Raw genomic sequence first — 144,179 nt, forward strand, 5'->3', positions numbered from 1 at the left:
AACATTACTGCTGACAACATGTTACACAGCAGTATACTGGTACACTGTAGTACAGTCACCATGTGCATCAGAACCATATTAGCCTGTTATTGCATCAGTGTTATGGATGACAGGGATGTGGCACAGGTATCATCATATGCACAGGGTGTGTTGTTGGTTTGCCAGAGACTGAGCATGGGCCATATGTTTGACACCATGTATGTGTGGGTGAGGGGTGTAATTTGCTGATATGGGCATGGTGATGTGGTGTGTGTAGGTATGGGTTTGCCTTAGGTGTGATTGCATAGTGTTTGGGTATGCATGCACACAGTTCTGCCATGTGGATGACCTATACAGGTGTTTCTTGGAAAGCTGCAGACCATACCTGACAGGGTATGCAGTTCACCACCTCCGGCCATGGACATGCAGACTATGCCTGCCAGGGGTTCCATGGGCATGTCCAGGTACATGCTCCAATGTGCTACTTTCCCCTGATGATGACATAAGTCCGCTGGAACCAGGTCCCTCCTGGGAATGGCCAGGGCCATGTGCACGTGGCCTGGTGTGGTGTGGACAGCATCCCCCCTGCAGTGCTGGGGCTGGTACTACGGGAGTGGCTTGGTGTCCTTGCATGTCCACATCGACTGCCAGATGTTGGTGTTGCTAACCTACATCTACGAGGCCTTTGCCCCACTCCCACCACATGTTCTAGCATGGACAATCCATGGTCGATGAGGCCCAGCATCTCACTCAACCATCTATCCATGACCTCGGTATAATCCTGGAGGGCACCTGTGAGTTCATGGAAGTTTTTGCTTACAGATGAGAAAGCAGCCCTATGCAGCCTCAGACCCTGTCTGGTGTACAGTTCCATATGTGCCTGCACCCCCATGACAGTCTGAAACATGCATCTGGTGGTACTAGTTGTGGCACTTCTGCCAGGGGCATGATGACCAGTTGCCCTCCCACGAGCACTCCGGTACATTTGCCTATGTGGTGCCCTGCTGGACATCTGGCTATGCCTGCTGTGTCCAGACACAGCAGGCATAGATACCATACTCTCCTTTGCACTGCCACCAACCGCCAACTGTCCCTCTGCTATGGCCATTGGTGATGAGGTATCTATAGGCACTGTGACTGTGTGTGGGGCTGGGGTGGATATCAGGGAGATGTCAAACGATGGTGCAGTTTCGGCCTCTGAAAACCCTGCCTGTGCCTGAACAGTCCTATCATCATTGTCGGTGTTTGTATGGACACCAACATCAGATTTCATGCAGGAGGGACCGTGACCCACCGCTCCACCTGTGAGGGGAAAACAAGAAATGCACTATAAGACCTGTATGGCATTAAATAACAGTATACACACACACACACACACACACACACACACACACACACACACACACACACACACACACACACACACACACACACACACACACACACACACACAATTTTCACCATAATACCTACCTGTCCCTGAGTTTACAGACATTCCCAAGTTTATTGACGTAAGTTCCCCATCCTGCATCGCACTTAGTAACATACACTCATTAATGCCACTCATTAACATCATTCTTCTAAATGCCTAGACAAGTGATCACAACACTTGACCTATTACTCCATTACCTCTTTGACTTGATAGGAGTAGGTTTTACAAGGCCTCACTGCTGTCATCCAGTATTCACCCTGGGTATGTCCGGACATTGTGAGCATGGTCCCCATATATTAGGGGCTACTACATTCACTCAATGTCATGCACTGGAGTGTCATACATAAGTATTGCTCAGTAGATGCAAGATCTGTTGCTCAGTCAACTTATGTGGACAACAGTAATATATGGATGCACTCCCTGATGTTGTCTAGTAATTCTCCAATGCATCTGTAGTGCTGCATACGTGGGTAGTCATTCACCTTTCTGCTGATTGTAATTTTAATGGTATACCTGGTGTCTAGTTCCCCTCCCAATGCATGTTCCATGCTACATACCTTATTATACTATCAGCTGTCCTGAGATTACATATCAGACAAGTATTCCTGGTGACTCATGTCAGTCCATGTCCATGTACTGCACGATTCCAAAGAGAAGTACTGAAATATGAACAACCCCACAATCACACATGGCATACATGGACACCCACACAAACACATACACATGCACACACACATCCTACAACTATCAACCCCCTCCACTCCACCAGATTGTCCTTGCAGACAAAATAACTACCCCACCCACACACACACCTACAGGTGAGGTTGCACAAAGACAGTACACACAGGCCTCCCATTACCCATCTGTCAACATGCATAACATATGGTACTCAACAGCGTGCAGTACAGCTAAGGTCAATCCATGCTAGCAACAGTATACATGTGTGTGATGCATGGTCTGTGTTAGTAGGTGATGCCCCCTCCCCTGGAAAACATTGCACCCATGTACACAGTATTGCTGTGCACCTGTTCTGCACCCTGCTATGTACTGTGTACCATACCTCACAGGTGTACACACCATTGCTGAATGTGAATTACTGTGTCAGTTATGTCTGCTCTAATGCTCACAGTCCCTATGTGTTTGTCCAACACATACCTGGGATGATATGTGGACAGATGTCATTTGTGAATGCCTGATGTATTATTTACAGATCTCAACATCAGCAGTGCATGTATGACCGATACGATATTACACTGACAGCCGTCAAGCCTTACTGTGGTTTTGGGGAGTGTACACACCCTTATTGATATGACGCCCTCTTTCTTGATATGCCATGGGACCACATCACTGCATATGTTAACATTACATAAGCCTGATATGTGCATATGTCCTGTACATTCAAATGCAGTGTCTAACAAATGTATTAGTTGTGCTGATGTTGACCATGATGCATACACTTCCTGTGTTCATATGTGTGCATGCTCTTATCATGATGGTTTGCTGCACCTACTGTTGTGTACTACAGCAGTCGCTATTCCCGGCAGGGGTATACTAGCATGGGCCATCTGCATTTGCCAGTATATGATCGGTCGGCCCCACACGTCCCCCAACTCTGCATAATTGCAAGGTCAACTCATGTGCACATCCCTTGGAGTTCATACACTGCTGTCACTATTGCTGTGTAGTCAGGGTTACATTTGCTACAGTTTATGAACCTGATTGTGTGCAGATACAGCCATTTGTAGCATCCTTAGGACCCCTGCTGCAGTGCACTGGTGTGTCATGATGACACCCCCTCACCATCTTCAGCCATTTTGCAGATGCTTGACAACTATAGCCTACATGTGTGTCAGTTTGCAGTGTCCCAAACACTGAACACCACGTGTAACTGCCTAGTCCCAGCTGTTGAATGGCAAACATACAGGTGTACACTGGCACTGGCACAGTACAGCTGGGGATGGTGGGCCTGAGGTGGGGTGAGGCATTGGTTGTGCAGCACATGTATCTTACATGATACTGTCTGTAAGTTTCCAACGTGGTCATGGTACACCAGTGCGCACTGCAACACATGACTTTTGGGGACCTCTGCTGTTATGAATACACTACCTATAGAGAGGCCTGGCTGATGTTTCCTGTGGTACAACTGTCACATCTGATTACCCTAACCCATAGGCCACACGGTTGCAGAGCCCAGTCAATTGCTGACACAGGTACTACACAGCCAGTACTTGTTAGACATTCCTGCAACCCCCCTCATTGTTGTGGCATGTCACTAGGCAGCCCACATGACCAGTTTGCTACATGTGACATCATCTGTCTTGGGTGGCCATCTGTCTGTTTTCTACATCATTCCTGTCCCATACATCCTTGCCACATAAATGACTGTCTGCACTATTTGCCATGGTATATGCAATGGTTAGGTATGGTTACATGTCCAGCTCATGGGCGCTACCTGATGGGTATGGTGCCCTCACCATGTCTTGTAGGATGTGTACAAGCCATGGCTGATGCTGTTGCAGGTAAGTGTGGACATTTGATGGCCAAACATCTTGGACAGCAGACCAATATGTGGTGTGATATTGGGGACATGTACTTGCTGAAAGGTGAATTTCCATGACAAATGCATGCAGTCAGTACCTCAACAGCTGCTTCCTCTATATTTTATCTGGAGTGTGTGCACACACATGCTTCCAGTGTTTGTGAAGGTACGTATTCCCCATATTTTCTGCCCTAACCTACGATCCCATATTATACACTTATTGCACATGTTGGGATCACATTGCAGGTTTTAAGGGTTGTGGACCGCAGTATTATGATATGCCATAGTGTAGATCTGTAACTTGCCATTGTAATACTGGTATAAACACTACTGTAGCACTGTATAAGGGTGATGTTTCACACATGTCCCTACTGTAGGCCATTTGTCCCACCATTATGTTCATCCCTGTGGACACGCTTTGCAATGACAGGATGTTAGTAATATTGTAGGTGTCTAACATACCATTCAGATACACCATCATGGTCACCACTGTAATGCAGTGCAGTTAACACCAACAATATTATGGGTAGGTGTGTTAGATGTGTGCATGGAATATACCATAGCCATTACATGACCGGTGTATTGGCAAGCATGAACATAAACCATACTCACCAGCTACAGGCTGTTGCCTTGGTGGTATACCAGAGGGACCTACATAAGTGTGTGAGAGATGTGATGTCAGTAGCCACAGCTGCGGCATTGATACAGTGTGGGTTCAGCATTACAGTGCATCAAGAGTACAAGTCCACAATACTACCGCTTATGCACATCTGTTTATTACTACTACACAGCAACAGACTATATATATGACATCTCAAATATGCATGATCTATCTGTACAGATGTGATTGGATATGCAACAGTGATCTACTGATGTGCCCTGTGGCCTTACCTGCATGCTCCTCTGCCAGTGTGTGGGTAGCACCCACCTCCACTATGGTCTCTGCCAATTGTTGCGTATGCGGGCGGGTAGGTGCCACGAGGCTGGTAAGGAGCTCCACAACACGTGTCAGGGGGATGGATGGCATGACCCTCCCCTGTAGAAAGGTGATCTCCCTGGACTGCAGCAGCACACCGACAGGCATTGTGAAGCAGGTCTCTGCAATGATGCCGGACCTGCTTATAACTGTAGTTATGCAGGCCAACATCATTGACCCTGTGGACTAGATCATTCCACAGGGTGGTCTGCTCCTGCTGCTCATGGGCTGTCCTGCCAAAGAGCACCTGGTAGTGCTGTACCAGGTGGTTGATGATGGCCTCATTTTCGTCCGTTGAATACATGGGTAACCTGCCATGTGACATCTTACCTGAAGGACATAAAGATGGAAACAGATCTGAGCAACTCATACAGCAAGGTTACCATAGTTCTTAATACACATCTCTGTCGCCCCCTCACCATATCTGCAACAGCAAACAGTTCACAAAATTCAATAGGTATGGCTACAGCTTATATACCATTGGGACATATATCGTATTGTACCACACTTTGTGCTATGTGTTTGTAGCCATGTTCCCTGTGGGGACACTATCATTACTGGCCTGTTACGGACAATGTCACCTGCATGCCATTGTAAGGGCCACTATGGTTCCATATATGCATGTGGACTGTTTGCTATGTGATTGCTGCCCATCTGTCGTTATATGTTATTGGCGATATCTATGCATGCTGTTGGACAGGATCTGGGATTGTGTGGTCTATTACTACCCACATATATTCTATAACAGTGACACAATAGCATGCTTAGGGAACAGTTGCCAGTAGAACCACCACTCCCACCTCATCTGGCCATGTTACCAGGCCACATCACATATGAGACCCACCCTGGAGCCTCCTCATCTACTGGTTCTGCACTTCCTTCAGGTGGAACCACCTCAGGGGCTGGTGTTCCCCTGTGGGGACACACACAGACATGATCCTGTAACCCGAGGTCAGATCCAGGGAGCTCCACAGAGACTTGTGGGATGTGGCACAGCATCTTGAGGCACTCTGTTCACAATCAAAGGGTCCACATGCACCTCCTGCTCAGCCTTCAAGCCAGGCACCTTCAGGGCCATGAAGCTGCTGCTGTTACTGGCAATGGGTGGGGGGGCCTTGTTTCCATTGTTTCCATATGGGGGCTCATGGGGCTTCCACATCGCAGACCACACCCACCATCCAGGGTGTTTACCCACCACATGTCATATACCACCCCTGTAGGCTGTCCTCTCTATCTACCAACCCAAACCACCTCCACAAATATACCTGCTATCCTTCCCCAAATTCCCATTCCTACCTTCACAGACAAGGGCAATGTGGTCCCAACAAGGGGTTCACATGCGAGATAACCATCCATGTTGCACACACTTACTGCTGTGTGTATATATATATATATATATATATATATATATATATATATATATATGTATATGTATATATATATATATATATATATATATATATATATATATATATATATATATATATATATATATATATATATATGTGTGTGTGTATTGATATGTGTGATGTTCCCTCACACATAGCATGCAGCACTGTGATGGAAATATAGTGGACATATATCTATATACATATGTATGTGTGTGTGTGTTTGTATATATGTAGATATGCACATATACATATCTCTATATATGTGTGGATATATATTATGTTGTATATATAATAAATCCAAAAATCAGGTGTTGGAAAAGGCAACCACCAAGCATTGAATAATCTACCCCGGGATTCATGAACCTTGCGCCAGGCGCCAGCATAGCGTCGGCGTTATAAAGCCAAATATGGCCACCGAGCGATTCAGGTATGAAGCAATCCCACGTGCACTACCGGGCGCGGACCTCGCGCCGGCGTAGGTATGCTAATCACACTGTGTGCGGTATTGCACCATGCAAATGAAGGCAAATAGCGATTCACGAAGTGGGGCATGCGTAGCGTAAGACGGCAATGTAAACCAAAAACGGTTTACATTTACCCAAACATGACCAAGGAGTAATGGAAGGCTGTCAACGCGTCAGGTATCATACAGGTGCAATATGCCAAAGGGAAAGGCACCGAGAATGTCCAAAGAAAACATGCACAAACTGTAAATAATGACAAAATGTCATGCGTAGAAACCACAGCAGAACCCCGGATATGTGTACAGAAGGTGCAAAGCAATGAAATAATATGACAATGTCCTAAAAGAGCTGTATAATACACATCAGCTGTACAGCCACCACACACCATAATATGTATGGAAAGCCCAACCCCAGCGCAAGGGTTGTCAAGGAGTGGTGGGAGTGTTCGGCGCCGTAACCATGTATTAGCAGTCAATGCCATGCAAATGAGGCAGATAATAGTGAATCGCAAAGCTGGCTCCGGTGTAAGGATGGTGCAAACGGCGCAGCGGTACTACACCGAGGAGTGGCCTACACGAGATACATGTCAATCGCAGAGGGGTGTGCCACTGTAGGAGGAAGCATATTGGAGGCCAGAAAACCTGGGCTGTACAATGCACATCACAGCAGCAGGACCTGCGTGTGAGGAAATAGATGCGCTGAGAGTACATAATGCGCGCACAGATGCATGTGCACGAGGATGACTATGTTCCCCAACACAGTCATGTGATGGCCTCCCCGTCAACAACCATGGATATAGGAAGGTAATGCGGAGAATATGAGGAAATGCGGAAGCAGTGTAATTGGAGCCGTAATGAGCAATCAACACCAATCAATCCAGGAAGGGCAAACGGCGGCAGCCGACAACCCTGTATGCAGACTCCTGCATAACGGGAAAGGGGAGGCATATGAATGCAAAGATAGTAGGAGATGTAGTAGAAATGCAAAGAACAAAGAACCGAAATAGCACAGCCAAGTACAGAGGTAGCATAACTGCGGCTGCAGATAAAATGCATCATATGCCATGTGCCTGCAGGATGCAGTAATGTAAGATGCAAAGCTAAGCCAATGCAGGCAACTGTAATGTAACACTAAAGGCAATACCGTTGCAGTTGCAACCGTAAAACACCGAAAATAATCCATGGATACGGCTGCACAGACACACCCAATGACATCACCGGGTATACAGCACAACAGTATAAAGTGTGAATGCACACAACACACAGCGCGATTTCCCAAATGCCGCACCATAGGGTGTAAACACACGGGGAACTTTTAATATGTATATGGTGGGTGCCGCCGTGGCCATGATGCATAGGTATGTGGCAGAGACAGACGGAGTTGCGGAGGACGGTGCCGACAACTACCGTAGGCCTCACAGGAGAAGGAGAGTGTTCAGACCAAGGGTGACCTACCAGGGGCTGCAAGACCTGGAGATAGTAGAGTGCTACAGGGTGGACAGGGACACGTTACAGCAAATAGTGGAGCTGTGCCGGCCACGCCTGAGAACAAGAGACAACAGAGGGGAGCCCATCCCAGTGGACACAAAGGTATGTGTGAGCTTGCGAATACTGGCTACAGGTACCTTTCAAAGGCCAACCGTGGATATAATGGGTATCTCACAGGCATCAGCATCTAGGGTACTACACCAGTTCCTGGATGCCATGTTACGACATGCCCATGAGTATATAAACTTCCCCAGATCTCAGGAGGAGTTGGCTAGCAATATGCCGCTTCCACCGTGTGGCACAATACCCAGAGGTACTGGAGTGCGATCGACTGTACGCACATAGAAATCAAGTCACCGCCGGGAGCAGGGTACACGCTACATAAACCGCAAGGGATACCCCTCCATCAATTGCCAGGTCGTGTGCAATGTGCAGGGCATTATCATGGATGTGTGTGCTGGCAGCCCTGGAAGCTTCCACGACTCCCATATCTGGCATGCCTCACAGCTGTATCAGGTATTCGCCAGGGGGGGACATCACACAAGGTCACCTTGTGGGGGATGCTGGCTATGCACTGGAGCCGTGGCTGATGACACCCATCAGAAATGCACACACACACATGCAAGAACGCCATAATGAGGCACACGCACAAACCAGAATAATCATAGAGCGTGTGTTTGGGATTTTGAAATCATGGTTCCGGTGCTTGGATACATCCGGTGGAGCCTTGCAGTACTCTCCAGGCACATGTGCCCACATATTCATAGTATGTTGTATGCTACACAATATGATTCTGCGGAAACAGCTGCTGCAGGGACATAATGGTGTAGGGCCACCAAGCCCGCCACAACTGCCAAGGCAAGCACAGGCACAGGGCGTTCAGTGCCATGAACACGCTGTGCCAGCCCCAGTAGGTAGACGGAGGCGTACCCAATATGCCTACGCCCTGGCAAAGAGGGAACGCATAGCACATACTTTGACAGTGTAGGCCCCATGGACTGACACCTCCTTACCTGCACACACAGTGAAATGGACGCCACACAAACATGTCCGCCCGTAATGTGTACCGTATGGCCGGACCTATGTGTGACTCCAACAAAGGCACCGCCCAAACACTGCACACTCAATAGCCAGCAGAGCATGGAACACCAACACCTCACCGCACGCCGGTTCTACAGCACACGGCGTAGCCGTATGCTGCCACTATCGCCGCAAGTCGACCACATATGTACTTATGTGCATACACAGATACGGAAATAGATATCAGTACACATGTAGAAATATATGTACGCATACACAGATATAAAGTACAACAGGGTAATATGGAACCCAGGGATGCAAGTTCACAGATAAGTAAGACGCGAAATCTCCACATAGTAAACATAGTGACCGACAACCCGATCATCCAGGAGGGTGGGCAGAGCAGGTAACGCCAGCCATGGAAATGTCAACCTGCATCAATACATATCCGCGTGTCGGGATGATCACCAGTCCACGGTACAGTAACGGGATATGCGTGTCATATCCATAGGATATGAGTGCGAGATACGCCGCCGCCGCGATGCGCCAACGTAGGTATTGTGTTCAACCGTCGGTAAAGCGGCAAGCATACCAGTGAAGTGTACATCATTATGAGGATTACCTCATTTGGGGTGTAAAACAGTTCATGTTCCTCGCAGTTCCTCAAAGTTCCACATTGAAAATGTCTGTCAAACATCCATTGTTAGGAATGTATTTAAATGACATCCTGGTAAATAGAAATTAATCATAGTAATTCATTAAAGGTTCTTCACTGTAAGTAAATCAGCATATTTTAATCATCCTATGACCTACTTAGCTGAAGTTGTTACTATGCCATTACTATGTGTTCCACATTATGCCCATTTGTTCCACATTACTAATGTGTGTGTTCCTCATTTTGGAAATAGAAGGTTGAGAGCCATGGTGGCAATATGTGTATGTGTGAGGTGAGGTTGTCGTGTGTTCCGCTGTGTGTGTGTAATGTGTGTGCCACTGTAAAATGTGTATGTAGGTGACATGTCACAGGCGGAGTGTAATAACATGCGCAGGCATACAGTACAGGAACCATAGGCGTATGTACAGCAGTACCCACAAAGTAGTACTGACATCTCCTCAGTGGCTATGCGTGTGGCGATGTAAAATGATGCAAAGCGGAAATGTCCCAGAATGTACCACAGGGCCATAGCCAACAGGAGATGCAAAGGACGCATGTACAAACCATGACCGTATGTATGGCGGCCATAAGGTAGACTCAACACGATACGTCGGCAACGTTACACAGCATCAGGCATGTACGGCGAAAATACGAATGTGCTATCCCGGCACCGATCGTGAACACTTACGGTCCTGTAAATACCGCTGTGTGTTCCACGACCGTTAAGTAAGCAAGCGGCACACGAATAGGAGGCTACCGGTAGCATACAGGCCGTCCCAAGTATAGGACCACAATCACCATAACTATCAGTGACAAAATGCCAATGGATAGTAGGCACGGACGAACATCCGCAGATATATAACCGATGTGAAGGAGGAATACGTGCAGGAAGCACACATGCAGGCGATACCGACACCACGACATCAACAAAACAAACATTCCCAGAACAACAGACAGGTAACCTGCAGCTCCCCAAGCAGGGATGGAGCACACACACAAGCATATCTTGTATGTATAAATGCAAGACCCACACCCCATACCCGTCACCCACATCCGCAGATATACCCCATCGCACATATCAAAGGGATAACAGCTAAAACCGTAGCAAAAACATACAGGCAGTCAATGACAGCGGCATACCATAACAAGCCGCGTGGGAAACACTAGCAGCAGCTGATGCATCCTTGCATCCGTTGTGTACAGGAATATAACAGCTATGTTACACATCTGAATGCACAACGCCATCGACAGACGCCGCCAGGATACGGAGACCCACATGTCGAACAGAATACCATACCCAACACACACAATCCACGGCTAACACCACAGCGAAATATACCTGACACCACACATAGCGGATGCAGTCACACAAACATGATACAATACATACCATCCCCACGAAGGTATTGCAAATAACCAACGGCCACATGAGGAATGAACCATGGCCTAGTGCCGACGCGTAACGTACGAATGGAGGGGGATCACCGGTGATATGCACATAAGTACACACCGAGGAACAGCTATTGGCGTGATGAACCCACATGCCCCAGGTGACGACGAATATAAGGAAGACTCCCTGGATATTCAAACCGTATGTTCATACCGAACAAATACCGAATACAAAAGAAGGAGTAGCAAGCAAGTACTGATGAATACAGAACCAAAGGCCGGAAAGGTATGTCGAACCCACGAGATGTACTGTTGTGTAACGCATGATAATGTGACGAATCTGTACAGTATGTGAACGGTGTGTGTAGGTAAAGATACCTGTCCATCAGGCAGAGAGTGGTGAAAGTTGGTTATGTAATGCTAAGCCGCAGCATACCAACGACTGTGGACAACGTGTGCACAGCAGTGGGACAACATGTACACACCTGGGATAACCTCAGGTTAGGCTTGCCACCTTTTCAAATGGCCAAAGTGGGACATTGGGACACACATCAGATGTTACAGGTGGACACATACCCATGGTCAGTACAAAGGGTAGAACTTTACTCTTTTGCCTAAATAAAAGCGTAGTCTTGTAGCAGTTTAGTTGCTTATTGTGTTTCTTGTAACATTTAGGAATTTACATACATAAATAACTATGTTATGCAACTCTTACATAAAAAATGGGACATAATTATGTCCTACAATCTCAGGACATTTGCCATTTGTAATATGTTTTGTCAGGACACAACTGCCCAAAGAGGGACTGTCCCTTGCAAAGTGGGACAGGTGGTAACCCTACCCCAGGTCCGCCATAGGGATTTCAAACACAGAACAATGCCACCACCCACGCTGATGCTGGCAGTGGATATCCAACAATGAAGTGCCACAGCAGGGGATAGGACATGTATGTATAGTGTCACAGCACACATGTGCATGGGCATATACCGTCGATGTCATACGGAATGTGCACCACATGCATTATCCCACGCAGTAGGGGTGACTATGTCAATTATGTGTAATGCAAAGCTGTCATGATGGATATGTTCAGAAATCATAGACAGTATCACAGGCATAGCATGCATGATGGAGGGATGGCCTAATGTTATGTACATAAACAAGATATGTATGGCCTGCACATATGGGACAATGTAGTAGCAGAATAGGTACCCGAAATTGAGGGAACAGCAAGTAACCATGTCCAAGCGTTCCGTAGCAGGTGCAATGTGTGCCACAATGATGTCCGGCAGGGCCGTGTGTAAACACATGTGCAATGTACACAGTAGTGTCACCCCCCCCATGGTAGTGTCCACTGAACGGCAGAAGTGGATGTCAACTGTATGTCTATACAGTACGTCCGCTGTGGTGGTACCATGGGTCTGTGTCACCCTACCAGCAAGGGAGCTATCACATGACTAGTGACACAGTGTGCCCCTGTGGGATGTGCACAGGACTTATGTCCCACAGCACGGTGTGTGTCCAGTCTGTGGATGTCACACAGGCGCCCGGGCTGAGCAATGTGGCATGTGTGCACACATGCAGGACTGCTCCTCCCACCCTGCCCACTGCAAACGCCATGTAGGAGTACTACATGCATCAGTACTGCGGAGAACATGGCCCATGGCAGAGTAGATTACACCCCTGTGTTAGTGGTATGCAGGTGAGTACAGATGTGTTACATGACTGTCATTTGCATATGTAAACTGTCTGAGCTGGGTAGAGATCACAGCATGACTATACTGAGACATGTAACGTTGTATCCATTGTGTAAGGTACACCACACATGTGTTATTGTAACACTGCCAGCGTGTACATGTGTGTATGGCACAGGTACAAGGGCACCCAAGGTATCAGCTAGACATACGGTCCAGAAATGCGTGGTCCTGCACATGTGTACCCACGCCATGGTGGAATATGGCAACCACAGCACCATGTGGGGCATGTGTGTGTACATCAACCATGTACAACGTGATATGCCTGTATAGGGACAGTATCCATGTGATACACACCGCATGACTGTCAGTATGCAAAGGTGATGTGTATGCACTATGTGTGATGTAACTGATGCAATGATATCTACATGATATATCTGCCACACTGACACCTGTATGGTTGTTAGCAATATGAGTAGGATGAGCTAGAATGCTGCCAGGTATGTAGATGTGGTATATGTAGGCATGGACAATACTGTGTGACAGCAGGTAGTGTACATATGCAAATACTGAGCATGAGGGGCCACATGTCTGAGGACTGTGCAATGTCACACGTCCCTGACTTGTTGTAGTTAGCATTATATGCCTGCACCACTGTGTGACCTGTACAGGAGGCACATGGCGTAACATCCCGAGACATAGGGTACGATGTGATGCTGGATGTGTACATTGGCAGTAGCATAAAGTGGAATGGCGCTGAAGGGCAAAGAGCGGATCATGTCTGATGTGATACCCTCTGTACCACCCCAACCACCCATGCAATAGTATGACAGGTGGCCAGCATGGGATGTGGTGTGCTGTGGCGCACATAAGCCCAACAAGGGTGCCAGTAAAGGCATGCAGTGTGTGAAGCATGTATGTCAAGATGTGGCCCAGTGCCATACTGAATGGCCCAGTCATGGGTGTACAAATGCAGCCCCATACGTGCAATGCAGTACCACCCATGTGTAGTGTGATAGATGTGGTAGTGTGGTGGTCAGGGTACACAACGTACATGAATGGGCTAGCAGTCAATGCAGTGTGCTGCTGCAGAGACATGTAACAGCCAGGTTGGCGGGATACAACAACCACGGCGATTGGAGGTGACATTGGGACTGTGTTCCCGGACATAACATGTGCATGGCAGTACTATGTATGTGTCCACAGGGTTAATACAATGTCCAGCCAAGGATTGGAACCCTGTAGTGAGTGAGAGTGTGTATTGTTGGTAGGTACCCCATTGGCAGGCACGATGCCAGCAACATCTGTGTTGGCAATGCCTGCATGACTGTGGTATGCTGCATTGAATGTGGATGTAGTCAAACAGCAGAGACATACCACCACACTGCGTGAGGGCCCACACTGCAATGTCTGGCAGTCATGTGTAGGTAGCTAGCTGTGGAGTATGTCATGCACCATGAGGACACACCATGACTGTCAAGTGACACACCACACACAGGTGAACATAACTACCGTGCAACAGCCTGCACATGTGCCCATACAGCACGTGTGCATGGAACAGGAATACCACTGTGGCGTCTGTGAAAAGGCCAGTACCACCATGTCTCTGTGTGGAATAGCATGGTCCCTACCAGTGTGTAAATGTAGCAGAAGTGCACTGTGATCAGTGTTGGCATAGGCACGTAGACTGTCCATCGTGACGGGTGCCATGCCATCAACTACCTCTGTCAGTGGATGTCAGTAATACCGGCTTTAGAGTGTATGTACCATGCATGCTGCTATGGTTGTGTGTTTAGGGTGTGGCTAGCAGGGATGAGAAGCATGGATGTTCAGCAAACAGAGGGGGGATGTGTGTAGGCCTAGCACACAGACACATGGAGATTTGGTGCATGCCGAGGGTAGTGTAGGTATGGTATGTGTCGTGTAATGTGTCACCCAGCTATGCGTACTGCATGGCCAAGCATGTGTGGGTACATGGGAGTCCATACTAGGGAAGGGCGTGTTGCTGTCAATACATAGCAGTAGCAACTGTCCTAGGTGCAATGTACAGTATGCCAACACGATCAGCATGTAACCTGTGGTGTACAGTGTATTCACTGTTGCGTGTCACAATGTGCGTAATGGTCACGAACATGGGTATCTGAACATGGATTACCTATGATGCAATGTGTCTTGGGAATATACAGTATGTGTGTAAATCACTGTGTGGTGTGGGAACCACCCACCCGTGTGTTGCAGTCCAGGTATGTGCCTGGGAGGTATGATCTGTGTACAATCTGGACTGGCAGGTGTGCCGTGTAGGGCATGGAGGCAGGTCCCAGGCACTGCAGATAAATGACATGTGTGCTGTACTGTGTGTGCAGTGCTTGTGTACAGCACAGTGGAGGGTGTAAGCATTGTCACACATCACTGCATGCTGTGCCTACCTGTGACAGCCCTGCCGGAGACAGACATGTGACACCGCTGCACAGGCAGCATAGCATGTGAAGATGTACATGTGGGCTGCACACCTTAGGCAGATGTCCACATGTCATGTGTGCCACGGTAGTGTGGTTGAACATGACTATCAGACTGGACAAACACCACATGCCTGCATAACTACAGTATGACCATAGTCAACAGTCCCAGTGACAGAGTAGGCCAATGTACACTATCCCTGCGTGCAGACCACTGGCTACTGGACACCTGGCTAGACACACACCTGGAGGGTTAATTCACCATTGAGCCATCACATGTCCCAGTCCATGTGGGCTGTACAATGTCATCACAGGGTGGTCACAATAGCAGGTGGCAAGGCAGACACGGTGTACCAGGTGATGTGTCATGTGTGCATATGTCGACTAGCACAGCCGTTCACATGTCTGCCACATACTGGTGCACAATGTATACTGTTACATGATGTATGGAACTGCACTGTCACCCACTACAGGGCCATCTGACACAGGTGTGTTGTGACAGGTGTAACCCATGTTTGCACAGGATACACACCGCTGTTGTAGGCAGCCATGCTGGTGGCTACCAGTGATATATGCAGTGGTCATACAGACATACCGTACACAGTGTTCATGCAGGAATGTCCATTGTCGTGGGCGATGTGCTGCTATGTGAATGTAGGTGTGTGTTGTGAATGTTACACATCCAGAAGACACCATCTGGTGCAGTCATGGTTGTCAACACCAGTACACACATCCACAGCAGTCAGAACCCAGTTCTGACAATGTGTGTCAGTCACCCTCGTACTGTGTGACATATGTGCACATGGCGGAACACCTCCCACTGTCATCTAAGCTGGCTACATGATGGCTGGAATGTGCTGTAGAAATGTACAATGCTGGTAGCCCAATGAAGTACCTGGAATCAGACACAATACGCTATGTCAGCCATGTAAACCATGCACAACAATGACCGCCCAACAGACACAAACAATGCATTGACACATGGAACATGTGCACATGACAACCCCAATGAGGTATGTTGCACATATTGATGTACAATTGTCATCTATGGCCATAGCATGGATGCAGACACACATACTCCACAGGTAGTACCATGTGATGTAGGTAGGCGTCCATTGCTCGTGTACATGTCACAGTACCTGTACACACATGTCCTGCATAGCCATCATGTAGGGGTAGCTGTGGTATGTGACTACTGGACATGCCCGTACAAATGACCATGTCCCACAGGAGATGTGTTATGTGTGTACCACATGTGACGTGCTGACAACAAGCTGTGATGTGTACGGCTGCCGGTGTACCTGTGTGACATTGTCTGTGATGGGTGCAAAGGCATATAGTATCGTATTGCATGCCCACAAGCCCCACATAGGTCCATAGCCTGAACATACAATACAAGGAGTGTGTGGGATGATAGCAACCCACAGGAGGAGATGGGTATGGCTGGCAGGCCACAACCACATGTGTGTGTACGGTGTTCACGTCCACCACACATGAGCATCTGAGAGGCTAGTGTTACAGCTGTACAGGGTTGCATGCATATATGTTCAGCAACATCCCTGTGTGTCCCACCACTGGCCCGTGGACCGATGGACACCAACCAAATGTGCAGATATGACATGTGCACAGCACATCACAGATGCCTACTGTAGAACAGGCTTACCGTGTAGACATGTGCACAGTAGGTCTGTGCCAGCTGCAGTCAAACATGTAATGTGCCGAACCACACTAATAGTCCAGGCCATGCCACAGATGGACGTGCATGCATCTGTGTATGTATGGCTGTGAATGTCTCTGGCATAGCAATATAGCTGTGTCACCGTTGTGAACAACAATATGAATGTGTCATATGTGTGAGGGGTGCGTCATACGCATATGGTCTGATCGACGATACCATCAGTGACCCTGCTATGTGAACATCCCTGTCCCCATACATGGATACCTATGCTGTGCCCAACACCACATTCACAGAGGGAGGGATGGCGGTGTGTAGTGCAGCAGCAGACATGGGGTGGCAGCAGGCACTGGATGTACACATATGTGGTACCCACATCAGTGCAGGCAACCATCCATGTGCACGGGATAGCGGTGTGTGTCCACATACAGCACTGTGTTGATCAATATCCCAGCACATAGCACCTGCCAGGGTTACAGTGTATGCATGGATGTGTGATACCTGCATGCACCAGACACACCCTCAGCAAGCAGCGTGCAGCATACCTCGCTTGAGGCCAGTGTCCACACCATGGCGATAGACATGTTGAATGTCCATATACACATAGCACTGACATATGGAATGGACAGCCACCCTGCCAATATCGTAAACCCCCAGGTGGATCACAACCCAGTGCCATGTATGTGGCATACCCTGCCATACCATGCAGACCTGCCCAGCAAGGCTGCATGAGCTATCACAGTCCTACATGGTGCAATGGACAAAAGGCACTCTCACTATCAACCATACACAGCAGTAATGTGGCGGTGATGCACCCTGTGGTGTCACAGGTGCTGTGTGATGCTTTGGACAATGTGTGTGTGTGTACATGCTATGCATGGCCTGTCCTGCTAATGTGTCATGGTTACACATTGCCCTATGTCTATCACATGTGCAACACAGGTGAGCTGTGGCAAGTTGTCCAACACCCGTACAGTGCTGTGTGGATGTACATGGCACAACACATGCATGTGCAGGTGTCCATGTGTATGTGTACAGTGCCACTGCTGACATTCACAATGGCTACAGACGTGATGTGTACTGACATATACACAAGGCCCAGGTGAACAGCAGCACCGACGTCACATGGGGACCTATGCCAGTGATATGGACACAGGTGCAGCCAGGTACACATGTCCACAGCTGGCTAACATCTACATGGTGCGTGTACAGTGTGATGGGGTGGCAAACAGATATGATGTGACACACACTGCTCAATGGTGTGAAGCCAACACATCGGCTGTGTCACTGCCACGATGCCTTTCACAGATTACTGTGCAGATGTCGTACCTGTCATAGCAATGTATCTCCAACAGTATGCCAGCACAGCAGTGTAAATGTGACCTGCCACCATCATTATGTCTTACAGATAATGCCACGATCCCGGCTTCCTGCATTCAGTCGACAGGAGGAGGAGGTGATCATACCATACCTCCATAGTAATCATAACATGTTATTTAGTCATGTGCCACAGCAGGCACAGGAACGACAGGAGATGTGGGAGGAGATGTGCAGGAGGGTGAACAGCCTGGGCGGATACAACCGCACTTATCAGCAGATCCGCAGGCACTGCACAGACCTGATCCAGCATGCAAGACAGCGTGCCGCTGCAATCGCCAGACAACAACGTGGGACAGGTGGTGGGCCACCAACCCAGCCCCCACTCACAGCCACGGAGGAGCTCCTGGCCAGTCTGGGGACACCCGCGGAACAACACGCAGAAACCCATGCGTCCATCGTGGAGGTGGGTGTCTCGAACTATGAGCTTGGAGCTGCATGGTAAGTCAGGGTTGCATGTTTGTATGATAAGTGACGGGGTGGGTGTCATAGTACAACACATAATATAGCCATACATGCCAGGTATATGGCCACACAAGACGCATACTACAGTATGCTATGTTGTGTTAGCAGACATGTGCATAGCACATGCTAACTCACAGATGCATGATGTGACATGCACACTGCTGACTGTGGCGATAGTAATGGATAATGTGTATACCTTTGTGTCATCCCTTTACAGGTACGTCTGGCATGTCGCAAACACAAGGGTCTGTTGCAGGTAAGTCTGTTGCTAGTCAAAGGCATGATATGGTGTATTGATATTCCCCATGTGTCCAGGCATGACATGCACACCTGTGTGTGCCCCAGTCACGGTATACAGGTTGCACCACCGACACACACACCACCCATGTACAGTAGATACAACCGTTAGCGTAGAGTGGCATGACACCACACGACCTATTGGTGTGTTACGTGCATTCAGCTATGCATACAATGGTGTAGGTGTTCCACAATGGCTGCATGTGTAGTATGCATCGGTATGCCTCTGCAGTATGCACACAGTACCACATAGTGAGCTGTGATCTTGCCAGAGCACAGGTGTTACCAATGTGACCTATGCCCTTGCATCGGGTGCACACGTTGTGACATGGCACATGCCATGTCCCATGCACGTGGATGTCTGGCTGCAACATTGTCACACCATGACATGACCTATGCACGACATAGCAGACATCCACACTGTCTGCATATCTGTAGGGAATGTGACACCTTACACTACTATGGTTGTATGTCACATGGGCCACCACAGGGCCATGTGCACGATGTCCACCACACAAAATTGTCAATGACCCAGACAGACAAGTCCATGGTCGATACCTACAGGCATGTTGCCACACAGTACATCCACAGTGGGTAGTCACCGTTGCACCCTGTACACACATAGTGGGCTCATCACTGTAGTGGCCCCCCTGGACATCCGATGTAGTACACCACTGACATGGAATGCCTCTCCACAGCTACTACAGGTGCCTCCAATATCCACCACATACATGCTGCTGAGCGGCTTAACTGACTGACAGACATGGCAATGTAATGCGTCCAGGTCACGCATCACACAGAAACATAACTGTGTCCTGCTACTGTGCAGTGGCACAGTGCCCACACTCCACACTGTACAGCTATGTACACAGCTCACACCAACCGCACCTGCACAGACATCCCTGTTACCCATACATTGTATCTGTAGACTGTACACATAACACTGCACCATGACAGCCATTGTGATGTGGTGCATGCGGTGGGACACCATCGTCACATGTCCGCATGATACCACACATGTTTGCGGTGTACATGACATAGTGTCGGCAGACATGTGTACTGTCAACTCGCCACACGGTGTATCACGGTGATGCATGCAAACTACCATGAATGTGTGTACTGCATGCCTACTAAAAGACACCTGCCTGTTGTACTGTTCCCACCAGGGCAGTGTGCATACTGCCACTAGGAATGTCTGGTCTACATTCACTGGTCTGTGGTGTGTGAATGCTGCATGCCACCTGCAATATCACATGCATGATGTCTGTGTGTGTGTGTGTGTGTGTGTGTGTGTGTGTGTGTGTGTGTGTGTGTGTGTGTGTGTGTGTGTGTGTGTGTGTATTGTAACTGACGGTATGCCTTTGTATTGACAGGTGCTGTAGGTGAGTTCCCTCCCGCGGTCCAGCTGATGCTAGTGTCCCCACAGATACTAGTGGTGATGACCATGTGCATGAGGCACAGGCAGGGTCGTCACAGGCACACACTGTGCCATTGGATAACATCACACTTACGTCCCCTTCATCCCTGAACACGGTTCGGATGCCGACACATACCCCAACACCGTTGCCCATAGATGACGGTCAGTCAGCGTCTGTTGGCACCGAACAGGAATGTGTGGTGGCTGCAGAAGGTGTGGGTACACACGATGTTGCCAGTGTAATGACTGGTGCAGTGCCACGCAGGCATGTGGCAGGTGCTGCTCGTAGGGGAGCACCGCTAGACATACACCTGCCGTACAGGGTGCAGCAGCTGGTATAACCAGACGCATGTTCCAGACTGTAATGGCGGCGCAGGCACGTGCCGAACGGCAGAACCAGTAAGGGCAGAGGCTGCAGAGGTCTGCAATCCATTCCTTGAATGACAACATCCAGGCATTGGCGAATGCCCAACAGCATCTTGCCGATGTTCTGGATAGGAGATTGGGTGAGATGGCTGGTATCCTCGACCGAGGCATGGCCATCCTTGAGCGTGGGCTGTCCGTGCAGGAACACCAGGTAGGGGTGAGGCATAGGGCACGTGGGCGTAGGCCAGCAACACCACTTGGTGCAGGTCAGCGTGCGTGCCACCTCCCATGCCCACCCACCCAGTGCTGGTAGCAGCAGCAGTGCAGCTGCTACTACACCACCACACCAGGACAGAGCAGGCCACGTGGGCGTGGCCCTGGACGGCCCCGCATGGGCACGCTTCCAGCGGACATGTGACATCGGAGAGTGGACTGTCTGTACCTACACCCGTAGTGCCCGCGCGACCCCAGGCAGGCCCGGTCACGTCACGGCAGGCGGACACAGTGAGCCGTAACACCTGCACTGTACAGTCTGGGGCTGCCAAGCATACCCTGTGTAGGCATCACAGATGACTGAACTGTGTACACACAAACCCACACACAGCAAACACGACTGTAGGGCTCCACCACACCCACATGCAATGTACACAGTCATGCCCAGTCAATGCACAGGCCCTTACACACACACATGATGTCATCCATTGGTACAGCCTATGCCTGTGGCACACATATCACCCTGTGCATATGATGAAGTCTCTGCCACATAACTGTGAGCTACACCATCAGTGCATGGTTATGCAAACATATTCTGATGCACAGGGTGGACAAGATAGTGAGAGGTGTATGTGATACCTGTGTCCGCATAGTACGTGATGTGTATGTTGTGGTGTGTGTGTATGGCTGGTGACAGGTGTGTATGTGATGTGGGTTGTGCACTGACATCATGCAGCAGACATACCATGCAGGACAGGTGCAGCATTCAGTGATCTGTGTACACAGTATGTGTGGTGGTTACATGTGTAGCACCATGTTGGTTCAGTTAACCCGTATGACAATGATGGTGTACTTGCATGTGCCTACTGGGAGCACTGTAATTAGTTCCCCACGTAGTCGTGGGTACCCACAGGCATGTCTGGCAACATCAGCATAGCACAGGTAGCCGGCCTCAGCATGGACCCCTACATAGGAACATAGGCGCACATGTACATAACAGGGTATGTGCCCTACGACATGTGTGGACCTAGCATGACCGTGTGTGGCTGCTAACTCCCCTCAGGATGGGGATGCCACATCCATCAGTCCCCAGTCCCTCGTCCAGCACTGACACACAGATGATGCCTGGCACATAACTATATCCACACATCCACACCTCATTATTACTCCTGGACGAAGGCAATCAGTGCCTTTCCTTCACATGGGCTGGCACTCCTCTACGTGTTGTAGGGGGTCTCCGGCCGTTGACCCTGTTCCCCCAGCACGTCACACTCATCTTTGTGGTGATGTGTGTGACAGTCGCTTCTGTGCCCGTGTTTGCCTGGAGCCTAGGAAGTGGAATATGCCCATGTCACCCAGGTCAGACATGGCCGTGTATGCCAGGCACAGATCACCACAGAGCAGATGTGCTGTGAAGGTTTACAGCCGAGTCCCCTTGGTGCAGCTTGTGACACATGTCCTAGCACCGTCATCCCCGCCTTGCGAACGCGTTTGCGGTCCTTCCGAGTGTTGCAGGCGTCAGGTTAGCTACAGGCCAGATGTGCCAATGCACGCAGTCATTGCTCTGGTGTGTGATGTGTACAGGGGTACAATGAACACCCCTGATGTCGATGCGATTCCTTCCAGACCAGGAGGCCACAGTGGAATGTCTTCACACCCACATTGCCATTGTGTGTGTTGACAGATGTTAACGACAGGTGTCGTAGCCATTTCCATGAACATGTCCACCATCTGGAATGGCTTACCACCTACATGTGACATTGGGCGAACATGTCCTTCACACTGGGTAGGTCTGCACCTTCTCTGGCATGTAGTAGCAGGCCATGGCTCTGGCACCAGTTATCCATGTCTATGACGCCCTAGGTGGATGTCCGTGTCACATGGGGTGTTGGGTATGGTGGCGGTGCGTAGTCATCTGCATACCTTGTCTGCCACAATCCCCCTATGATTGCATGCACATTGGAAGGTCGAATGCCATATGGCAGGGGCCCAGGACTGAGCCCTGTGGGCCTCCACTGGAGACCAGATATGAGTGTGACAAGGCACCAGGAACACCAACCCTGTGTGGTGTGACCTCCAACCTTTCTGAGAAGCATCGGGTGACATATGTCCACACATGTATGCTGGCGAGCCTTTCCATGAGTCCCATGTGTAGTGTGCTCTGAATGCTCCCACCAGGTCATGGTACTGTGTGCAAACCCACGTATCCCCATCAATGGCCTTGGTGACCACTCCAGACAGGACGAGCAGGTTCGGGAGGCAGGATCTGCCCTTGACTATGTTGTTGTGGGTATGTTTCGGTATTGGCTGTACACCGCTGTCTGTATCCATGGGCACCTGTATGGACCTCCCCACAGCTTTGCAGACAAGGCTTGTCAAGCGGATAGGGTGTGGCTGTCTACAGTCCATAAGAGCACTACCCTGGCATAGTGGGACCACAGATGCCATATGCCATCCATTGGGGACATAGCCCATAGTAAGGCTAACATGACACAGTGGGCGCATGTGTGGGCCGAGGCCCTCAATGAGGATGGGTAGCACACAGCCAGGGACACCATCGGTGCCCATTGGTGCTGTGTCAACCGCCATACAGATATGGGATCACTCCAGGCCGTATGAGATGTTTGGGAGGCTACACTCTGGTGGGATTGATATGTCCCCTCTTGGGGGGGGGTGGGATGTATGCATGGAACATGTCCGCTGGTTTGCAGACAATGTCTGTGGGTGCAGTGACCGTTGTACCATTCTGGACCATTTCCAGCCAAGTCTGTGTGCCCCCAACCATGTCCTTACCACAGTTAAGGAAGGCCCTATGGTTGTCTCATGTGCCCTCTGCAGTACCACTCCCACAAGTGGCCGTGGATGATTGTATGTGTGGCCGTATGGTGACGCCGGTATGAATGGGAGATGGTTTCCCTGGTATTGACATTGCTCTGTTCATGTATTAACTCCAACTGTTGATGTACAGCTAGTCAGTGGCTGGGGTCCACCACACCATGTGCCTACCTGTGGTGGACAAGGTCCTGATGTTATCTTGTTTGCCTGTTGCAGACATGCATGTGGGTGCTCAGAGAATGCATTCGTTAGGCGGTTGCCAGTCTGGCCTGGGTTCAACACTGGCATGGAGGACTTGTAGGGTACCACACCGGTCGTATGATGTGTGTGGTTTGTTGTGGAGAGGTCATCACTTAGGTCCCCCATGCCGGTGTTGATTACAGGATGTGGATGACCAGTGGATCCACTATACGGTCTGGCATCACCATTGAGGGCTGTGCATCCTGTGTGGGGCATATCCTCACCATGTGTGATGGGCAGAACTGTCAGACATCCACCCCTAGTATGTATGGTGCATGGCTGTTTAACAGTGGGCAGGAGAGAGAACACCTGTGACCGTGGCGAGTGTGTTGTGCCATGGCTGATGTTCCCAGTCTATGTATGGGTGGTTCATGTCACCCAATACGGTGCTGTTGTGAGAGCATGCCCACTCACCAGTGTCCTCAGGACATCTGTGCAGGTAGCCTGTGTTTGGGAGGGTTGTCTGTAGCATGCAACAAACTGTAGGCCAGTCCTACACATGGTTAATTGCACCTAGATATTCCCCGATGCAACGGCCATGTCTGTGGCATGGCCGGGTTGCTGTTGTGTGGCTGGACACACACGACGGTCCACATTCCGCCACCCATGCCGTCGCACCATGTGTATGCATGTCTGCTCTGTGCTGACTCTAAGTGTCTGAGCATGCCCAGTAGGCAGCTGTGTAGATAGACACACAGCACAGTGCACACCGCGGCCGGCTGCAGTTATACCCCGGGTGCATGCCTGTATCCCCTTCGCAACGGCCACGTCTGTGGCATGGCCAGGTTTCTGTTGTGTGGCTGGACACACACGACGGTCCACATTCTGCCACCCATGCCGTCACACCATGTGTATGCATGTCTGCTCTGTGCCGAGTCTAAGTGTCTGAGCATGCCCAGTAGGCAGTGATGTACTGATCAGTAGTTACTTGGTATTCCCGACTGCAGCACTAACGTGTTACTGTACGGCGACCTTGGGATGGTAACAGGCTGCGTGACTGCGCACTCTGACCTAACTCCCGATCGGGCATTGCCTCTGCAAATGATACCACCCACGTAGGGGTATGCCTCCTGACAGCGCTCTGCTCAGTAAACTCGGTAGCTCGTTCTGCAACTGCTTCTTACTGTAGTGTGTTCATGTAGATAGGCGTAGGTTCGTCTCCCATCCCTTCCGTGTGTGTGTGTGTGTGTGTGTGTGTGTGTGTGTGTCTGTGTGTGTGTGTTTCCAGCTGCCTCTGCGAATGAACATGCTTTTAGGCTCCAACACAAATCTTGGCTATTGCCAACTATTGTCTTGCGGGTGACGTCACCAGCCTACAAGTATGCCTCTGACAGCGCTCACTTCAGTAAACTCGGTAGCACGTTCTGTAAATGCTTCATATTGTAGTAAGTTCATGTAGATAGGCGTAGGTTCGTCTCCCGTCCCTTCCGTGTGTGTGTGTGTTTCCAGCTGCCTCTGCGAATGAACATGCTTTTAGACGCTCCGCAACACATACCTTGGCTATTGCCAACTATTGTCTTGCGGGTGATGTCACCAGCCTACAAGTATGCCTCTGACAGTGCTCTGTTCAGTAAACTCGTAGCTGCTCTGTAAATGCTTCATACTATAGTGAGTTCATGTAGATAGGCGTAAGTTCGCCTCCCCCCTTCCGTGTGTGAGTGTGTTTCCAGCTGCCTCTGCGAATGAACATGCTTTAAGACGCTCCATAACACATACCTTGGCTATTGCCAACTATTGTTTTGCGGGTGACGTCACCAGCCTACAAGTATGCCTCTGACAGCACTCACTTCAGTAAACTCGGTAGCGCATTCTGTAAATGCTTCATACTGTAGTAAGTTCATGTAGATAGGCGTAGGTTCGTCTCCCGTCCCTTCCATGTGTGTGTGTGTGTGTCTGTGTGTTTCCAGCTGCCTCTGCGAATGAACATGCTTTAAGACGCTCCGGAACACATACCTTGGCTATTGCCAACTATTGTTTTGCGGGTGACGTCACCAGCCTACAAGTATGCCTCTGACAGCGCTCACTTCAGTAAACTCGGTAGCGCGTTCTGTAAATGCTTCATACTGTAGTAAGTTCATGTAGATAGGCGTAGGTTCGTCTCCCGTCCCTTCCGTGTGTGTGTGTGTTTCCAGCTGCCTCTGCGAATGAACATGCTTTAAGATGCTCCGCAACACATACCTTGGCTATTGCCAACTATTGTTTTGCGGGTGACGTCACCAGCCTACAAGTATGCCTCTGACAGCGCACTTCAGTAAACTCGGTAGCGCGTTCTGTAAATGCTTCATACTGTAGTAAGTTCATGTAGATAGGCGTAGGTTCGTCTCCCGTCCCTTCCGTGTGTGTGTGTGTGTGTGTGTGTGTTTCCAGCTGCCTCTGCGAATGAACATGCTTTAAGACGCTCCGCAACACATACCTTGGCTACTGCCAACTATTGTTTTGCGGGTGACGTCACCAGCCTACAAGTATGCCTCTGACAGCGCTCACTTCAGTAAACTCGGTAGCGCGTTCTCTAAATGCTTCATACTGTAGTAAGTTCATGTAGATAGGCGTAGGTTCGTCTCACGTCCCTTCCGTGTGTGTGTGTGTGTGTGTTTCCAGCTGCCTCTGCGAATGAACATGCTTTTAGATGCTCCGCAACACATACCTTGGCTATTGCCAACTATTGTCTTGCGGGTGATGTCACCAGCCTACAAGTATGCCTCCGACAGCGCTCTGTTCAGTAAACTCGGTAGCGCATTCTGTAAATGCTTCATACTGTAGTGAGTTCATGTAGATAGGCGTAGGTTTGTCTCCCGTCCCTTCCGTGTGTGTGTGTGTTTCCGTTGCTTTCACAACTTCTTCTGAAAAAGCAAATTCTTAAACTGTTCACAATCAACAATGTGATACTTAAAATCTTGTTAAGACTCACATTGTTGATTGTGAACATTCTTAGACTTTGCTTTTTTCTGCAGACATTGTGGAAACAATGGAAACGTTGCATGTTTTAATAAACTGTTTAAATGTTACGAAGACTTGTGTTGTGTCGAACTACGGGGACTATTCTTGCCGCAGGTTGCTGGTTTGTTTGTGTTTCATAGTACAATATCATGTAATACGTGTGTTCATAGTATGCTTTCTGTGATGTTGACATGTGTGTGTTTCGTTAGCAGTGCGTCTGTGCTTTCTATGCTGTGGCTACATGTTCATTGTTCGCATAGAAAGTGACAAATGGAAGTGTAAGGGTGGACATTTAAAGCTTGGATACCTCCATGTTATGTGTAAGTGTCACGGGGCCTACGGGTGATAGCGCATACATGTCTATGAAGTACCTTTGGATACCATATGCGACGTGTCGTGGACGAAATGTTTAAGTTGACTGTTCCATCTACCTATGTGTGACATGGTTTGTGGCCATAGGGTGCCAGCAAGTCTTTCCTGTTCATTGGGTGTTTGCCATGGTCTATTGACATCAATCCTATTAATTCACCGAAGGATGTCTTTCATTGGTGGTAACGCCATAGTTTGACCATCGTATGTCATTCCCAGCAGACGTTGAGATTGTGCCATTGGTATGTTTACACAGGTCACCCATCTGTTCCACTGTATGGAAGCGTGTGATCCCCATTGATGTGCTGGCAGATTGAGTGCTGTGTATGCCGGTATCTGCCCAGCTGTCTGGCTTTGTATGGGGAGTGTCTACTGTAGTCCCTATCTGTATTTCCTGGGTTATGCCTTGCAACAGCTGTGTGATTCCCCCAGGTTTGCAGCTATGGGTGCCATCTTGGCCGTACGTTTGCCCATCCATGGGAACTGCCTACTGGACACTAGTATAGGGCTGTAAACATTTCACAGCTGCATTCTCCATTTCCGGTGGATGATCGGCATTATTATTGCGGAGTAACACATATGCCATGGCCACGTCCCCACACGGGGCGGGACAACGAATCATCTGCCAATCCACACCGACACCCATTTTTGCATACCCACGATCCCATGTCTGCAACCCTCGACAGTACCCCTTGCACACCCTTCATGTGTGCGGAAATGGGATGTGAACGCATGTGTATGGACGCAGCAGCCTGGGGAGTCCTATTCATATGTCCTGCATTTCATGGACGGTTGTCATCACCCTTGAAGATGCTTGTGGTGCATATATCTACCTGTGCCATAGTCACGGCTGTCACCTCTTCCGGTTCACACTATGCTGCCCACACTTACTTAAGGAGAAATTTTTGGGTCCTGCAATGGACACCGATGTGCATATGTAAAGTGTAGAACATGTTGGACTGTGTCCATTCGGCCAGTGGGTTTGACTGCCGCCGTATGTTCCCCAGTCCCGGATGTCTGTCTGCCTACCCATATTATGTAGTGCTACGGAACCCGTGTCCTTCCACAATTTACCCATATGGTGTTACTGTTGTACTGCAGGTTGGCAACTGCTTTAAGTAATCCTCAGAGGTACCATTGTGAACTATCCGCCACTGTATTGTCATTATAACACAGCTGGTACATGTAGAACCTATTTATTCATGACAGTATGTTATTTATGTGTGGAAACGCCATATTTTAACCATAGTATGACCTTCCTAGTTGACGTTGTTGGTGTGCCATTAATATGTGTTCCACAGGTCGCCCGTATGTTCCGCCGAGTGGAAGCGGGTGATCCCCACATACTTGCTAGCACCTTGGCTGCTGTGTACGCTGGGATTCGCACGGCAGGATGGATGTCTACGGGGTGTGTCTACTGTTGTTTCCATCTGTATTTCCTGTGTTATGCCTTACTACGGCTGTGTGATTGCACCAGGCTTGCTATTATGGGTGCCATCTTGTCCGTACGTTTGTCCATCCTTGGGAAATGCCTACTGGACACTGGTGTAGGGCTGTACCCATTTCACAGCTGCATGTAGCATTCTCCGGTGGATGATTGTCAGTATTGGTGGGTGGTAAGGCATGTTCTGTACCCACATCCCTCCCACGGGGCGGGAAAATGGATCATCTGCCAATCATCTCCAACACCCATTTCTGCATACCCACGATCCCATGGCTGCAACCCTCAACAGTACCCATAGCAAATCCTCCATGTGTGCTGGAATGGGATGTGGACGCACATCTGTGGACTCGACAATCTGTGGATTTCTGTGCATATGTCCCGCATTTCATGGACAGTTGTCATCAACCTTGAACACGCTGGTGGTGCATATATGTAGCTGTGCCGTAGTCACAGCTGTAGTTCATCTTGGTCTTCCGCTTGCACCCAGTTGGCGTTGCAAAAGGAGAAACTTTTGGGTCCTACAATAGACACAAATGTGCATATGTAAAATGTAGAATATGTTGGGCTGTGTCCATCTGGCCAGTGGTTGTGACCGCTGCTGTATGTTCCCCACTCGCGGATGTCTGTTTGACTACACATATTATGTTGTGCTACGAAACCCATGTTCTACTACGATTAACCCAAATGGTATTGATGTAATGCTGCAGGTTGGCAAGTGCTTTAAGTAATCCTCAGAAGGCCCAGAAGGACATATACACCACTGTATTGTCAATATAAAACAGACAGAACATGCATACCCTATTTATTCATTGAAGCATGTTCGTTATATGCGGGAACGCTAGTGTTGAAACATCGTATGACCTTCGTAGTTGTGGTTGTTAGTATGCCATTAGTATGTGTTCCACAGGTCGCCCATTTGTTCCGCAGTATGGAAGTGAGTGATCCTAATGTTGATGCTGGCAGATCGAGTGCTGTGTACGCCGGTATTCGCACGGCGGTCTGACTTTGTATGGGGAGTGTCTACTGTAGTCCCTAATGTATTTCCTGTGTTATGCCTTACCGCAGCTGTGTAATTCCACCAGGTGTCCAGTTATAGGTGCCATCTTGGTCGTACACTTGTCCATCCATGGGAATTGCCTACTGGACACTGATGTAGGGCTGAACACATTTTACACCTGCTTTAGCATTACCCAGTGGATGCTTTGCATCCTTAGTGGGGAGTAAGGCACGTGCTATACCCACAGCCCTCCCACGGGGCGGGACAACGGATTATCTGCCAAACAACACCGAGCCCCATTTTGCATACCCAGGATCCCATGGCTGCAAACCCCACGGCACGCATTACACATCCTTCATGTGTGCGAGACTGGGATGTGGACGCACTTCTATGGACACGACAATCTGGGGATTTCTGTTCATATGTCCTGCATTTCATGGACAGGTATCATCAACCTTAAACACGCTGGTGGTGCATGTCTAGCTGTGCCGTAGTCACGGCTGACACTCTGTCTGGCCGATCTCAACGAGTCGAAGGTGTAAACGCAACTATTTTTGGAGTCCTACAATGGACACCGATGTGCATATGTAAAGTGTAGAACGTGTTGGACTGTCACCATCTGGCCAGTGGTTTTGACTGCCACTGTATGTTCCCCAATCGTGGATGTCTGCTTGGGTACCCATATTATGTATTACTTGGCCTATCTATATCCACGTGCCAGTAAGCGGAAATACAGCAAACCTTGCGTCCTGCCCATCTTCATAAACGACATTATTGAACATATATCAGCCAAAACAGACAATGACAAAAACGATAGACTCCACAGTCAAACGATACTGAGCTCTTTCACCTACTAACATGGGGCATCGTCGGAGCACGAAATGCATTACATAGTTGTCCCTTATACACTTCCTTCAGAGTCAGTTTAAAGTCAAATAATCAATAAACCTGCTCATAGTTGAGTGGACAGTGCTACAAGTCTTGATTATAACGTGACATATACAAATCAGTGTTGCATACATTACTTCATGGAAACAATAATACGACAACAATGTGTTAATATAAATAAAATATTGGTCAATACAATCAGTATCTTGAAACATAGTTGATAATTGTTGTGAGTAAACCTTAGAATGTAGTGTGTTGATCAGGATATTTTATATCAATGTGTATAATTGTAGCATTATGATTCCAAAGCATGGAATCAGTAAGTACTATTTAAGCATATATTTTACAATTATGAATGTAAATGAGTGGAGGACACATCCTTAACCTTCCCTGCTTCCAGTGGATCACACACGCACACTCGCATTTCCTAATTGTGGGTTACGTGCAGGCGCACATGCATATCCGTATTCTGTTTATATATGTTTACTGGGTCTGTGTGGTTACGTGTTTTGTGTTAGTTGTGACTATTCCGGTAACATATGTCTGATCCGGTTGACGGACGTGTGCAGAATGCACTTACAACTTTATACATGTAACAGTCTTTGCAGCATGGACGCATTACGTACACATCTATATGTTCCATAGTCGTAATTCAAACGTGACTGCATTCACGTTTGCCAGTTACTGTGACCACTACATGTTAGCTGTTCGGTGTCATTAATATGCATACCCATGGTACTTAAGTACATTTACATATCCCCCCCCCCGCACTCACGCACGTCACAGGCATCCATTCTCCTGCTGGGAAAGGTGCGGTACTGCATGTTAAACATTCCTTATTCCCCCTCGCTCATGGCCCAGGATGCATATGTCGTGACCGCAGGGATGTTCAGATGACAGGTGCTTATATCCCCTACGCATACAGGCCTTCGATTGTCAGGGTGTTGCTGTGGTGCTTTGGGTTTGGTCTTGTCCGCCCAGTGTACGGAACTGCCCTGACCGTGTACGAATGTTAGATGAGTCACATGGGCACGCTTTTGTCCGTGTCTATGGTACCATGTCACCCCCAATTATTCATAACCGTGCGCCGATTGGCCGGTGTACCCGTTGTAGATCTTGTTATACTAATTGCACACGGTCTGGTCGAACGGACCTATTTCCATTAATAACCCTCGGTATGTATGACCTGTGTCACAATATTACATGGGTTTACCATTGCGTGACGGCTTTCACTGAGCCACAGACATGTCCGTTGCTTGGTTTGGGCTGGTTCAGCTGTGCTACACACATTTAACATGGCGGAACAGGTTGAACAGCTCAGCCACGGGGACATCGGGTTCTCCGTCGCTGTTTAGTATTGAATCGCTATGTGGAGTTTGTTTCACAAAGTGAGACAATGTCGACATTGGTAACGGACATCTCACGTAGTACGTCCGCACCGCCGCGGGTGACGTATGTCTGCGTTTGGGCGGCGGACAGGCATTATGCTGTGCCATTATGTCTGGGAATATATGGTTTCTTGCCATAGATGATATGCCATACTAGCAATGACCCGCATCTGGGTGTGGGTACTGCTGTATTACCCACGGGAAGAGTGGCCTTAGGTTAAGTGGTGCCCTAGGCAGAAGTTGCCACCGCAACATCACCCGCTACCCCCCTCCTGGTCTACATACACCAAACAAAGTCTGGAAAGGTGCCCCGAGTAGAGCAACGCCCTAGACGGCTGCCTACTTGGCCTATGCCTAAGGCCGGCTATGTGTGTGGTCCCTCGGGCATCGGACTCGGGAACGCGCCACGTCTGCCGTGGGTATGTCCAGCATTACCCACATCCAGCCGTGGTGTATTGCCATGATGTTCCATGTGTACAGTGGTGCCGGTTACCATACATATGCCTTTCTCAAAAGCCGATTTCACACTTCTGAACACTACTGTGGTCTCCTTTAAGGATGCTGAGCCAGTGGTGAACATCACTCAAACCGCTGAATCACGTACATATGCCTTCCACCAGCACCTACAGGACTGCATGGATCAGGCAATCCCATACAAAACTGAGACTCTTTGTACCACACACAAGCATGCAGTCTGGTGGACCCCAGCCATGAACTAGCGCTACAACGACAGGAGGTAGATACTACAAGTTAAAGCGGAATACTTGTAAGGTAACACACCCTTGCTCATTATATGTGAAGAACTACAAGCTGTCATGAAATCATCCAGGGGAAATTCAACAGAGAAATTAACAAGGACTCAACAGACATCCATAAGTCCTTCTTTAGCTATGTTGGACACCTGGGAGGACACTCCCAGATATGCTCAAACCGGGTTCACAATGATGTGAAGATGACTGAACCTACACACATTGCCAGCATACTGGCTGACATGTTCAGTGCTAACATTTCCCCCCCTCCCCCCCACATGGAGAGTTATCTATACCTGAGACTTGTAGATCCTGGAACATCTGTAACGCACAGGTGGGAAATGCAGTCTCCAAGGCAGTCAACACAGCATCCATGGGACCAGATGATGTCCCAGCTGTGTACTCCATGAACTCTATGGGGAATTAAACTCACACCTAGGACAGCTGTTTAATCTTAGCCTCACCTCAGGATACGTACCCGAGTAGTAGCACAAGGCGACTGTAGTCACACTTCACATAGATGGTGCCTCCACTGACCCTGGTTATTACCATCCCATTAGCTTGACAAGCCTTATCTTCAAAGCCATGGAGAGGGATCATAATGGAACTCATAGATAAAGACATAGGGGACTCGCATACTTTGGATACATCCCAGTTTAGCTTGGTCAAAGTCAGATCATGCCTTTTACACGTGTTTGACTTTGTAGGATCAGTCACCAAGGCCATTGATGAGGGTAAAGCAGTCCATACAGCCTACCTCAACCTGGCAAAGGCCTTCGACACAATACCCCCCTCGGGTATCGGTGATAAACCCGTCATCTTGAACGTATATCCATACATCGCCATATGGGTTGCAAACTGGCTAAGTCACAGAACACACATGGTCATAGTTGCTGGCGCCATGTCATACTCACAGCCAGTCACAAGCGGTGTCCCATGGGGCTCAGTCCTGGGTCCACTATTCTTCAGCATCTACGTTTCCAAAGTACAAGCAAACACAGGGGGGTTATGGGTGACAATGTTTGCAGATGACTGCAAACTGGGTGCCATAGTCAGACACACATCTGACACAGATATCCTTCCGGAGTGCCTCACAGATGTGGAAAAGTGGTGCCAGAGACATGGCCTACAGCTAAATGCCAGGAAATGCATAGTCATACCCTTCGGGAAGAACAAGGTTACCCCTAGCTACCATATAGGTGGCAATCCACTGAGCACAGAGGGAGTTACCATGGCTCTGGGGACCCAGGTTGTTGTTAACCGTTCGCTAGACACACACGTTGCTAACATAGTTAGGTAGACCTTCCACATTGCCCACATCATCATGAAGGGATTCACATCTAGATCAGGGGAGGTCATTGTCCCCTTGTACTCATCACTCATTCGACCTATGATTGGGTACAATGCCCGTTCAGAATGTATGTGACCCGACACCTGCAGCAGCTGGAAAGGCACCAACAGTTCATCGACAAACAGATGCAGGGTCTCAGGAATATGTGTTATACTGACCAACTGAAAGAATTCCAGATGTATACAGTTGCATACCACTTGCCCAGAGGTGACCTGTGCCTGGCATACAAGGCCATGTCGAACCCAGATCTGATGAGTATGCTTCACCTAAAGAAGTTAGATCCCTCAGAACCACAAGGGCAGGTGGCGTACACCTTGACACTGTCATTAATAGAACGTGTTGGTGGGACAGATTCATCACCCAGACACTCACTATGCTGTGGAACAACATCCCAGTACATGTGAGGGCAGGCACCTCGCTGGCCTTCTGTTAGTATTTTGACATGGATGTCTGCATTGATTTATTTAAGTAACCTTCTAAATGAATATTTACATTACCACATTGTGAATCTTTACATTTCGTTGGTCTATTTTACATTAGTCATAATCATACGGTTTATCTGTGTATATTATGGTTCATTTATATTACTAGGTGTCTGCAGTTCTTTTAATATATTGGCACAGTCCGTAACATATATATGTAGCTTACACAGTCAGACATTTGGAAAACATTATGTTGGTTCATCTTTCATATATATACATATATTTCTATTTCTCTATGAAGAATGTACCTTTCAAGCAATGTCTGATGTCCTCACTGTGTGGAATCTGTAACCCAAGTAAAGTTTGTTTGCTTGTTTGCCTTTAAGGCATGTAATTAATACCTAGCACATCTAATTTACTGACCAATTAAGGGTTTTACATGTAGTAGGTTGGACTGCATTGTATGTATTCTGAATAAGTCTGCTTATGAAGCAGACGAAAAGAGCTTCAATAAACTATGGTGACTGCATTTAATTCCTGGTGTGCTCTGAGTGGTCACTGACGGTGTCTACAGTACCTCGTCTTTGCTTTGGACTTCATCGGCTGGTTGTCTGTGTTTGTTGTATGGGGAATGTCAAGTGTAGTCCCTATGTGTATTACTTGTGTAATGCCTTACTACGGCAGTGTAATTCCACCGGGTTTGCAGTTATGGGTGCCATCTTAGTCATACGCTTGTCCATCCATGTGAATTGCCTACTGGACACTGGTATACGGCTGTACACATTTCACACCTGCATTTTGCAGTCTCAGGTAGATGGTTTGCATTATTAGCGGAGAGTAAGGCAGGTGCTACGCACACATCCCTCCCACGGGGCGGGACAAAGGATTGCCTGCGAAACAACACCGAGGCCAGATTCTACATACCCAGACTCCCTTGACTGCAAAAGTCGACAGTACCCATTACACATCCTTCATGTGTGCGGGACTGTGATGTGGACGCAGTTCTATGGACCCGGCACCCTGGGTATTTCTGTGCATGTGTGCTGCATTTCATGGACAGCTATCATCAACATTGAACACGCTTGCGGTGCATATGTGTACCTGTGACGTGGTGATGACAATGAGGTCACGTGAGTAATGCAGGAAGCTAGCAGGCATTCCATGAATGGAATTTTTGGGTCCTACAATGGACACCGATGTGCATATGTCAAGTTAGATGTTGCTGGACTGTGTCCACCTGCCCAGTGCTTTTCACTGCTGGTGTATGTTCCCCAATCGCGGATGTCTGTTTCACTACCCAGTCTACATGGTGCTACATAACCAGGTGATTTAGTACTGTGAACAAATGACATACATCCAAAGATGCTGGTTAGCAACTGCTTCATATAAACCTCAGACATCCCAATGGGACATATCCGTCACCGTATTTCCAATATAACACCACCGAACATGTTGATTACCTATGTTTTCATTTAACCATGTTGTCTTCATAGGTGGGAATGCCATAGTTTACATATCCTACTTGACGTTGTGTGTGTGCCATTAGTATGTGTTCCACAGGTCGCACATCTGTTCCGCTGTACGGTAGCGGGTGCTCCTCATTCTGTTGCTGGCAGATTGAGTGCTGTGTACGCCGGTGTTGGCACGACGGTCCGGCTTTGTATGTGGAATGTCAACTGTATTCCCTATGTGTATTTCCTGTGTTATGCCTTACGCACGTCTGTAATTTACCCGGGTTTGCAGTTGTGGGTGCCATCTTGGCCATACGGTTGTCCATCCATGAGAATTGCCTACTGGACACTAGTATAGGGCTGTACACATTTCACACCTGCATTTAGCATTCTCCGGTGGATGGTTTGCATTATTAGCGGAGAGTAAGGCAGGTGCTACGCATTGCCTGCGAAACAACACCGAGCCCAGAGTCTACATACCCAGAATCCCTTGACTGCGACAATTTACAGTACCCATTACACATCCGTCATGTGTGGGACTGTGATGTGGACGCAGTTCTATGGACCCGGTACCCTGGGTATTTCTGTGCATCTGTGCTGCATTACATGGACAGCTATCAGCAACATTAAACACGCTTGCGGTGCATATGTGTACCTGTGACGACAATGAGTTCAGGTACACATTGAAATAAGACATTATTCTGTTCTTTCCACAATTTTTGGGTCCTACAATGGACACCACTGTGCATATGTAAAGTGTAGAGCTTGTCGGACTGTGTCCTTGTGAGCAGTGGGTTTCACTGATGCTGTGTGTTCAGCAATCACGGATGTCTGCTTGTCTACCCATACTGTGTAGTGCTACAGGAACCATGTCTTCCGACACCAGAACCCAATGGTGTACATCCAATGTTGCAGGTTAGCAACCACTTTCATACCCAGGGGTCACGATTGGGAGGTATTGCCACTTTATTATCAGAACAACACCTCCAGACTGTGTACATCACGGGAACTTTAGGCCAGTCTTACCGGCCATTTGCAATTGTAATTAGCACACACGTGTCAATACATGTATGATAAGACATATTATCATGCAGAAGTTAATCTATGTTATTTGGACATTGGCTTCTGCTATTGGCATCCGTTGCGAGTGTTGCCAGTTACCATACACATTGCTTGCTCAGAGGCAGACTACACAATTCTGCACACTACTGTGGTCTCCTTTAAGGACCCTGAGCCAGTGGTCGACAGTACTGCAGCCACTGCATCAATCACATTTGCCATCTACCAGTACCTACAGGACTGCATGAACCAGGCATTCACTTACCCAACTGTGGTTCATTGTACCAATGCCAAGCATCCAGTGTGGTGTACCCCAGCCATACACAGGATGTACAACATGAGGAGGTGGCTACTACAAGGTGGAGCAGACACCTTGTGAGGTATGACACCCTTGGTCATCATATGTGTAGAGTTACACACTGTCGTGCCATGGTCCAGGGCACATTCCACAGATATACCTACATGGACCTGGCTGACAATCATACCACCTTCAGTTGCTATGCTCAACACCTGGGAGGTCACTCCCACATATGCTCTGACTGGGTTCACAAAGAGGTGGAGTTTACTCAACATACACACATTGCCAACAAACAGGCTGACAAGTCCAGTATGGACATCTCCACACCCTCCCAACACATGAGGAGATGTCTGTACCAGCGGTTTGTGGTCAACAAATGTTCTGTGACACACAGGTGGGACATGCTCTCTCCAGGGTAGTGGACATAGCATCCATGAGACCAGCTGGTGACCCCACTGTGTACTCCACTATCTCATTGAGGTATTAGACCCACAGTTAGGACAGCTATTTCTTTGTAGCCTCACCTCAGGTAAGGTACCCAGGTTGTGTCGCATGGCAACTGTAGTCCCACGTCACAGGGCCAATGCCTCCACTGAGCCTGGTTATTACTGTCCCATTACCATGAGGAGACCTATCTGCAAAGACATGGGGAGGGATCATACTGCGGCTCGTATATGACTGCATAGGGGACATACATACTTTGCATCCAACACGGTTTGTCTTGTTCAGGGGCGGTTCATGCCTTTGAAGCATGGGTGAAATTTTCGGGACAGTCACCGAGGCCATTGATGGGGGTGTTGCAGTCCATACAGCCTACCTCGACCTGGCAAAGGCCTTCATCACATTACCCCCCTATCGTTGATAAACCCATTGGCTGGGATGTGAACACGTACATCACAGAATGTGTTGGAAACTGTCTATGCGACACAACCCACACGGTCATAGTTGCTGGCAGCGTGTCAGACCTACTGCCTGTCGCAAGTGGTGTCCCATGGGGCCCTTCCGTGGGTCCACTCCTGTCATACATCTACATTTCCATGGTACAGGCACACACAGGGGTTTTGTGGGCAACATTGTTTGTAGATGACTGCAAAACAGGTGCCATAGTGGGACGGACATCTGACACAGATATCCTTCGAAGGGGCCTCCCAGATATGCATATCTGCTGTCAGGGACATGTCCCACAGCTAAATGCTAAGTGATACAACATCATACCTGTGGAGAACTACTAGGTCACCCCTGTCCAGCATATAGGTGGCTGTCCACTCAGCACAGGGGTGATTACCAGGGATCAGGGGACAGAGTTTGCCAGTCACCATTCATTCAACACACACGTTGCTATCGTGGTTGTGTGGGACTTCTACATAGCCCACCTGTTTGTGCAGGGATTCACATCTACATCAGGCTAGGTCAATGTCTCCTTGTACCCATTACATGTTACAGCTATGATTTACTACATTGCCCCATTCAGACTGTATCTGACCATACACCTACAGCAGCTGGGAAGCCCTCATAGGTTAATTGTTGTACAGATGCAGGATGACATCATTTTGTGTAATGCTGCCCCACTTGTAGGACCCCTGCCACATTACGTCACATACCTGCTGTTTAGTGTTGACCTGTGCCTGACATACAAGGCCATGTCAACCCATATGTCATGTGTATGCTTCACCTACTGTATCTGCATCCCTCAAAACCACTAGGGCAGGTGACATTTACCTTGTCACGGTCATTAATGGGATGTGTTGGAGTGACACATATATCACCCAGACACTCATAATGCTGTGGATCTACATCACAGTACATGTGAGACAGAGATCCTTCCTAGCCTTGTTCGCGGGTGTGTTGTCCATTGGATGGAGAATTGCAGGTATAGGCCAGGGATTACATAATTATTCCTGCTTGACGGAGGTACGGCACTATCATGGGTATTTTATCTGAAGCACAGAAGGTTGGCAAAGTCATCCTAACTATGGTGTAGTCTTATGGCTGAACCTGGGACGATGGCCTACCCTGTACCTATGGACGTATGAACCTATATTCATAGTTTGTCACATTTACAATTGTCTATCCCCTATACTCTTTCTCCAGTGTATATTTCTGTGGCACATGATTGTCCTCTGTATTACATGCAGGTATGCTGTGTACAGTGCACATACATCACAGTTGATGACAGTGTATCTGTGTCCCTAACACTGTGATACCGAGGACTACCACACATCCTTCACAACATTACATGCATATGTCCATTCTATTCTTCTTTGGCCTATGTGTGGGTGTTAAGGCAAACATTACACAAGTCCCTGTTTGTGCATGCTTCATGTTGGTGTTTGACCAGGCTCCGTTGCAGTCGTGTGTTGGACAGTAGTGTTTCTGTGTGTTTGCCATGTGTTTTTATTGCCGGTACATCTGTGGGAGGTGTGGTTGACACATGTTCCTCTTTGCAGGGACACCCATCCTGGGGTTTGTGTCATGCATCTGCACTTGGCACGTGCCATATGTCCTGTACTATTCCCACAGTCGTGTATGCCTTCATGCACTACTACTGCATGTTACTGGCTGTTTGTATGTGGTACACATGGACATTGTGATGGTTGGCTTGACCTATTCCCATGCTAGACCGTACACATCTGTCAATTAAGTTGTTTAAATCAAACTGTAACACTCATTCGTGTTTTCAAACTGACAGTCAATAACACAGGAAGCTGAGATTAATAACGTTTTACTACTGTGCAGCAGGAGGCAAAGAACTATGCAGTAAATGTTTAGACATTTGTTTTACTCTATACATGTTACAGCTGTATGAACATTGGGTATACTATCATCTTTTGCACACATTAATGATGTGGTCAGTCACAAGGCATTTACATCGCTAGAGTCCACAACGTTGTATTCCTACAACAGTGCTCAGGTAATGCTTATTAAATGTTTTCCCATGAGAATAACACAGCCTTGCAAGGCACCTTGTCAATTACAGTGTCCTTCTGTGATTGTAGCTGTTTCAAGGACCCTAGACTGTTCCGATACTGTAGTCGGTTAATTTCTTAATACGTTGCTTTGTCTCTCTGGTAAGGAGTTGTGCTGTTATCTTGATAGAGCTCACAAGGCCATCCTCCTCAGGGAAGGGTGATGTTATGCATGTACATACATTTATTGTTCTGTAACCCAGCAGATAATTAATGCTGACAGACATAAGCCTGCTGTACTGGTTACTGCCAGGATCAGCATTCCATCACACTACAGCTTAGCTTCACCAATTACATGCAGGCTTAGTTCTACTGCCATATTGTACGGTACAATTCAATGCATTATCTAGTATTTCGAGTCTAAACTGGCACTTCATATGTGTTTCTATATATATTTGTCAAACAACATCCATCCGGCCATATGCATGTTGTTCCGTCCTTTACCTTGACCGTGTGTATTTGGCCGTCCGGCAACGCTACTCTCCACATGTGATGTCCCACCTTCCCCTTCTTTGCCTGTAGCACCCTGTTAGGAAGTCCTGTTTGGTGGGCATGTGTTCCGCTATATGTGATCGACTTCACTGCATAGCTAATCATCGATGCGGTGGTTCAACAACCCGACTTGTCCACATGTGTAAAGTTATGTGCACCGTGTCGTATGCAAACCTATATGGTTTCGACGGGTACATACCACATGCAGGATGTACACATTCTGCAGACACATTCACATGCAGCCATTTACATATCTGTACCTGAGGTGGGTTGGTGACATGTGGGGTACGTATTTGCCCGCGTGGCATTGCCTAACACAAACATCTTACCACATTTCAGGTATGCACATTGTGTGTGGATGTATAGCTGCACACGGATGCTAGTGGGTTAGGGTGCACAGGTGTACATGGGTGGGACTGACATGTACAATCAGGCTATTGTGTATTACATCTGAATGCATGGGTTCTGCTTCTGGATATTACACTTCAACATACGCCATCCAGTGTATGCGACAGAGACGTTGCTGGGTGTGGGATATGTTGCTATGCACATGTTTGCCTGTGTTTAAGGTATCTTGATTCCTTACTGTTGTTATGTCAACACAGCTACCCATCTATGTACTCTCACTACTGCTTGTGACCATTATGGTTGGCACCTTTTCCAATGCCCATAGTGGGGCATGTTATGTGGAAACTTCGGAATTTGCAGGACTACACATACCCACGGCAAGTGCAGTTGACAGAACTTCACTTATTTGCCATACTATAAGCTTATTCTGTAAGCATTTAGGTTCCTTATTCATTTTCTTCTGCCATGTATGTGTTTCATATACAAATGTATTATGTTTTATACTACTATTACATGTATATTGGGAATATTTTTGGCAGGGGATCTGAGGTCATTTTCCATTTTTCCGATTGTTGCAGGGACACAACTGTCCAATCAGGGACTGTCCATGGCACATTGGGACAGCTGGTACCCTGGTGACCATGCCCATGTCGCTACTGGGGTTGCCACCTTTTCCAGTTTCCAAGCTGGGATATTTCCGGGACTCACATCTGACTTTACAGGCCGACACATACACACGGTCACTATATAGCATAGGACTTCACTTGTTTGCCTAGATAAAAGCTTATTGTTGTGGCAGTTTGCTTGCTTATTCTGTTTCTTGTGACATTTAGGTATTTCAGTTACAGAAATAACCAATTCATGCTACCATTACATTACATACGGGATATCATTATGTCCTACAATCTTAGCACATTTGCCATTTTAATACGTTTTTCGCACACAACTGCCCATAGAGAGACTGCCCCACCCAGAGTGGAATAGGTGGTGACCTTAGTCGCTGCTCCTATGTCGGTGCGGCGCTGACATGCTGCTGTACACCTTCTCTGAGTGTAACCACTGACGGTGCATTGCGGGACAAACGCGGTCTTATGCGTATCCTTTGCTCCTTGGATGGGTACACTTAAGCCTTCGTGGCTTGTATTTGCTTCTCCGTTTATTTGGGATGGGTACTATGCTGCATACTCTACGTGCGTTTCATTCTGCACGGGACCTGGCTGCTGCCATTACTATTATGGGCGGACCGTGGCTGTCAGCACATTAGGTTGCTCACCTCATGCCGGCTTAGACACGCCTTCAGACGCATCCTACCTGGGCTCGCTCACGTACACTACGCACGTGTCTGTGGTTGCGGTGCACTCTCATTAATATGCATATGGCGCTACTGCGCCGGCTATTCACTGCACTGCCGGCGCAGACCTTACGCCGGCCTTGCGCCGAGCTTCATGAATCCCGGGGCTAGTCTTTCAAGTAAAACAGTCTTTTAATTTAGCGCACAAAGGTGAGCGCTTTCACAAATTGCTTCATCAGACCATAAAAATTTCTAACTGCAAAAACACTTCCTTTTATATTCATCACATGATACAAATGCAATTATTCAATTAACAATTAAAAATATATGACATATTGTATACAACTATCTAAATTACTATAAAATTATGTTAAAATCATTTGATTACTAGTATGTATCTATCTTAACAACAGATACATAAATGTGTAAATAAATATTCTAAGATAATCTTATATAATAACTGTAAATAAATATATAGAAGCATTCTATAGCAAGAATTCATACTATACATATAATATAGAGCATTACTAGATGTCTGCTGCTGATATTAAAAATGAAAAACACTTGATGGCAGAAATATAAGTACAAAAGGGAAATGTACACTGATAAAAATGATATTAGTAAAAGTATATATGGAGGAATAAAATATAACAATACAGTAGCAAATCTGTTATCTAGTAATTATACCTCTAGATCTCAAAATAGGTTTGAGTGAGGCCCTCTCATTGAGGCCTCTGCTTTTGTCTGCCCTCATTCTCAATATCCAGTTTATTTCCTTTTTCTCTGTGCCATTCCTTATATATAGATGGATAGATATAAGTATATATATATATATATATATATATATATATATATACACACAGAAATACATCTACATGTATAAATGATATGTTGTGAAAACATCAGGGCTATGTATATCTGACATGGTGTAGTGGTAAATCACTTTGGCTATGGTGTGTAAGGTCCTGTATTCGTGTCTTGCAAAGGCTGCTTATTTTGCTGTTGGGCAGAAGAAGGGCCGTTGGATACAGAGTGATTAAGACACTTTTAAGCAGTTGTAAGCGGGTTTGTGCAGGTTTGCATGGAGGTAAGCACTGCTAACTTCTGGTTACAGTTTCTTATACTGATTTAGCTTCTCAATTGCTTAACCTGTGTAGGCATTGCTTACCCCCATGCAAACAGGATTAAACTCACTTACTGCTGCTTAAAAGTGCTTACTCCTGCTTACCCCTGCACTAATTTCTTTAAAAGAAATGAAAACAAGTTGATAGGAAAGTGGTGAAAAAGGGGCACAAAGAGGGAAAGACAGCAGGGACAATAGCTAGGGATGTGCAGGATGGGTGTGGGGAGGTTCCATAGCTGCCCATTTCTTCTACAGCAACAGCTGTGCATATACACTGAATTTGGGGATAGATTTGGACACTAAAACCACTGACAGAGGGGTGAGGACAACAATAATATGTTATGAAGTCAATTAAACCATATTACGTGTCCAGTGGACATGTATGCGAAATGGATAACTATGTATGGGGTGAGATTTTTTTTTGGGAACAGATTGCCCTTTTTTTTCAGGTGAGAGTGGGATGTTGGGGATGGATAGTAGGTGTATTTGGGGAGGTAGGTTGTGTAGGATAACAGACAAGACAGGCAAGACAGAATATAGGGGCAGTATATGACATGTGGGGGGTAAACACCTTGATAGGAAGGGGTGTTTGGCAATTGGAAGCCCATGAACCCCCTAGTGGAAACAGTGGGACTGAGCCCACCCCCATGGTCAGTCACCACTGCACCTTCACAGCCCCAAAGGTGGCTGTGTTCGGGGCTGAGTAGGAGGGCCTGGCCGACATTTTAGTTGTGACACACCCTCAAGCTGACATAGCAGATCTCCAAACTCCCTGCAGAGCTCGCTTTGCACCACTCCCTGAACCTGGCAATGGGTAACAGTGCCATGTCCATGCCTGCTCCCTGGGGGGGGTGGTTCCACCTGAAGCTGGTGCAGGAGCAGCAGATGAGGAGGTCCCAGGGTGGGACCCAGATGTGCTAGTGCCTGGTGCCATGGCCAGCTGAGGTGGGACAGGTGGGTCCTCTGGGACCAGCCTACCCATACGTGCTATGATGTTTCAATTTTACAGCATATATGGGTTAGTAATAGTCAACACATTCCAGGATTAAGTATAACAGCATGCATAGATATTCCCATTAACACAAAACACCAGATATGTAACAGTTGCATAGCAAACAGAACACATGCACATATGGAACCACAGTGGCCATTACAACAGCATGCAGGTACATTGATGGCAGCATACCACCAATGTGGGAGTATTTCAACATGGCACACGCATAGAAACAAATTAAAATATTTACCAAACAATAGGACATATGTCCCAGCAGTAGATTTAATGCAGCACATACCGATTGAGTTGTGTATTTAGTTTATTGTTGCAGATATGGTGGGGGGAGAGAAAGATATCAATTAACTAGTATATTCCTGTAGTTCTCATTACTTTCCTAGTCAGTGCTGTGATCTGTATCTTACAGGTATCAGTACACTACCCTATGGCCTTAGTTTGGACAGTGGTATGGATGTAGACAACTAAATTAATTAACTGAGTTTTACCTGCAATATACACCTCTTACGTGGTATACCTGTGGAGGTATTGTTTGTTAACACTACCTAACTGATTCTACACATATTCCCAGATTTCTGGTTGATGTTATGCAAATACCTGTCCATCTCTTTGTACACACACTTTGGGCATGTCTTGACCAAATGTAGGTGAACCGGGATAGATTTTGACTATTGTCCTCTTAAACCTTTGGTGAATTGTAAAATGTCAGGTTTGTTTTCATTAACATTTTCCAAATATGTACAGGCCTGACAATCAGTTATGTGACATGAAATGCCTATATGTCAGAGATTAGCACACTGATATGCAAGGGGGACAGGGTAACAGCAGGCAGATATGGGCCAATTAACTGGACTTTCTGGACAATTCTGTACACTTGTGGGGTATCATTCTGCATGCAGCTTCCTACCACTCCCAGGATTCAAATCATGGCTGTGTCTGCTAAAAATAAAAGTGTCCATCACAGTTGAGTGTGCTATATAGATATTGCTGTATATCTCTTATCTGATTTCTGTCTATAATTCTCCTGTGGTTTTACATTCTGACCTTGTATTACAGCACTCTTATACAGGATTTTCTAGACAGTTTTATTATGTAGCACAGTGTGGGTGACAGTGATGAGTAATACCTTATCATTAAGAGCAACTGCAACACTAACAATGCCATACAATACCAGAGTAAACAGTACCAGTACAGAATATCAATCTTTTATTTTTAGGCACAGTTTTCATATCTGACAGACCTCTGGGGGCAATGTTTGTTAGCACTACCTGAATGTTGCCACACACACATTACCAGATTCCACATTAGTATTATGCAACATACGTCTCATCTCACTCTTTTACTGCACACACTCTGGTCACAGCTTGACAACATGGGGGTGGAGATGGGACATACTTGGCTTATTACTCTCATAACATTTGGGGTAGTTGCTAGAGTGACAGGTTTGTTCTTATGGATGTCTGACAATCAGTTGTATTTCTTATTTGCTGCCTAAACATCTGGGATCATCCCACTGATATGCCAGGGGGACAGGGTGACCGGCAGCAGATATGGGCCAATTTACTGGACATTCTGGACATATCTGTACAGTTGTGAGGTATGATTCTGCATACAGCCTACTACCACTCCCAGGATTCAATCTATGGCTGTGTGTACTAAAAATACAACAGGTCACATCCCAGTTGAGTGTGCTATTTGACTTATGTTGTCTGTCTTTTTACTGTTTTCTGTCTAAATCTCTCTCATTTGTAGCATTTGACATCTTTGAATTCAACTGTCATATACAGACATTCCTACACATTGTACTAATGTAGCACAGTATGGTTAACAGTGCTTAATACAACAGTACTATTAAGAGATTGCAACTGTACATTACCATATGATACCAGAGTAAACACATGCAGTCCAGCTGTTAGACCTTTATTGTCAGGCTATTATGCTTTTATCTACATACAACCTATATGAGACTCTTCCTGCCATATGTCACAAGATGGGTTGCAAACTAGCTAAAGAACAGAACCCATAAAGTCAAAATTGCGGGAGCCATGTCAGACTCAAAGCCAGTCACAAGTGGTGTCCCACAGGGCTCTGTCCTGGGACCCCTCTTGTTCGGCATTTACTTCTCAGATGTGAAAGCAAACATGGGAGGGTTGTGGCAGATGACTGCAAACTAGGCACCATAGTCGATACACCAGCTGACACATACATCCTACAGAAAGGCCTCACCAAAACAGACAACTGGTACCGGAATCATGGCCTTAAACTGAATGCCAAGAAATGTATAGTCATCCCCTTTGGGAAAAACAAAGTACCCACAAATTATCACATAGACAGTAACCCACTGAGTATGGAAAAAGTAATCGGAGACCTAGAGACCCAAGTTGATAGTGACCTCTCATTTGACACCCACGTTGCCAAAGTGGTTAGAAAGACTTTCTACCTTGCCCACCTTATCATGAAAGGGTTCACATCCAGATCAAAGGAGGTCATCGTGCCCCTGTACTCCTCCCTTATCAGGCCCATGATTGAGTACAATGCTCCATTTGGTATTTACCTCACCCGGCACTTACAACAGCTGGAGAGACCCCAGAAGTACCTCACCAAGAGGATCAAGGGTCTCCAACATATGTCATATGCTACCAGGCTAAAGAAACTCCAGCTCTATTCAGTAGCATACCGCCTGCTGAGAGGTGATCTGTGCCTGACGTACAAGGCCATGTCCAACCAAGAATTGATGGACATGCTCCACCTCAAAAAATCCAAATCCATAAGAACCAAGAGAGCCAAAGATTTAAACCTCAGTACAAACATGAATAGAACATGCTGGAGGGACAGATTCATAACTCAGAGGCTTCCCATACTCTGAAACAAAATCCCAGTTCATGTTAGGCAGAGCCCCTCACTGACTCTCTTCAAGAGAAATCTTGACGAGTGGATGGGAGATTGTAGGTTTACCCCGGGGGTCACCCCTGTGTTGCTACTTGACAGAGGCACAGTAAACTAATTTTAATAAGTAAGGGGGTCTTCAATTTGTCACTACTAGACAAAGGCACAGTATTCTAAATTTATTCTGTACACCTTAGTACCACTACATGGGGTGGCAAAAGCCACATCTCTAGGGCTAGGCTTGCAAATGCCCCAGGGCAGATAGCCTAGTACTAAACTATGAAACTATTCTCTTGTGTATGCAGTACATGCCTTAAACAATACAGGTTTTATACAGACAATTAACTTATTACTACTTTTAGATTTATTTCCTATGACAGTACATGTAAGAATATTACTAACCTGCCTCACATCTCAACCATTGCATTCTACAGGCATGGGTTTGCTGGTTTGCAGCCCACTCATCTGCCACTGTGAAAGACACAAGAGGAATATTTAGCCATACCTATCCATAATATACATGAGCTGGAAATTATTAAACAGGTAGTGGACTGATACTTGCACACTGCTGGGAAATCCCCCATCCTCCTAGCCTCTTGGATCCACTTATCCAAGAGATCCCCTTTTCTCTGCTTCAGGTCAGCATAGTGATGCTTGACCTGCTCACCAGTTCGGGGTATGCCAGTGGCACTGGAGAGGTCATGGGTGAGATGGTCCCAGGCTTTTGCTTTGTACTGGAAACCCTGGTACTGGCCCTGCAGCAGTCTCTGGTCATGGTCTTTCACAAGGAGTCCTGCCATGACTCTGGACTCCTGCATGCCCCAGTGTTGTGCCTAAAAGCACCCACCATCTCCCATACCAGTCATAGTGCCTACAGGAGGAAGCTGCAACCAGTTATGAGATGTATTCCCACCTGTTGGGTTCATATAGGGCTGATTTCCTGCACTTTGCCATGATTGGATGGTTTTGAAAATGCTAAGCTATGGGCAAACCTGCTTACCTGAGGTTGGCATTACTTAAAGGGGTATACCAATGGGCAAACTGGTTTAGCTGGCCTGCACATTGCTTACACCTAGTAAGCTGGGTTGTGCAATGCTTAGCGTTGCTTGATTTTTAACTTGCATACTGTTTGCTTTTTGGCATTGATTTATTATTCATTACCTGTTATATATGTATTTGGTATCCATGATTCATGTGTACGTACACTGTATGGGGTCCTTGTGTTTATTAGGGGATTTCAACACTTTATTACAATGACACCTTACATATGGGCTTAATGTAGTACTCCAGTTCACATATTTCTGTTATGTAGTAGGTTATACAACATAAAACTGTATATAGATTCCTTTCACAAGTTTGATTTTCCTATAGTGAGGATCTGTTTGATGATACCTCACTCTTACGTACTGCTCTGGTGGCTTAGTGCTTAATTACTAATATTGTAGTGTGCAGGGCCCTGGGTTCAAGACCTGTAAAGGATGTTTATTTTGTTTCTGGCCAGAACAGCGTCTGTCTGTTGCATACAGAGTGATTAAGGCACTTTTAAGCAATTGTAAGCAGGTTTGTATGGCTTTGCATGAAGGTAAGCAATGCTAACCTCCGGTTAAATATGCTTACAGAGAGTTAGCTTCAATATTGCATAACATGTGTGCGCATTGCTTACCCCCATGCAAATGGGCTTAAACCCACTTACTACTGCTTAAATATGCTTACTCTTGCTTAATAGTGCTTACTCCTGCTTACTCCTGCTTTAATTTAGACAGTAATGTAAAATGCTTTTTGGGAAGGTGGTGGATTTGAAAACTCTATGGATTTATCATTCATTAGACATTGTACCTTTGATTTGTATCCCTGATTCATGTGTACATATACTGTATAGTGCACTTGTGATTATCTGTGGATTTTACAACATTATGACAATGACGCCTCACATCTGCATTTAATGTGGTACTCCATTGCACAAATATATGTTATTTCATAGGTTATGCAACAAAAAATATTCATCATAAGGTGATTTGCCCAGGAAAATGGAATGTACTGCAGTAAGACTTGAACTGGGAATAACTGCTTGTAAGGCGAATGCTTTGCCCACTACACTATTGCAGTACTACTTCTTTTGCATATATCTTGATTTTTATCCTCTTGTGCCATTTAAACTGCAATAGATGTAGCTAAGTGATGGGCAAACCCATGCACCTACGGTTAAATTTTATCTGTTTCATAAAAAAAATAAACAGCTTGTTTATATTTCATAGTTTAAGTATTGCTCTTATAAACTTGGGGGATGTTGCTGGGGGTATGCGGACACCTATGAGTGGTCTTGCTCATTCTTGTTCCTAAACTGCTGCTCTTCATTGCAGGGGCATGTATATTCTGAGAGTTCTGCTCTCAGACACTTCCCCTGCACTCGTACATGCTCAATGTCCATTTAGGAGCTCAGGCAGCATGCCTTCATTACTATGCATGGTGCGCTGCCATCCTGCTCCTAAACAGCCGCTTCCATGCAGAACTAAGCTAGTCTTGCACGGAAGTATAGTGAATCCGGGGGTTGGTTTATAACAGGTATGAGAACAAGTTTTGACCTTTCACTTTGAATGTATGTTTTTAAAATCCATATAAAGATGTTTGTATGTATTTGAGTATATGGTTCAAGCAATGTCCTATTGCTACTAAGAAGTAAAGTTTCATGTATTGATTTCCAATATGATGTATAAGAAGTATTATTCCAAAGCAACACTATGTTAATGTGGAGTTTAAATAAAAATCAATACTTGGAAACCCTATACCTCCTTCATCCCAGCGTGTGGTGTACCAGTTTTTGGGATACCAATGGAAGTTGAGTAATAAGTTATTATTTTTTTGTTTAATTTTGACAGGTAGGGGAATTATTAGAGCTTGGCCAATGAATAAGGTTTTGGGTAACAGTATCATTTTGATTAAAGTTAGTCTGTATTTAAATGTGAAGAAGAGTCTGTTCCAACTGTCATTTAGACTAGTAATTGAGTTGATCAGTTGTCAGATGATTAGATGCGAGTGATTTTTATAATTAGATTAAATAATGATAGTTAGATATTTAATATGCATGCCCTCTCAGTTTGTCTCTTTTTGATCTAAGTTTCATAGTAACATTTTATTCACTAGAAGTGCCTAGAGTTTTGTTGTGATTGAATTTTATACCAAAGATGTTTGCAAAGAAGTCTAGATTATGTAATAGTTGATCTATTGACTCTTTAATATCATTAAAAGTTATTAGTAGGTCATCAGAAAACAGTTGTATCTTGGGGGATAATTTGCCTGACACTTTATATCCTTTAATGCTGTCATTATTTCTAACATAATTTGCAAGAGGCACAATAGCCAAGACAAAGACTAATGGAGAGAGGGGCCACCCTATTTAGTATCTCTTAATATTTCAAATATACTAGATAGATAAGATCCAATCTTTACATAGGCTATGGACTTTTCATATAGTTTTTTAATTAATCCTATAAAGTTTGGGGAGAATTTGTATTTTTGCAGAGCTTTAAACAGATATGGCCAACTTTTTTCTTGTTTGCTAAGTCTATTAAGGACAGTAATCTAATTACATTCTCTTGTACCTTTCTGTTTTTGATAAACCCGGTTTGGTCTTCATGAAATAATATTGAAAGAATATTATTTAATCTGTCTGCTAAGATAGACATGAATATTTTGTAATTGATGTTAATCAAATAAATTGGCCTGTATGATGTACAAAGGTTGGACTCTTTGGTTTTAGGAGGGGAAAGATGATAGAATATTTCCATGAGGGAGGGATGTTTGGTGTAGTTTTAAGTTCTTGAACTACATTGACTATGATTTTCAAGATGTTATCAGGTAAGAGTTTGTAAAAATTCTGAATTAGACCATACCGCCCTGGTGCCTTTTTTGTCTTAAGGTTTTTTATTTGTTCTTTTAATTCTTAAAAAAAGGAAAAGGGTTTGTCTATGTTATTAATATTGTGTATGGATAGCTTCTTTTGAATATTATTAGCAAGAAAGTTGTCTACACTTTTGTCATCACTTGTAGAGGAGTTATTATTACTATTCGTGTAATGGTTTTCAAAACATAATATATTTTTAGAGCTGTAATTTTGATAGTCTGATTATTTCCAGTGTATATTATTTCTTTTATATGACCTTTTTCATTTAAATATTTAGATCTAATTGCAATGCTGTGCATACTCTTGGGACTAATTGAGTAGGATTATAATCTGATTTTTTCCAGATTTATTGATATTTTATGCTGAATGATATCCTGATATTCCTTGTTCAGTTTGCATATGTCAGCCAATGCAGATCTGTCATTAGATGTAAGTTTTAGTTTTAGTGCATCAATTTCTTTTTGTATGTCTACTAGTTTTTTTTATCCCACTCTTTTATTTTATTTATATACCAACTTTTGACTTTACTATGTAAAACTACCTTTAAAATGTCCCATAGGATAATATCTGAAACCTCTTCATTATTATTGGCATCTAAGTAAATCTTTATTTCATCTAGAAACCATTCTTCAAATCCTTGTATCATTACTAGATAAGCAGGTAGTCTTTGGCAGAAGTTTAAGGGGTCAGTATTAAGTGTTGCATTGAAGGCAATAGCATTGTGGTCAGACATAGGGCATGATGTCAGCATTACATTATCAGTTGTTGGCCAGTAAAAAACTGTTTACAAAGACCTTGTCTATGTTAGTCTGTCTGCCAAATCTGTAAGTAGTGTGAATATTTCAGGGAGGATAATATTTTTATACTGCGAGTGTCAATTAGGTTTCTGTCTTTTATTTAGTTGTTCAAGTGCTTGGCAACAGGGGACATCTAGAAGGGCTTAGAGCTTGTGGTATCAGCAGGGGACAAAATACAGTTAAATCACCTGCTAATAGTAACTCACCTTTAGACTTTAATGTTATGGTGTCTAAATGTTTTTCACAGTTTTAGTCCTAATCAGGGGTGGCCCGTGCTATTGGACTGCCGGACTGCAGCCCCCTCAAAACAAAAAGAACTAAAAAAATAAAAAGAAAAAAAAAAGTTTTAAATTTCACGGACTTCACGCATGCGCAGTAGACCAGACTACTGGTCTACTGTATGTGCATGCTCACGGCAGTCATGATAGGGACACGCGAGGAGACGTCTGTGCACTTTAAAGTGCACAGACACACTGGGATTATACATCGCGGCCGGACTGCAACACGAGCAGTCAGGAATGGGAGCTGCAGTTATCAGGAAAGGGTTTGGATCTACTCTCGCGAGTCTTTGGAGTATTGTGCAGGAAGGGGTTTGGTGTGTGTGTGTGTGTGTGTGTGTGAAAATGCTCCAGGTGCTCATGGTGGTGTGGTAGGGAATACCTCCGACTTGAACCCTGTACCCTGTATGCAGGTGTTAAAGACTTGAGTTCCCTACCCACCACCATTTGTAAAAAGATTGCAGATTTTTGCCTCATATTTGATCTGATCTGTTCCTCATAATATCTGTGGTCTGTAAATGCTGCAATGCTTGATATTTGATGGTGAAGTAGTAGCACTGTTGCCTCACAGCTGCAGGTTCTCAGGTTCGATTCCTGGCTGGGGTTCCTTCTTTGTGGGGTCTGTATCTTCTCCCTGTGTTTGTGTGGGGTTTGCTTTTATTTGATGGTGCACTGGTAGCATTGTTGCCTCACAGTTGCAGGTTCTCAGGTTTGATTCTTGGCTGGGGTTCCTTCTTTGTGGGGTCTGTATCTTCTTTCTGTGTTTGTGTGGGTTTGCGTTTGTGTCCTCCCATGTTACGAAGACATGTCTGCATTATTTCTTCCTGGGCCTCTGCTGAAAATTGTTTTTTTGTCCCAAGTCAGACTGTCCTGATTAACAAATGTTAAATAAAATTGACAGGCATTTGAATTTCAGACTTCAGGTTTCTGAATGTTTCATTTCTTACATATTTGATGGTGCAGTGGCAGTATTGTTGCCTCAGAGTCACAACTATAGGATTTGTGGTTTGATTCTTGGCTGGGGTGCCTTCTTTGTGGAGTCTGCATCTTATCTCTGTGTTTGTGTGGATTTGCTCTGGTGTCCTGCCATTTTACAAAGACGTGTCTACAGTATTTCTCCCTGGGCCTCTGCTGAAAATTGTTTTTGTTCCATCACAAGTAAAATTGACAGGCATTTGAATTTCAGACTTCATAGTCTTCAGAAAAATACATAGTAAAACAACTTTTTATTCTAGCAATAAATATATAGTAACACAACCTTTTATTATAGCAATTTTTTAAGTTTATAAGGTGACTATTTGAAATGTTTCCTTATTTTTGGGACTGTAATACCCTGTTAGTGGCTTTGTCCAGGTTTTTTGTGCTAAGGTTGACAGCTATGGCAAGAACTGAATTCATTGAATATGTCTGAGGGCTGTATTCCCTCATTACTGGGTTTGTCCAGGTGTTTTGTGCAAAGAGGTTGACAGCTATGTTGAGAACTGAATTCATTAAATGATAGCCATTTAAGTTTCAGTCTTCCTCTCGTTCACAAAACAGCTGATTTGGCATAGTGGTATGTTGCTCTTGACTGTTTTGCACAGGGACCTTGTCTGTAAAATGTACGGTGGTAACACAGCATTTTTCTTTCATAAAGCAGGTGATTTGGCATAGTGGTATGTTCTGACTCTTTTTTTTGCACAGGGACTTTGGCAGTAAAATGTATGGTGGTACCGTGGTAACACAGCATTTTATTCTAGCAGCTTTCCAAGATTATACAAGCAATGTTTAATGTGTCCCTGTTTTTTGCCCTTTTGGCCCACCCCAATAAATTTGGCTTTTTCCAGACTTCTTGTGCTGCGAAGTTGAGATGCAGTTGAGTATTGAGTAGATTTTACAAGGAGCTGAGAGCTGCAGGGGAGGAGAAGTTTAGTGCTAATAGCACAACAGGCTGTGTGCTTTCTTTTGATGCAGAAGATTGTTGGTTCTACTCCCATAAGGGGTGAATGCTGCCGTACTGAAAGTTAAGATACTAATTATGAGCCTGTTATCAGTTTGCCATCCATTTCCTATTGCAATATTACTAGCTTATTTTTAATGTAATTTAGGCAATTTATTCCACAGGGGCATCAGACACTTTATTGTTCGATGAAACCATGAAATATAAAGGTGATTGCTAGCACCAACCTCTTCATTACAGATTTATTTAACGTGGAATTATTTAGATGACTTTTTTACTACTTCAGAGATTGTGCATATTTACTGATAATGGTGGACTGTAGAATTGTGCATATTTACTGATAATAGTGGAGTAAGTGGACTGTAGAAGTTTGAGTAGACTTTTATGATGGAAATGTTCTGAATTGGACAGTTTTGTTTAATTGTTTACTGGAAAAATGTTCAAGGCAATAGGAAGGTGTATCAAAGAGCACATATGTTTCATATGCAAGGGGCCTATGATTTGAAAACAGCCCAGAATTAATTTTTATCTGCCACGAGTAAAATGTATTTTCTTTGAATGTGGATTTTAATGTTGTTTCAGTGAATGTGAGTTTCAAGGGCAGAGAAGGTTTAATGCCAAGTTTGTTTAGCAGATGTCTTAGTGTTTGTGCTGTAAAATGCAAAAATAAAACGTTCAAATGAAGTTCAAATCATCATAGAAGTAAATCAGTATGCACATTAGTGTTTATGGTAAATGGAGTGAAATAACAAAGTAATGGATCATTGGAATGGCTGCAGGGAGGCTCCATTCGACCAGGGTTTTGTGAGGGGGGAAGGGCGGCAAACTTAGACAGCCCCAGCTGAACCATACCTCCCAACTGTCCAGATTTTCAAAGAATGAATAGATTTTTTGCTTCTTATTTTTGATTTGTTCCTCATAAAAATTTGTGGTTTTTCTGGCAAATCATTTAGGAATTAAGTCACTAAATAATGACACACCTAGTTTCAGACTTCATAACCTTCAGAAAAATCCATGCTAAAGTAAGACATATTCTATCAACTGTCCCAGTTTATAGAAGAGCATTTTTTTAGTACTGTTTATATGTTCCTCCCAATATATTTGGCCTTGTCCAGATTTATGTCCCAGTTTATACAAGAGCAATTTTTAGTACTGTTTATATGTTCCCCCAATATATCTGGCCTTGTCCAGATTTATTGCATTAACAGGTTGAGAGGTACATGCAAATAAATTGCTTTATAGAATTAGGCATAGCCAAACCTCTGAACTGTCCCTGATTTTGACTCAAAATGTTGCTCTTCCCCTAATGATCCCGCCGCAGAATAGCAATTTTGGAAGAAAACATGGAGGGTTTATAATTAAGAAATAACTGTAATAATCAGATTACTTTTATTTCAGAAATACATGTAGATTATTTTATTTTGTCAGCTGCTCAAGTTAGCAGTACTAATATTAAAGTGTCCCTTCTTTGGCAGGTTCCCAGCTATATTGTGTTGCTATTTTATATTTTTACATCACATTTTTTGGTCCATTTTTCATAAAATTGTGTTTTTTTGGCAAATTAGTGACAAATAATTAAAGACTGAAGTTAGAAAATAATGACAGACATTTGAGTTTCAGATTTCATACCATTCAGAAAATTCATACTAATGCAAGACCTCTATTAGCTTTCTAAGGTTATAAGAGCGATATTTTAAAAATTGTCCTTATTTTTGGGCCTTTGTCCCATTTCATTATATGGCTTTGTCCAGATTTCTTGCTCTGAGGTTGAGAGGTATGACAAATGTGTCAGGGCCATCACAAGTCAGCCAGAGACATTTCAAACTGTGACATACTTGTTACACCGCACTCCCCCATGTAGTGACTCTGGATGTGTCGAAGCAAGGCAAGGAGTAGTTATGCAGTGTAAATGTGCAGAGAATCCCACCCATCCAAGGTAGACACAAGTACTAGAGTGGCTTTTCATCTGTCCTTGATTTTTGCAGAATGGTCTGGCTTTTGACATATTTTTTGTACTGTTGATTTATGCTTATTACTCAAAGTGCCTGTTGCTCTGTGTTTAAGTAGCAATACTTTAATGACCACCAAGTAAGCTTGGCTGAGATTGCAAGATGCAAGTAAGCTTTAATAAGCATACTGTTAAAGAATTGCCAACATTGAAAGCCTTTCTGTTGCCATGTAGAGAATACTTAACTAGATAATGTATAAGCCTTGGGTATTGAAATGCATATGCCAGTATTTGTAATAAAGGACAGAATTACATTATTTTAAGAGTCTCATTACACTTGGAGACTTACAGACAGTCATCTCTGCAGGCTTTAACCATAAACCGAATGCCAATCGCTTGGTCTATAACCTGTACAGTAATCCTTTTAAGCAATGTATCTTGAGCTTATTTCTTGTTTGCTTTTCATTTTTTACTTTGATCATGTTTTCCCCATGAAACAAGTAGATGTCAGGCAGCAGGTCTTTTTGGATAAGAAACATTTTTACAAGTGGGGGCATCAGAGATTTCTACTTTCAGCATGTTACTTGTTACTTTAATAAAGCTGAATATAAATTATAATTAGAACTGCAGTGCAAGAAGTGGTTTGAGTTGAGTGCTGCTTGTTTTTCTTATACTTGATTTTGACTGGCATTCCATTAATGTATTTAAAAAAAAATAATTTATTTTTTCATGCCTCACAACCTTTTTTGTTTCCATCTAGATATTAAGCTGTCATGCAGCCAATGCATTGAAATATTTTTATTCTTCTACACTTCATTTTGTCTTGATTGGACTCTCATGACAACTGTTTGGCACCCAGTGCGGTATATTTAGTTTTTGATGTTTGCTACTACAGGTGTTTGTGTGTGAGGGAATACCTCAGGCTTGAGCCCTGTACCTTGTATGCAGGTGTTAAAGACCTTAATTCCCTACCCACCACCATTTGTAGAAAAAAACTGCAGATTTTTGCCTCATGTTTGATCTGATCTGTTCCTCATAATATCTGTGGTTTGTAAATGTTGCAATGCTTGGTATTTGATGGGGCAGTTGTAGCATTGTTGCCTCACAGCTGCAGGTTCTCAGGTTTGCTTCTTGGCTGGGGTGCCTTTTTAGTGGGGTCTTTATCTTCTCCCTGTGTTTGTGTGGGTTTGCTTTTGTGTCCTCCCATGTTACAAAGACATGTCTGCATTATTTCTTCCTGGGCCTCTGCTGATTTTTTTTTGTTCCAAGTCAGACTGTCCTGATTAACAAATGTTAAATAAAATTGACAGGCATTTGAATTTCAGACATCAGGAATCTGAATGTTTAAGTCCTTGCATATTTGATGGTGCAGTGGTAGCATTGTTGCCTCACAGCTATAGGTTTTCTGGTTTGATTCTTGGCTGGGGTGCCTTCTGTGTGGAGTCTGCATCTCCTCCCTGTGTTTGTGTGGATTTGCTCTGGTGCCCTGTCATTTTACAAAGACGTGTCTTCAGTATTTCTCCCTGGGTCTCTGCTGAAAATTTTTATTCTGTCAGCAGTAAAATTGACAGGCATTTGAATTTCAGACTTCATGTTCTTCAGAAAATACATAGTAACACAACCGTAACACACCCTTTTATTCTAGCAATTTTCTAAGTTTATAAGATGAATATTTGAAATGTGTCCCTATTTTTGGGACTGTATTCCCTCATTATTGGCTTCGTCCAGGTTTTTTGTGCTAAGGTTGACAGCTATGGCAAGAACTGAATTCACTGAATGTTTGAGGGTTGTATTCCCTCATTACTGGGTTTGTCCAGGTGTTTTGTACTAAGAGGTTGACAGCTATGGTGAGAACTGAATTCACTAAATGATAGCCATTGAAGTTTCAGTCTTCCTCTTTTACGAAGCAGCTGATTTGGCGTAGTGGTATGTTGCTCTGTTTTGCACAGGGAGCTTGGCAGTAAAATGTATGGTTCTAGCAACTTTCCAAGATTATACAAGCAATGCTTGTGTCCCTGTTTTTTGGGCTTTTGACCCCCCCCCCCCAATACAGTTTGGCTTTTTCCAGTTTTCTTGTGCTGCGAAGTTGAGTATTGAGTAGATTTTACAAGGAGCTGAGAGCTGCAGGGGAACAGAAGTTTAGTGCTGCTTAAGTGAAGTTGGTTTACCTCGTTAATAGCACAACAAGTTGTGTACTTGCCTTTGATGCAGAAGGCTGTGGGTTCTACTCCCACAAGGGGTGGATGCTGCTGTATTGAGAATGTTCTCCTTGCTGAAAATACTAACTATGAGTCTGTTATCAATTTGCCATCCATTTCCTCTTGCAATATTACTAGCTTATCATTTTTTTAATGTAATATAGGCAATTTATTCCTGAGGGGCAACAGGCACTTTATTTTTCAATGAAACCATGAAATATAAAGGTGTGTGCTAGCAGCAACCTCTTCATTAGTTACAGATTTCTTTAATGTGGAATTATTTAGATGACTTTTACTTCTTCAGAGATGGTGCATATTTACTGATAATGGACTGTAGAATTGTGCATATTTACTGATAATGGACTGTAGAATTGTGCATATTTACTGATAATGGTGGACTGTAGAATTGTGCATATTTACTGATAATGGTGGACTGTAGAATTGTGCATATTTACTGATAATGGTGGACTGTAGAATTGTGCATATTTACTGATAATGGTGGACTGGAAGTCTGAGTAGACTTTTATGATAAATGTTCTGAACTGGGCAGTTTTGTCATTATGGGTGCATGCATTTTGTTTCATTGCTTACTGGAAAAATGTTCAAAACAAATTTAAAACGCCCTCTGACAACTGTAATATATTGTACAAGGAATATAATTTAGTACAATGAGGAAGGTGTATCAAAGAGCACATGTATGTTTCATATGCAAGGGGCCTATGATTTTGAAAACAGCCCAAAATTAATCTTTATCTGCCACTGGCAAAATGTATTTTCTTTGAATGTGGGTTTCAATGCTGTTTCAATGAATGTGAGTTTCAAGGGCAGAGAAGTTTTAATGCTAAGTTTACATTGTGAGACTGCATTGCTTTGTTTAGTAGATGACTTAGTGTTTGTGCTGTAAAATACAAAATAAAACTTTCAAATGAAGTCCAACTCATCATACAAGTAAAGCAGTATGCACATTAGTGTTTATGGTAAATGGAGTGAAATAGCCAAGTGATGGTTCATTGGAATGGCTGCAGAGGCTCCATTCAACCGTGATTTTGTCAGGGGGGAAGGGCAGCAAACTCAGACAGGCCCAGCTGAACTATACCTCCCAACTGTCCAGATTTTCAAAGAATGAATAGATTTTTGCTTCTTATTTTTGGTTTGTTCTTCATAAAATTTGTAGTTTTCTGGCAAATCATTTAGAAATTAAGTCACTAAATAATGATACACTGAGTTTCAGACTTCGTAACCTTCAGAAAAATGCATGCAAAAGTAAGAACTGTTATTCTATCAACTGTCTCAATTTATACAAAAGCAATTTTTAGTACTGTTTATATGTTACCCCAGTACATTTGGCCTTGTTCAGATTTACTGCATTAACAGGTTGAGAGGTACATGCAAATAAATTGCTTTATAGAATTAGGCATAGCCAAACTCTCAACTGTCTCCGATTTTGGCTTAAAATGTTGCTTTTCCCCCTAATAATCCCTCTGCAAAATAGCAATTTTGGAAGAAAACATGGAGGGTTTACAATTAAGAAATAACTGTAATAATCAAAGTTATAGATTACTTGAAATGCATGTAGATTCTTTTATTTTGTCAGCTGCTCAAGTTAGCAGTACTAATATTAAAGTGTCCCTTCTTTGACAGGTTCCTAGCTGTATTGTGTGGCTATTTTATATTTTTGCATCACATTTGGTCCATTTTTCATAAAACTGTGTTTTTTGGCAAATTAGTGACAAATCACTAAAGACTGAAGTTAGAAAATAATGACAGACATTTGAGTTTCAGATTTTATACCCTTCAGAAAAGTCATACTAATGCAAGACCTATTCTATTATCTTTCTAAGTTTATTAGAGCAATATTTAAAAATTGTCCTTATTTGTGGGCATTTGTCCCACTTCTGTGTATGGCTTTGTCCAGATTTCTTGCTCTGAGGTTGAGAGGTATGACACGTGTCAGGGCCATCACAGTCAGCCAGAGACATTTCAAATTGTGACATACTTGTTGCCCCCCACTCCACCATGTACTGACTCTGGATGTGTCCAAGCAAGGCAAGAAGTAGTTATGCAGTGTAAATGTGCAGTGTGTCTACCCATCCAAGGTAGACACAAGTACTACAGTGGCTTTTCATCTGTCCTTGATTTTGCAGAAAGGTCTGGTTTCTGTCATATTTTTGTACTGTTGATTTATGCTTATTACTCAAAGTGCCTGTTGCTCTGTGTTTAAGTAGCAATGCTTTAATGACCATAATGTAAGCTTGTCTAAGATCGTAAGATGCAAATAAGCTTTAATAAGCATACTGTTAAAGAATTGCCAACATTGAAAGCCTTTCTGTTGTTGCCATGCAGAGAATACTTGACTAGATAATGTATAAGCCTTGGGTATTAAAGGACAGGATTCCATTATTTTAAAAAGCCCATTACACTTGTTGGAGACTTCCAGTCATCTCTACAGACTTTACCCGTAAACTAAACAGAATGCCAGTCATGTGTGGTCCATAACCTGTACAGTAATCCTTTAAGCAATGTATCTTGAGCTTGTTTCTTGTTTGCTTTTCATTTCTGACTTACATGTTTTCCCCATGAAACAAGTAGATAGTTGTCAGGCAGCAGGTCTTTTTTGGATAAGAAACATTTTTACAAGTGGGGGCATCACAGAGATTTTTACTTTCAGCATGTTACTTGGAACTTTAATAAAGCTGAATATAAATTATAATTAGAACTGCAGTGCAAGGAGAAGTGGTTTGAGTTGAGTGCTTCTGGTTTTGCTTGTACTTGATTTTGACTGGCATTCCAGTAATGTATTTAAAAAGTAATTTATTTTTTCATGCCTCACAACCTTTTGTTTCCATCTAAATATTAAGTAAGCTGTCATGCAGCCAATGCATTGAAATATTTTTATTCTTCTACACTTATTTTTGTCTTGATTGGACTCTCATAATGATGGTTTGCCACCCAGGGCAGTGTATTTAATTAAAGTTAGTTTTTTAGTTTTGAGCATAGCTCCTCCCCTTCTGGTTGGCCACACCCCTTCCCCTTGACCCCACCCATTCAGGTGTCTCCTGCAGCCCCCCTTTGATTTGAAGTCACCAGCCGCCACTGGTCCTAATACCCAATATCCAGCAGGTGTTTGCAAAAGTGTACATCTTTTTTATCTATGTTTAGTATGACTAAAGCAAGCATACCATTATTGCTCAAGTATGAGTCAACTATTTCTGGAATTCTCATTGATTTTCTGTGTAAAATTAGGACATCTCTTCTTTTGTGGCTGTAGTTTGAACTTACCAAAATCTTATAATCCTTAAAGGTTAATAGATCTTCTGTTACTAAGTGGGATTCTGAATGAATGCAAAATCTGCTTTATGTAGCATTATATATTTGTTGACACTACTTTGCTACAAAAATAAACCTGACGATGAATAGTTGGGGGTTGAATAAAGCACAAAACCGACAGCGAGGGACATAGTGGTCTGGCCCTAAGCAAGGAATGCAGTACAAATGAAAATCTTTATGAGGTATTTGCTTTCCACAGATAAGACAATTGTTAACTTTTACTGACATTGGTTAAGAGCAAGAAAAAGGATCCCCAACGGGGTACTTAGCTTTTTTGAAAACTTCGGCTCTGAAACTCGAAAATGAAAATTTCAGGAGTCGGCCGACTTGCACTTGCGAACTGCTTCTGCTTTGGGCACCATGCGGCAAAAAAGACTGATGTAATGGCATCGGCTGCATGTTTTATACCCTTGATGACCTGAAGTCATAAAAGAAGAGACAGCATCCGATGCAGGAATCCAAGACTCTGGTATTCAGGCAGGCTGAGGGCTACCCATGGCCAAATAAACCAAATGTAACGACTGCAACAGGGAAACACGAAGAACATCTTGGTCACTACTTTTATATGCAAATACTTATTTGTCAATAAAATTAAATGTTTCAACTTGTCAGTAATGTCAGGAGTAAGTCATGAATGATTTATGCAATACTGCAATAAATATATATGATTTTGCCCAATACTGTGCATCGTGCATTACATTTGACCAATGTAGATAACCCATCAGTGAGCAGATCAATGTTAGCCATCATTTGCACAAGTTTAAGAGCAAGCAACAATTTATAATTAGTAAGAGTGAATTAGTTAGAATAATACAACCAATATAATGACAGTAAACAAGTACACAATAAATAATTTACAACTCAAACATAAATATTAATGAAATAATGTTATTCAATACATGTGATGAAAGCATGTATCTAATTAAGCAAGCATTAGCTATCCACTCTGTGCATCAGACATAGGCAACCCAAAGTCACAAAACAATGTGCAAAGGACAGGCCACAGTTATCATGATTTACACAGGGTCTAGGTGACAGGAAGGCAAACCTGACAACAAAGAAGTGAGTGTGTGAATAAGAAACAAGTTCTTCAGCAAGTATACATTTTCCAGGGCCAGTACCAACAGATTGCTATCATTCAGTAGTAATTGTTTAGCTAAAATGTGTGTGTGCCCTAATCAATGAGCTGCTTTGGCTTCTACACTAATGTCCTCATTTCTTCATCTGTCCCACACTGTGCATCCCACAACTCATTTCAGACACTTCATCTCCTGTGCAGGTTTCAGTACCATACAGTAGTACTGGTTCCAGCACTGTTTTGTACACCTTACTTTTCAACTTATTTGGCATTCTTGTGTCATACACTATCCTTGACACTCAATGCCAGTTTGATTCAGCCTCTCTGTTTCTAGATTTGTCCTCCTCATTCAGACTCTCTTTCTCCTCAACCATCCCTCCAACATACTTGAAGCTGTTATCCTGTTCCACTATCTTCCCTTCTATCTTGTTTATCAGCTTCTTCTCTTTTTCTCTATTTTCTAATATTACAAATGTCTTATTTGTACTCATCTTCATCCCACGTGCCTTCAGTTTTGCATTCCATTCCTCTATCCTTTGTTGAAGTTTTTGCTTAGTCTGCCTGTAATGCCACATTGTCTACATGCAGCAACGTTGTTGATCTGTCCCTTCCAACCTGTTTGCTAATGTAGTCCATCACCATTATGAACAGCAGTGGGGTCAGAGCTGAAACCTAATGCACACCCACTTCCACTAGGAACATCGAACACTGTATTTCAGAAATTGGTTACTTGTACATAGCCTGCACAAATTCTACCAGTGTTTCTGATATTTCAAACCATGACAAACTCTCCAGGAACTGCTAAAGCAGTTAACTGAACAAACAAAACATACAAACACACAAGCTGAGCTGACACCACAGTGAGAAGGTCCCATAGTAAGAATAAAATAAGTAAAAATGAAGATGTTATGGTTTCTATTAAGACCTGATGAAGCCAAACACCAAAAGTGCTTATCTCCTGTTGTTTTATTTCATTTTATTATTTATATTATGTACGTTGTGATTAAAGTTTTTACTTATTTTATTCTTACTGTGGGACCTCCTCGCTGTGGTGTCAGCTCAACTTGTGTGTTTGCTTGTATTTCAAACCATCACAGGACTGCCCATATCAGTTTTCCTGGGAATTTATCATATGCTTTCTCTAAGTCTAGGAATGCCTACATGGACTTTTTCTCATCTCTAGTTTCTTCTTAACTCCCTGCCTCACTGCAAACATCAGAACATTTGTGATGTATCCTGATCTGAATCCAAACCGCCCATCTCTCATCTTACTTTCTACCACTCTGCATATTCATCAGTCATCCTGTCCAGAACTTTCATGCAGTGTGACAGGAGATTGATACCTCTGTATTGCCCACAGTTGTGGATATCCTCTTTGTTCTTGCACACCGGCACTATTATGCTTCTTTTCCAGTGATCTGGGATACATATTTCCACTCCATATTGCTATGAGTACTCTCAGAAGCCATTTCTCCCCTATTTCACCCAAAATCTTGATCATATCTGCTGCAACCTCATTTGGGTCTGCTGCTTTCTCTGACTTTGTTTTCCTTAGTGCTGTTCTTATGCCTTCTAGCAGGGGGCTCCTCCTCGTCTTTCATTTTAGACTATGTCTGGGGCAGTACAGCTTCTGTGGGGTTTTCTTCATTCAGAAGCCAGTAGGCTTACTCCCTCCATCTGCCTTTGATGCCCTGAGACTAGTGAGCACGTCGTTGAAGGCATCCCTTATGAAGTGTATCTAATTATCTTCTTTATCTTTCTGTTTTTGACTTGTAACCTGATAGAGTTTTTTGTGCCATCTACAGAGTCACTTTCTAGGAGATGATAGAGTGCCTCTGATGTTTTGTTCTTTGCTATTGCAACTTTTCTCTTAGCCTCTTTGTTAGCCAACCAGTATTCTGTCTTAGCCTAGTAAGTCTTTTATATTTTCAAGATTTTCTTGCACTCCTTCTTTCTTTTGATAACTTACTGAACTTCTGCATTTCACCACCAGCTTTCCTTATGTAACTTATTTCCATACCTGGCTCTGCCACATATCTGTTCTATAGTCCTCACACATGCTGTTTTGAGGTGCTTCCATTCTTTTGCAACTCTACCTATTCCTTCTTCTCCCTGATGTGCTAGAATCCTGAATAATTCTTGGAATTCCTCTAATTTCTCTCCAGTCAACTTTCCAGTCTTCAGCCTGGCCTCTGAAGACCTTAAAGTCTTCTCTGACTACTACTTGCAGATGATTGTGGCAACCAGTGGGTTATGCTGTGGGATGACTGTTTCACTGGGAATGACTTTGTAGTCATTGATACTAACCCAGTGCCTTTTCTTTACTAAGAGGAAGTCTACCCGAGTTACATGCTAGCCACTTTTGTATGTGATCCTGTGACTGTCTGTCTCTTGCTGAACCATGTGTTGGCCATCATCAAGCCATTTACCAGACAGAAGTCTAAAATGGTCTCTCTTACTGCCTCACCCATGTGTACCCAGACAGTCTTCATATATTCTTCTGTCTGTCCCAGTATGTGCACTCAGGTCACCCATTGTCAACACCAATTCAGGTTGCCTTGCTTTATCTAGAAGGCCCTGCGACTACTGCCTGAATGCACTGGATTCCTCACTGTCACAACCCCATTCTGGGGCAATATCTGACATTATGAATGTTGTCCTTTTCTCACACTGCAGTCTGATTGCCATGATTCTGTCACTAATTCTACTTACATCTCTTACTGTCTTCTGAAGCTTCTCTCTCACCTCAATTCCCACACCATTTTTAATCTGTCCTCCTCCTGAGTAGTAGTCTTTGGATCTCAACCCAAGTGTCTTTGTTGATGTGCCTTTCCATCTTGGCTCCTAGATACATAGGATGTCCAGTCTCCTCCTTATCATCATGTCATCGACTTGCAAGCTGCATCCTGTCGGTAAACCTACATTGAAGGTAACAATGCTTAGTTCATGTTTGGCAGGTTAATCAGTTCATGTCCAGGTTTCACTCAACAGAGCTACCCCAGGTAATTCAAGATGAGCAACTGGACACCATTCAGCCAGTAGCTTATTGACTCAAAAATTATGGGCTTTGTGGCAGGCACACACAGGCCAGTAGTAGCACATGGGTACCTGACATAGTTTGGAGTAGTCCTGGTTCTCAACCCACTTAGAAAATACTCATGCCTGTTTTTGGTGACCTTAGTCAACATGACCAAATCACCTAGAGCTAATGGCTAGCTCTGTGATCTGTGTCATCCTACCTTAAGGATACTGTGCGCCACAGATGATGCCCAAAGTGGTTGGTCTATACAACTCATCCCCCTGTAATCTCACTTGATTATGATGAGAACATCTAAATACAGGACTTGCTGTGTGCTGGAATCAATTACTTCCACTTTGTCTATGGAACCTGAAGTGATAGTTTAAAGTGCCCTTCATGGGTGTGTTTACCTCTACATGAATCCCTCCTCTGAAGTTGTTCTCTTCATGCCAAGTAAAGGACACCCTTTTTACTCATCTTTAGCTGAGGTATATTCCTGGATAACCATATTCTCATATCCTCAAGCAAAAGTACTTAATAGTTGGTCCCTAATCTGATGACCTTTCTTATTTCTGACATGGTAATTTGACATCCACTGTCTCTGTCTCCTATGAAAATAAGTGTTTACCTAGGTAATGAAATTACTGCTGATAACTTCTGATTTTTTTCTCTGTTCTTTAAATTCTATTTTGTTGGCTTTGTGTGTGGTCTTAAAAGATTCTAAAAGAAAATTTGACATGTTACTAATAACATGAACATGTTAATAACATACATAGTCTCACCCATGAAGAGAGAAGCTAAAAACCTGACCCCTTGCTCTTGGTAAGTTTGGTTCTGATAATACAATCTTTAGAATGCCCAGATAAAACTGCCAAAGTCCTCCTCCTCTTCAAACTAAGGAAATTATTTAGTGCTGACTTTGACATCTAAGTCTGAGTTTTCCCCTTTATTACTCACATGTGTTTTATGAATGGTCAAGAGTTTTCCTTCATGCTGTTTCTCTCTCTCTCCATCTCAGCGACTTCATGCTGGTGTTCCTTCCTTCTTTAAGCTCTTTCTCTCTTTCCTTATGCTTTTTATTCTCTTGGCTGTTTCCATCTCCATGCGTCTCATCTCCAACTCCTCTGACGGTGTTTTTTTTTTTACTTCAAGCTGAATTTTAGGATCATCCAAGCATACACTGAGTGGACCTTCAGCTCTACTCTGCACATCTCCCTCCCAAGATGTTGGCATGTCATGCAGACTGAACTTTAAATGCACACAGTACAGCTATTAAATCATCCTTAATAAACCAGTGCATGAAGGCTTGTCTGAATTGCACACTTTAACTAGATGCACTACTTATATATCGCAATATTCCTCAGAGCTCATCTTACCACAGCTGTAACTGCTATGGTTAAAAAGTAAAATAAGTTGTATACAAAGTTTGCCAAATATTTTAACATGTGGCTACAAAGAATTCATAATTTTTGATGACCTTGTTTTGCAGATTAGAAAAGTTTGGGTTACAACATATCCTTGCCACTGCAAACCAATATGATGGGCAGCAGGGGTGAATACTGCCAGCATGTATATATTCTCAGTTAAAGCGTCTTCTGTGTGGCGACATGATTGAATGGACATTCCTTCATTGAAGGTTGTGCGTTAGGCCCGGCAAGCCAGCACGTAAAAATCTACTGCCAATCATTAGCAGACTGGAGTTCCGCTGTGGCGGCCTCTAACAGGGAAAAGCTGAAAGACACAAACAAATATATATATATATATATATATATATATATATATATATATATATATATATATATAAAAAAGAGGTGAATGAAATATATGAAAGTGCAAGAGCTTATGACAAATGTGCATTACTGTTTTTGATGATACTACTCCCATGCCATATCTGGGGAATTAGCATATAATAGCATCATATCCCGGGAATTATTGGCTAGGCTTGTAAAGGCTCTTGTGTCATTAGCCTACTAATCACCTATGAACCTATGAACACCAAAATAAACTGTAATGTGTCAGCTCTAAAAAATGGTGTTATAATCATTGGCTCCCCACAATTTCACCCTCTTCAGTCTGTGCCCACTGTCTTCCAATTTCAACTTATCTATGATAACTGAAACTTAACCAAGCTGTTATATATATATATATATATATATATATATATATATATATATATATATATACACTCATAATATTTACCTAGAGGTGCTACTGATACATTTCCAGTGAAAGAACTGCACACCTATATTCATTGTACACTGTCACCTATCAGATTATTAATCTGATATCAAGATCACACTTATTGAACATTCTTTTACAAACCTAATGACCAAACAGTCTCTCTCTCTCTCTCTCTCTCTTTCCGAATAGTTGAGAGCAGCAGACACATTAATACCATCAGATTATACTTCACTAAAAAAGAGGACATCAGTCACACTCTTCATAAAATAAGCACACAAAAGCTCTTTACTTTCATAAATATCTGATTTTGCAAATACAGCTGCACTGTGTTTGCACAAAGAAAGGAGAATAAAATATTTCCTATGGATAAAATGCTGACAGAAAATCTATAACTGCATCTGTAAGCATAATTTCTATTTACTTACAGTGGATGGCTAAAGCCTTATTCATAAATAAAGTCCAACAAGTTGGTAATCCTTGATATAGCTTCTTCCAGTTAGAATTCAGTGCCAAGTAACAGTCCAATGAAAACAGAATGAAAGGGCAGCACTACCAGTGGATATGGTGAAGTACACTCTTCAGTGGTTAGACAGCTATTCAAAATCAAAATAACAATCCTAGACAGCAAGAAAGAAAATAATTAACAGTGAGTCTGGGGTCTTAAATTACTTTGTTGAATTTTTCCCAGGGTGAGGAAGCAGTTAGCCAACTCCCACAGCTTTTCCCCACTATAGTGTGATTGCGGAGTTGGTATATATAGTTGGGGAGGTGTGGGGGGTTTGAAATTAATAGTGTGTTGTGTGTTTTGTTGTGCTATGGGACAATTGTTTCATTGCCCTGGGAAAAAGTTCACAAATTGAGGATGTGAATTTCGATGGTTTCGTGTCTATGGAAAGGTGTTTGATGGAGGTGTCTTTAAATGAACTAATATAGACCCATGAGTCTGATGCCACATAATCCACAGAGATTAAAGATATTTCAAAAATAAGAACTTGTCTTTCCTTTTGAAAAAGTTACAGAATGTTCAGACACTTCTGTTCCATAATTACGGTATAATGCAGCTAATGAAGTGACAGGTATACACAATTTTATATAATTAAAAAAAAACAATTCTGTGTTGTATGCATTTAATCAAATACATAACTATTTACATTTCTAAATTTGAGACAACATGCATTTTCTGACAGAAACTATAGGGTAATGATTTTGTAACACCTATTGGAAAGGTTGTTTTACTATATCTATTGGCTATGTATGTTTACGTATTATTTTGTGAAAATAACAAAAATACTTAAATATGTTTTGGAAAGAGTGAAGGCTATGCCTGATTGGGAAACATTTTACTTCAACTGTCTTCTCTGCATTGAGCAAACTATCCCTTGAAAAGTAAAAGCAAAGACCTTAATTTCAGATAAACACTTATGCAAGGGGGCAAACTCCCTGGCACTGTCTGCAGTCCCCCTATCTATGCATGTTAACACTACAGTTAAACAAAAGAAGAAGAAATGAGAAAACCATTACAGCAGTGAACAGAAGTCTCACACAAACAATGATCCATAACTCAATGTATATAAATAAAAACACAGTGTCATTCATTAAAACCTGCTGTCTGTGCTCTGTTTCAATCAGCTGAAAATCTCTAATAAATGTTCACAACATTCAGATTAAAATTATATATTGGAATGGTATTGTCTTTCTAAACAATAAGCCACTCACATATGCAATAAACACTCCAATGGCACATGATAAGGTAATACAGTAGGAAGACTGTCCAGTGGTTACGTGCACATTATCAATTCAATATCTTAATTTATATCTACCAGAATAAAATGTATACTGCAGTGACTTAGATTTAATATTAGAGACACAGTTAAACCCCCATCACTTTAACCCAAAGCATGGCAAGTATCATAGTCTGGGTTTACCTCTAATCGCTAAATTGTTTATTATAATATTCCAGCCAATTAAAAACACAGTTAAGAAAAGGAACCATTCACACATCATCCATCAAAAATTATTTTGTGATGTGCAGCTTAGTATGCTGTAGTAAAAAGGTGGATTTTTCTTCTTTTTTTTTTTTTTATTTTTTGTATAGGGTATTGTGTACATTAATGCACTTCTGGGGAATGTCCATTCTCCAAACAGGGTAAAGATCTGCACTTAATCCAACAGACAGTTCAACTTATCATCTGGTCTGCTTCATCATGTTTTCCACTGTCTTTTTTGATATATCATAAGGCATCTAATAACAGGAAACTCTTTTTAGCTTGCAGGTGTCTTGAAATCTTTTAGCTTTGCCAGAGCTGATCTTTTTGACATGTCTTCATTTTCTTCTGTGTCTGCACTTTCCTCTGCTTCAGGATCAACTGTCTGGGTGGCCATCATAACTTTCTTATCATGCACTGGTTCATACTCTTGTATCATGGTCAGGGCTTCTTGAGAGTCCATAACTGTATTAAATCCTCTTTGAACTTATACTCTAAAAACTGCCAGATAGAACATACAAAGCACATTAAAATTTAAGTTGTTTTAGTCAACACAGAATTTACAAAATGTTGATTCTTAGTCTATTCTGTCGTAAGGGGCAAAAATTTAAGAAAAACAATTTTGTGCCCAACCTTGTAAACCTTGCCTGGTCACTAGAGTAGTAACAAAATCTGATCTTTTACCTTAATCTTTTCAGAATGAGCCAAGATTTGACTAATTAAGTTCCTGGGATCATAGGTACATACTAGCCTATTGATCTGTGAAGAATTAAAGAAGGCTAGCCTTACATTACCATAATAGGTTTTAGCCATTATGTTTTGCTTACAAATAACGCAGCAATGGGCTGAACAACTTTCATGTTTCCTTATTCATGAAAGACACTGGTGCTAAACCAGCAGGGAATTTATGGTTACTCATCCATTTGTCCAAATTACATTTGTCGAGAGTATAAGAAGTATTTAGCTTTCTATGGGGAATAAGACAGCTCCATAGAACCTTGGTTGCCTCCTAGTTACAGCCAGATTAGGAACACTTTATCTGGTTAGCGTGGCTACATTTTATGTATTAGGTAATCCATACAATTCGCCCTTCCTGTTCCTCAGGCACACCTACAGTATGAATAGTATTTTTGAGAGCTCTCTTTATTCTCTACTCACCCTTTTCTACGAATCTCTAGTTTAGACAAGTATGTGCACTGCTCTTGTATCTGCTTAGTCTCCTTCTCTAACTCTTCAGTGGTACTAACGTGGATTTAGGGACATCCACAACTCCATCTTATCTTTCTTTTGTTTCCATGATATAATTATAAGGTTATGATCTTATCTTCTCAAACCATCTTTCAAAGGCTGCATCAGCATTCCTAAGCTACCTTATTTGGCTTATACCCTAGCAAATCTTTCTGAAGACCTTTTAAGAATACCACGATAATGTCACCATATAATCAGCAGTAATTAATCAATGCTAAACTGAGTTGTTTCCCTCCTCCCCTTCCAGAAAGAGGGATGAAACTCTTTCTTTATCCTAGCTGACTCATGTTCCACAAGTGGTACATGTGCTGGAAGGACTGGGTGGGGGAATCCATCTCCACTTACCCATTCTGGTGGTAGGAGGCTGAGTAGGCTTGCAGCAATAGCAGCATTAAGATCCTGTGGAGCTCCTCACTTTAAGTTATACACTGCTTGGTGAGGGGGAGCGAGTGACAGAAATCCAATGATCATGAATTAGACCATAAAATAATGTATATATCCTTTTTATAATCCTTTTAGTTGGAATCACTCACTTACTGTCTTCGTTCATAGATCAGAGCCTGCAGTCACTACATCTGACCTAAATATATAGGAGCTCTGCCACAAGGCCCTATACCTACAAGTTTATTGAGAATGTTGTCATTGTTTAATAGTCTATGGGCACTATATCTGACCTCGATATCGCAGGAGCTCTGCCACAAGGCCTTACACCTACAAGCTTATTGAGAATTTTGCCATTGTTTAACAGCCTGCTGTCACTACATCTGACTTCGATATTGCATGAGCTCTGCCACAAGGCCCTACACCTTTTTCTTTTCACAAATAAAGTCTGATATCTTCTTATTTTGACTACATCTTCATACTCTAGTCTTTAATACCTCACTATTCCTTGCATTCCAGAGAAGATACCAGGACAACCTAATTCTCTTCTTTTATAGAAAATACTTCTCTCCTTACTTATTCTCTTCCAGCTCTTAGAATCCACCATCACTGAATCTCCTGCTGTCCAGCAACTTCTTGTTTCCTTCTTCATTGCTTTTCCCCACTACCTGCCATCTATGAAATACAGATCCTGTACTTAATCATGTTACTCTTCAGCTTATCCTCTATTCTTCTCCTCCTACTGTGCCATCTTTCATTTCACCATGACCCAATAATATCTCGCATCTCTCCATAACTCTGTCCCAACCACCTATCCATACTTCCTCTTTACACTCTCCACACATTGTACTAAACCTATTTAATATTGCCCCTCACCTTTATTCCAAATATAGGCTGATTAGTTGCACTTCAGCTCAAACCAAAACAAAATTAAGTGCAAGAATCTTCTCCAAAAAACATGTATGCATAATCCCCCAATGTACTAAAATCCCTCTAGGAAGAGATATACACCCTAACCTTGGCCCCGCCTATCACAATGAACACAGTGATAATTGTCTCCCACACACTTATGTAACTGAACAAGAGCCAATCTCCAACTCTGATCACTTAATTTTTGCTGCAATAAATGTTACAAGTATAAGAATTAAAACTGCTGAACTACATGCGTGGATTTCCCAACATAAGCCTGATGTTCTTGCTGTAACTGAAACTTGGCTTAAACTCAGCATACGTAATATTGCTAGGTGATGTGCATGTCAATTACTGTGACATAAACTCTAACTCCCCCTACATCAGGCATGAACCTATGTAGTTTCACACAACTAATTAATGGCCCCACACATTATAGCAAGACATCAAATTCTCCAAAAGCATACAGTTCTCCATCGAATTGCACCCTAGTATCAGACCTCAGCAAATACTCCACCAGAGGTACAATGTCACTCTCTCAGTGATGAGCTGTATGACTAGACATCTCACACATCCAGTTAAAAAGCATATTTATGAAATAAGAACATAACCTTTCCAAGTTTAACCCAGAAATGTTCATTACTACAGTATCATCTATTAACTGGAACTTCCTAAAAATCATCCCCTTAGATGACTCTGTAATTTAATTCAATACAGCTTTCCTAAATATCCTAAATAGCCTTGCACCTCCTAGAGGGAAGATACTGTAAACAAATAATGCAATGTGGCTATCCAAAAAAGTAGAATGCTAATGTAGGATAGAGAAAAAGCATGAAAAGAATTGCAAAAATATAAAACACCTCAATATCTACACATCAGAATGATTTGCAACTGGACTAAAAAGCAAACAAATGAAAACAAAAAATTATACTATAATAACTCTCAGAATAATACTAAGCACAATCCTAAAATTTTGGACATCCATTAAAGAAATCTTACATCCTGGCCAAAAATCCAACCCAAACTCAAACCCCTCTCCAGATAACTCACTACTTGAAAGTGAAATACAGTTCAACTCTTATTTTATAGATAGTAATGTATCTCTAACTAAGGATTCCTCAACATCTAATCCCTTCCCTGCCCAACAGACATGTATCACCACATCCACTTTCACCTTCAAATCTGTGCCCACATCCCATATAAAACTACTTTTTTTTTTTTCAAATATTTCTTTTATTTTTCAAAATATGAAATAATGCATACTGAGAAAAGAAATACATTACAGTTATGCACATTAAAATGCAACGATGAATAATTACAGGATATTATGAGTTACCACATAGTTTAGCAGTGATACATATGAGAAGGAAAGGAACAGCACGATGAGAGCATTGTAATCAATTTAACCAAAAACAATTATATACAATATTTACAACAAAATGTGCTACAATTCCTCTGCAGTGGTATTGCAAAAATATAATATTAATTGGGTTAACAGTGGTTCTCCGATAATTAACAGGGATAAGGATACATGTTGCACTCAAAATATGAATGGGAAGTTATTCAGTAAGAATTAAATCTATAAGTTTCTTCCATAGTTTACCAAAATAAGCTCTCTTTTTGGGGCCTTTTATAATGAATTTATGAGCTGAAATGTGTTTGTAAGCCATCTCTTTGAAACCTTTCCAACTAAGTTTGGTGCGATCTATCCAATTATTAGTGATGTATAGTTTAATAAGTGAATAGAGAATAATTAAAATGTGGAGTTGTAATTTAGATAATTTGGAGGTAGGAATATGGAGAATGGCTGTTTCCCACGAAAGGGTGGAGGTGTAGTAACCCATTTTTTGTAGACGAACTTTTAGAGAGCACCAGAGTTTGTAAGAGTGGTTGCAATACCACATAATGTGTAATAGATCCGCTCTCGGATGGGGACAACAAGTACACGAGGGGGATGAGTTGGGGTTAAATTTATTAAGTATTACAGGAGTGTAATAGGAATTATTGTTTAGCATCAGTTGGGTGTATAAGAGTTTCTTAAAAAGGGAGAGTTCTAAAGTAGATTTTATAGCTGAGAGTTTTTGGTCCTCTGTAATAGGAGAACCAACGGTATTCCAATAGTTGGAGAAGAGACAGTTTGAGTTGTATAGCAAAGTATTCAATAGTTTGTAAGAGGATGAAATTGTTTTTTTAGTGCTCGATATTACAGATATAATTTCAACTAGTTTGTTAATTTCCTGAGGGTTGGGAGAAAGATTGAAAGGTTGTGCAAGTATAATTTCTCTTAGTTGTCGAAGAATAACTGTGTATTTGTTATTGGTTCCAAGAATTATCCGTAGCTCGGGAAGAGATTTTGACCTATATTTGAGGATGTCCCATACATTGAGATCCTGGATGAGAGGAAATTTAGTAAGGTCCAACATTACATTATTGATTTTGAGGTTTGGATTATGATGGAGTGGTTGGAGAAGGGGTAGAATATTTTCCAGTTTGATGTCTTCAATAAGTTTTTGGAAAAGCCTGATTTTATGTTTCAGGGAATGTGCTAGGTTACAGTTGTTCATAGAAATAGTGGATAGGAAGGGGATAGCCTGAGGATTAATTTTGTTAGAGATAATATGGTGATACCAGAATTTTAACCAGGATGGAGAGTGGGTATGATTTTTGCTGCTAAAATTTGAAATAGACCAGACTCTGTTTGAGCAGATAATCTTGTAGTACAGTTGAAAGTTTGGAAGGCCTAGCCCCCCTTTCTCCTTAGGATAGGTTAATTTGGAGTAAGAGATCCTAACTGACTTCGGGAACCAGATGAACCTAGCTAGGTCTTTTTCAATTTTGGAGAAGAAGTTATTAGAGACTACCATATCCGAAGCATTGAATTGATATAAGAGTCTGGGTAAGACATTCATTTTCACTATTGCTACTTTGGACAAGAAAGCTAAATTCATAAGTTTCCATCTTTGTAGATCTTGCTGTATGGTGGACCATGTTTTTAGTAGATTATTTTGGAGCATGGAAGCTTGGTTATGTTCAAAATGGATGCCTAGATATTTAAGGTTATATGTTATTTGGAAAGAGGACTCAGGGAAATAGAAAGATTTGTGGGAATTAGGATTAATTGGGAAAATATGTGATTTTTTATTGTTAATTAGGTAGTCTGATGCGGTAGAGAAGTACTTGATGGCATCAAAGATTTTGGGTAGGTCTGAATTGGGAAACTGAAAGTATAGATTTAAATCATCTGCAAAAGCTGATAGTGCAACATGTGTATTTAGGATTTTAGGGATGTTGTGGTGAGTATTCTGCGTCATATATAAAAAGAAGGGCTCAATAAAAATGTTAAAGAGAAAGGGTGAAAGTGGGCAACCCTGTCTTGTTCCATTAGTAATCAATATTGGCTTGGATCTCTGTTTATTTATGTAAAGGTATGTGTGAGAATTTGTATAAAGTGTTCTGATCATATCCGAGAAGGATTTAGGTATATTGAAATGGGACAAGGTAGCAAACAAAAAGTCCCAATTGACTCTGTCAAAAGCCTTAGAGGCATCCAAAGTTAAGGCATATATTGGGTTTTTGTCTTTTTTGGTAAATTGTATTAGGGAATCCAAAGTTAGGGTATTGTCCCATGTGTGTCTATTGCTCATAAAACCAGCTTGGTCAGGGGAAATTAAGGACGGAAGTATCTTTTGTAATCTATTAGCTAAAATAGCAGCAAAAATCTTAATGTCAACATTTATTAACGAAATTGGTCTGTAATTGTGTGGGTCTGCTTTGTCTTGTTTATTTTTTAATAGTAAGATGGTTTTTGAGTTGTTCCAATGTATGTCAGTAATACCCTCCTTTATGATACAGTTAAAGACTTTCAATAGGATGGAGGATATTTTTGGGCAAAAAGCTTTGTAGAAGTTAGTAGTAAAGCCATCAGGGCCCGGAGATTTGCCTCTTTTAAGGTTGTTTATGATGTCTTGGACTTCTTGAATGGTAAATGGGGCAGATAAGAGAGAGACTTGATTAGGTTCAAGAGAGGGGAAATTAATGGAATTAAGAAAAGACTCCATCTGGGGTTTGAGAGTATTGCGTTTATTGCTACTATAAATATCTGAAAATAATTCAAAGAATAAATGTATTATTTCAGAATCTGAATTGTAAATTTTCTCTTGATAGTGAAGGGTGGATATTCTGGGAGCACCGTTATTATTTTTTAATATTCTTGCCAAAGTTCTTGAGGGGATTTGAGCCCATTCAGAATATGTTGCTATAAATTTTTGTTCCTGTAGGGAATAATTCTGTGAGTGAAGTTCAAGTAGTTCTTTGCGCGTAGAATTGATCAGTTCTTCAGTTTTTGGGTCTGGAGATAATCTCTGACTTTTTTCTAAAGATGAGAGTTTTAAGGATAGAATATTTTCTTTTTTAATGTTGAGTTTTTTAAGAAAGGAAGCTTTGCTAATCAAAAACCTCTCATTTCAGCTTTACAAGCCGCCCATTGAATGTCTGGAGGGATTTGGGACTTTGTAAGATTAATGTCGAGAACCAATAACATGTTATTAATTTTATTTAATATATCTTTACTATTTAGTAGGTTATTGTTAAGGGTCCAGTTAGCAAAGGTAAAATCAGGGGTGTTGAATCTAATTTTAAGAGAGATTTTTGCATGATCAGAGAGAGATCTGGGTTCAATATTAAAAGTATTTTTAAATTTAGATAGGGGGTCTGAAATTAGAAGGAAGTCTAGACGTGACCAAGATTTGTGACAATTAGAGTAGAAGGTATATAAATTTTCTTTGGTCGAAATATTACTAAAAGTGATAGTGTCTACAAGATTAAAATCTGAGATAAGTTCCTCTAAGGCTATAGAAGCTTGGAAGTTATAAGAGGAGGATTTGCTGGTGCGATCTAGGGTAGGGTCTATTACCATATTCCAGTCCCCACCTACTATGAATAAGTAATTTGGAAATGAGTTTAGTATATTATAAATTTCTAAAATAAAAGTTTGTTGTTGAGAGCATGGACCATATAGGTTCAAGAACAGAATTGGTTTGGAGGAATCTGGGAGTGTAGAGGTGAAATAACACCATCTGCCGTTTGTATTGGATTTATATTCATTGATAGCTTCCTGGAATTGTTTCTTAATTATAATGGCCACCCCCTTCGAGTTTGTGCTATCACCAGCACTTATTATGGACCTGATCCATTTTCTATTTTTTATATTCTCCCATTCATTTTCAGATAGGTGTGTTTCCTGGAGAAAACTGATATTAGCCTGGGATTTAAAAACCAGGTGGAGTAACAGTTTTCTTTTAGCAGTATTTTGTAAGCCTTTGATATTCCAAGAGTCAACGGCCCAACTCATGTATGTTAAAACTAAACAGGGTATAAGGAAACATTATATATTTGGAGACTTAATGTAATATATGAGTAAAATAATGTGTGTTGGAAAGAGACTGCCTTGTGCTTGCAATAGGCAGAGAGGGAGATGGAGAACCGTATCTGATCTGTGTCAGCAAAAAGTTTGAATGTAGAGGAGGAAGTAGCAAAATACTCCTTCTGACATGCCCCAGTGCCTACCCACCTGAACCCCTTAGGCGAAGAAGTATATAAACAAACAAAAGAAAACCCTAACAATTCTATACATATATACATAAAAATTCTCATCCAAAAAATTATCAAACTAGATCCCTACTACAATGCACATACAGCATCCGTATGTAAATGCTACACCTACTAGTATGTCATATAAGTATGACCTGATGTAAATAAACATACGTTTGTAAGCCTGATCGCTTAAGCTTAATGTATGTGAGAAATGAAAATCTATGGATTCCATATATAACAGACTTATTACAAGTAGTAGCATTTCTTATGGAATTTCACACACAACAGGTATATTGTAGAATTGGCATAACACTAAAGCCTTATTAAGCTCATCGTATACAAGAACCTGATACTAGTGAATCTAACAGTATAACAGAAGTTGTAAATGGTTAAGGGGCTGAACAGTATAAATAGTTGTGGTGTTGTTTGGGCAAAAAGGTATTTACAATGAACAGACTCTGATAATAGCAGAGCTAATTTAAAACTAAGAGTCTTGTTGTGTTGTTGAGACCCTCCCTCTCTCTGTGTTTACCATTTACCAGGTTTAAGCACTTCTGATTGAGGTTTAAGTGGTCTTTAAAACCCTTTCATGACTTTTTACTGCCTGCTAAGTTAAATCATTAAATTAGTTTTACAGCCTTATGTCAGACTCCATGGCCACCCTGCCCCCCTAAGCAATTGACACACAAAGCTTTATTTCTTTCTTTAATTCCCAACTCTATATGGATACTTCTCTAACTGTAAACTGCAGCCAGTTCAATAAAACAGAAAGACAGTGTAAGTATATATAGAAATACTATCGCCTAGGTTTTTTTTTTTTTTTTTTTTTTTTTGAAGTATGTATCCATATGCTGATTATTACAAATGAACAGGATTTGCTATAAATAAGAGTTTGTTTAGTCAATTATAGTGTAACATCCTGCTACAGTTAGAACTAAATAACACTTCCTGACGTCTGTTATGTTTCTATGTGAATTGTGTATTTGTCAGTGAAGGTATTTATGCCTTTACTTTATATGATTTTTGCAACATGGGGCTAAGGAGGTCAAACAGACCATCATGGTCCTCACTTAGTGTAACTGGAGTGTCCCAGCAATAAAAACTGTTTGCAAACCTAAACTATATACAGGGGATCCAAACAAAGTAAGCAGGACCTTTTTATTATGTACAGCGCTGTAAGCGCGATTGAAGGAGGACAGACCTAGCGAGCGTACACTTCAAGAGTCCCAGCAAAAGAAGTCCCACTGGAAACCTCGCGAAGAAGATGCGTTCCTTGCTTGACACGTGGATCTGCCTTAGAACAGAAGAAAGGATGTTTTAACTGTTTTAAACAGTCTCAAACCTGTTAAACAGACATTGTTGACGCTGAATTAGAGAGCAACGATGTCCCTGAAGCCTCCGGTGAGTAAATTAAGCATATGAGGTGTAAATCTGCTGAAACGCTTGTACTGGAAGATTATGAGATTATCCAAGATCAGGAACCTTGTTAAATATTTTAAGGAAGATCTCTTTTGCTTCATTTTGGGAGGTTACAGAATATTTAATTTCATGTTGAGAAAAGATCAAAGTGTTTGGGAAACGCATTTGAAATCTGATGTTTCTTTTAATTAGGTCTGAACAAAACGGAGCTAGTTTTTGTCTGTTCTCCTTAATGGAGATGGGTAGATCTTGTGTAAAAGTTAATTTGTGATTGTTCCACAGGAAATTTTTATTTTTTTTTGCTGCATATAAAATCTGTTGAGCTGTCTGGAAATTCAGTAGTCTTGTGTATATTTGGCGAGGAGCTAAGGCATCTTGTCTTTTATGAAGCGCACGGGGGGCTCTCTCAATTGTGATATTTTTTTCACCTTCTGAGTGAAGAAGTGCTTCAAATATTTGTTTTGTTATAGCAAGTAAGCCTTGACTGTCATAGCTCTCTGGGAGACCTCTTATTAATATATTATTACGTCTGCTTCTAGCTTCTAGATCTGTAAGTTTTGTCTGTAGATCTAATAAAGAGGCTGTTTTGGCACGCAGATCATCCGATAAGGATTGTAATTGGAACTCATTAGATTGTACTTTTTGCTCAAGTGTGTCTACTCTGTCCACAATTTGATTGATGGATTTACCTATGGTTGAAAGTTGTTCCGAGAAGCTTTGTATGGCAGATTGGATGGGCTGAAGGGCCTGCTTCAACTCATCCATGTGGAAGCTAGAGTCTTCTTTATTGTTTGTATCACTTTTGATAGGCTCCGCATTTTGTTTGTTTGTTCTCTGCCTTTTTGAAAGGACTTCTTTTTCAGGTGAAAAAATTGCTGAGGCTTTGGCTTTTATTGTTTGAGTATCCATTGTAATAGAGTCATTTGTTGTTTTTGTCTGTTTAGCCATGTGGAGTTAGAGGTATTTCAAGTAAGAGCAGGCCTCCCTGAATCACTTGTGGAAATAACACTGTGGAAGAGCCAGAGATGATGAAAGTCTATTTTGAGTTTTTCCCACTGCGAAGGTAATGCAGTTACCGAAGAGATGAAGGTAAAGTAGCTCTTTTCGAAGTGTGTAGTATCTTAGAAAAAGTAGTTGAGGTGAGGAGCTCTGTGCATAAGCTGTTCACTAGTCGACCACCATTTTGGAATCCCATATAAAACTACTTTTAAACAAACTTAAACTGTGCTCTTCTTCAGCTGATGACCTTCCAAGCAAGTACCTAAAAACAGCAAACAATAGCAATGTCTGTCTTGTTTCAATCTTTATAAATAGGTCAATCCAGGAATCCTACGTTCTCTCTCTCTCTCTCTTGAAAAAGTCACACATTATCCCTCTGCACAAAAGAGGAAATTCAACAGACATTAATCATTTAGACCTATAGCAATCTTACCTCCCCTCACCAAAACACTTGAAAAATGTATTCAAAAACAATTGCTAGACTGTTTTCTGCACAACATGGCTTCCTTCCTTTCCATAGTACTAGTACTGCCATTCTAACCTACATAGATACTGTTAATAAAGCTAAATATAATGGCAAATTAGTCTCTTCCTTATTTCTAGACTTGTCTAAAGCTTTCAATACAGTTTGTCACAGCATACGCCTACTTCAATTGTCCTCACTAGGTCTCTCTCTGCCCACCCTTCCGTGGTTCAAAAGCTACCTGTCCAACAGGTATCCATACTCCCTCCTTACCTCAAAGTCACCGCCGGTGTACCACAAGGCTCTAGCCTTGGTCCCCTGCTCTTTAACATTTTCACCAACACTGTCTATACTTCCACACAACAAGCTACCCTAATACAATATGCAGATGATTCCACTCTCATTTGCACATCTGACAACATGGTACACCTGAAAAAAATCACGAATCCTCACCAAAGCCAAAAGAATGGAGACAGAATGGGGACAGCAGTACAAATCAAAATAACCTTTAAGAAATAACAATTAAAATCATGAAAACCCTTAAGCGCTTTCATAATTTTTTTTCAGGATTTCTTCAACAGTAATTACTAATTACCATTCAGAATTTAAATAGTCCGCCAGAATAATCACATGAAAACTACGAGTCATTAGGTTTTAAAGTGACAAACACCTTCCAATTGAGGAACTAAGCCCAACATTAATGTAAAAACATTATAATACATTAAAAATACAAATATTTTAAAAAAAGAAACAGATAAATGTAACATTATCAGCATTCAGGTCTATCTTTCAAGAGCCTTCAGTTTTAATAAGCATGTTATAGAACCATGTTTGTTCAGTACCGGGTAACTGAAGATATTATGATAAAGTTGCCAATAAAGCTCTCTCACCTCCAGATGAAGAGGATGACATCCACCCCTAGAATTAGGTGTAACCTGTTCAAATATAACAAATTTTAAAATGATGTTCAGGGTTAGCCACAATGTGTTTTACCAATGCACTGGTATTCTTTTTGCTCTTAATGTCAGAAACATGCTCATATATGTGTTGTTTTAAGGCACGTTCCCTTTTTCCAATATAGTATGCCTTGCATACCTGAAATAATGCAGCATAAACTACATTTTTTGAAAGACAATTATAGTTTTGTTTTATTCTAATCAGCCTACCATTAAGCATGAATTCAACACTAACAATAATATATTTACAATAGTGGCAAACCCACATTTTCTCATACCCTTTAACCTGGCACAAATATCAGGGTTGGACGTTTCAAGCAAATTCTTTAAGCACATACCCCTTCAATATACTATAACGGGGCCCTCTCCAAACTTGGAACTTATGTCAGCATTATCTTTAAATATCACCCATTTATTCTGCATAATCCTTCTTATCAAATCACTATCACTGTTATAGCTAGTAACAAGGGAACAGTTATAAACATTCATTTGTGCAATTGTATTTGACTGAAATCTGTTAAAGTTACAATGCCCATACAGCAAAATTGGATTAAAATGACCAGGCTGCCTTTTAGAAATAACTTATTTTTTAGTCTTTTAAGCATGGTTTTAGGATAACCTCTTTGCAGAAACATACCCTCCATCAAATGAAATTCCTGGGGATTTAATAAAATCCATGTAGGCATTGTGTAAAGACTACATGGAAGGTACCGTGTCTGTGTATGGGTACACTTTTGGTAGTGCAACATGCATATTAATGAAGGCATGTTACTGAGGGAGAGCTGTGTAACATGGTTACTGAATCAGTGTAGAGGAAGTGTGTTACTGTGTCCGGAGATGAGTAACTTGCCCCCTGCACTGTCAAAGTGCCAGACATCAATGTTTGCATATATAATAAAGTTTTAATTAATGCTTTTTTTTTGTTTTTATTTTATTTTTTTATATGTTTGTATGGTGCAGCATGCAGCAAAGGACATGTGCCAGCCATCTAAAAACAGAAACAGGATACATTTAATTATGAATGCAAAAGTCAAGTTTAAGCATAGCTGAGCAGCTTTTTGTGGCATGCTGCAGTGCTCAGCAGTGCTTAAAAATAATGGAGCGGTACATATAAAAGTATAACAGCATTCCAGCTGTCCACATAGCCTAATGGTTAGAATGGCAGCCGTAGGTGCAGGGTTCAAATACACAGATTGGTTATTAAGCAGGTATTTTGCAAATATACATTATGAGAAGTATTTTTAAGTCCTGTTTTGCTGCGCTTAGCTAAGCTCTGCTAAGCACAGCTAAGCCTTGCCTAGTGGGACTAGATCAATACCAGTTGGAGTTTGAACTTGGCAGGAACAATAACAGGTATTGGAGAGGGTGTGCGCTTCTTGGCACAGTGGTGGGGCATTCTAGAGTACAGGGTCATGTCTGGACTCCTTGTGAAATACCATGACATCTGTCTGCTGCAGAGCCAGTACCAGGGATCAGAGTACAAGTCAGAAGCCTGGGACCGGCTGGTATGCAATCTCACCAGTGCAATAGGTGTCCCCCACACAGTTGAGCAGGTCTGTCATCATTATGATAACCTGAAATGATGAAAGAAAAGACTTCTGGACACCTTGGTCCAGGATGCTTGGGGCAGGAATTCCCTACAAGTTTGTAAGTACTGCTAGCATTGTTTTAGCAATACCTAATCTGAATGTGTGATAGACAGGTATGCATAATGGTGTGCTTCTCTCCCTACTGCAGAGGAGATAGCTCACAACCTAGATGTCCATGCAGGGCATCTAACCAGGTTGTGCCATGTGTGTGGTGAGTACAGAGGTATCTTGCAATCTATACTCCTATAAGCAAGAAAGAGTAAATTATTAGCTGCCAGTAGGTATATACAGTTCTGATTGTACTGCAATGAATGTGGTCATACACCTGTACTGAAATAAGTGTGTAATGCCATGTATAGTTCAATAAAGATGAAAGCATGACACCTGATATGTTAGGCAAATAAAGTTTCTACTACATTAATTGTGGAATTACAGCTGTATTCCAACACCTGCATTATATGCACTGTTCTGCAATAAAGACTTGAAAATATAACTATAAGTGCATAAAGTCACCCCTAATAAAGCTGTGTTGTGCAATATGTATGTATTTGGGGCTGTTACTCATGAAATTGAGTATTACATCTGCTCTGAACTGAAAACACAATGAATACCACTAAGTGACTCAATGTTAGCTAAGAAAGATTGTTCTGCTAAACTGTAGTACACTACAATATATATGTATTATGATATTTGTTCTGCACTAAGATCTGAATCACTACCAGGGACACCCAAATTATACTGTGTATATCAGGACTGTCTTGTGTTGACCATTGCATTTCAGCTACATGCATTCCTGCTCTGTGGTATGGTGCTGCAGGCAAGTATGAAACTGTAATAGCTGTAGACTGAAAATATACCATCTTCAACTGTATATGGGTCTGGTAGCCAACCTAGCACTCCAATATGGTTTGTACACATCATAGATATTTCCACCCACTAGGGATTTATTGTCTATACCTGCATTCTATGTATTAATGTACAGTTCACCTAGTATCTCTGTTATGCATGAATCTCATGCATATCTGTTCATGTGACACTGCAGTCTTGTATAGCACTCTACTTCTATTACCAGGTCATATTTTGTTACCAGGTGAGCTATAGGCAAATATCAGTCAATCACTCTGCATCCATGGCTCAGTAGCTCAGTTTGATAAATGCTAGGTCTGATGTACATTTGGTCACACACAGACCAGGGTATGAATCCAGTGTCAGGTACTATGAAATATTATTGAATCAGTTATGTATTGTTACAAAAGTTCTCCACACAGGAATTACAGGTAAATGGGTCCAGTAGGCCCAAGTATGAGTTAATAATTTGTGTTTTCAAATGTAACAGAGTGTTAACAGTATTGCTCAGGAATGTGATAAGACTTCAGAAAATAAAGGCGACAAGCACAATGTTAATAAAAGTTAATACAATAAATAAAATGTGTAATCTTGGTATGGCTGTGAGACTGGTGGGTCTGTGTACGTTTGCTGACAGTCTAACCCCATGCCTGTCAAGGAAGGCATGATAGTTGTTTACTCTCTGTACTGTACATGATACATGTCTCTCAAGTGTCACACTGTCATGGACTGTAATCACTGTCACCTAATTCCTCTGTCACAGATCTATCATTTACATGATTATGTCAATAGCACAGTCACTCTACATCAGTCCACAGTACACCTTGGTAGTCATAATGGTCCACCCGACATGTAGTTATGTACCTGTAGGTGTTACAGCTGGGCCCATACTGTCCCATGCAGATAGCTTGAGAGGTACGTACCTACTACAGCAGCTATAGGCACTGTTATACATAAAAGAAGTGCAGACCTGTAGAGTAATTAACAGTACTGTTGCAAACTACTGCGGTGGTGGTACTGCGGTAGTGTTGTCGACTTACAGTTAGACGTTGCCCATTCGATTCTCAGTTAGATCATCTTCTGTGTGGCGACATGCGTGAATGGACGTTCCTTCATTGAAGGTTGTGCATTAGGCCCGGCAAGCCAGCACGTAAAAATCTACTGCCAATCATTAGCGGACCAGAGTTCCGCTGTGATGACCTCTAACTGGGAAGAGCCGAAAGACAAAGAAAGAAGAAGTTGCAAACTATATAGCCTATACTGGTACTAATGAACTGTATTTTTCTCTCCCCCACCCCTTATCTTCATCATAATTTATTATTGTTATACATCGTTATGGTTTACTATTAACAAATGTTGTTCTCTAAATGCTGTGTTGGGCCTTGTGTTATTATTGTTATGTAATACAATGGTTGCATACTAACATAATATGTGGAATTACCTATGTTGCTGGCCTTGTGCCGTAATTGTTACTGGGAAGCTTTTACTATAATGACTGGTGTCTCACTTATTGCTGTGTTCCTTATACTATGTAATGTTATGTTACTTGGTTATTTGTAATGTTCTGGCATGCTATTATAACTAACAAAATGTTTTTATGTTCATTACTAACCTATACACATTGAAATATCTCAACACCACAACTTGACTGGGTAGGCCAGTTCCTGGCGATCTGCCTACCCTAGTTCAGCAGGCTGTCACATCAGGTCTAAGCATGTCTGGGACCCAAGCCAATGGTGCCCCCTCCTGGCCCTGCACCACCTACAGGTGGAACCACCTCAGGGGATGGGGCCCGTCCGCCCCCAGGAGTGGGGGCAGAGGGGGGGGGTTGTCACCCAGGATCAGCTACTGCTGATGGTGCACAGGATAGTGCATCAAGTTTATGAAAACTGCCTGCGCTGGACTGAGGGCAGACCATCCACCCTAGAGGGGCAAGTGCCCAGCCTCCAGCATAGCCACCTTTGGGAGAGTGAAAAAGCAGTGGTGATTACCAATGGGTGGGGAGCTCAGTCACACTGCTGCTGTCTGGGGGCACATGGCTCTCTGATTCCACAACACCCTCCCCCATCCAAGGTGTTTACCCTCTCATGTGTCACACACTGCCCCTGTATGCTGTCTTGTCTCCCTGCAAATGCAACATCTCCTACTGAACTTACTTCCCCAAACGTACCTATATCTCTTCCCCAACATTCTACTCTCACTTTAAAAAAAAGGGGGGGGACCTATCCCCCCAAAAATCACTCCATACATAGCTCTCCATTTTCACATGCATCCACAGGACACAATGAAGTATTACATGAATTAATCAAAACATTTATGTTGCCCTCAGTCCTCTCCTTTCCAAATTCCAAATTCTGTGAAACCTGCAGAGCTGCTGCTGTAGAAAAAATGGAGAACTGTGGTCCTTTCCTACACCCATCTTTTTCATCCTTACCTGCCTTTCAGTATGTTTTTCCCCATTTGCCCCCATTTCACCACTTTCCTATCACCCCTTTTTTCTTTTATTTTTTTATAATTCGCACAGATTTAAGCTGAGCTAAGCAGTGCGGCGTACTGTGCAAACTCATGCAAACCAGCTTAAAATTGCCTTAATCATCTTATGTATTTTTGACAGTGTTAGGCACATCTGCAAAATAATCACCCCTGCCACATTTCAGACCCAGGCCACTGTCAACTACGACACAGTGCTTTAGCCCACTAGGCCACCCAGCACTTATTTACAGCAGGTGGTTCCACCAACATAATCTGATTGACACTGATGCACTGTAAGTACATATAATGGGGGAAATGACAGCACACTTGGGACTATGTTGCAGGCACTATGCCAGTATACAACCAAATAAATATTTATGGATGTACATGAGGCCTGGGATAGCAGGTATAGCTGTCAACTGCACAGACTGTTGCAGAATGTCCAAAGTTGTGCCCCCTAGTTTTGGCACAGTTTCACAAAAACATATCTGTTTGCTAAAGTACTGGCACTTCAATAAAGATTGAGGTTAGAAATGTACAACAGGCATTTGAGTGGCACACCTCATATCAATCAGAAAACACAAACTGATGCAATTCCTGTGTCACAGACTGTATGTGTGGACATATATCTTGCAAATACACCAGCTGCAGTTGTGACTCTGTAGCTCAGTCTGTTAAATGCCATGCATGCAGTACATTTTGACACCTACAGTCCTGGGTTCAAATCCACTGTGTTGCACTTCAATTACATTCTTGTCAATACAACAAATAACAACCGAGTCATGTAATTTTAACCAAAACAGGTTGCTGCTACTGAATTAACTGCTATACATGTTAGTAAGTCAAAGGACTGGAGGTATGGACACACTGCACATATTCATATAGCCTACCTATATATCGCCTAGTACTCTCTGACTGGCAGTGTTACATAACATATGTACCCTAGGCACATGCCTCAACTGGACTGTTATGGGTACCCTCACACTGGCTCTGCTGGGATGACAGAGCTGACACTACTCCCTCAGTGACACATACACCTTGCTGTTCTCCAATGTGTTCACACTCCCCATTATGAGTCCTAGGCAAAACGCAGCAGCAGCAGGTTGCAACATATGCAGCTGTATGTTACGCTACCAGCTACAGACCTACCATCGCTCACAACACCCTAGAACAAGGGATCTACATGGTACCCATACATGAAGGGATGGGGGGAAAACATCAAGCGACAGGGATATGTGTCACAATCTGCTCCTACAAATATACAGAGCTAATAGACCACCAGCTGCTGCAGCAGCATGCATATTTTGAGGGGTATGATTGACACCCATACATCTCCTCCCTCTTACTGACCTCAAATCACAATGTTGAACACTGAACTGCCAGAAAATCATAAAGTCAATTGCCAATGGCCAAACATAGCACACAAAACTGAAACTGTGGACATACCTCATAAATCTCAACAGTGGACAGTATGAGTACCTGCTCTGTGTGATGCTGTAGACTCCACACATCACTAATGTCCATCTCACAGACTAAGAAAGGGGCTAAGGTTTACATGAATGTCTTAAATATCGCACTGTTGTGCTATGTAATTGGCTAATGAAAGTGCAACCCAGCTGTTCTGGATGCAATTAGCAAGTCTGAGCCATATATTGGTGCACAGACAATTACCTCTTACTGAGCATTACCTACAAAAGCAAGCAACTGCCTATGGGAAACATGTCTGTAACTTGCCATACCAAGACAGACTGTAATTTACCAAGCATTGCTCTTCAGGATTTCTTCTCAAAAGAATAACATTACTCTACCAGGTATGTAATACAAGTCCCCATATAATGGGATGCAGATGGGAGGATGCAGTTATGGGGAATAGGGATTACAACAGTAGGCCTATAGTACATCTCTGGGAATGACATGGTGATACTCTGCTGTCCAACAACTACAGGCATGCCTCTTAACTGTGCCTGCTGTGAATTGCATCACATCTGAGGCCCTCTCACTCCCTCCTACAATGGTTGGCTCCTGTATGACTTCTATTAGATTAGGTGGTAGACATATTGTTGGTAAGTCAGGGTGGACACAGCTGTCATATCACATGATGTACTGTCATTCAGCACCTATAGTCTGTGAATAGTCACACAGGAATAGGTCAGACATTGTAAAGGTGTCCATGACTGTCCCTGACGTAAAATTGCTAGGTCACACTTTAGTTGACATTCGTATGTAATTGCTTGAGAGCTATGGGTAACATACCTGGCAACCCCCTATGGCAGGAAGTCAGGTCAGAGCCCATATTACTATGGGGAAACAGGCCAAACCTCAGCAACAGAGTGGACATATTCGTCATACAAAGTAAGATTATAAATAGAGTGACAGATATTACTATAGCATAACTGTTTTCTGAGGGTTCTGGTATCTGACAGCTAGATTCACTATATTGTGGGAACAACCATCAATTATTGGCCAACCACCTACCAGACATCTGCAGGTGTCTGCCAAAAGGACCACATACATCAGGGACACATATACATTCAGCATCTGTGTACTAGAGAGGTATGATGCCTACAGGTTTGCATTGCTGTGTGTCATTGTGGCACAGTGATATTAATGAACTGTCCCCACATACATGTACTAACACACACACTTATGTGTCTGACAGTGGCCATATGACATAGTAGTTGAACTTTCACCAGGGACATACCACAGTAGACAGCATTGATGGGAGTGGGGACATACAACAAACTCTGTCATGGCACAAAAGGACATAACCGGTATTGCTATTATGTTGGTGATAGCGACATACATAGTGTGTTGATAGACTGCGGGGTATGGCATGTGAGGATAATGCAGGGCAATTTGGATGTGCAGGATCTGTGCATAGTGGATATCAATGTATCTGGTCCTGTGATGTGTTCTGCCTGTTGTCTTTCAGAAAGGATGCATAGAAAGAGGCACCCACCATTTTCAGAGGTTGAAAATAATGTCATCCTGGATGGCCTCTGACTTCATCACAACATTCTGTTGTCCAGGACTCACCACAGTTGTGATCAATGTGCAGCACTGTGGGCTGACCTCATTACAGCAGTCAATAATGAAGGGCTACAGAACAAAACCTATGAGCAGATATGGTCAATGCTGCATGGCAAAGGACTGCTGCTGTGGCCAGGGACTGTGCTGCCACCAGTGGAGGGCCTGCAGTGGAACAACCACTCTTAGCCACAGAGGAATTCCTGGCAAACCTGGAAATAACCACCAGCTCCCAAGCATCCATCACCACATACATCATAGAGGTGGGTGCCACAGCATCCACAGCAGAGGAGCATCCAGGTAATCTTCTTGTGCTCATCAGCTTAATACTGTATTAGCCATTGTCACAGCCTCTGCATACCAATACATGACTGCCATGTGTATCTGCATTTGGAGGGGTGGTTTGGTTTTAATTCACAGTTAACTGATGTGATTTGAATGGATAATCACAGTTGTACATTTGCAGGAGCAGTAACACATATGCACTTATTTTTGAGGAGGTCTATGCAGTCTGCTATATAAGAGGCAATCACTCATGGATGCCTGCTCACACACAATATGGAGATGGTACATACCTGAGACAGTGACACTAGAACTGTTATAGTATGCTCAAGACATGTGTGTAGGTCTATCACACTCACTGACATATTGCTTATCACACAGGTGTACAGTACTGTCAGCATTAACCAGACATAGCTGCAATACATGTTATAAAGGACCTGTCTTGCCTGTGTATATTTTAGTCTGATTGTGTGTTGTGCATGGGATTGGAAATGAGTGGTGTGTGTAACACAGTTGTGACTCCTCACCTGTACGTGTATGTGTGTAGATTACCATGCATAGTGCAAGTAGTAATGTACTTATTTTGTCTTCCTCCTCACAGATGACTGTGGGGGTTGAGGTGTGTCCTTCTCACAAATCTGATGTCAGTGTCCCATTAGACTCTGATGATGATGGTGGCCATAATGAGACACAGGTGGGGTTGTTGGGGACTGAATCTATCCATGGGTTGACATCCCACTTCCTCTCCCATTGTCCCCGCGCACAGTTAGTATGCCCACACATATCCAGTCCCCTGTGGCCACAGATAAGGGAGAATCAGAGTGTGGTGGCATCAAACAGGATGGTGTGGCAACTACAGCATCAGTGAATGTAGACACTAGCCATAGCCAGAGAGCTGGTGAGGTCCCACACAGGCAGATTGACAGGGGTGCTCCAAAGAGGACTGCTGAACATCCACTACCTGTTACAGGTGTCACATCATGGGTCAGTCAACACATGTTTCAGTCCATCATGGAGGCACAGGCATGTTCCAAATGCAACACCAGATGGATGTTCAGGATCATGGATGCATCACTTTCTGACATCCATGACTCCCTCCACCACATTGGTAATGCCATGCATTGTTTCACTGATGTAGTGGACAGACAGTGGGGTGAGCAGTCCTTGACCGCACATTGTCTATGCTAGAACATGTGGTGGGAGTAGGGTGTCGGACATGTGGCACTAGGTCAGCAACAACATCTGCTGAGAGTTCATGTGACCATGCACACTCATGCTTCTGTAGTGGCAATACCTTCAGCACTACAGAAGGGAGGGTGCTGCCCACACCACGATGTGGCAGGCCATGGGCATGTGGTCCTGTTTGGTCCTGTGAGGAACACAGGCCCAGTGGGCATCAGTCACCATCAGTGACTAGTACCACATCTGACCCTGGGCATGGTGGTGTCAGTGCCACTCTTGGTAGAGTGAGTTCTTGTGTTCATGGCCAGAGATGGTGAACTGTCCATTCTGCCATGTACGTTCCACAGCTGCTCAACATACCCATGTGTAGGGCTAGCACATGGCTTGACTGTGTACTTGCACACACTCACATCACTGTCTCACACAGACACCAACTGACACACACGGCACCTCTCCATGGCCCAGATGACCAGCACCCCTTCCAGACTTACACACATGATATCAACTGTTTGGCACAGCCTAGGCATCTAGCACCCCCACACTACACCCTGTGCATGTGATGATACCTGTACCACATCTCTGCTATCCATACCATCGATGTAGGGACATGCAAATATGTGTCTGATGCACAGACTGACTACATTACATTACATGACATGTTGATATGCAGTAGTGTTATGCCATGACAGGTGCAGTATGCTGGCATGTATCATGAGTACACATCAAAGTGTTTGTACCTGTGTTACATGATGTTAGATTGGTAGTCGTGTTGCAGACCAACAGGTGTCTTTCAGAACTTTGTATGTTTCTGTTCCAGGGGTCTGAGTGGCTACACTATGGAGACTTGGAGGCAATACAGTGGCTCAGGAAGGCATGGCAGCAAAGCAGAAATATGGCATCAGCAAGGTACACCTGTATATGTGCATGGCTACCTAGGTGCGTATGTGTAGAATAGTGTGTCAGGGACAATGGGGGTGGACAGCATAATCCTGCATGTATACCCCATGACAAGGCATGCTACCTTTGATCCATGTCACTTGGATGCTCTGTACCTACAAATGTAGGTGGTGGCAGATAGCATTTATGACTAGTTAGATGTAGGCTATTTAGGGCCAACAGCTACTCACAGGGCCTTAAAATGTATAACCATTGCACACAGATAAGTACACTGCTGCAAGGGGATACATTTACACACACACACACACACACACACACACACACACACACACACACACACACACACACACACAGTTGCTATTATTGAGATTAGAACCCCTACCTATCTAGAAGTATACACTATAGAACAAAGTACTTATCGCATGTGCCATGGAGCTTATCTGTTATGCAATTAACAGCCAGTACTGTTAAGGTGGATGACATCAGCAGGCCTTGTAAAGAAAGCCAGTGGGTGGTTGACAGGTATGCACAGAGCCTGAAAATGTATAACCATTGTGCACAAATAGGCAAGACAGGCACAGTGCTGCAAGGGGATACATTTACACACACACGCAAGGTGGCTGACGTGAGATTAGAATGCCTACCTACCTATTATTGCACACTACAGTTCACAGTAGTAGTTGCATGTGCCACCGGTTACATTTGCTGTACATGTGTCTGCAGCTACAGTACTTGTGGGCTATGCAAAGTGGTCTTGTGTTACACAGCCTGTGTGGCCTGCAGAATTAACCTGCTTTATGCTGTTATTGTATCTATTGTGGTAGCAGTGGGGTAATTGTTAATACCTCTGATATGTGTGTACAGGTACCACTATCGCCATTTCTGGCTGTTTGCAGTTTGCTAGGTGGAGAATTGGCTAGTGACAATATGGCATATACATACATATATATATATATATATATATATATATATATATATATATATATATATATATTGTGTGTGTGTGTGTGTGCGTGTGTGTCTTACCTCTCTCTCTCTCTCTATATATATATATATATATATATATATATATATATATATATATATATATGGGTCCCTATCTATTCACCGACAATTCATTTCACTGAAACTCATTTTACGACAGTTCATTTATCGACAGAAAGTTGTGCCTTATAAAAATTGTTAGGTGGGGGCTTGCCCCCCATTAGGGGCTGTGCCCCACACCCCCTAACTATATATATCAACTCCAGGGTTGCACAACATTGGGGAAGGGGGCACAACTTTCTGTCGACGAAATGAACTGTCGACGAAATGAGTGTCAGTGAAATGAATTGTCGGTGAATAGATAGGGACCTATATATATATATATATATGTATGAGCCACATATTGATAAATAACGGTAATCATGTCTGAGGGGGATAGGGAGAGACAAATACGTATACATAGTGGTCTGCATGCACATAAATATTTTCACATCTCAGTTCTTTAGGCAGATGAGGCATCAGACATGGGCTGAGATTATTCAATGTCGACAAGAAGTGGCAATTCCACACAAGGGAGCTGAATAAGATACTTTATTAATACTGGCAAGCGCTTTCACAGACAACAGTCCGCTTCATCAGACCAAAAAGAAAGACTTATTAAACACTTGTTTAAATAATTAATTCAAAAGCATGTGACCAATCTAACTTCTCACATCTGATGTCTTAAAGATACACAGAATCAATACTTAAAAACTTAAAAAACTTAAAAAATCAATTGCATCTGTCAGTGACAAACGTCAAAAATATATGGAAGCCTATATGTTGTTGTGTCTTTTGGCTTTTCCCGGTTAGGGGTCGCCACAGCAGAACTCCGGTCCGCTAATGATTGGCAGTAGATTTTTACGTGCTGAGTTGCCGGCCCTGACGCACAACCTTCAATGAAGGTATGCCCATTCATGCATGTCTCCACACAGAAGACGCTCTAGCTTAGAATCGAACAGGACAACATCTTAGTGTGAGGCGACAACGCTACCGCAGCACCACCACCACAGTTATGGAAGCTTATATCTCATAAAAATGTGTATATTCTATAAAAATAGATAAAAAATACAGTGTGTGATATAGTTATCTCTATAAATGTAAATACATCAATTCGTATGACATTATACAATAAATAGAAATGTGTATAGAAAATATATACATATATGTATATATATTGTTGATATAGCTAATAACAACTATTCACACAAACAAATTCATACTACTTAATGTTTAAGTGGTCTGGCTCTAAGGAAAGGTTTCAAAGAAACCTTGATGTTTAAACCTGGTGTCCTATCTGCTTTTATACGCAGAATCCATCTTTGTTCTGCTGCTTCAGTTTGATTTTTTTATGTTGCCTCCCCTCTTACTAATTTTAACAACTTCCAATACCATAAACTTAAACTTGTGTGACGAATCATTCTCTACTACGTGTGTGGCTATAGCACTAGTCTCTTTCTTATTCCTGATGTCACGTATATGTTCCAAAATCCTATCCTTGAAGGGACGATTGGTTTTCCCAACATAATAACAGTAACATTTAGTACAATAAGAAAAATAGACAACATTCTTCGCCTGACAATTGGCATAACAAGAAAAATCTAACTTGAAGCCTAAATGCGGGTGGATAAAATATGTCCCTACATATATATGGGCACAAGCCATACATCGCCTGCAGGTATAAGTACCAATTCTATCTGTTCGCATACTATCTAGAACATTGTGGGACTTGTAACATAAATGACTTTTCAAAGTCTTGTTGTTCCTAAAAGTGAAATGGGGGACCTGATCAATTACACCCTCCAATTCCTGTATGGTAGATAGTATCCCCCAATTTTGCTTGATAATGTCACAAACTAAATGAACACCGCTGGCATAAGTCAATGCCATTCTTAGCTTGTTGTCGGTGGTAGGAAAGCTTGCACATGTATTGGGTGTTTGTGATGTAGCTCTACAATTATTAGAACAATAGGGTTTACATCTACCCTCTCTCTCTTTTCAGGCTTCCTTTATCACTAAATCAGTCATATGCACCTTATAGCCTCTGTCCATGAATTCTTGTGTTAATGTCTGTAGGGCTTCAACTAAAGAGTGTTCATCATTATGTGTCCGCATAATACGATAAACCTGACCCTTCAGTACATTGTCTTTAACATGCCTGGGATGCATACTACTGTGGTGTAAGATATCTTTTCACATGTTTTCTAAAAAGACTTGTAGAAACTGTCTTGGAAGGTGACACTTTAACCTTCACTTCTGAAAAGTCTATTTCTCTTTCAGAATATTTGAAAGTGAATTTCAGAAAACTCGTGATGTCATTCAGGTAACTCAAAAAATCACTTAATTTCTCCTCACTATCTCGCCACACAAGGAAAATATCATCCACGAAACGCTTATACCAGTGGATGGAGCCACAGTAGTCATTGTTGTTCAGCACATGATTCTATTCTCATTGACTCAAGGAAAGGTTGGCATAGCTATTTGCACAAGCTGTGCCCATCGCCACTCCAACCTTCTGAATATAACAATCTTCCCCAAATAAAAAAACGTTATTCTCCAGTATAATTTCAAGAAGGGCACAAAGAAGTCTAATTTTACTTCCCTCCACATTCTTGCTTCTCAATAGATCCCTAATACTTTCAATCCCCCAGTCATTGGGGATGACAGTAAACAAAGACTCTATGTCCAGAGTCACCAGAAAACAAGGACCTGACACAGATTCTAAGTATCTATTCAGATCACTCAGAAAGTCTTTGGTATCTTTTAATATTGTTTTACATTCTCACAAATGTATGTGGAGGTTCTTCTCAACAAAAATGGAGAGCGGTTCTGTGGCCCAACCCCTACTAGAAACTATGGGCCGCATGGGTGGATTCAACAGATGTTTGTGCACTTTGGGTAGCCCATATAATAATGGCACTACGGGAAATTCACATTCAAATAATCAAATAAAGACTCAGATATCATTCCTGTCTGCAAAAGGTCAAAGACAAACAACTGCACTCTTCAATCACTCCTTTCAACCCTACAGGTGTCAAAAAGGCATACGTCTCTGAGTTACTGAGTAATAGTTGCATGTTACTCAAGTAAAGCATTTTATCTAGAACCACTATCCCTCCCCCCTTGTCAGCTGGCCTTATTTCAATACTGTTCAAACTTTTCAATTCCTGCAATGCTAATTTCTCATTGTAAGACATATTGAAATGAGTATATGTCATGTTATTCTCCAACCTATCCCTCAGTTGTGTTTCACAGACATTTATGAACAAATCAATCACAGGATTAGAGGGTGGTGTATACACACTAGGTTGTTTAAAAATACATTGCTCATTTGAAACCCCCCTAAACAAAGTTTTAAGAGTCAAGTTACTACCAAACAAATGTAAGTCTTGCAGAACATTGACCAAGACAGTCTTTTGAGTAGGTACAAATGTTAACCCTCTGTTCAGTAAATTGATTTGGGTCTCAGACAGTGAATAAGAAGAGATATTAAAAACTAAACCTGTCTGGTACATTTGCCCACTCTGTTGTCCTCTTTCAAACTGTGCCTCCGTCGTCCTTTTGCACTGGTTACCCTGCTCCTGGATCACCCTCTGATGGGAAAGGGATGTTTTAGTAAAAAATGGTTCCCTGTTGTGGAACTACTGCTGGTGGAACTCGTTATATTTAAAGGTACATCTGTCTGTTGAACAACACTTTGTTTAGGTCTAACAACCGGTTCAAAAACGGCTGCCATTCTTGCCTGGTTAGCTCCATCATGATGTTGTATACTACAGGTAGAACTTGCATTATTAACCTCATTCACTTCACGAGAAATGCCAGGTTGCAGCAAAAAAGCTTGTTCTTCTGATGTTGGATTATCTCTCATTGCCTCTGCATCTGCGCAGACAATTCATGGGCATTCAATGCATTTGCATATCTCCGCCCTATAGGTGGAACACGCTGAGGTTGTAAATTCAAATTATTTTTCTCTCTATTCCATGAAAATACTGCCCCATCTCAAAAGTCCTTTAGGTCTCTGAATTTTCCTAGTTTTGACACCTGACAATCGTTTTTCATAGTCAGAAACATTGTCAAGCAGATTCTCTAATTTATCACTAAGCACTTCTTCTGGATATTTGTCGTATATAATACTCTGTAGATCATTTATATCCCTCTGTAACTGTAGATCTTCTGGGAAAAAAAACTCTAACAACAGTTCCATATATTTCATAGTACATTCCAAATTCAAAGTCTGCCAAAGTCTTAATAGCTTAGGATATTGGTGCCTATAACTGGGCATAGCCAAGACACGCAACCCTCTGGGTGCTATGCCTAGTTTGAGGGAAGCTTCTAAATGTAGTCACTGCCACTGCATACCTTTACATTTGTAAAGCTTGTTCTCAAGATCTTGGTAGTTAAGCAAGCACGATTCAAATTGTGATTCATCCCTCAGGGGCATTAGCGGTTGCTGTTCAAAGCTTACTGTTAGCAGAGGGTTGGAGCCAGACTCCAGCAAAGAACAAAAACGTTCAGATATTCTTTTACTTTGTCCATTCCTTGAAGTAAGAGACGCCATAGAGGCAGTCAATGAGGCAGGAGTTCACCAACAGTCTCTGTCATGTTCTACGAGAAGTAATGAGTATATCCACACAACCAAAAATAAATAAATCTTCCACATAGATGCAGGAACACAAAAAGGATTATCCAATGTAGACAAGAAGTGGCAATTCCACACAATGGAGCTGAATAAGATTCTTTATTAATACTGGTAAGCACTTTCACAGACAACAGTTCACTTCATCAGACCAAAAAGAAAGACTTATTAAACACTTGTTTAAATAATTAATTCAAAAGCATGTGACCAGTCTAACTACTCACATCTGATGTCTTAATGATACACAGAATCAAAACTTAAAAACTTAAAAAATCAATTGCATCTGTCAGTGACAAACATCAAAAATATATGGAAGCCTATATGTATATCTCATAAAAATGTGTATATTCTATAAAAATAGATAAAAAGTACAGTGTGTGATATAGTTATCTCTAGAAATGTAAATACATCAGTTCATATGACATTATACAATAAATAGAAATGTGTATAGAAAATATATACATATATATGTATATATATTGTTGATATATCTAATAACAACTATTCACACAAATTCATACTACTTAATGTTTTAGTTGTCTGGCTCTAAGGAAAGGTTTCAAAGAAACCTTGGTGTTTAAACCTGGTATCCTATCTGCCACTTCTTGTCGATATTGGATAATCATTTTTGTGTTCCTGCATCTACGTGGAAGATTTATTTATTTTTTGGTTGTATGAGCTGAGATTAGCTATGATAGGAGCATGCCCAGTGTGACTGTCAGTACTTACAAGGTGACTCCAAGCCAGACCTACCTGTACTCCAGTCCAGGATTTTGTATGCTACAGCAAATTGGCTGCTGCACCTGGTTTAACAGACCAGCACCTCCCTGATGTTATGTCCAAAGGATTCACCGGCTGTGTTACAAACACAGTGTATGACTCATACCTAGCAACCGTACAGATTGCAATAGACTGTAGAGGGTTTTGCATCATATGTATGGTCCATTTTACATAGCACTGTGATTTTCTAGTACATCAGTGAAAAATCATTATAGATTGAATTTAGGAACTAATGACAGACATTTGAGTTACTCACTCCATACACACCAGGGAACCCATGCTACTGCATGACCTGTTATTTTCTGCACTTTCTACATTTGTCTGGCCACTAGTTAATCCTTCTTCTTTTATTTGGGCCTTTATCCCACTCCTCTTCATGGCTTTGTCCATATTTCCTGCTCTACGTGGCTGTAGGTGTGCTGTAACTGGGGTGGTGGTAGGCATGCTATTACTGGGGTCCATGATGTAACACCACACTCAGGGTTACAGTCTTCACGCCTCTGACTGCACATGTTTTGCAGAATGTCCAGCATTTTGCCCCATATGTCTGCTCTGCTCCTCAGACAGTTGCATTTTTCTGGTAATATGCTACTAAATGGTGCCCACTGAATTGTTGTCCATACTGACAGTTATGTGATGGCCTTTACATCCTGCTGCTACTCTGACTTGCTACAACCTGCTGCTATACTAGCCACATACTAGATTACTCAGAGCATGTATAATGTCTGTACATTTGGCCCTCTGTCCTTATATTGTCTCTGTCTTTGTCCAGCTTTATTGCAGTAACAGATTGTGACATATTGACAGTCTGTGGGACTTCTACCATAGGAGTACCTCACATACTTTAATTATAGGTGTAGCCAGCTTCAAACCATGAACACCATCAATTTTGCTAATGTACTTACCCCACTAACCCACACCAGTCACGAGAATGTGAAGCTTAATTCCTGACACTATTAACAGCAGACAGACATATACACTTTGACCTCAGCATATTGTGGTAACTACGACATGTAACCAGGTTGTTTGGGACAGCCTTGGGATTGTGTGGTCTGCTGATATATCCTTGCGAACATACACTGCTACTGCAGTTGTATGTGAACATTGAAGTGTTGGGGGTAGGAGACTGTAGCATTGAGAGTTGTGCATCTGTCTTATGACACCACTGTTTGGCAATTCCCTTACATACTGCAGTGGGTTTTGATGCACTGTGGCCTACTGCTTATTATGGGGCAGTCAGTATTGGACAATGTACCTGTTGTCCCACACAGCTGTTTGTTCTCTGCAAGTAGCCCAGTTGCCCTCTCTATTCCCCTGCATAAATGCAGCAGGTCCATACATAGGCTACGATAGTCTAATACCCCATACATTTGTTGTAAAGGAGGGTGACTTAACTTGTGCGCACAGCAGTTGAGATACCTGTGTTTCAGGGCTGACTCTATCTGATGCAAGCAGTACACAGCCAATACATGGCAAGGTACAGATTGTGTGGTGTGGTTGGCATCCTTTTTACTATGTATGCGAGTCAGAGTAAGGAGTCAGTCCCTAGGACCCTAGGTTGTCAGTGCATGTGCTATGCATTGCCTCTTTGCCAAGGTCAGGGCATACTGGGCATAACTACGTCTGCCTACAGGGACGACCTCAGGAGGTTCCTCCACCATGTCTCCCTGTGGGTGTGGCTGTAGGGATCTTGTCACTGGTGGGCGGCTGTGTGTCCCTTCCCCCTGTGAAGATCCTGCCAAAGCTGTTTCCGCAGGATCATATTGTGAAGCATGACACATACTGTGAACATCTGTGCATATGTGGCTGGAGAGTACTACAGGGGCTCCACCAGATATTTTGAGGCACCAGAACAGTGACTTGAGCAGCCCAGATATATGCTCTATGATGTCCCTAGTTTGTGCATGTGCCTCATTATGGCATTCTTTGGCAAGTGTGTGTGTGTGGATTTCTGATGGGTGTCATTATCCACAGTTCCAGTGCATAGCCAGCATCCACCAACAGATGGCCATACGGGATGTCCCCACTGGCAAACAGCTGGTACAGCTGTGATGAGTGCCAGATATAGGAGTCGTGATAACTGCCAGGGCTGGGCAGCACATGCATTCATGATGATGCTGTGGGCATTGCACATGACCTTGCAGTTGATGGAGTGATATCCCTGGCAGCTGATGTAGACTTTACCCTCCTCACCGGGTGGTGCTTTAGTGTGTACATGAGTACAGTCTATGGCACCCAGTACCTCAGGGTAGTGTGCTACATGGTAGAAGAGATGCATAGTGCTGGTCTTCTCCTCAGGGGTGGGGGGGTAAATAAATGTGCTCACTGGCATGTGTTTGCATGGCAGCCAGGAACTTTTGGAGTACCATGGATGCAGATGCCTGTGAGACCCCCATCATGTCTACAGTTGGTCTTTGAAAAGTACATGTAGCTAATATTCTAAGGGCTACATATACCTTTATCTCCACTGGGATCGGTTCCCCTCTGTTGGCTCTGGGTTTGAGTTGAGGGTGGCAGAGCTCAGTGAGTTCTTGTAGTATGTGCCTGTCCACCCTGTAGTACTGTACAATCTCCAGCTCATGTAGCTCCTGGAAGGTTACCCTGGGGCTGAACCCTGTTCTCATTTTCAGTCTAGGCCTATTGTCGGCAACAGCAGCAGCACTGACTTCAAGCGCTAACACATACAGATGTTGCAGAGCAGCAGCAGCCCCTAGCATTCTGTCAGTTAAAATTCACAAGTCTGTACTCCAATGGTGCAGAGTGTGGGGGGAAATCAGATTGTAGGGTGTCTGCATATTATATAGTGCTTGGCTAACTATGATGCATTCCACCTGCCAGGTACATCATTGAGGAGTTTGAATGGGCTAGTGAAAGTGGAACAGGGGTTATCAGTATTTTCTACATGATTGGTTTTCCCAGGCAGATTCCTTTTCTTGTTTTTTTTTTAAACTGCCTTCCCTGCTAAGCACTACAGAGCAATGAGCAAACCCATGGCACTGGTGTAAACACTGCTCAGTAGTCTGGACATACCCCCATGCACGGGCATGCTCAGCATAGCCTAATCCAGCTAAAACATGTGCCCTGCAGCTAAACAAAGCTTAGCAGAACTGGACACACACCCCTGCTTAGCTGAGAGGTGCGCCCCGCAAATGGGTGCTGCTGAGCTCCAATCCACTTATGTATATAGTGACATACCTCCTTTTGATGTCAGCTAGCTCTTCTGTCGACATCAGCACAGTTCTGGTGCTACACAGATTTTATCTGCGGAGACAGTGGCCCATTTTTGGTATTCAGTAACCCCAGCTCATTTGCATACAGATCCATGCACACAACCTAGATATGTCACTATTCCAGGGCCTGCCTCCTTAGCAACCACTGAAATCTACCATTGTACATAATGCATGCAGGGCCCTATAATGCATTAGCCTCACATATTTCTTATTTTTAGTTTTTATACTTTGTAATATTTTTATTTGCATAATGGCACATTTGCACACTGCTGCGTGCCACACAAATGTAATATGGGTTTAAAAGAAATGACTTATTACATTATTTTGCATGAGTTTTTTGACACACAGAGCATAGTTTTGCATATAACTATGCCTATTATGCAATTCCTGACCTTCTAAATTGGCTTTACAGCCCCTGCTACATTTTTATTTTTTTGTACACAGATATTGTCCATGTACACTTCGGACACCAACACCGGGTCTGTAGGACTGCTTATCTGCTTGCTGGATCACGCCAGCACTCTTATTTGCATGCAGTTCACCTGCTTCTGAGGTGATTTTCATGCCACGGACACTTCCATGTCAGCAAGATCGTGCACGCCCCTCTGCTCTATTTAGTGGATTGCACTGAGCCTTACTTCCATGTTAGCTCCATGTCACTATGCCTACATGGAAAATCCATCCATGTAGGCTTTAATGAATTCCCCCCATTCCCTTAAAAAGTCATATTCCCCTAGTAACCATACAGGCAGCTCAAACAAACTGTCCCTAACTATATCTCTTTTTCTGATGTGGAGGGTGTGCACTGGTAAAAATGAAGACTGGTATTAGAATATGTAGGTTTCCTATAAATATTTGCTTTAGATGTTTAAGTGTTTATATCTTTCTCTAAGTATACATCAAGAAATGATACAGCTGTATCATTATTATTATGGGTAAAAACAAAAAACTTAGTGTTGCTGTTAATAAAATGAATAAATTCCGTCAAGTGGTTCCGGGAGTCCTTCCAAATAAGAAAAATGTCATCCAGGTAGCTCTATATAGAACCTGAGGGCCTCATTATAAGGGCTATTCATAACAAACTCATTTTCCCAATAAACCATAGCTAGATTACCAAAAAGTGAGCCACAATTAGACCCCATTGCCACACCCATCAGCTGCACATAGTGATTCCCCTCAAAATAAATGAAATAATTTTTCAAGATAATTTCAAGAATTTCCTCATAGGTGTTAATTTTTTCTTGAGGGATATTTTTGTTTTTCAACATCTCAGTAAACCAGTGTATACTCACAGCATGTGGGATCACAGTATAGAGGTCTGTAACATCTATCATAACAAACCAAATCATTTTCGTGGAATTCAACAGTATTCATTTCCTCTAAAAAACACCACGAATCCTTACATACCTGCTCTTCATCACACAAAAGTCCTTTCAAGTTGATATCTAAGTATTTAGCACAGGCACTGGTTATCGAACCTCTACCATCAACAACTGGTCTCATGGGTGGGTCCTGGATGCTTTTATGTATTTTGGGGATACCAAAAATATAGGTGTGATAGGTGACAGCATACTCGATAATTAAATTCTTGTATTTCTTGTATTCTGCCTTCAATAAACATATAGGCAAGGTTCAGTTAATTATTCCTTACTGACCCACAATAAGTATCTGTTTCCAAAATACACAACATTCTTTTTCTATATTCATCCTGATCCATTAATACAACTCCACTACCCTTATCAGGCTTCATAATTCTTAAGCCCCGATTCCTTAACTTTTTAATTATAACCCTCTCATCATTAACAGTATTAAAATTAATAAAACCCATGTTATTGCTTAACACATTCCTCAAATCAATTTCACACAACTTCTCTTATATTTGCAATGCAGGGTGAAGGGGTGAGTTGAAAATACTAGAAATTTTGAAAGGCTCATCTGTGGATAATGCATCATTGAATATTATTTTAAAATTAAGTTTCCTTAGATATTTTTAATGTCCATCAACAAGTAAGCAATATTAGCTTTTTTAGAAGGCACATAAGTCATACCCTTTGATAAAAGATTAATAGTCTCACAATCAATCTCAACACCAGAATAGTTATAAATCTTGAAAGCCCCACTAGCATTAATTAGGATATTACAATAATTCATACAATGTGTAAAGTCAACATTTGTAAAGAGTTCATTGTTAAATGGTAAATTATCTGCTGAGAACTCTTGCACTGTCTCCATCTGCAGTTGTTCTGCTGTTGGGGGGTGTGTGTGTGTGGTTCCTCTTGAACCATTGGTTCCTGCCTGGGTGTCGTGGCTGGTTCCACCCTTGCCATTAGTTGTGGCTCCTCCCCCCTTTAGTCTCTCTAATCTCTGTAAAGGCGGAAAATTAATTTGATCATTGAAAAAAAGGGAGATCAGAATTATTAGTTCCAGCATTGCCCAGTACTGAGGAAAGAGACCTGGTATCCATGGTATGTGGCTGGAGGTCATCAGAATGAGAGAAAAAAGTGCCTCCACACTCTCCTGATAATGATGATATGGTTCGCGCCTGAATCTCTTGTCATCCCATTCTTGGATAGGGGGCGGTGCGAGAAAAGCATTACCACACTTGTATTCATTAAAATCCCTGTTAAATTTCTTTATTTTCCTGTCTTTTAATTGAGCGACTTGGTTTTCGATACTAACAAAAATTTTACTGTGTTCGGACTTGAAATGGCTATATTCACTATGGTTAACAATGGTATTTTCCAATGCTGTAGTCTCCACATTAAGCCGATCGATGATCTTAATATTGTGCTTAATTAAACATTCCATATATTCAATACCATGCCTGTTGAATAAAAATAAAAATTCTTCATGCAGTAATGAATCTTTTTCAAGTTCCTTAGTGTATTTCTACATGCTTACACCCTTTGGGACTATCTCAGACCTGACACAATATGTTAATAGTTATTTTCTATCTGCAGTTTTTCAAGCTTGAGGAGCTTATAATCCAACTCCTCTAATCAATTGCAAATGTCATCAGAATTAATGTTAAAGACCCGGTTGTTAGAATCAGTATTAAAATCTAAAACACCAATGAAAGTGCTAAACCATTTTCATGACTTTAATTGTTTTTCATTAAAACATATTGATTTGTACTGTTATGCTGTTCTGTCTCTGTTCTTTTGGCTTTGGTGCAGATTTGTGTCTTTCCTGGACTTGAGCATCTGCCTTTTGTCTTGTTTTTGGAATTTCGAGTCCACCTCAAAACAAAATTACTCAGGAAGCTTTAACAGCCAGCGAAACATGGCTTTCTAACTCACAACTCATGCTCAACCCAAAAAAGTCCAAGCAACTAATTTATCCCCAAATCCCTCTCTCATGAAAAAACAAAATTTAAAGTTGTCTGTCTTGATAATACAACCATTGACGTCACTTTTCATACCAAACTGTTAGGGGTGATAGTGGTTGATAATCTAACATTTGACCTGCATATACAAAATTGCATTAGAAAAACTCATCAAAAACTAGAGATGCTTCACAGAGCCAAAACTTCTCAACATCTCAACATATTTGCCACTACTTATCTCCTCTCCACTCTTCTTTATGGTGCACTCATCCTTACTAACTGCTAGGCCTCACAAAAATTAAAACATAAGCAATGCTATAACAAAGTTTCTAAATTTGCAGCACATGCCCCTTTCAGTACCCACCACTATATAGCACTGGAAAGCCTACATTAGTTAGAACTGCCACATCAACTAACATATACAGCTTCTTACCACCTATAAAATTATCCAGCATCCATCTGCCTGTCCAGCACTAAAAATAAATTCTACACTACTATGTTCCCAGTCGGTCACTGTGATTCAGTGACCAAACACTCCTGTCTGGCAACAAACCTAGCAAATCTGCTGGGCATTGTCTGCACTCACACAAGGTTGCTAAGGCCTGAAACTCCTTATCTGTATCTGTCAGGTCTATACCCTCCATCCCATCTTTCAAAAGCACTTTGAAAGACTAAACTTGCAAAATCCATCTCTGTTCTTGTTTAAAATCAGGATGAACTATATCCCTAAATATGAATGAGTACCTTTTCATTCCTTATATCTCTTTACTCTTCCTTTTTCACTTACTTACTTACTGCTATTTAATTCTCTTCCCTGACTTTCTCTAAATATACTATAAGCCTGTTTCTCCTTTACTTCATATTACAATTCCTGTTTGTATTAGACTAACTTACCTTTAATTTCTCTATAAACTGTCTAAAATTTTTCCAAGTATTACATGATTGCCATATACCTTGTATCGATTCTTAACCAGTGTTTTTATATTATGTCTAATTTGTTATAATTATTTAAACTGCAGATGTTTTTGTTTTATTTTTGAAGATTATGTAATTATTTTTCTTAAAATATATTGTATTAATTTGGAGCTTTACTCCCTGGGCCTTTGCTGAAAATGTGCTTCTACCCAGTCAGACTTTCCCGGTAATCAAATGTCAATAAAAAATACATTTGTTCTCTACAAACCTCTGTCTATAGTTTAAACTACAACAGCCAGTCTGACATGGCTGTAAAGCTCAATTTTGTATGTAAACAAAGATTACATTCTCCAACCTTGGCTTATCAGACTCTTATAAACCCAATTTAATCTTTAGGTGGGGACACAGACCTGGGACATTCCCATCTATAAACTGATCTCCAGTATTGTAGGGATGGAAATCCTTTTAACTTTAGTTTCAGGTGATTGTTGTTCCTATAGATTTAATGAAGGATACAGAACATATGCTCTCCAACCACTGTTTTGACTTGCCAGTTTAAAGGACCACATTGTTGTTTCCAATAACTCTTTAATAGTAAGAGTCAGATTTCTTAACATGGCTTGTCTTTTAAACAAAAGTAATTTGTAAAAGGAAGAGGTCACACCCACCAAATATATTTTAACATTTTTCTAACATTGAAGTGACCTGTTCAAAGAGGATTCAATGAAGTATTTTAAGTTTAGCTGCTTTAATGCATGTATTGATGTTTGGAAACAAAAGTCTATCCAGGTTACAAGGAACAGAAAGGAGATTCCTTATCCAGCCATGAAAATGACACAGTCATTCTTTTAATATTGAGAAGGGACTTTTTACTGGGATATAAAGGAAGGCCATGAAAAGACATATAAAAACAAGAGAAGAACAAATCATTTAACACCCATAATTATTTGCTGGAAATCTAAATTTAATCTTCTCCAAACTGAAAATACCTTTGTACCATAATAATTATCTTTTTGAAAATAATAGCTGTACTGTGTTCTCCAAATTGTAAGACTACTTAATTCCCAAATGGGTCATTTGATTCAGAGCCTCACTGAATGGATAACTATGTTTTAGTTGTTCCAAAGGAGTAAAATTTAACTTTGTAACTGGGCAACTCTCTAAAAGAGTCAGTTCATCAAATTTCTTCTGCATCTCCATTTCAGGGTTAGATAAATATAATAAGTTATCTGCATATAGAGAAAGATTTATACTAGTGGTAAACATCATGTACTCTGGGAATTATAAATGTCTCAGTTTAACTGCCAGAGGTTTCAACTAAAGTGCAAATAACAAAGAGGAGATGAGGCACCCCTGTTTAGTACATCTCTGTAGGGGTGCCACAGTTGAGAATCCTTGGCCTGTTGTACATATAGTTTGAGAGTCTAGGTATAGAGCTTTAATTAAGTGTACCAAATCTGTAAGAAAGTCAAACATTTCCAAAGCTAAGAACAGGAACAAACAGTCATCTCTGTCAAATGCTTTCTTGCTATCCAGATTGGAAAAAATAACTTTTTTCCCCATGCCTGGAGGCATAATCAATAACCATACATATTTTTAATAGGTTAGTGATGTTGTGTGCCCTTAATGATGACTGAATGATGTGGATGCACTAAGTCTGATAAAAATGGGGCAATTATGTTCACTTGTAAGGAAGTAAATAATCTAGAATCATGATTAAGTATTGACATTGGTCTATAAGATGATCCTTACCTGGCTATGGTATTTCCACAAACATGGCTCATTTCCAAGACACAGGCCAGCTTTTGATGACATTATGATATTAGCCATTTTGTAAATTTAGTTAGAAAGGTAGCACATCTGGCCACAGGGTTTTGCCCTTTACAGAGTTATTAAGTGCACACAGAACTTACTTAGTTAAAAAGGGATGAATTAATGAGTTCTTTTGGTCTGAGGTTAGGACAAGAAGTTACAAAGTATCTGAGTAACTAAGTATTTTGAGGAAAGTAAGACTGAGGGACCCAGTGGAACTTTCTTCGTACAAAGTTGTCTGTAATATTCTGCGAATCCATGAAGGATCTCACTCAGCGAGGTGACCACAGTACCGTGTAAGAATTATGAATCCAAGCAATACTTCCGTCTGCAGTTTGCGGACTTAATATTAAAGCAATGTACCCTTGATTTGAGGGAGTAAAGTCAATTGTTTTAAACTTAAGTAATCTCTTGGCAAAATAAGCCTTGTTTGAAGATGTCCATCCAAATCTTTCCTTGCTTTTTTAACTTACTTATGACTCCCTGAGAACCTCTAACTGAGTTGTCCATATTTCAGTATGCAGACTACTTCCTGATAAGTTTCACCTTAACTGCCTTCTCCCTTACCTGTAAAAAGGAATAGAGTTTGGATTTACTGACAACCCATGGATTAGAACTTGATGTACTTGGCTATGTCTTGATTTTTACACAAGAAAATATTAGCTTTCAAAACCTTTTCTACACAGATATTGTTTTTTCTAAAAGCAGTTAACAGGATTACATGATCTGAGACTGAGATGTATATAGTTTTCATATATTCAAATACATATGTGTGCATTTGAATGGGTCTCCTTTAGATGATTGAAATACCACTTACCCGACTTTCTAAATGCCAAGATGAAAGAGACGAAAGTTCACTTAAATGAACACTTGCATCACTGATGAAAAACTCCAGATTAGTAACCACTTGACCACCATAGTGAACTTTGCCCATTTCCCCACTGTAGTGCAATCTCAGAGTTGTTATATTTCATTGGGGGTTTGGGGGGCACAGCACCCACATAAGGAGTGTGGGTTTAATGTGGTTTGTTTTTTGTGTTTCATTGTGGTGCGGCCAAGTGGTTACTTACCTGGAGTTTTTCATCGGAGATGTAAGTGTTCATTTAAATGAACTTTTGGTACTTTCATCTCAACATTTACAAAGTCAGGTAAGTGGTATTTCGATCATCTAAAGTAGACCCATTTGAACATACATGCAAATACATATGCGTGTTCCATAGACACAACAATATTATCAACTGTAAAAAGAGCTATTCCTTGGAGAGTAACCATTTTGTCCTGGTCCTGTGAGCCCCAGCAATTAAAATATGTCTATCTTCTTCTATGGAGGAGGTTCTCATAAATGTTACTGTGGCTGGACCAGAGTGTAGTCTTGAGCAAGTATGTACTTCAGAGTCAGAGATCTGTGTTCCAGTCTCCAGTCCAGATTATTAAACCCTCATGCATGTATAATCATTCCTTCAAATGATCAGCCAGATTGGTTTCCAGAATGCCTAGAGGTGTATATATATATATATATATATATATATATATATATATATATATATATATATATATATAGTCTATATTAGATATTCAAACGTTTAAAAGTTCGAACCACTAAAGAACAAACTTTAGTGATAAAAATTTTAAAAGTTTGAATATCTATAAAAACAATATTTAAAAAAAAGAAAAAGTAAAGGGTTTAAGCAGAGGAGCAAGACCCCCTGCTCCCCCCACACCCCCCGCTACTTAAATATACCAACTCCGAGATCGCACTTCAGTGTGCTACAGTGCGGAAATTGAGAATTTCCCATTTCCTACACTGTAGCACGATCTTGGAGTTGGTATATTTAAGTAGCGGGGGGTGTGGGGGGTGCAGGGGAGGCTTGCCCCTCTTACTTACACCCTTTAGTTTTTCTTTTTTCATTTTTTTTTATTTTTATATATATATTCGAACTTTTAAAAGTTCGATCACTAAAGTTCGTTCTATAGTGATTCGAACTTTTAAATGTTCGAGTATCTAATATAGACCCATATATATATATATATATATATATATATACACACACACACACACACACACACACACACACACACACACACACACACACACACACACACACACACACACCAATTATATCTGAATGCCTTTCACCCAACATTAGCTATCAACACATAGCTTCCCCCCAGTATCAGCACTTGTTTAATTAACATTGCTACTCCCCTTTTTCTACCTTCGTAGCAGAAAGCAAATCCTCCATATTTGTAGCCACACCATTCTGAGTTCAAGAGTTAATCTCTACATAGATGAGTTTCCTGTAACAAAAGTATATCTGGTTTCAATGTTGTAATGTAGGAAAATGGCTTCTCCCGCTTTACTAGGTGCATAACTCCATCAATATTCCAGGATATTAATTTGACCATCTTAATATTTCAGTTGTTATCACAGAACATGTACAACTAAGCAAAATTACTTGCTTTTGTATATTGAAATATTGTTTGAAGATGTTTAGCTCATGTGCTGTAATCCAAATATAATATGCTGGCAAAAGCAAAGTGATTTTTTAAAATACAGATTTGCCTGACTAATACAGTACCGAGATCAATAAATTCTTAGATAGTCATTAAACCACTGCACTATAACATAGCAAGTATATAATCTCGAGAATAACTTTTTAGCAAGTAACTAGAATTAAACATGCTAAAACCAACAATTCTATATAAGTATAGTATATAAAAAAATCTCCCAAGGAGAAGCAAAACACCTCTATATAGATGAAGTCACTAATTATCACAAGCAAAGCAAAAATGTTTGTTATACATAAAGAAGTCTGTAAATGCTCAGTGTAGACTGAGAATGATCCATTCCCCACCACTATAGTCACAAATTGCAGATACGTCAGAAAAAAAAACTAACCAATAAGAGTCTCAGTTAAAAAAATGAATGACAATATTTATGAGAACATTAACTACTGCTAATAAATTAAAGTCAGTCTACAGGAAATAAATCATTGTTTACTAGTCCAAAGCAGGTACAGATCTGATGACAATGCCTGTGTGTGTCATGTGTGTCAATTTTTTTTCATTTCTGCTTTTACTTTCTCTTGACAGGCACAAGGTTAAATGAAGGTACATTTAAATGTCATATACAATTGAGGTGAGCATACCTCTAAACTGAACCTCATTATAAAAGGAATTTTTCTCATTTTGAATCTTAAAAAGTCCATGTATTGTTCCAAAGTTGAAAGGGTCTGTCACACATTCATTGTTAGGAATTCTTTAAACTGATATCCATGAATAGTCTGACACAGAGTACAGTGACAGGGATTTTAGTCTATCTGCATAAGGCAGGTGTTGGACACCTTCAATTTTATTTGTAAGGCACCTCTGAGATTGCTCCAGTTGTTGGAGGTGCTTGGTATTGTACTCTATAACTGGTCTGATAAGGGAGGAGTACAGGGGGATTATAAATTCTTTTTTTCCCTGGAGGCACTGCCCTTATTGATGAGATGGGCAACGTAGAAGGCTTTCCTTACCACTGAGGGCACATGGTGGTCAAAGTAGAGGTTACTGTCAACACGTGTGCCCAGGTCTCTTACCACTGATTGGATACTTAAGTTGTTGTGGTTAATGTGGTACTTTGCAGGGATGTCTCCTTTGCTGAAGGGGATGATGATGCACTTTATAACATTTAACCTAACCCCATAAATTTGGCAGCATTTCATTGGTTTGAGTAAGACCTTCCTGGAGAGTGTCAGTGTCACTAGGTGATTCGATGATTCAATGATCCCACCCAGTTTACAGTCATCTGCAGACTTTGTCAGCAACATGCCCTTTGTTTTGGCCTGTACTTCTGAAAAGTAAATTCCAAATAATAGGGGTCCCACCACCAAACCCTGTGGTACTCCACTAGTTACAGATCTGAAAGTGGATGAAGGATTTCCTATACTGGTGAGTCAGTTAGCAACCCACTTGACTATATACTGGTTTACATTGAGTTGGGTAAGTTTATCAGTGATATCTGAGTGGGGAATGGTGTCAAAGGCCTTTTCTAGGTCTAAATAGGCAGAATACACAGTTTTAGCTGCATCCAGGGCTTTGATGACTGTTTTGAAAAAGTCCACAGAGTTTAGTAGGCATGATCTCCCCTTGATGAAACCAAACTGGGGTGTGTCTAGTGTTTGGTGGTCTCCGTTATCCTTGTTGATAAGGTCCATAATGATTCTCTCCTTGGCCTTGCATATGAGGCTGGTCAAACTTATGGGTATGTAATTCCCAGGGTCAGCAGAGGAACTTCCTTTGTGGAGGGGATGACAGTGGAAGTTTTCCAATCTGCAGGAACATACCCAGTGCTCAAACTATGGTTGAAGAGGGTTCTCAGAGGTACAGCTAACTCTTACTTTAAGCAATTTAGGACACAGCTAGGGATGTTGCCTGGTCCCATACAGATCATGTTTTTGCCTTGGAAAGGGTATTAAGGACCTATTCCTTACAGATTTCTGGGGGAGGACATGTAGGAGGGATGTCTTGTGATATTTTGAGTGGAGACACGGGGAGAAGTTCTCACTAAACCTGCCTGCAAGCGGGTTAGCAATATCTGCAGGTTCAGTCTATGTTGTGCCACTTAAAACAAGTTCTGTGCAAATCTGGGATTTTTCTTTGAGGTTGCAGACATAGCTAAAGAAGCTTTATAGTTACCCTTGTCTAGGATTGCCAGTTTAGATTTACAGTCAGTTTGGGATTTTTTCACTAGGTGTCTTATTTGCTTATTTAAGATGATGAGGGAGTCCTTTGAGTTTGACATCATTTCCTACTGTTTTAGACAGCAGTTTCTTTCTCCTGTTATATATCCTATTTATGGTAGATACCCAACAAACAGGTTAATTTTATTGTGAGGAACTTACTTTTATCCTGTCATGTACAGCTGAGTTGATGTAGCTGTGAAGGCATTTTGACAAGGCTTAGGTATAAACCTCAGCATAGGTATCCTTGTCATCAGTAGGATAGGGCCTGTGAAACTAGCAATATCATCTAGTAAGAGGTTGTAATTTGATTTGGCAAAATTTTTTGCTAGTTTCAGCTGTGGGAGGGTCAGACAGGATTGTTACTTCTAGTGTGACTGACCAATGGTCAGATATCACTAGAAATTACCTGTACACTTGGGATAGTGCAATGATCACTCATGTTTGTGAGTACCAGATCCAGAATGTTTTAGCCCCTAGTGGGGGTATCCTCTAGCTGGTATAGGGCATTAGAGTTTACAAAGTTCAAAAATTTCTGGACGATTGTGGTAGTACAGCTGTAGTTAGACCAATTTATTGATGGGTAATTGAAGTCATCCAGAACCAGGCTGTTTGATAGTATATTGAAGGACTCCAGGAGGTCCAGGTAGGCATTGTGGTTAATGGTTCATGGTGGGGTACCTATAACTGGCAATAATTTGGAGAGGAGCTTTACCGACAGAGAGTTGTACTTGGAGTACTTTGAGGGACTCATTTAGTCTTGCCAGTTGGAGGAGTATTTGTCTTTAATAAAGACTGATACTCCTCCTCCTTAGATTACTGTTTTGAGCAGATTAATACCTTCCAGGCTGCCTTATCAGTTTGTGGTCTAACACCTTTTCATTTGGTGTCACTAATATTGTTAATTTAACACTTGAATAAATACATGCAACTTGCTGTGAGTGGCTGTATTGAGTTTTAAACAAAGAATACAAGGCTCCAAAGTCATAACAAGACATAACACATGACATATAAGAAGTAAAATTTCAGGGAGTGGAATGTAGGAGGGATAGGATTCCACATTCAACATACACATGTTCTGAAGTAGTGTCTGTATTTTTGCTAACTAAAAAATAATCTAAACTTGATTTTATTCAATTAAATGTAATTTTATCATCATGCTTCCTGTTTGTTTTTCACTATAACAGCTACCAGATATGCCTTGCACTACTTTTCTGCAGGGTGGAAACTTCTAATTTCCAGTACCTTCTGAAGCCTTTGTTTTGAAATATGCATCAAATGCTCACAGGAGTGTGTATACATAGGAATACAGTAAAGCATAGTTTAGATGTTTTCTGTATTTATGTGAGACTGTCCTGCAATGTTGTTTTAAAGTATTTCCTGTGATTCTAAACTCTGTTGTCACTGTGTTGAGCTGAGTATTGTCTTGTGATTTTACTATTTATTATTAAATACATTTAAAGCTTTTAATTGTGGCTGGTTTTCTTAGAGATATTTAAGCTCTTAGAGCACTTTCATATGTATTTGGTGACATTGTATGGGCCACTCCTAAAAAGCCTTGCTGTTGGTCACACTTACCATTTGGATAATAGGAACATTACACAGTAGAATTGGTCACCCTTTGGAAAGGGCCTTATAGTAGCTGACAAGTAGAGCTGGTTGGTGGCAGTGATAACTGCTTTTAAGTCTGGGCAGAAGGGGGCACAGCTAGTAAACCTGTACCAGCCTTCCCCAGGAGTGTCTGTGTATTTGTATATAAATCATATCTCCAAGTGTGTGTGTGTGTGTGTGTGTGTGTGTGTGTGTGTGTGTGTGTGTGTGTGTGTGTCAGCTACTTGGACAGGGACATGAAGCGTTGGTTGGACAGAGAGGATGCTGGGTGTTTTGGCTTGAATACTCGGCTGAGATCTTAACCCTATAGCTGTGCCAGTGGGGAGTCTTATTGGGGATCTGGAGAGAGAAATAGAGGTAGAAATCAGCCCCAGAGTGACTGTGATCTCCGTGTACTCTTAAGGAATATTGTACTTTACTGTGTGTGTACTTGTCATCCTCCCAAAGCACACGTCCCTCACTGGTGCTAGTGGTGAGGTTTGAGGCTCCTTGATTACTGGGCCGGTGCAGGGGCATCACACTAACATATATTCAATTGTTAATAGAAGCTATTTTTCTTGGTCATAGAAAGCCTTTAAAAAGGTAGACTTCAGCACCATATTTCAACAGCTATGTCCTTGTGTTTTCTTTAATGATGTCACTTTCTCTCTGGTTTAAATACTGCCTTAAGGACAGAACCTTCAACATTATTAGACCCAATTCACAATCTGAATCAAGCAACATATGTAGTGGCATCAAAAAATGGTGAGTACTAGGATCTCATCTCTTGTCATTATTTATTAATGATATACCCTTTGACCTACCAGACACCAATTTACTTTTTTATGCACATGACATTCTGTTACCGCTGTGGTAAAGATGACAGTGTTAGAAGAGTTGAAGGTAGTTTGGATCTGGTTAACAACCAATATCATATATTAATACTTTAAAAACACAGCCGTGCTTTTTGTAACATTTTCAAATCTAAAAGGGAATTACTGTCGGTGACCTTACTGGTGCTCCCATTACATAGACTACTCATCAGAGATGTCTGTGTAAAATGTTAGATCACTTTCTTTATCACCTCATATAAAAGCTCAGGTCATCAAAATGCTAGCGCAGCTCAAAGTTTCCTGTAACATTTCTGACTTGCTTGCCATAGATGTTACTGTAATGCTCAGTTCACTTGAATATAATGGACTGCTCCTTACACTTAAATTTAGACTGCTTCTTATAGCACCCTTATCTTCCTATAATATTATTATACAAACTACAGAGAATAAATATATTACATTTTCATGTTACTGTCAAACTACAGAAAACACTGTTGTGCTACACTATTGCAAGATAAATGGTTACAAGATACATCCCAAACCTCCCTACTTTTTAAATGCTATAAATTTCTAACTTCTCCATAAGGAACACTGTCTGTACGGAAAGCTTTCTGCATGGCCCACCTCATAAGTAAGGATATCTCATCCAGGGACAAGGAGGTCATAACATCCCTATATTCTTCCCTTATAAGGCCCATTGCTGAGTACAATGCCCCATTCAGCATGTACCTCGCAAAGCACATGCAGCAGATGGAGAGACTACAAAGGTTCCTCATCAGGAGAATCCAGGGCCTCAAAAATCTACCATACACAGATAGGCTAAAAGCCCTATCCCTCTACTCAGTTTCATACAGACTTCTCAGAAATGAACTCTGTCTGGCATACAAGGTGATCGCGGACCCAGCCTTGATGGGACTGCTGCATATCTGCAAGTCAAGCTCCACTCGAGTAACCCACATGTGTAGCCTCAACCTGCTCTGTGACATCAATAGGACTTATTGGCGGGATAGATTTGTGTCCTAGAGACTCCCCCATCTGTGGAATAGACTCCCTCTCCATGTCAAGTAGAGTACCTCTTTACCCCTTTGTAAGCACATCCTGGATAACTGGATGGGAAATAGAAAATATATCCCTGGCATTCCACCCGTGTCCCTGTTGGACAGGGGCATCATGTGCTGATTTGTCTAAACATGGGATAAACTCTTGGCTAGGCTTATAAGGGCCTTGGGGCCAATAGCTTAGTAACTTCCTACGATCCTACATCTTGGAAGTAACTTACTAGTAAAACATTATGCACATATGCTTAAGACACTGAAGGAATTCCAGAAACTGCCTTTTAAACTAACTATTAATGAAAAAGCATTCACTAAACTGGTCCATCATGGTTTCATAAAACATCTGATCAGTAGACAGACTGGATACCTATGAAAAGACTATAGTCACAAGTAGCAGAGGGCAACAGATGCAAATGCTTTTTAAATGTTAAGTGATATAGCATTACTGGTAAGCTCACTTGTATACAAGAATATACATTTTGTGATTTACATTTTTTCACACATACACACACACACACACACACACACACACACACACACACACACACACACACACACACACAGACACACACACATGCACACACACATACGTGTGTGTGTGTTTGTGTGTGTGTGTGTGTGTGTGTGTGTGTGTGTGTGTGTGCTATTTTAATGACGTATTTTTGGTTGGTTTAAGCACTGATGTTAATTTTATATATATATATATATATATATATATATATATATATATATTTATATATATATATATATATATATATAAATACATGCATTTGAGTAAATGGCAGATGGCCGATGGGAAATTGTTCGACTGTAGGTCAGCGAATTCGCATAAGTGCGAACACAATATTACTAAAATGCAAAATACCCCCCCCCTTTTGACCCATGGTAGCACTTGTTTAGGTGGTAGAGTGGTCGGAAATGTCAAATTCGGAATTTCGTACGACATTCCGACCGTTCGACAACCTGGAGATTTGACATATAGGTTCGGAGAAACTGCGTTTCGACTAATGGTCGCTCGGTCATATGCATGTACTCCATGTACACTTAAAGAAATCCCAATCCCTCAGAGCCACACGCTCCAGGGATCTAAACCGCGTCATCACAATAAACAAAACATGCTGGAGGGATAGGTTCCTGACCCAGAGACTTCCCAAACTCTGGAATAGATTGCCCATACATGTCAAGCAGAGTGCCTCTTTGGCCCTCTTCAAAAGGAACCTTGACGATTGGATGGGAGAAAGGAAATTCACCCCGGGGATCACGTCAGTCGCCCTGCTAGACAGGGGTCCAGGGAAGTAAGCAGTGTGGGAAGAAATAGCCAGGGAATTGTTATGGCTAGGCTTGTATAGGCAGTAGGGCTGATAGCCTAATACTAACCTATGAACCTATATATACACACACACACACATGTTCTGTCTATGCATGTTCAATTGTTATGATACTCGCTTATTGCTCTATGATTTTGTTTTACTGTTTATTGTTTTTGCCTTCATAAATGCTTTGTCTTTGCATTATTGGCCTATGTCATGGCTGAACTGGGTCTCTGAACCATTTCACTGAACCTGTTATCAAATGTTAAATAAGTAAATAAATAAATTCTGAGGGCGTTCAAGAAACAGGTGATCACGAAATGCCATATCCAACCTTGTCACATTCTAGTGTCTTTGGAAGGAAAGTATTTTGGGAGAGCAATCTGAAATATAGCCTGAAATAATATATATTAGTTCATTCTTTGAACAGTCAGCCTCTGTGGAATACACCTCACACCCCCAACAAAACATTAAAACTGCTGAATGCAGAATCTGAGTGTTTATAACTTTATGAGGAAAAAAATTACAACAGATATCTCATCCTATGCACCTTGTAGGTTACCTCAGTGCACCAATATTGTCACTGTCTTATCTTGAGGAATTGTATAAGACAGTCCATACACTAGGCTTGCATGATTCATCAGAATGGCAGTAAATCACCTCCCCTCCCACATTGCTGACATGCTTGCAAAATACCTCAATATTTAATGTGCTCCAGTAAAGATGGAAATCAAATATTCCCATCTACATTATCACACCCAGAAAGTATAATACTATCAAGCTACTTCTTAGCTGAGCAAAACCCCTTACTTTTTTAACAGAACACCCAAGTTTCCTAAGAAATTTTTGGTAGAATAAAAACAGAAAAACTGAACTTGCCACAGGTGTCATATACATAGCAGAATCCCATTGTAACAGCAGACTTCAGCATACACCAATCAGAGGTTTTAAACAACAACGAGTCACTCTGGTTCCATAGCACTCATTTTCTATTACAAATAATGGACAACAGACCCAGATAAGCTTTCCAGCAGAATGTAAAGCACAAAATATGCAGATTTATTTTCTTTATGCTGGTAACTGGGATAAGCCAACTGAGCTAAAAGGCCTCTTTTCAACAGTCTCCCATGGAGAAAAGCTCTATTAGTAACTCATAGAAAGTTAGAAGATATATCATAGATTTAATGTCCAACATAATGAGTTATACAATAGAGGGGGATAAAAGTAAGTAATATATACATAGATAATACCACAGAAGATAGACAATAAAAAGCAGGTGTTCATGTTGATAAAATGTGTACATATGTACATACTTAACATTGTTGCCAGTTTCCTCTCTTATGCTAAATTGAAGATGAGGACTAAAGTGAAAATAAAAATGGAGAAGATTTTTATAAATTTAGGGTTGTATGTATGGGCATGTTTTATTATTTATTAGGGTTGTTTTTAATAGATGCTGTAATGCACACCACTGCTACCAATATGTGATGGCCATCAATATGTGTCACCCCCACATTGGGCCAGTAATCAAGGTGCCTGAATCCTCACCACTGACTCTGGAGAGGAATGTGCACTTGGAATACAAATGGATTCACTCAGCATTTCCAGATGCAGATCTCTCTGCATCAAGTACAATTTCCCTTGAGAACACACAGGGAACACACTCAGCCTGGGGTCTGGATGTCTCTATATTTGTCTCACTCCAGGTCCCCAGTAAGACTCCTCACTTTTACAGCTGTAGGGTTAGGTCCTCAGCCAAGTGTCCAAGACAAGTCCTCCAGCACCATCACTGTAAATCCAGTGCTTCGTGTCCCTGCCCCAAGTAGCTGACATGCACACACTGAGAGATGTAATTTTTCGCTTGCGGACACACACACACACACACACACACACACACACACACACACACACACACACACACACACCTGGGAAAGAATGGCACATATTTACCTGCTGTGTTTCCTTCTGCCCAGAGTATAAGGTAGTTATCACTGCCACCAGACACTTCACAATCAGCTACTCTAAGGCCCTTAACAAGGGAGTGTCCAATTATACTGTGCAATATTAATACTAATGCAAATTGTAGTATTTCAGCAAGACGGCTAGGCCATCTGGAGTGGCCCACACAGTGTCACCAAATAAAAATAAGCACTCTCAAAGGTTAAGTGCTTTTTACAAGTACCATCCACAATAAAAGTTTTAAATATATTTAATAATAAATAATAAAATAACATGAAAATATTGAATACATATTCACAGTAAACCACAGAGTTCAGATCACAGGAAATATTGAAATTGACATTGATGGACAGACTCATACAGATTAAGAAAAATACTCTCTGAACTAAGCTTCACTATTTTCCTGACTGAATCGAAGATAATTTTTCCTGCTCTTTAGCTAAGTTACTTAGTACCTCAAGGCAAGATGCTGCAGGTGAGGGTCTTTCTAGTCAGGCTTTGCAAACAGAATACTCAATACTCTGATATTTCTCTTTTTAATATCTAAAATATATAATTTCCAAGAGGGTTGGCAGAACCACCTTATCTGGTCACCTGACTCTAGGTTCTCACAGTATTCCACTTTGAAGCTGAGACAGGAATTTAGCACAGATGGCCACACTACACATCCAAATGTTTATGGCATTGCCTGGGGCCTACCCTCTTTTCACTGAGCTAATGAACAAAGGTTTTTCCCAGACCCAGCATCTCTGGTCCTATTCAGCACTGTGGGGTGTCTTTTAATGGTTTAATAGCTCGTTTGCATTTTCCTTATTTTTCTTAAAGTACGTTAGCTGGTTAACCTCTGCTGTGCCAGTATCCTCTAGTAAAACATATACACTGAAGTCAATTGCAATAATACATGTACATTTCTTTTCATTTCTGCAGGGTGCACTGTTAATACATTTTAACACAAGCAAACATCACAAATACAGTTTCAGCACAAGCATCTGTTAAAATCAGTTTGATATACAAATGGCATACAGTTCTAATACATTTGTAACACAAGCATCTTGTATAAATTAGTGTAATATTCAAAGGACATATCATCCTTTACAAAACTCCAGCTGGCTCTACTGGCACTTACCCATATCATCGCAGATGCATGATTGTTTTTTGCATACCTAATTTAAGTAGACATAGAGTTCCAAATGTTAGTAATGCAGAGAATAGGGAGACACCAGCATGTGTGAAAGATTTGTTAGTAGAAATTAGTTGTTTATTGTGAGATCTTAGAAGTTCAGGGAAATATACATTTTGACCAGCTCTTTAATGCTGAATATTTGTTGGGGACATAAATTCCAAAGTGAATGTGTTTTAGCTTTGTGTTGTTTAGATGTCAGTGCCCAAATGTGATAATAGTAGGATGATGTAGCTCTCCTGATGTTGGTTTAGGCATCAGCAAAACTTAGACACAAGGAAAAAAGGCTCTATAGTCTTAATAAAAAAGAAATGTTGAGGACTGTAGCAGTTTAAGTGATTCACATCCTTCAGGTATGTCAAAAAGAAGTAAAGCTCTTTTACAGGAATGGCCTTTTAGGCCTTCTGTTTTGATGGGGGGGTCTCTTAACATTCAGCTTCAGCATATCAGTTTGCGGTCTTATTTTATTTACTGTCTTGCTAGCAGATCCCATGCATGTGCTTAGATTACCTATTGCTAATTTAGCTCTCTGGGACAATTCTGCAGTTGAACCACCTTCATGTTAACCTGAGATAACAAATCCCTTAAGCAGACTACCAGGACATGGATGTTTTACTAATGGCTTTTCAGGCCCTGAAAGTATGGTATGCCAAAACAGGGAATCTTGTTTTAACATAGCTATGTCTGTCATTATTTCTGTAGCAGGTTCAACTCCAAAACACTTTATTAATTAACAGTTGTACACATAACACTTTCTGCTCTCACATGTAACAAAACACAGCAGATTGGTATTGTTTTGGGTGCAAGGTCACAGAGATAAAAAAATGCATTGCTTTTAACATGCTATTACTGGAAAAAAGACAGTTGTTATCAGTAGTGCTATCTTGATAACCATTTGAAATGCTGGGACCTGCTAGAGTGAGTCCCAAAACATTGAGACTGAATGGCCGAGAAATAGACTTACATATCCTAAGTCTGAGACTTCCATTTCCTGAAATACTCCCTCTTCTCCAAGATACAGTGATCTTGGAGTTGGTATATACAAGTTCAAGGGGTGTGGGGAGCTTGATCCCCACAGCAGGTTACAGGGGGTCTTGCTCCCCTACAAAAAAAAAGTTTAAAGGAAAAGAGCGATATTAAAGATTCAGACTTTTCCTGGGTCTTCTGTCTTTTTTTCTCAGCTTGTCAGCACTTGCCATTTCAAGTGCCAATATTTCAACAGAGACATTAATCTCACTTGAATAAAAGCAGGTATTCCCAGAGAATGATTTTTTTTTTCAGTAGGATTCTCAGTTTCCTGTAAGGGTCAGTTGTTTCCTAAAAAACGCCATACTGCAGAAAAGTCACAGAAAGTTCCCATATAGATATGAATGGGTACTGCTCCTACTGAGCCAACTCATGGTGTGGATACTCGCACTTTTGCGTATCTCTTATGTTAAGTCTTCTTCTTGCTATGGACTGGACCTAGGAGAAGCAGTCATTGGATTGTGATATATGTTTATAGGTTCAAAGGTAAGTACTAGGCCAGCTGCCCTTGTGTGCCATTTTAAACTTATGTAATTTTCCTTTTTGTGCTCAAAATAATCTATCCTATTTGGTTATAAACTAGCCTGGAAATTTAATCTCCATACACTTTGTTATGTTCTTCCTCAGGTCCCAAGAAGGTATTCTTGAGTGTCAAAGGCCTACCAAGAAAGACAATCATGTGGTATCCAGACCAATGTAGAATTGTTAGATATTATATCCTTTGCCCAGATCACTCTGAGAAATAACTTCTACATATATATACTCCTCTAAACACTTATTTTTAGCTATTTTGCCCCTCATCAGCCTACAATCTACACTGCATAAGTTGTTGGAGCAGGAAACATCCATAGATCCTTCTTATTGCACTGTAATAGACATCCTGCTGAGCTTAGAAACAGGCCTGTTTGATAGATTATGATAGTATTGGTCTGTTATTTATCCAAAGGTGTTGTACACTAAGTAGTCTGTTTATTAACTAATGATTTCAGTATAATAGATTTCTTTTTTCTTTTATCAAATAAAAAATAGGAATCTTATTTTGCACTATTGCATATATCCCTGTGCAGTTGATTGTTGGTCCTTTGTGGAGGACTCATTATTTCTTTGCTGTAAGTAAACTGGAAAGCTACACAATTTTGCTGCAGCTCATGTACTTCAGCTTATTTTTTAGTTAACTGCTGCGGGTTTATCAGCCATGCTTGTTTAGTGGTAGTCAACTACTGTGAGTCATTTAGATAGAAACTTCCTCTGCTGTGACTTGATTGTTGTATTGCTGGTCACGTACTGTGTGTTCTTCATATATATAGTCCTACTAGAATTAATATTCATTTAATACTGCTGTAGGCTTTTCAAATGTATAGTTCTGCTGAATTTACTGTTATCTGTTTCTTGCTGTTAAAGTCATATAGTCCTATTTTAGTTCACAATTTTTTTTATGCTGTGACCCTGATGTGAGCTTTTTTAGCTACAAGGTTCTACTACAGTTGTTATTAATTGCTGATGGTAGACTGTTGATATTCTGCAGCTTGATCTCCACTCATGCAGTGCTGCTTTAGTACTTGTTGCTTTGTACTTTTATGTGCAGAAAGGAAGCTGCTATTTTGTTAGTTGACAGGTATATTTATTGCAGCTGCCTTCCTTTAATTGAAAGCATTATCACTCCTTTGATATTATACATGAGTTTACTATGATTTTAAGAATGGAGAAATGTACATCATCACTCTGCTGTGGAATAAATGTTCTCCAACAAAGTGTTAATGTACAACTAAACATCAGTAAAAAAATATGTCTGCCTCTTCATGCCAGCATATTAAGCAGCCATGAAGCTTGGACAGAAGAAAGCAAACAGATGCCATTTTTACACTCTGTAAATGCGTCTTTGCTGTTTAACAAGCATAACATTTTTAAAAAGTAACAGGTGTGTGTTTGTGTGTGTGTGTGTGTGTGTGTGTGTGTGTGTGTGTGTGTGTGTGTGTGTGAGAGAGAGAGAGAGAGAATGAGACAGTGCATATGTGACAGCCCCACTTAAACTCGGGCAGTAACTAAGGAGCCTCAATCCTCACCACTATCTCCAGTAAGGGAGCATCACTAAAAATAGGAATAGATTTGCACAGTATTTCAAATGCAACTCTTTGCATTCAACACAACTCCCCCCAACAGCACACAGAGAGCATGCTCCACTGGGATTGAATTCATCACTCTCCAGATCCCAAACAAGACCCACCTTGAAGCACTGTATCACATTTTCAAGTATCTGGCAAACACACTTGAATATCTGATTTTTCACAGACACCACACATACACACCTGGGGAAAGGCTGACACAAATTCACCAGCTGTGTCCCCTCTCTCCAGATTACATGGTAGCTGCCACCAGCCAAACACTTTAAGGCTCTTACAAGGGGTAACCAATCATACTGTGTGAAATTATTACGGATATGAATGGTAGAGTGTGACTGAAGCAGGAAGGCTTTTTGGAGTGGCCCTGGTGTTATTGCAATAAGCATAAACACTCTCAGGTTAGTAAAAGTACTTTATAAATAACTAGCCACAATAGGAGGTAGTAAAATATTTAATAAATAAAAATATTTCAAACATACATACACTGAATAACTAATTCCAATAAACCACAGAGTTTCACACATATGAATTTAAAAAATAACACTGTAGGATAGTTTTCACATTGATTGTAGAAAAACTGTAACTGCCTAACTGTAGATACCTAACTAACTAAAGATTAACTGTCCCTGTCTAATCTAATTAACTCAGCAAGGCAAGATAAAAAATATATGTCCACTCTTCAGCTTGTTGTCTGGTCCTCAGCGACTGGAATAGCACCTTCTACTATTTCTGCTGAACAGCTCTGGATAACTACTGATCTGAAAAACAGCAACTGACTACTACAACAACTATTTCAACAACTACTACACTTTAACTGACTCGGCACCTGCTTTTGTAGCAGATTTTTTTAAAAGTCACAGAAAGCTGATATGAGAATTCTACTCTCTAATGTCAGACTTTAAAAAGTAAATAAAACAGTTGCTGTGGAGATTCTATTCCTTTCAGCTCTGGCACACGATGACATCACATCTAGGTCAGCTGACTGGCATAACCTACACTCAGAACTCTTCTTTAAAAACATACAAACTTGGTCAGCCAGAGGAACACTGCTCGACTTAAACATCCCACACAAATCAAAGTAATAATCAAAAAAACATAAACTTATCTACAAAATTATAATTAGTCATGCTGGTATATATAATAAAGAGTGATTTAAAATTATTTACAAGTATCGACAAAACGTCAGCCAGTCATGCTAGCACAGATAGCAATATCTAGTATCTTTACAGCATACCTCAAATTTTTCAACCTCAGCAGCCAGTCCATTAGCACACATTTTTGACAGGCTGAAAAACTCAGATAATAACCCACAAATCAAACAATCTTATCAGGGATAGAGCAATACTATTCAGTAAAATCAAAGAAATTCTGCAAAATCAAGGACAGTTAAACGGCATAATGGGTGAGGTTGCAATGTCTTGCATTGTGTGATTTTTTTTCATTTGATCACGTCTGAAGTGTATTCAGTCAACAAAGTGTCTATGACTGCTGGCCATGTGTGTGTTTGTGTGTGAGCTGTCTGTGCTTCTGAAAGTATGTGTGTGTGTGTGTGTGTGTGTGTGTGTGTGTGTGTGTGTGTGTGTGTGTGTGTGTGTGTGTGTATGTGTGTGTGTGTGTGTGTGTGTGTGTGTGTGGACATTAATACTTCCTCCAACATTGTATATGCTTCCAGAAATTTGAGACATTAGGTAGAGTTACTGTTTTAAATTAAACACATAAAAAGTATATAGTAATAAAAAATATCAGCTAGTCCATTATCAAGGCACAGTAATTTCCTCCATTGCAGACATTAACAGGGAAATTACCAGAATTGGTAATAGGTGTAAAATATTAGCCACTGTAAAATATTATTAGCAGTGACCAGACAGACACCATACTAGTGTATTCATTATTATTTATTTGTATTAGTACAAATTATTGCCAAACAGTTAATACTGTCAGAGCTATTTCAATTCCATTATAACACAGCTAGACACAAAGAAATGACTGATGCACACTCAGTCATAGACGTCACCAAAGAGTGAAAATGCTGTTCAGTTTATATACTCTTTTAAATGTCAAACAATGTTAATTTTTAATGTCCTTGTGACTTGTTCTTCTGGTTTCTGTTTGTATCATGAAAAAGTCCATTGGTTATTTCTAGCCTGGACAGTTGTTCTATGTCCTTCTTTGGTTATTTTATTTCTTGCTGTAGCTGAAGACTTCACAAAAAGTCTCTCCATGTAATTTTTGCATCACTTGAAGTGTCTGTATTTTACTTCATTTATTTTTGCATCTGAAAGCTCACAGAAAGTCAACTTCCTTTTTTCTATAACAGGATGCCATTTACAGTAAGCCCACAGCTATATGTTATTAATATCTAAGCTGAACATTTACAAGAAATCTTTTTAATAAAAAGTCTTCACTTAACTGTTCTTGCAAAGCAAGTCATATTATTTTGAAAGCTGCTATTTGGCCTTGCACATTTTTTCTTTACTGCACACACAGAATACTTTTTGGGAAAAGCATTTTAATTTATACAATCTCTATCAATAGGTGAGTGTCAGTTCCCTGATAGTGCCCACCCTGTTTGGCATTATTACTAATCACATGTCATTTCAATTTACACATGATTAATTGAAACTAAACCATCTATGTGGAACAAACTCATAATTTTTAACAGTGATATTCATTATGTCACACACCACAAAAAATATTGTTTTCTACAAGAAGGCAAACTCCTGTCCACCCTAGATATGGGGGCAATCCCTCATAGGTTCATAGGTGTTTACTAGGCTAATGACCACAAGGTCCTTTTTAAGCTTAGCCATGCATCCCAAATCTCTGACAAGTTCTGATACCCTTGATAAGTGTAAGCAGGGGCCTGGGACATGAACCATTTACAGGTTACCTGTGTCCTTTAGAGACATAGGTGCCAAACCAGGGATGAATTTTTGGTTTCCCATCCAATTTTCCAAGTTGCACTTGAATTGGGTTAGGGAGGAACTCTGCCTTACATGGATGGGGAGCTTTTTCCATAGACGGGGTAGTCTCTGGGATACATACCTATCTCTCCAGCAGGTCCTATTTATATCACAGGCAAGGTTTAAGTCTTTAGAATTGGTAATTCACACCTCTAATCATTATTAATGTCTACCCTGAGGTTGCTTATACTCAGAGAACAGAAAAAAATGGAAAACAAAAATAAAACTCACCTTCTGCCTCTTGTCTGACATCTGCAAATCAGACACAAAGTATACAATATCTAACCTAGCCAGTTCTTGATATGTTTATCAACTACAGAAACTTAGCAATCTTCTGTTTTTATATTTTGAATTTGCTGAAGCATGAGGTGATAAAGTAGAGGCTTGCCATATATCTTGCATTCCTTGTCCACTAAGTCTGAAATGTTTGCAGAAGCACCAATATGCCTTTCCTTACAGTGCATGCAGAGAACATCAGGCCTTGTGACAATGATAAAGTAGTGCTCCTGTGAACTCTGGGGTTGTCTACTTTGGTGTTACTTATGGTGCAAGCAGAAAGCAAATGCATGACTGTCTTTTTCTGGATGGCTGTTGCATGGAGTATGTGGCTTGTCTCAGGCTGTAGCTCCAATGTCAGGTGACTCCCTGCCTACTTTTCTTTTATAAGGAATATTGTAGTCAGTGTCATTAGGAGAATTAAATAATTTCTATGTTGGCCAGTGACTAATACAGTGGTGTTGTTTGGGTGCTTCTATCTTTTTATTTTCCTCTGTTCTGTTTGGAGCAGCATCTCCTGAGATTCTTCTTCCTGCATCTTGTATGACTTGTACCCTTCCCAGGAGGAAGGGTAGAGTTTAAAGCATAGGACAAAACAGCTGAAACAGATGCTGGGAAGTGGATGTATACCCACAACTTATTTTTCCACAGAGACAGGCAAGGTATCAAATGTCTGTGATCATAGTGAGCATACCTCTCAACTGTTCAGATTTTCACAGAATGTCCAGATTTTTGACTCACGTTTTTTGTATGTTGCTCAAAAAATGTGTAGTTTTCTGACAAATCACTAAAGATTGAAGTCACCAAATAATGGCATACATTTGAGTTTCATATCCTTCACAAAATGCATGCTGACACAAATCCTGTTATTCTAGCCACTTTTTAAGTTTATAAGAGTAGTATTTAAAAATTGTACCTATTTTTAGTCCTTTCTCCCACCATTATTTGAGGCTTTGTACAGATTTCTTCCTCTAAGAGTTCGAGAAGTATGATGGATGATAGTGAGTACCTCACTCAGCTCTGCTTTTGGACCATCTCCCAGAAATACTGTTGGACCAATAAGCTGGGACAGATTTTTTGTGATGTACTTGTTTACCAAAAAAGCCTACTGGGCACAATTGTCCCTTTTCATGAGTGACTTGGGAGTACTGTCTGGTTAACTGACTCACTCAGGGACACACAGAATGCAAATGAAGATGGAAGGAGTCAAACCCTATACTTTGGGCACAGTAAGCATATCAGTAACAACTCAAAGCTGTAGTTTTCTATTCTAATTAAAAGATAGTACTGGGTCTGAGTTAAGATCTCTTGATTATTCTGATTTTGTGAAGCAGCTGCTGGGAGCAGGTCTTCGGGAACATCAATATATTCTGCAAGCATCAACCAAACCATGAAACAGGAACTGCATAGTACTGGCTATTATCGATGCAGTCATGATTGTCAGATATGTCAGGACAGTACTTTTGCCATTCATTATGATACTGAAGCAACTGAACAGGGCATTTGGCTGATGCAGTTGCTGTGATTGCTGTGTTTTTTTAACTAAATGGGAAGGGCTCTGTGATACCGATGAAGACAATGATGTTGAGTTAGGTCCAGACATTCATGTTATCTGTTTATTTATTTGGTTTCCTTCAATCTGCTAATCCAGGTTAGCACACTGATCTCAGTGGATCATTTTCAGGCCATCAAAGATGGTATAAGCATGTACAGCAGAACTAGACACACAAATAATGCATACAAAGCATGAAAAGCAATATAAATAATGTGAGCAAAACATATACATTTATAGCATCATAAACCATTCAGAGTTTACAGGTGCAAAGCTAACAGTATTCTGGCTGGAAAAAATACAGAGTTACATGTTAAGAAATACAAAGTAACTTGATTTTCTTCTTTAAGAACTAGTGGCTTTTTGGAGATGTTACATTTTTTCCCTTCTCCCTCCATTACCTTTTTCTCTTTCCTTTTTAATTTATTGTTTGAATTCTTAAAGGTCAGTACGACACATGATAATATCAACTTCTGCTATCTATCACTCAGTATGGTGGACACTGTTTGTTAAGGGCCTTAGAGTAGCTGGTGAGGGGTTCTGGTAGCTGTGATAACTACCTTATAGTTTGGGCAGAAGGGGGCATAGCTAGTAAACCTGTGCCAGCCTTTCCCAGCTGTAGGTGTATGTGTGTGCGTGTGTGTGTGTGTGTGTGTGTGTGTGTATGTGTGTGTGTGTGTGTGTGTGTGTGTGTGTGTGTGTGTGTAGAACAAATCTCTAGTAGTGTGTGTGTCAGCTACTTGTGCAGGGTCACAAAAGCACTGGTTGTACAGAGAGAGTGTTGGAGGACTTGGCTTGGAACCCTGGCTAAGGACTCACCATTAAAGCTGCGCCAGTGAGGAGTCTTATTGGGTTTCTGGTGAAAGAGGGAGAAAACAGCCCTGGACTGACTGTAGTCTCTGTGTTCTGTTAAGGGTAATTGCACTTGATACAGAGATCTGTATCTAGAAATACTGTATGTGTATATGCTATCCTTCCAGGGAACATCCCCCACTGTTGCCCATGGTGAGGATTGAGCTCCTTGATTACAGGCCCATAGGGGGTGGGGCAACATATATTGGCTGTCAGTGATGGGATACCCATGTCATATATTGGTTGGCAGAGGTGGGTTATCCACATCACAGGGCAGAAAAACCTAAGTCACTCCTATGGATGGATTTCCATTACCCCAAGACATAAACTTTAGCTGCTGTTCCTTAGGTTTTGTCAATTTAGCTGCTTTAATAGGGTGTTTACATTTCTGTTTCCTGTATCCTATGGTGTTACTATTTGTGATGTGGATATTCCACCACTGCCAACCAATATGTGACCACCCTCCACCTCTGGGCCAGTAATCTAGGAGGCTCAATCCTCGCCACTGGCACCTTTGGGGATGTTCACTGGGAGGATAGCAGGTACGCACACAGTATCTCTTGAAGGAAATTCACTGTAGTTAAAGATGAGTTGGCATAATGGTTAATGTCTTCACCTCCCATGCTCAAGGTACAAGGTTTAATCCTGACCTCCGACCAATACCTGCTTAGAGTTTGCATGTTCTCATGTGTCTCTGTGGGGTTCCTCCCACTTCTGAAAAAAACATGCTGAGTGTTTCCATCTCAAACTCACCAATGAATGGAGCTGTGGGCAGCTACACAGACTCTATATGGTAACACCAGCATCCTGTATAAATCAGTTTTGATATTCACAAATGATGTATAATTATTTACAAAATTCCAGTTAGCTGTGCTAGCAGTACCTTCTTTCATCACACTATTGTTAAAGCTTTCTTCATGTGGTTTGATTAGATGATTAAGAGCATCAACAAAAATGGCTTGAGTAAGACTGGAATAGTCATTAGTGTAAATGGCCTGTGTTGTTCTGCACACTGCACAGACTTGTACAGCAGACAGGCCTTGGTAGCTAAATTTGAAAGAATTTCTTAGGTCACAAGGACACATGGAAAATGTTGCTTTAATGGTCTTAAAGGATGTCTCAGTCCATTGCTCTTCAACCTAGTCAAGGATATCTTTGAGGAAGGTTATTCCAGCTGCCACCCATGTTGGCCACCATACTCTGATATCTGTGATAAGGAAATCTAGATGGCACCATAAAGGGATATTCACACCATGCTCAAAAACACACCAAATTTTCCCCAAAGGGAACCAGGAATTCTCCTCAAATGGAACAAATAAACAATCCAGAAGCACTGTTGTAGCTGCAAGTTATTTTTCACTTTATCATTTGGTACCTTGGCTTCACCAGCCTTGTAAGGAATGAATTAAGTACAAGATATGCAGCCTATTTATACTCCCCAAATACAAGTGTTGAATGTTTAATTACATTCAATTAATCCCACATCTAAATTCATATATAATTACTATCCAGATTTAAAGGTGTACCCCCCACAATAAACACCAACACATATACACTAACACTAAATATATTCATGACATATCAAATATATTCTTCCTACCTAATACATTGATCGTTGCTTTTCCTTAATATATCAGCATTTCCTTCTAATAAACATTGAATATTCATAACATTAATATATCATACTTCAAAAAACACAACACTATTACATATGAATACACACATGATATTATTATTCTTGCACTTGTTAAATACAACTAACAAAATTCATAATGTGTCTTTAAACACCTGACCCATTCACATACTAATTATATTTTTCTCATTATTATTACACAGTCCTCCTAGGCCCTCATTTCATTTTATAAATACATAACTAATTATGATTCCTAAACATCCCGATTTATTTCTAGATTAAGCCCTCTAGGATACAAAGTACCCAGATTCACTATAATTTTTGTTTCTAACCTCAGAGCCTATGTTTAAACTCATCTCCTCCCAAATTCTGACCTGCATAAGGTTGTGCCCCAATATTAAAAAAGAAGCTGTACATGCTACCCTTGTGGACCATGTGAAAATGTTGTGCTACTGGGCTTTCCATTTTCCCATTCTTCATGTCGCCCAAATGTTCTAAAATTCTTAACTTTCCTTAGAAGGTTGGTGAAGCTGGGATATTCACACCAGTCAAGTGACTGAGTCTGGTAATCTTTCAGGAACTTTTCCTGCTTCATGCACCAGTGATAGGCTGAGTCACTGGTTGAGTTAAGAGATATTTGGTATACCAGAACACAGCAAGACATGATTTGCTGTCAAGAAGGTCATCAAATTGTCTGGGCTACATAGAGGTTGAGGATTTTTACATGGTAAAATATTATGAAAACAGGCAAATATTTATTTCTCTAACCCCCCTCCCCCCAGAATTTCTCACTCTATTAAAAATGAAACTCACTGCTTAAAAACAGGCATAGTCATAAAGAGATAGATAAGAGAAAGTCATCAGCCTAGACAGGCTACACTTTAAAACTTCTTATGTGACTGTGTACTTTCTAGACTAAGACCATCTATAGGAATCATCTACTAACAGAAGTAAAAAAAGAACAAATATCGAATAGCTTCAAAACTAAACTGTAAAAACAACTTTTTACGGGTGCTAGTTGCATTTGCTGTTGTGACAATAGAGCAATGTTATTAATCTACACTAAAGTTAAATTTGCATTATTTTGTGCATGCTTTTGTTGCTTGTTAATTTGTGGAATTTGATGCTTTATTTGTAGGGTCTATATTATAACCTCAAATGATTAAAAGAGCGAACACTCTTTAATTGACCCCTTGAAATCAAAAGCACTAAATCCCGAACACACTGAACAGTGATTTTTTTTCCCAGGGAAAAAAAAAATCACTGGGCAGTTTTCATAATTTTGCAATTTCCTCCTGGTGTGATCTTGGAGTTAGTATATTTAAGTAGGGGGTGATGTGGGGGGCACTTCAAAGCACCTATGCCCCTCATACATGCATACATGCATACATACATACATAGATCACATACACACACATGCACATGACTGCTAATCAGTTAGTTATTTGTATGACTGTGGTTGCTGACCTCAGAAGTTTGATTTCAGGCAAATAAACAAATAACTATATAAATAACTGCCACAATGGAATGTATCTTCTCTGCTTTCTGCTGTCAAAATAGTGTTCAACCCACTGCAGTCCCCTTACACAACTCTCAGTGTCTTAGCTCAAAAAATTAGACATGAAGCTAAAAACTAATAGGGGACAAAGGACAAAATCAGAGCAGATATAGCCTTTATATGTTTACAAAGTTGATGGAATAACAAGGTTTACATTAGCATGCTTTTTTTGAAGGTTAGTATGTCTGAAACTCAGATGCCGGTCATTAGCTAGTGACCAAAATCTCCTCTGATTTGCCATTAAAAATGTTAAAAGGAAATATAAAGTAAAATCAGAGACTATTCTGAAAAATATCAGGGACAGTTTAACGCATTCATTAACACCCATCCATACATACATATGTACACACACATACACACACACACACACACACACACACACACACACACACACACACACACACACACACACACACACACATACAAACATGCACACATATGGCCCTCAACTATACTCACTTGTACAATTTTGAATGTACACCTCAAAAATGTAATTATCATCAAACAAATTAATAAATATATAAAGAAATGCCACACAGTAATGTATTTTTCAGTTCAGAATAAACCACACACACACCCTTCCTATGTGCACATACCTCTCAGTCTGTTAACTTAAAAATCAAGCAGAAAGCTAACATATAATGGGGGATAAGTAACCAAAATCAGGGATATATATTACATAAGTAGAACGTTGGTAGACTAACAGGCTTTACATTGCCATGCTTTTCTGGAGGATATGTCTGAAACACAAACATCTGTCATTATTTAATGACTACAATCCTCACTGATTTGCCAAGAAACAAAAAAAAAACACATACATTATGAGGGACAGACCAAATATAAGGCAAAGTCAGAGACATTTTGTAAAACCATGGACTGTTGAGACATACATGTGTGCATGCACACAGGGATGAGTAATAATTACAGCCACCAGTATGAGAGTGACTATACACCTCCGAAGTTTGACTGCGATAAAATGAATGAATAAGTGCATAATAACTATACCATGATTAATCATGCCATTAGCAGAAGTACTGTACTATGAGGCATTCAGTCAGGTAGAAAGAGCCATCACCATATTGCAGGAGATCACACTGTGACAAGCAACTTAGGAAATGGGAATTGGAGTACAGACCATAACAGAGTTTAACAGCAGACCGGACAATTGGTAGTGGGAATGCAGTATAAGCACAAGTATGCGAGGTAGCCAGACTGACTGATAGTGTGCAGAGCAATGTGTTAGGGGTAATGCAGCTGTAGGTATGACATGAGACTACCATGCTGGGGCAGAGTGGTCAACTAAACAGAGGGCAGAGATTAAAGTCATGAAAGTTTAATGAATTGGTGTATAGGATGGTCAGCAGTGTACCATATGGACTCAGACCTCAACAAAGGATATTAATATATACCATATGCATGCAGACTTCAAAGGATATAAGATGTACCATATACATGCAGACTACAACAAAGAATATGAAGATGTATCATATGCATGCAGACCACAACAAAGGATATGAGGATGTACCATATGCGCGCAGACCACAACAAAGGATATGAGGATGTACCATATGCACGCAGAATGCAACAAAGGATATAAGGATGTACCATATGCACGGAGATCACAACAAAGTATATGAGGATGTACCATATGCATGCAGACCACAACAAAGGTATGAGAATGTAAGGTTTGCTGTTCATAGGTCACACCTTGTACTGTTGGCAAAGTTCTGCTGTATGGCAGGCAGTTGTGACATATCCATTGCTATTTTCATTATGGCACAGGTTGGAAATGGTCACAGTCTATCAGCAGATATGTCTCTTGCCATTAAAGGGAGGCAGGGTGTCAGTGTCTCAACACTGACCAGCAGGAAAAGTAAAGCATACATACACATTGGGCCACATGTGTAATCCACAGGTGTGCATGTCTAGTCATAAGACAGAGAGAATGGCAATGGCTGGAAAAATTCACCACTTTGGAGACAGAGGTGCTACTACATGTCCTAAGCACACATGACATGTATGCCCTTGGGAAGTGTAAAGCAGGCAAGAATTTCTGCAAACAGGAATAGCAGGCAGGCAGTAGTACAGAATATTAGTGTTGTGGGCAGCCATAATAACACACCTGCAGAGATGCATTACAGGGTCACCAGTACAATACTGGATGTCAACACCAAAGCACAGGATAGGGGTCTGTGATACAGGTGGAAGAATTCCTGGTAACTCTGTCTGGAGCAGGTAAGAGAACCCTCATACCTAAGAGTAGCTTGAATGTGAGACCTGGTCTGGTGACAGTTGCCTAGGTGTCTTTAAGGGTTGCACCAGTTTAGTACTAGCATATTACACTACTGTTGTATAGTGATCCACTAGTGTGAAAGGTGAAGTTAGCAGCAGAACTCATATGAATATCTGTTATTCAGTTGCATTGGGGCTGTAACCAAAGCAATCTGCTCTACAAGGTATGTGTATACCTATATGCCATGCAAACAATCAGCATGTAGCAGTAGGTGTGCCATATGTTGGTGAAAGTGGAAATATGTTCCATAATCACAACAGATGTGTGATCTTTATGTTATCACTGGTTCCACTGGTGGATGTCCAACACAACAAGATGGCACATGTCAGCAGGTCATATGTGACTTTTGATAACTACACCATTCACATGGCAGAGACTGATGACACTATGGCACCATCAACAATGCTAATATTGGGCGGCATTCATACATCCTCCAAAGATAATTGTGTCTTTGTTAGTCCTAGCCAACCTACATAGATGTTACCACCACAGATGGCATCAGCAATCTGCACTGCCTCTGAGGTGCATGCATGCATCCACCATAGGGAAGAGGCATCTCTGTGGCCATCACCTCCATGACTCCAGGAATTACCTGACAGGGGTGTAATCCTTATCATCAATCAACCAGCTGGTGTACAGGCCAGTTATTCAGGCATAGACAGCCACTGCATGAAAAAGTGAAACCACTGCAGAGAATAAGGACATCTTCTAATCTATGCAGAGTAACATTGCATATAAGGACATGGACCAGACATAACTACTACGATCAGTGGTGTCTACATTGTCTTCCACTGGTACAGCTACAATAATGCTGATAAATGCTCACTGTGGCCATCCTACCTTCTAAATGCACAGAGCATGATCACAAGCCAGGCTACATACATGACTGCATCACTGCCATATCTGTCTGTTGCTGCCTGTACTCCACATGTGGATTCTCTCTTGGCTGATGATCTTCTGGTTACCTTATGGGCACACCCCAATAGGAAAACCACTCTGGCTCCTACAGTTCCTCACCATCCTACTTCCACATTGCCTAATGAGTGTAATGTCTAGACATGGCTGTTCACAGGGTCAGAGGCACTGACTATCTATTGCCTCTTCACATGGTGGCACAACAAGATTCCTATACATAGAAAAAACACTAATACATAAAAAATCAAGCCACCGAGGCAGTAAAATTGTAGCAAAAATTTTAATTCAGCGCCAACAGACTAAGCGCTTTCACCATAAAATTCAAATGGCTTCTTCAGATTCAACAAAATTATAACATTTAACCAAAGTATTCTTTCCGATTTACTTTTTGATCAGTATAAAGCAAACTATGGTAAGGCTTTGAAAGACATTGATAAGTTTGTGAAGGAGAATATATCAAGAAAACAATGTAAATTAGATAGAGATAGACTTGTGTTACGACCATTCCCTGGCCTAGCAATCAAGGAGCCTCAGTCCTCGCCACTAACACCAGTGAGGTCGTCTCATAGAAGAGGAAAGGATAACTAATACACACAGTAAAGTACAATTTCCCTTAAGTGCACACAGAGATCACAGTCAGTCTGGGGCTGGTTGCTCCCTTGCTCACCAGGTCCCCAATAAAACTCCCCACTAGCACATCTATAGGATCCAGGTCTCAGCCTAACTGGGCAAGCTAAAACCTCCAGTACTCTCACTGTCCAATCAGTGCTTTGTGTCCCTGCCAAGTAGCTGACACAACACACACACTTTGAGAGAAGTATTTATACAACTTCACAGACACTCCTGGGAATGGCTGACACAGATTCTCTAACTGTGCTCCTTTACCCAGACTATATGGTAGTAATTACTGCCCCCACCCAGTTAATAATATCAGCTACTAAAAGGCCCTTAAAAGGGTGTCCAATTGTTACTGTGCAATATTATTATCCAATGGTCGTATGACTAACAGTCAAGGCTTACTTTAAAGTGGCCTATTACAATAACCTTTATAAATATGCAATGTACTCTAGAGCTTATCTCTACACAAATCAGCCACAGGTAGAAGGTTTTAAAAATATTTTATAGTAAATAATTAAAACACAAGACAAAACTACTACACCACAGAGATATCTAAGTGTTCACAGATCACACAGAAATTTAAAATAATACAGTGGGATATGTCTGATTTAAAAGAAAAATACCTAATTAATCTTTACTAGCTTTAACTATTCCTACAAGAACTCACAGTGCTAAAACTTACATGTGAGCACAAGGCAGAGTGCTGACAAGTTGAATGTCCAAGATCAAAATGCTCTTTAGTCTCTTGTGAGAAATAGTATTTAAACATTACTAACAAACATGTCTCTAAGGCCCTCCCAAAATGAAATCATTTTTGACACTTAGGTTTTCCCAGTATTCATATTGCATCATCGTAACACCTGGTCTGAGTTCTCAGGCCAAAAACTGCATTATTTAGCAATCCAACACCTCCTCAGAAACTTACAACAATACAAGACATTTCACATGTATATGCTAGCAGAAACCAGAGCAATAAAGCACCTTCCACATCTAAATTCTAGTCATAAACTTTAGCCTTAAAACAATGGGTATGAAATCTTCATCCAGCCGCCCTGGAGCTGAATTCTAACATTAAAGAAATTCATAAGATCTTTTCAACTTAAAAAGACACATTGGAACTACTTGGCTTAGTTTTCCTTACAGCAGATGGCAATGTTGCAACAATCTTGAAGTTCACATTTTTACAGTGTTTTCTTACATTTAAAAACACAAGCCTATATTTTACATTTATTTATACAGTTGATAGAATTATGTATCAAATTCTATTTGACTAGGCTCTCCCCAATCGTCACAACTTGATTATTCAAAAAATCAGGCTTATGCTGATATTTTGTAGTCCCAACAGAATGACAATGTTGTCACATACTATGATTCTTCTAACCACAAAAATGATCAGAATGTTCAGAACAACAGTGGCATGGGTGATGGTGTGAGAAATGACAATGTTGTAAGAGATGATTATTCTTTTTATGAGGGACAACAGGTGAGGAGGTCCAAGAGACTCAAAAACCAGGGGAGGAGGACCTCAAGGGATTGGCAAGATAACAACTCCCATATGAAGAGTAACAAAAATATTTCAATAAGGGGCAACAGCAGTCTTGGAGGAGAGACCAATATTGACTGAAATAAATGAGGTTGAAACATTATTTGTATTTGGAGGTGTTCCCCAGGACTTTAATGATTCAGTTTTTGATGTACTAACAGAATGTAAAATTTTAGAAAAATAAGGTTTTTATATTTCTAACTTTAGTGACTTAAATATTATTGATGGTCATTTCAGTTTATTTAAAAAGGGAATTTCTTATGTACCTAGCTATAAAACTGATATTGAAAACGTGCTTACAAGTTTGAAAATATATATTAGAAAATTGAACTCAAATATGTAGTTTGCAAATGTGACAAATAAGAATGATACTAACCAGGTTTTGCAATGCAAAAGTACCTTTATTCCCCCGAGTCATCCTTTAATTACAGCATTTGAAAAATTGTGTGAGAAATTTTTTTGGAAAATAGTGAGACAAACTACAACATTAGCAATTTCACGAAAGCTGAAGTAAAAATTTTGAAGGAACTGGCAGATAATCAGAATTATCGGGTAATGAAACCTGATAAAGGAGGGGGGGTTGTTATTATGTCCCAAATTGATTATATCTCAAAAATGTATGAAATTTTAAATGATTCCATGACTTACAGTAGGATCTCGATGAATGAGATGAACAGAGCATATGCAAAGATAGCTTTTTGTTTGATGCTCTGTTTCAAAACTCTATAGATGTAAATGATTTTAAGTATTTAACAGGTGCGACACGAACAATTCCAGTTACATCTGGGATACCAAAGATGCATAAAAATTTACTCAACCCCCCCATTTCAACCTATAGTAGCAGCAAGAGGGCTGAAGATGGAATCTATTGCAGCATATATAGATTTTTATGCTAAACAAGTAGTGAGGGAGCCACCTCATATTTTGAAAGATCCATGGCACTGTTTAGAATTGCTGCGACAAGCTAATGTTGGCAACATGGATTATAGTTTCTTAACTGCTGATGTGGTCTACCTGTTCTCAGTAATACCTCATAAGGAGGGGTTAGAATTCTTTCAAGAAAGCCTACTGGCTAGTAAGGTTATTGACCACACCAAAATTTATATATTGGTGGAACTCATGGAGGTGTTTATGACTAATAACTACATTATGTTTGAAGGTGAATTTTTCCATCAGGAAGCCAGAGTCGCTATGGGAGTTAACTGCATTCTAAGTTTCGCCAATTTGGTTCTCTTGAAATGGGAAAAGAGAAGTGTTTTCCTCTGCCTTTATGGCCAATATTGTGTTGTATTTCAGGTTTTTGGATGAGATAATGATATTATGGCGAGGGGAGGAAAAACTGGCAACAGATTTTATTGAATATCTTAATGGCACAACCACCTTTTTTTGAATTCACTTTTAAATTACACACCAGGGAGATTGATTTTTTGGATATCCATTTGACAAGAGATGTTACTAGTGGACTACTGGTAAGTACTATTCACAGGAAAGAAACTTACTCCAACATGTTGCTGCATTTCAACGGTTGCCATCCATTTCACCATAGGGAAGGGATAGTTAAAGGCCAAATGGTAAGGTTATCTCACCTTATTAGTGACAATGAACTTTTTTCCAATGAGATATTTTCATTAATTTGTATGTTCAAGAATAGGGGGTATCTTTTGGGGTTGCTCCTAAAAGTTAAGAAAGAGGTTCAGGTTAAAAGGGGCACAACATTTAAGCCGATTTTAAAAGCAGGCATTATGGTCAATACAGTGGCCAAGGACAACTTTGACTCACATGCTCTGGTATTGTAATATAATGAAGAGACACCAAAACTAGTGGCTAGTATTAAAAGTTTATGGGAAGTACATTTTGATAAAGAAATGAAAGAAAAACTAGGGTCACAACCTAAGATACTCTATAGTAGGGGTAGGAACCCTAAAAATATGTTGGAGAGTGGGGTTACAACAAAAGTTACACATAGATCATTAATATGCAAATGTGGTGCATGCAAGGTTTGCAAAAATATCAATGATGGCACCAGTGTATTAGTAGGGGGATACAAGCATACTATAGGATGCCCTGGAAGATGTAATTGCAACACCAACATGGTAGTCTATTTAGCCACATGTCTATTCTGACCAGGATTTTATGTAGGAAAGACCATCAGGAGACTTTGGGACCATATTGCAGAGCACTTGAAGGATATTAAAAAGAAAAACACCCACAATGCCCTTTACACTCACACTTTGGAATGTCCAAATTTCAAAAGATTTTTTATTTTTTGTTATTGATAGGGTCAGTAGTGATATTAGAGGAGGTGATGATAAACTAGAATTAGAAGTAAGGGAGGCTAAGTGGCAGTTTAGGCTGAATGCCTGCTGCAAACCTGGGTTGAATGACTTTGTCTCAATAGCCCCCTTTTTAAAATGGAGGGCAATAGTAATATGAGTTGTTTATAATATAGAACCCCTCTTTTTTTTTCTTTTTTACAATTTCACTGCTATTTTTAACTTTGTGTATTTATTGTATTTAAAATGTCTTTTAATGAACAACACACACATTCCAATGTTTTTAATGTTTGAGACTTTAATGATAGTAAAAGAAGTGTAGGTTAATTTTGGGTTACTCTACATTGGTGATTTAATTAATTGAATGATTGATTATTACTATATAATTACAATTTAACTTAATTGTGTTAACTGTGAAGAAGTCATCTGAATTTTATGGCGAAAGCGCTTAGTCTGTTGGTGCTGAATTAAACTGTTTGCTACAACTTTACTGCCTCGGTGGCTCAATTTTTTTATTTTTTAGTGTTTTTTCTAAGTTTATTAGCCTTGTGGCTGTTGTGTGGTTTTTACAAGGTTCCTATACATGTTCCAAAAATGCTAAGTCATCCACTGGATAGGATGTCTCCAGTGCTGATACTGCATAGCGACACGGGACACCCTGCTTCTGCCAAGCCCTGCAATAACATTGGAGGATGTGAACTCTGATTCCCTTAATCCTCTAGTTGTTCATAGGCTCAAGAGTACTAGGCTAGCTGCCCTTGTGGGATATTTTAAGCCCAGCAAGTTTCCCTTTTTGCACTCAAATTAACCTATCCAGTTTGGCTAGTGACCGGCCTTACTCATCCCATGATCGATAATTATATATTACTCCTGATGAGAATAACTAGGATCATACCATAGATAATGAATGTGTGTGACTACGACATTCTCCTCCCATAACTTCCCTCTTATGCTAGCCTTGTTTTCCTCTGTCACTGTGCTACACCCCACCTTGGCATGTGTTGTGGACTATGCCCTGCCAATCCTCTATCCTGTGTGATTGTAATCATGTCTGTTGCACAGCATGGCCAGTAAATAGAATGTGATGTATAGCCTGGGTGTGTTAATGCATGCATCAGTTTTATTCTGTGCTGCATTGTCATGTCACTGCCCATAGTTGTGTACCAGACAATGGCTCTTTGCCTTTGCCACTACTATTTGCTTTTGTCTTTATGTTGCATGTGGTGCTACTGCAGCTTTGATGATGACTACTCACCCAGCTCCTCCTTCTCTGCTGCTTTCACTGGTCTGTTTGATGATACTGTGATGTCCTTTCACTAAAAATGTTTCCATTGCACCAAATCCAGTCCCAACACCATTTCAAATTTGATCACCATATAAAACAAGCAGTAAAAAACACCCTCCAAAAGCTAGATGCACTCTATAGAGTCAAACAATATGTACCTCACAGATAATGCCAGAAAAACATATTGCTCATTTCCTTCTCATCCCTACACTACTTTATGCTGCTCCTATCTTGATTAAACTACAATCCACTCAACTCTCACTCTTTGAACAGAGCTATAATAGGTTTACTATTGAAATCTTGAAACTGCATTCATCAAGCAGCCTCAGTGTCACCTCAAAATGCAGGAAACCACAACACTGAACAACCAACATACTCAGAACAGCATGCATCGACACCAGTAGTTCAATGTATTTGAGATAGCAGGAGGTGACATCAGTCATCCATGTTATGTACAGTAAAGTACCTTGGCACTCTACAGTCAACGATACATGAATTTTACTATTTTGCAGGTGAGGGGGGGGGCAAGCCTCCTGCACCCCCTCCACACCCTCTACAAATTATATATACCAACTCTGAGATCACATTACATTGACAAAATGGGTTAATTCTTGTTCCTCACTGAACCGCGATCTCCACTCAAAAGTTCAAACTCAAATACTCAAACTACACTATCCCTTCGATGTTGTTTAGTCAATGTATTTGGGTTCGCACAACTGCCTACTGGAAAACTGCACTTTGACAATCTCACTCTTGACTGCCTGCTGTTCATTAATGTGATAGTAAACCCTATAATAAGGTGATGAGATTTGCTGCCAGTCATCATTATAGGACACATCAACTTATGGCCTTAAAAAAAAACAAAACTTCAGTGGTTAGAGCTAAGGCTTTATCTTACATTTTCCCAACTAGTTACTTTCCATAAACTTATCCATTATTCAGACAAAATGCCCTAATTTAAAAAATATTCTCCAACTTTATAATTGAACTAGACAGCTGAGATCTATTGTCAAAACTGTATTAACTGCTACAAAAACAAACAAATCAGTTGGTGACTCTTTTGTGCTCCACTTTACTGACCAAAATTTAGAATTCCTTTCCCCCCCTATGAAACACAGTAAACATCAACTATTTTAAGGCACAAACTAGAGAATACCTAAAAGGTATCTGGCTCTGTACATGCACAACTCCTGGATGATAAACGTTCTGCCCTTTCTATCACCTATTCTTTCCAAACAATATACCCTTAATCAAATATCTCCTCCTGGTCCTCTACCTCTCCCTCTTCTTCCTTCTACATATCCTAAAACATTTTTTCTCACCTCTTAATACTAATCCTCCATTTTCCCCTTTTCTCTCTGTCCAATGAGTTATTTTCCTATGTTTTATAGCTCTTTACCTTATGCTATTATTAATTAATGATGCTCTGCTTAAATGTTGTATGCTTGTTGATTGCTTGTATATCTCTGTTAATTACTTGTGTACCCCTGTTTACTATGTTCTTTATGTAATGCTTTTTTTCTAGAGCTTTTACATGTTGTATACTTGTTGATTACTTGTATACCTCTGTTTACTATTTTTTATGTAATGTTGGAATTTTTCTGGAGATTTTCTCTGTGGGTCTCACTGCAAAGGGTTAGCTTTCTGCCCAGTCGGACTATCTAAGTAAGCAAATGCAATAAATAAATAAATATAATAAATACTGAGTAAAAAGGTGTAGACAACAAATATCTTACTGCGGGTCTCTCAGTGCTTACTGCAGTACACCGCCATATATATTCAAGCAACAGAACTAAACCTTCAAATGTTCAAACACATGTTCAATGACGTTCTGCATCTGTGACAATTCAGTAATATACACCATCTCCACTATGATGTGGCCCTATGGTTGCGGTCATTTGCCACCATTCCAAAGCATATCCTGTATCACAATAACCTGTAACAAACAACAGCGGACACCATTATGAGTGGTCTGCTGTCTATGACTATGGGAAAAGCATATCAAGGTCTCTGTGTCATTTAATCTGTGCACCTGTGAACTAGTTGACCCTCTGGAAATTCATGTCATATAAAACATCGGTATAGGTCACATGTGTGCTAGACATAGGAATCGTGGAAACTGCCTGGATGTTGCACCGATTGTATATCATACGCT

This window comes from Protopterus annectens, chromosome 1.part0, assembly GCF_019279795.1.
Source record: "Protopterus annectens isolate FY-2018-M chromosome 1.part0, PAN1.0, whole genome shotgun sequence".
NCBI lineage: Eukaryota > Metazoa > Chordata > Ceratodontiformes > Protopteridae > Protopterus > Protopterus annectens.